This window comes from Ischnura elegans, chromosome 3 (assembly GCF_921293095.1).
Source record: "Ischnura elegans chromosome 3, ioIscEleg1.1, whole genome shotgun sequence".
NCBI lineage: Eukaryota > Metazoa > Arthropoda > Insecta > Odonata > Coenagrionidae > Ischnura > Ischnura elegans.
In genome coordinates, this window is record NC_060248.1 from 6,439,404 (window position 1) to 6,551,786 (window position 112,383).

Below are 112,383 nucleotides of genomic sequence, written 5' to 3' on the forward strand. Positions count from 1 at the left end.
CATAATCTCCTATAGTGTCCACCCCATAAGTCTTCCATCTTCAGGCCACTTTTCTTTTCTGATTCCTAACTCGTCGACGTTCAGTCTTTGCATTTCCAACTTGAGGTTTTCTGGCTTACCGCAGGTCCTAATTGATCTCACGTTCGTATCCTAATAACTTCATCACAGCTAGCCGACGTACTCGAACGGTGAAAAAAGCTAGATGAACTCAATTAAGGGTGTATGAACAATGGCCTCATACAGGCCTCCCACTCAACCTTGAAAACCTTAAAACCGTGAATAAGCCGTGAATTTCGTATACCGTGAAAAAACCTGGAAATAGCCGTGAATTTCGTCATAAAACCTTAAAAATCTTGATTTCTTGATGGTGGAACTACGATTGAACGACTAAAAGAAAAATGGCGATCACATTTCAAGATGAGTCACGCGCAGTCGACATGGCCACGGATTTATCTGCACGCGCATTTTCGAAGCGCAATTATTGGTCCATGTGCCATGATGACACATTGGCCTTAAGCCTGTACCAAAGCCGGAAGACTGGTAACGAAAGTTCATTAACACTTGCGAAAATTCAGACAGTTCTTAACTTCCCTGGCACCCTGGTCCCTCCATTTTCTCGCTGACAACCTTTGGCCGGAGCTGAATGTTGCAAACGATATGTGACGCCAGGAGAGAGAGAGAGAGAGAGCACTTTGAGTGCTGCGTTTGCATTCACGGCGTCTGTCGCGTTTGTTAAATTTGTAGTTAACGTGCGGCCGATGATCGTTAAGAGGTCAATATTTCTGCCTAAAATGTTTTATATACAAACCGTGAATTCGAAGACATTTAGACCGTGAAAACCTGGAAAATACCGTGAATTTTATGATTTAGATTGAGGGGGAACCATGTCATAGGAAATACGGGCACTCCAAACATCCTGCGGAGTATGCAACACGAGTAACAAATCGTGACGTAACGGAGGGGGAAGAGTGGGGTTGGGTGGGGGTGCGCAGATTGGCTGCTGCTTGCCAAGTGGGGCAAAGGGGGGGGGGGGGGGGGGAGGCGACCAAGGAGAGAGGCAGTCCTCCAGAAGACCGCTCTTCCTCACGCAGCTGAATTTTTCGTTTTTTTTTTCAAAACGACCTACACAAAATGGTAAACTTCAATTTTAAATCGAACTGTCACGAATAAGTACTTGGCTCGGAATTATTCTGATAGATATTGATTGGGAACGGTTAATTCGTATTCCTACCATAGTAGCACCAAAATTAATTACGCATCATAGTATACACTTTATACATATTATATCTGTATAAAACACATGCAAATGTCCTCAACCACACATAATATTTAGATATTATACGTATTATATCTGCTGCCATAATATGGATTTTATATAGGTTAAATACGTATAACTCGTCGTAAATCTATACATTATACATATCTTATCCATGTATGATCACCCCTATGGTTACGCCGTAAGGATATTATCTTTGTATTTTAAAGATTCTGGTATTCATCAAGGACCATGGATCACCAGACATGTATAAAATATGTATAATAAACAGATTTGCAAATCTGTATGTACCGATGTATTTCGAAATCTTAAAAATATATAGATATAATCCTTTTGGTGGTACTAGGGAAATTGGCTTACGACACGATCAAAAATCGTCCGTCGTTTGTTGAAAATTTTCATTCCACGACTTTTTGAGCATTCATAGTGATTCTTTGGAGAGTGAATTATCATGCAGGATAAATTCTGATCGCATTACTACCCAATAGGAATCAACCACCAACTATCTTAACAATATTCCGGCCAGTATCAATCAAATCTCCCAGGCCTTGTAAACTTTTGATTGAGGCTAAAAAGATAATGTAAAAGGTACTCTACGCATTCAGCCTTTTTCGATTCCGCAACAACCTAACGTGCGCCGCTTCAAGGGCATCCGTAACGCTGATCAGCGTGTGCTCTCTGCGTTGCACGGAACGCACCCCCAAATCGTGGAAGAATCGATGTTTTTAATAGGTTTCCGTTTATTCAGGAATCGCGATTATGATTTCAGTGGCTGCTCGTCTCGTCTCGCGGCCACGGCAACCGAAGTAACGTCCATCCAAACCATACATTTTCAATAGTTTCGCACAATTACGCCCACAGAGACGAAGCCTGCGGCCGATTCCGTAAAAAATCAACGATGACTTCCAGTTTCAACATTTTTCAAACGAAATTTATCGCTTATTTAATGAAATTTATGGTTTAAAAACGCGTGGGAACTGACAAAAAATATTAGTGCAGTGCCACCCCCTGAAGCAAAAGGATGGCTTCGTGCCTGTATAGCCCCGAAACAAAACTGAATGCTGGGACAACACGCTTTACTTTCATTTGTTTTAGTCAGTGACGTTTGCTATGCAGAAGGTTGTTGCCATGTTGAGCGGAAGAGGGGGTTTCTCTATGCACCTTGGGTTGTTGCATTCTGTGCCGCGGTCTGGCTTCCGGATCAAAATTCATATCGCGTCTTCTCCCAATCCACCTTAGTTTGCAGTTTAAACTTAAATGCATGCAGAGCAGTTGCGATTAGTTTAGTTTTGTGGTCTCTCTAAAGGTATGGTTTCTATCGGACCTGAAAATATAGTGAGGTTGTAATATAATGTTCTCCGTTTCTCTCTGAAAGGTATCTGTTATTAATTGCTCAAGAAATTTAAGACTAGGTTTGCCAGCAAAACTTCGCTACACATTATTGCAATAACTGGCGAAGAAATGTTTATTTTTAGCTATTCCGGTTACAATTCGGAATTTAACGGCTTCTCACTACTAATTTCCCTGTTCAAAATTAAATCACATAAAATTTCCTACAGAATTTACGCATATTTTTTTAAAAAGAAGGCTGCCCAGCACCATTTGCAAATTGGCATCTTCCTCCATCTCTGCCGTTACCCAGATATGCAGTAATTAATTATACCAGCCTACGACGCACAGTGGGCTGAAATCGAAAAAAGCTGGCCAAAAATCATTTTTTTCACTTTTTAATTTGGTAAAAACTTTTATATTTTCAAATTATAGAATGATCAGTGACCACATTACTGAAATAATTTTATTTATAACTCATTTTTTTTAAAGCAGGAGACGTCTGTTAATTTAATGAAAAATGGTCTCAAAATTTTTTTCCCATTTTTTGAAAAAATTGACTTAAGTGTTTTGCTACTGTTGCGTTACGTTTTAATATGCCTAAATTTAAATCAGTGCATAATAAAAATTAACATTTTTAGAATCCGCTGTAGTGATAGTTTTTATTCTAGCGATAATTTTTATTACTTTTATTTAAACAATTAAAATGCCCTGTTTTTCACGTATTTTTAATATAATGTAGAGAAAAACTTTATGTTTTTCACTTTGCTTCACGAAGTATTTAGCACCACATTATAAAATAAAGTGTCAACTTTAGTTATCAATTGAAAAATCCTGCCCCAATTTGCCACCCCGCCTCTCCTATCAAGTTATGTGTGTGAATGTCCAACCGCCCGACGCGGTGGTTAGAAACGAACATTTGTTCAGACATAGCTGTTATCGAGGATAATGCGCTAAAAGTGGAACCAAATTACAGTTGTCTACACTTACATACACTGCATACATTTAGCATGCCACATAAGTCTTATTTTTCTAATTTTCTAAGGGCACGTTACGATTTCCTTCATAAGACTTATAATGGACTCAACGATTGCGCCGGCAAGTCAGATTCTTGTCTTCGGAAGCGGGCGGCTGCAAAGCATTATATATAAATTCTTGGAAAACCCAATTCTAAACACTATGCACTCGTATATTTTACTCTCCACGCCCTACTAGGCCTTTTATAACTCCCATCAGCTCAAACACTGGAAAGGGCATACGTGGGGCGGAGCGCCCCCGTGGTGGCGGGTACTACCCTGCCGACCGCGTTAATCCTTATTGTACCCGAAAGCCAAACCACCATGGTATGCTCCTTATCTAGCGAGAAAGAAGTTCTGTACTCGCTTCATAACTGTCCCTTTATAGAAATACCGCTTATTTCTTTATTGCCTCGGTCTATGACGGGGTTTTTGCACTGTTGAGGATCGCTTCCCTTCGACATCCGCGCAAACGTTTTCTACGATGTAGCTCGCTCGGGGTTTTCCACAAATGCTTCTTTCCAATTGGTTGAAAAACATACTCTTTCACGATTTTACCGAGAAAATTACTTAGTTTGTCTTCTTGAGTGCGCAAGGATCTCAGTGCTTGTGCTATGGAAGCGAAGAACCAGGATTTATTTTCCCTATGTCGTGAAATTTCAGCGTCGAGGCCGAACTACCACTATTGAAGGATATCTCGGAACAATAAAAAGGCATGTTTTCCAAGTAAAATATCTTGGTGATCGTGTGTCTTATTCAGGGAATTATATTCTAATTTCGCTTTCCTCATCCTATCATTTAGACTGTTGATATTTTGGATGAGAGAAAATGGAGCGCATGAAAGTAAGAAATACATGACGTTATTGTTAATGGAAGTGGAAATTCGTTGTTGTCAAAACGAAAATCGCCTCTTAAATATCTTCATGATAAGTTAAATTTGGGGACGGACGAGAAGACAAAGGAAATGTTGAAGAACGTCATGGATAAATACGTTTTCAATGGGTATATCCAGAAATGTGAAGAATGCAAGAGAACCAGTGTCAGGTTTGAAGTAAAATTTCGATGTTGGTTAGAGAAGGATATACCACTTCCCACAGATATGCATAAATCTCTTCTTGGGACTCCTTGTTCAAGCATGGTCAAGGCACGGCTAATGATGGGAACACTGCCTAACATTTTTTTCTGATCCCAAGCTAACTTAAGAAATTTCCGGTATATTTAGCATCAAAAACTCATGCTATAAATATTTTTATTTATTAATTCCAAAATTTGTTATGAATATTTAGAATTTTGAAGTAGTATTTGGTGAGGACCTTTTTCCTTTTCAAATAAACATTTATGGGGGAACTCATCTCGAGGTTTGCTTCAATTTTAAAAGCTCTGACATTTGGATTGGAGATAGATTACGCCAATTTCAGCGAGTACTGCTCAGAAACTGCATCCCTGTTTGTGGATTTGTATCCGTGGTACTGCATGCCACCCACAGCGCACAAAGTGCGTTTTCATGGAGCATCAAATGTCAAGGCAGCAGTGCTTCCAATTGGCCAACTTTCGAAGGAAGCTTTGGAATCTCGCCACAAAGATATCAGAAGATTGCGAGCGCACCACACGCGAAAAATTTCGCGCCTAACTGAAATGGGAGATCTTTTCCGAAGGCTCCTCCTTACTTCGGATCCTCTAATATCCAATAGTTATGTATATATAAATGTTAAAAGAAATGTTTCAAATGATATACGAAACTTCCTTGTATTGGAGGATCCAACTCCTGATGAGGAAAGTGACGGCTGGGAATCTGATGAATACTGGTAGTGGGCTGGTAAATTTATCCCTTATTTTTTCTTATGTATTATATATTTATGTTAATTTATTATTGTTCATAAATAATTTTACTTGGCAATGTGGGTAATGGTATAAATTGTTTGCTAGGTGATTTCTTATGTGCGTTCTCTCAGACAAAATGTTGACGCAAAGTTAATTGACTAAATCATTAATAATGTTTAAAAAATAATTTTATTTATTTAATATGAAATTTTTTATTTAAATTATTAAATTTAATGTTAAACTACTAACTTTTTATTCCTAACTATTAATTTCAATCAATAGTTGCCTCTCTACTGAAGCGGTCCAAATAGTCGATTTTTGGTTTTTTTGTCTCCGCGAATTTGTTTAAAAAATCTCCCCGGATCAATTTTTTGGGAAAATGTGATTATATTCATGTTTTATAGTCTAAACAAGATTAGCAGGAAAAATTTTATCGAGCTAGCTATAAAAATATGGAGGATATGATTTTTGGCCAGCTTTTTTTTATTTCAGCCCACTGTGCGACGGTTGTATCTTAAGTTTATGGTAATGGATTGAGATACCGTAATACACCGTCAAGGCCCCTCATCCTAGCACCGGAGTTTAAGGGGTTACACAAGGGGGATGAGGGCTGCATACATTTAGGAGTTAACCTGTTACTCTCCCTCGCTAATACATACCTCGAAAAGATTTGATCGTTGGCGACTGAAACAGTAACTACACCTCGTGGGCATCCATTTCCTATAACCTAGCAAAATTGAACGATATCTGGTGGTGACACTTTATGGACTTCCCTTGAAAGTCTGACTGAGAGTTATAAACGATTTAGTTCTTCTTTCGTTCTACTGTCTCAGAATATGAAAAAGTGGGGTAATTATCAGTAATTTTCCTTCATTGGACACATATTTAAGGTAATATTCCGAGACTTGAGTTTCGGACACCTTTCGGAGGCTAACAATAAGAATAAAAGTCTCCAATGGACACAGTTTTGAGGTCCCGACTCGAAATTTGGTCGCCAGTGGATACGCTGCTTTACGTGCAAGTTTGTTTCTGGAAGGTGTAAACATGTTGTTGATTTTATCGGACGGTCCCTCATAGTGCACGCCCACCGAATTCTGCATTGACGTAACTGATAACGCCGATAAAAATGTATTTCAATCAAAATTAATTTATGAAAACGCATCTGTTGTAGGACAGCTTGTAAAAACTTGCAAAAAATAATTGCAATCTTCATTGGCAGTGACGTAACTATGGGGCGGGGGGGATAGATCGTAACCCAAAGCCTCAGAGAAATGGAAAAAAATATTCTAAACTATTATCTAGTTTTGACGTATGATTACTGCATTTACTCAAAGTGAAATGTTAAGTGCCAAAATGATGTAAAATATATTTCGAGGCAGGTAATCTTTCAAAAACTTTCCAGGACCCCCTGTTGCTCGTAGGGGGGCCTCACCCCCAGACCCTCCCATCCCCACCTCAAAGCATATTCTTGGTTACACCACTGTTCATTGGCATCGTCAAAAAATCGCGAAAATAGTATGCGCTCAGCCGGCGTCATCTTGGCCGCCGGGCGCTTGTTTTGAAATGGCGGATGCGCTTCGTGTCTGATTGGCAGCGAGCGAGCTGGCAGTGGAGGCAGACGCGACGGAATCAGTGCATTGCGTGGGTGCGGACGCCAAGGCGCGTTGGTCAAAGAAGAGGAAAAAGAAGAAGAAGGCCTCGCCTTAATTTATCCGTGCATATGGATGGCGCAGGCGAGGAGAATAGGGCCGAGGAGCCGTTAATGCGCACGCGCAGGAATGTGTCGCCTCATTCGTGAGGGTTCCGCGAGAGGCATGACAATCGCTCGTATCCTTTAGAGAGCATCGCGATGGTTCGGATTCACGCTTCGCTTACAGAGGGCGCACATACCCAGGATCATAACTAGGGGGAGGGGGGCAAACCAAGTTGTGACATTAGTTTATGAGATTATTTCGTTGAAAAAATAGCTTTATTTTAGTTACATGTCTTATACTAATACATATGATTTTTCGTTGGTTTAAATAAAATTTGTTGAATGTTTTCGTTTCAATTCAGTACTTATCTTGCTTAAAGACTTTTCCGATTTTAGCTTTTTGGGGGGGGGGGGTGAGAGGGGGGCAGCTGCCCCTCGCTGGGTACGCCCATGAGAGGTACCTACCTATGCATATATCATTTTCACGTAAATTTCAAAATGGGCTCGTCAACTATTCTAATCAAATTGGCGATTGTGATTATTATTAAAGTACTCTACAGATAAAGGCAGATTAGTTGGCTTTAGCTGAGCCAGCTCACAATGGACTTGCATCTTCAATTCATAATAAGGCCTAGTCGGGGAAATCAAAATCTCGACCGCAGGGAGGTTCGATGGGGAGGCAAGCGCTGCCCGACTGGCAATTGTCGTCCTGGGCGAAGTCAACAAGCACCCGCCATTTCACTTGATTGCAATCGGCTGCATTTTTCCTTAACATGCGAGTGCTCTGCCACTGTTATAAAGTCAGGGGAATGTTAGTTGGGTGGGAACTCTTTCTTAGGGTGCTTAATGCCTCGTTCACATTACGATTGTCCGAGCCATCGTCCTAACGATAGTTGATCGAACTAGCCGTGTGAATGCATGACATCCTGACAATAGTTGACGTAGTTTAGAACGTTGCCATTTTACGATGGTTAGGCGCTGGGAGACCGGAAATGGAAGCGACAAGGGAAAGACGAACAGCTCGTGAAGCTCTATTTTTTTCATGAATTTGTCGTAGGAAGGAAGAGTATGGGTGGAAGAAAAATTATTCGGTAAATACACGTTGAACACAGTAATATGTTGTCGCAGCATACCTCAACAGCTTTGCTAACCGTCAATTTCCAGTTCACTTTAGATGTCAGCACTAGAGGGCAGCACAGGTTTTAACAATCGTCGTGTGAATGCACGGTAGTTCCGACAATCGCTGGAACAATCGTAATGTGAATTAGGCATAATTCACTGACGACCATTAAAAAAATAAGCTACACCTGTCATTTGTGTCGGAATTGCATCCGAAAATCCACATTTTTTAAAAATCGGTGGCAGATTAAGTGGGGGCCATTGTAGTCGTTATTTGCATTCCGTAATTTCAGGAAAAAAGTTGGAAAGGCAGAAATATTTAAGGGTTTTCTCGATTGAAAGTTTTTATTTCGCCAGATCAATAACAGACGAGGATGAAAAAGACACACAGGGATGAGACGAATATATAGAAGGTAATCACTTGCGTCTATGCGCATCAGACGCACATTTTGGCTATCCGCAATAAACCGAATCCTCCGTAAGCAAAGATCTCAATCCGCCTTGTAGGCTGTAATGGCGGCGTGCTTGCTGTCATATCCATCACGTTGGTGTCATGGAAATTGGGAAACGGTCGACTGAAGTGTGTTGCTCGAAACAATATTGGCTTAAAATATAAAGCCTGAGTCACACGATCATATATTCCGTCCCTATTAAGTGATAGCTCCAATTATAGGTTTTCAGGGACCAAAAGAGTGATCGCTCATTGGCCAATCATTTTCTGAATCGCACGGCCATTTCCACCGTCCCTTTTTCCATCGCTTATTCCGTCACTTTCCATGTATGCAACTGTCGTCCAATAAGGTAGTTTCCTTCATCAAAAAAAAAAAACGAAAGGCATTGATTGCGATTCGTTACCCACCAATTTGTGTATTCATAGTATGCAAATTATTTGGTTTTACAAATCCCAGTTTAGACGAATGTTAATGGTCAATTTTAACCCCATTTGAAAAAGGCCAGATTGGCGCCCATGTGATGCCACTCCACGTGACGTCACAGGGACCTAGTTTCTATACGAGTAAATAGGAGTTATTTTACATCGTCTGAGATTACCAATGCATGCATGAGGCACAGAGCTCGGGGAAACATCTATTAATGATCACCCATTAAAATTGCCTATGGTCGGAAAGTTTTCTTCGTTTGATAAGGTATTAATAATCCTAATTTAAGCCAAGCGCTACCTGCTACCAGCATGCATCGTAGCGGCGCTCATAGCCTCGCATCAAGGTGGCCTCACGCGGCGGCAGCCGGTACCAGAATAACGTCACACAGGCTTTTCCCAGCATTCATACTTAGCCGTCGCGCGCTTGAAAATTTTCACTTTTCATAAATCGCGAAAAATAGATATTGTCATTTAAAAATCTAAAAGAGTGAAATATGTACTCCAGGAGTAATAATCTTTCAATTTAGGCAATAAAAAAATAAAAGGAAACTTCCCTATTGATAAAAGGTAGGCCTGGTGTTAAAATCGCAGTAAGCGGACGTGCGTTCTGATTGGTTGAAAGACGGTGCCAGCGATGGTTTCAGGGACGGAATAAGGGACGTGCCGAGTGATAAAAAAAGGGATGGGAATCCCATCCCGTCGCGGAAAATGATTGCGGGAAAGAGTCATTCATCCGGCATAATTGGAGCGATCGTTGCTTAGGGACGGAAAAGAAACGATTCAGGAGTAAGCAACCAGGCACGCAGCTATTTAGGACGTAGGAAGTCCCCCCTCCCCCAACTAATATCGCGACTGTCCGCGATACATCCCGATAGGATTTGGTTTTTTTGTTAAGCTTCGATGGCAGTACTTCACTGGCTATAGTTGGGCTCAAGAATGCGCATTGATCAGCAGGCACAAAAAAATGAAAAACGTTATTATAGGTAAGACATGAATAAATCATCTTGATTTCTTCGCTGCAGACGCTCAATTGTTTTCGAGATGTCGTTCTTGTTCCACATCCCATCCCATCTCCACTCCTAAATTCTTTCATTTCCCAATCGCAGCTCACTTCCATTTCTCTCTCTCCCTATATGTATTTAACACAATTTCGCCTTAGTTCTTATCAAGCCCTATTTTTTTGATCTTACGGATTGGCAGGTTCTTCTAGTTACCCGTCATACAACCACAAGGGTTCATCCACGCCTTAAATGAAGAAATAAAGAAAAAATGAAGTACCTTAATCTAAATTAGTTTAATAAGCCACGTGCGAGAGCATTTGGTAATTAGGCGATCGTCCGCGGTACACCCTGATACTCTGTTATACACACAATTATTAATTTAAAGTACAAAATAGCATGATGTGTCGCCGTGGAAATGAGTTGCATTTATTTTTCTTTTATTTATATTCTTTATTTATCTGAATTAACCCCGAAAACAGCACAATGAGGCGTTTACGTCGGGGATTCCAGCAATTTACTATAGACGATCAGGTCCTTGATTAGGACAACCCGAACCCTAGACCTTATGTTCGGCAGGCTTTACCCAAGTAACATTTTTGGTTGGCCCTCTGTTGGCAGATGGTGGGACACAGCGGTTGGCCCATGGTATGATTTGGCCACCTCGCCAACCGTATCCCAACCAACGATTCCCCAACGATGGGCCAACAGAGCATTACAGTCGGGCCTTCGTATTCCCAACTATAGGCCAACCCCTCTCCAACGATACACCGTTGGCCCTTTTCAATTCTGCCATCCGTTTCCCAACGAAAGCTATATTTTACTGGCATTCCTCATTTTTATAGAATGAGAGTTAAATTAATTTACCTTCTCACTTGATATGATACCGGTACATAGATAGAATCTTTACCTTTAACTCCCGATAAATCAAAATGAAATTAAATACATTAACAATCAATGCTATAGGACAAAGTAAGGTTACAGTAGTTAAAAGTGGAAAACAAAAAATCAATATCAGTTCAGAAGGCCCCCAACTTTTATTTTCACAAATTAGGACACTTTTTATTAGGACAAAATTAGGAAAATTTCAACAGCACCTTTCCATATTACAATATGGCACACACAAAAACTGTCCATCTTCTTTGTAGGGCAACAAAACACACTTAGATAAAATCTGGGTGGACTGTGCAATTTGCATCCAGGTACTAATTTTTTTACTACAAATATACCAATGGTACCACTTCTAAGAGGTAATTCAAAGAAATCCTCCTTAATTTCAAACATGTCACACTGCAAGATGTACACCCCTGAGTTATTTGATTCAATTGCCTTCACAATTCCTATTCTCTGGTCTTCGGTAACGAAATTGTTAAGTTTAGTCCATTTTACTTAATTGGATTAATAAGTGCAAGATTTAGGGATATTAATAGGAATCACAGAAACACTGATTGAGTATAATATAGTTGATGTATTTTCCATAAAATAATAATTGTGCAGTTGTTATTTAGGTTTACTCCTACAAATTCAATCTCATTCTCTTCAGAGAGGACTAAATCACTCACTTTGTCCATTGAAACACTGTTTTCATTAAAACTTCCACTTGTACTAGATATGCCACAATCTGAAAAAATATACATATCGATCTATCTAAATTAATGATGAAAAGTTTAAAATTCCACGAAACTATCTGTTTAAGGTAACATGATTTTAGGAATGCCAGTTTTGTAAGACTTACCAAATGAGGTCAATGCCTTATTTTTGTTAGAAGCACTCGACTTATTTTATTTAACTGCTATCACAAAGACATAGTGAATGATTAACATATAAAAGCAATCCCTAACAACCAAACAAGTTTTGGTTGTTAGGTTGCTAGGGAACCATGTGAACCGTATCCTGCAACTTATGCAATCGTACTATAATGTTATGATGTCCCAACAGTGGCCCAATGATAATCCATTTCGTAGGGCCATCGTTGGGGATTTCCGTTGGGCCAACAGCATAAACCGTTTCGTTGGGCCGACGAACAATATCTGCGTTGGGCCAACAGTGGAATTTGGTAGGCATATCCACCCACAATGAGCCAACCGTGACTACGGTTCCCCAACCGAGGCCCAACGGTCAATGTTACTTGGGTACCGCGCAGCTACTCAGGCTAACAATTATAATACTGTTGTTTTCTCGCAATGTTAATTGTGAATGTTGATAACTAACAATTATATCGGCTCCCCAACAATAATCGAAGGTCAAAAGGATAGATTGGTGGAAAAATGTCAAAAATCTAAATTGAAACCAAAGTATCGATTGTTGAAAAAAATCGGCAGCTCTTAAAAAATACATTTAGTAGAAGAACATGTTAATTTTCAATCTAAAATCACAAAAAATATACAGTTGAGTCGTAGAAAAATATCCACTTCGAATGCAAGCTTGAATTAATTATATTAGGAGTAAAAATGTAGGAATGCTCTTACATTCAAGTGTGGGGAATGACCGCTCGGAACCATTCCAAGTGACAAAAATATTTCAGAAAGATCCACCGACTGAGAGGCTTTCCTGATGATGGAGGACATGCCTTGCCTTGCCTTGAAAAGGGAAGGGCGACAGGGGTACTCAACGGATGAGATTTATATGGACAGATGGAGCAGGAAGTACTTGAAGGATGTAAAGCAGAAGAATTATTAAAGTGTTATGAGATGAGCCGATTGGAGTAATGAGAGAAGAGCTGCGGCAAACTGATGTTAGGATCGAGGACTGTAATCGCTCCGTCGTCTAAGGCAGGGGTCTTCGACCTTTTTTTTAATGCAATGTCCAAACATCGATCGTCCGAAGGCCCACAATGCTTCACGTCACTCCACCACCACATCAATAAAATGACATAGAATTAAAAAGTGGAATTATCTTTTTTGGTTAAAAAGAGCAATCAATCAATGCGATTTTTGACATTGTTTTTGGTGCAGGCGCAATAAAATATTTTCTTTAGCCTTTCGGAGCCGCAAGAAATTAGCCATCGGGTCGAGGTCCCTTGATCGAAAGCTATGGCTAGACATTTTTAACCAGAGTGTGCGCGAGAGAGAGTTAGATAGAGAAAGAGAGAGGCAAACCCGACAAAAGGGCCGATGCTGATTAACTGAATCTTACAAATCGTACGTCTGATTCACGCGCGCGCGCTTTGTCTCTCGTCACCAAGGCTACTGTCTGTGCGTTGGGGCCAAAACAAAGCGTTGCTAATGGCGATTGTGCTGTCAGGGGTGAATGTAAGGGAGATGACCGAGAAAACCTTCGCCCTCCGAAATGAGGATCCCTGTATGTAGGCCTTTGCTTTCATTTGTCTTTGATACGTGTGTAATATCCCTGTGTTCCGCCCGTCACCATGTGGGTGTCTAGATCTCGTGCGAGTAGGTACTGCAAGCACTGAGCTGTAATTTTACGAGATCTTGCAGAACAAATTACGAAAAACATTGCATTTCAGTCCCAGGTGTACCAAAGTCATTGGAAAATTTACCTGATAAAAATACCTTCACGTATTTGGAACTGTTAACGTTTACATTTTTATGCGCGGAAGTGCGTTAATAATGGAATAATCATTCCATGATATAATCAGAAATCGTATTTTTTATGCCATTGAATATTTTGCGCTGCAAAAAAAAACGCGCCCAATGAACATCCTGGTATAGCGGAGCCGTAATTTCTTATCTTTTTAACGAAGGAATCCTATTTCGTTCACGCGCCTAGGATTGTTGTTTTTTTCCTTTGCGTGGAGATAATTTAGTGCCGCTGGGAACGTGGAGTCGACATTTAAAATTCGATCGAAAGAATTCAATCTTTATGGCATGTGAGAGAGAGAGAGAGAGAGTGAGTTTTTCCAACGGCTCTTTTTCGTTCGTCGTGTGTGTTCATAGTGGAGCCAAGCGCTCTCATTCCTCATCGCTTCGCTTCTCCATTGGCTCGGCTGGGGAATGTCATTGACACGCTATAATGGTTCAATTCCTCGTGTGGATTGTGTGCTCTCAGCGAATTGATCGCTTTGTCTCTAATTCTAGGTCTTGCGACGCCGTGCCACCATTGTGCTCAAAGTCATCGGTCAAAGGGCTTCCGGAATGCGTCCCCGATTATTTCAACTGCACGCACTCAAAGATGTTCACCAGCAACTTATATTAAATCAATCGCACGTCAGCAAATCATGGAGCTCTTTGTTGTTTTTGTGAGCCACATGGGCCGGGTCTAGGGCGTGGGTGGCCCGCGGCTCATTTTGGTGGGAGGCACAGACACACAAAGAGCTATTTGTGTTTCCGACGACACCGCTTGGAGTGCCACTGCGGTTGCATTGTCAGAGACGCCAACGGATTAAGTGTTTAATTATTTATCAACAGAGTTAACCATTTATTGACGTCAAAGTTGACAACTACATGTTAACCAAAGAACAACCCAGCTACACTTCGAACCCCCTCAAACATAATGGTTTTTTCCGATTTTGTGAGACTTACTTCTATAGTGGCGGAAGGCTCATGCTTGTTAGGTGGCCCAGGGCCCTTTGGACCCCCTTAGATCCGGTCCTGTGAGGCGCCTGATAGTGGGCCGACGTGTCAGAATTTTATTCTGCCTTCTTATCAGGGATTTGATTTCACGAATCAGAGAACAGGAGGAAAGTGCGTGAGTAAGGATGGATGTGTTATTCTGGAGCATGAAACAATGTGCAACAATAGAATAAGAAAATAAGGAAAATAGAGAATGCAAATATTATGCGTATAAAGTATCATATTTCAGTTATTTCTGATTTTTTAGTAATTTAATTGTAGTGTCACCGTCAATTACTGCCTAAACGCATCGAAAATTTTCATTTATGTATTTTCATTTCTGGTACATTTTTATGAATATTGTATGAGGGTATTTTATGAGGGAAGAGAGAAGATGGAATAGTGAAGATCACTTGGTGATGTGAGATAGATCCTGTAGGATGAGGCAGATGTCATCGATGGGAATGGATGGATGGAGTGGGTATTCTGGAGGCAAACAGGGAAAGCAGTTGAGTCAATGGTCGTGTGCAGTAGTTTTCAATCCATTTCCACGCCAAGTCACTGGAGGTTAGAAATGGAGAGAGTTTGAAGTTTACGAGTGTTTTGATATCGCAAATGCCGTTTATTTCTTCATCTTGCAGTCTGCTTCCGTCTTGCCTCTCTCTGTCCTTGCCAATTGCTAAAAACTGAATCACACGATCATTTTCTTTTCGCGTAAAGTGATCACTAGAGCGATCGCTTTTCGAGACGGGAATTTAAATGATCGCTCGAGTGATCATTTTTCTGAATCATAAGGTCCCTCCCGCAGTCGCCTTTCGCATCACTTCCGATATCACAGCTCGTTGTCATGGGACCCGCATCAAGAAAATATATAGCGTGTTTATGTTTATCTATGTCGTTCCCGCGATTGGCAAACGTTTCGCTGCAATCGCTCCATACGGACATGCGTCCTGATTGGCTGATAAGGGGTTTCAGTGACGGTTTTAGCGACGGAAAAAGCGACCGGACGAATGATGAAAAATAGTGATGGGAATCCTCATCGCGATCGTGCTCGCGAAAAACAATTGCCGGCGACGATCATTTGCGAGTGATCAGCCTAGTGTTCGCGATAGTGATCACTACGAAATGACAGATTGAATGATAGTGTGATTCAGGCTTACCAGTTGGCGCTGCCATCGTCGTTGATGCTCTTTCGCTCCCTCAAGATCCGAAATCCCTCTCCTCAAATTCTCTCCCATCCTCTCGGGACTCAATCGACGCTGTCCTATTCCTATTTAATTTTGGTGACACTCGTGAGAAATTGTGCGCACTCTTTCGTGATATATCAATCCTGTGATGCATCGTCCACCTAAGACCCTTCATCGACTCCCATAATCTCCTTGTTTTCCTCTGCATCATTATCGGATTTTCCACGCTTCTTAAAATCTCCTTCCACGGTTTCAACCTCCTGTCTCTAGCACTCTTATGAGAATGCGTTTGTCTATCTGTCTCTATGTTGTACCAGATGGATATGTTCTCTTTGGGAATACGTCACATTTTTTAAATTGTAAAAATGCCATACACCTCATAAAATCAAATGGTACATTCCGAGAACACGTTAGCAAAAAAGCATCGCATAAACATGTGATGCAATCAATAGTTCTTGTGGAAAGTTAGAAATGTATTCATTTGACTAGAAGAAGATCGAATCTGGATGTGCAACTTCAAAATCAGATGTTTCCTTTTGTGTCAATAGGTTCACTTAGACGTCAAGGGGAAATATTTTAAACCGATTCAATCCGAATTCGGGATCGTTAATTCAGACTCGAAATTGCAATTGCTCTCAATGACACGGAGATCGAATGGAAAGATAAGTTATGATTTCAAAAATCTTCCTCTACTCAGCTGTGCTCCCGTAATTTTAAAAGCGTCAAATTTTTGGCTCAGTGGTCATTATTTACTGACGTCATAAGAATTCCGTTCCATTGCCTCGTTCAAACTCATTGAGGGAATGAATCGATGGCGATAATGTAAACAAGAGGGAACCACGCGAGGACGATGCGGGGAGGAGTAGTCGCGGCAATGGTTCACTGGTTGGCCAAGGAAGGCTTCAGTTGGAAGGCAGTGACGACAGCTCACGAAGGCACAGTGAATATGAAACACAGGATGAAAAAGGGGCAATATGAAACACAAAATGAAGGCAATATGAAACACAGGATGAAAAAGGGGTGCATCAGCAACAGAACAGATGAAACAAACACAGCGTCTACTGTGTGTGGAGTGGATAAATAATCTTACTCTCCTCCATTCGCATACTTCTCACAGCCTCATTTCGCCTGCCTACGTCATTGACTTTTCCTCCACATGTCCGATAATGGCGATTAACCAACTCCATCCTTTTTAAGGAGAATAGTGGGTTGTCAATGTCATTGAAACGTCTGAAAAAATTTTGAGAGCCCATTTTTCTGTGTTTCAATGTTTCAAAATCTAGTTATTTATTAATTCATTATTATTAAGCCATTATTCGGAACTTTCTCTTAAACCTTGAGTTAAGGGCATACCCAGGATCATAACTACGGGGGGGAGAGCGGGGGTTATGCCAAGTTGTGACATTAGTTTATGAGATTATTTACTTGAAAAAATAGTTTTATTTTAGTTAAAAATCTTAAACTAATGCATATCATTTTTCATGGGTTTAAAGAGAATTTGTTGAATACTTACGTTTCAATTCAGTACTGATTTTTCTTAAAGACTTGTGATTTTTGCTTCTAGGGGAGAGGGGAGGGACAGCACCCCCCCTGCCCCTCGCGGTGTACGCCCATGCATCTAGTATGGGTATAATGGTGTTTTTTTCTTCCGGTTCGATGACCGGTGGGTTGTTTCCATGTGTTTTTTACTCGTTCCATCTCTTAGCAGCCGCAGTGTCGACGTCATGTGTTTGTGTTCCTGTGTTTCATCTTCTATTTGTATTTATGCTCTCTTATGGCGACCTGAGTGATTGCGAATTTGATTCCCTATTTTTAATAGAGATAAGTCACTTACACTAGCCATGCTCACCGCGAAAACTATTATCATCATAATGAATCAGAGCCTTTCTTTCTTTTGTTATTCTATGAAGATCTCTTTCTCCCTCGAATCCGCAAAAAATACGAAAATACAAAGTGATCGAAAATACCAATTCCCTTTTTCTTGACGTTAAAAATAGTTAATTTCAGCAATTTTCTCGTATTATCCCGCACTAATGATTACGCGATACCATTGGATAGAAAAAGAGGTGGACACGGTGGGATGAAGAGATCCCATCACAGCGCGTGAGAGAGGAAATGGGTGTGAAGAGGGTGATGACATCTGTTCACGAGGAAAGACGCGTGCTGTTCCAAAAGTATTTGTGCGGACCGTATCTGTCTTTTGTCTGAATCTGCCTTTATTGTTTGTAGATTTCAGTGGGTTCTAAAAGCCTTCCTTGCTCATTCCCTTTAATTTAGTTTAATTTCTAATGCCGATGATTTTCAATTCTCAACTGAATCCTCCCTAATACTATTTATTTATCTTAAGCCACACTTCAGCCCTCACTTCGAGGACATTTCCTTCGTGCTTCTCCTCATTGTATCTTCTGCGTATCGCATCCGCACAACATTCGCTGAATTTACTGGATTTCTTATCTGGCAGTGTACTGTGACTTTATGTAAATTATCAAGAATGAGAAAATGTGGATTTCGATGTGGGAGGTAATACCGAAAGCCTGTGATGGTAGCAAAGCAATGGTGTTATTAAAGCGACATACGTGCACTAAACAGTGCTTACGTTTGCTTTAATCCGAGGATGTCGTACAGATGAGTGCGGTAATTGGTGACGAGGACTGGCGTGGGGGCGAATCTGCGGAGGACGAGTTGAAAGGACTCGAGTTGAAAGTTATGGAATCAGGGTGCTGGAGAACGGGAGAGATTTTCCCAAAATGTTTAGAAAATTCGCTGCTCACTCATGAGAATTTTTTAAACTAAGCCTAAATGCCTGTAAGCCTAAATATATTAAACAAAAACTTAAGTTTGATTTTATACAAATTTTTACTTTTAAAATCATATCAATTTGCTCAACGATGTAATATTTTTCATAAAGGTATAAAATATATATCCGTCCTGGTGGGCCATGGTGTTCCTCAACGGGCTGAGGGTTCTTCACGCCCCCGGTTTCTTTAACTCATAGTAACATTTTCATCTGTGATTCCATAAATTCAATGTAGGTACTGTTATACCCACCGATATAATATATTGAAGTGCCATCACGATCCCGCTTCTCAAGCTAACATTAATAAGTATGTAAGCATGTACGCACAAATTTTCTTCGGCGAAATTCACGAGCCATTATTTAATGGACTCCATCAATAAATATCACCATAAAATAATTATTTCTCTTTTAAGGCCTTTTTTGGAATATTTATTGTTTTATTTAATCAGGTAATACTTTTCGCAAAATGAAATTCACACAGCATGCATATGTATGGACTAAAAGCTGTCAAAGTTCTGTTGGAGAATTTAACCCCAGCAGTCGTGACCCAAACAGCCCCGCATTTAATGCGATAACCTAGTCAGCATCGCCGCTCGGAAGCAGCAAGTATTTGAAGCTGTTTCGGAACGTACTCCTCAGCATGATGTACGATGCTGTTTTACCGATGAGTAGGCTCCGACGGTCATACTAAAATACGTCGAATTTGATAACTAGGTGCTTATTATTATGCCAAATTATATGAACTCCCTGCCCATACTTGATTATCTCATTAATCCCGAGAAATTGAGGAAATTTCATTTAAAACCTTTATTCATTTGGATAATTTCCAATTATTTTTCAACCGCAGGGCATGATATTGATCTCCATGGCGACGGCGCTGAAATTTCGGGGGGCGCGGCGTGATGCGCCTGCCTTCAGTGCGGACGCGAGTGCGGAGCGGGCGTTGAAGTCTCTTCGCTCGCAATTGAAGAGACTTCAACGCCTGTCACGCAGTCGTTTTTACGCACTGAGTGCTATCACCTGAAGGTTGGTTTGGAGCAACGGCGTAACTAGGAATATGCTTTGGGGGGGGGGGGGATGAGGGGCCTCGGGGGCGACTCCCTCCCCCCCCCAAGAAATCGGGGTCCGAGAAAATTTTTGAAAAGTGACATGCCTGGAAATGCATTTTATATCATTTTGGTACTTAACATTTAACTTTAAGTAGATGCAGTTATTATATATCAAAACTAGGCAATAGTTTTATAATGTTTTTTTTTCTCTGAGGCTTTGGGCGGGATCTATCCCTCTCATCCCCCCCATAGTTACGCCACTGGTTTAGAGAAATGAGGGTAGAAGTCACCCCATACTAAAGCACAGGATTTTGAATTTGGCCTGTGGTTCTTTTTTAAACCCATTCGAATGCGGTGTGGGTGATCGCACATTTAGCGCCCGTCTAGAGAGTAGGAGGAGAGAGACAGCTGAGGTAATTTGCGGCGTGAGGGAATGGTGGGGAGGGAAGGGAGGAGAGAAACCCGGCGTCGGCATTCGTCAGGTAATATTCGTGTAAGGGTGCTTCGATTGGAGTGTGTCGTCATCGCGGGGTGCTGTCCATGCGATATTGTCGCAGTAGATTGGCGTGGCGAGAGAAGAGAGGAATGCATAATTCCTTTGGCGGTCGGATGCGGCTGGCGCTGCGTTCGGAGTCCTAGAGCGGGGAAAGTGGAAGGGGCTAGACGCGATCTATGTGCCTCCGTCTTGTTCCATGGATGCGTATTCGCTCATCTTTGATTCATCGTCGCATCGCGACCCGCCTCTCTCGCTTCCGAGTGAAACAAGGTCGCCTTCCGGTCGTCGCCACCCCTTACACGCCCCCTCCCCCACCCCTCCTCGCACCCCCTTCCTCCCCCGCCTGCCCCTTTAAGCTCGTCCCGCCAAAGTCGCGGCGCGCATTCGCTCCCTCGACGAACACTCGATCGGCCGCTCATCGGATTAGTCTCCGTCGCAAGGGGTCGCAGCACAACACATCCGCGGAAGGAGAGAAGCCTTCCTTCCTTTTTTCTTCCGGATTCGTCGGCAGCCAACAGGTGAGTGCCTGCGACTGTCACTGTCCGCGGCGGGCGAGTGCATGGGCGGGATTCGCTCACCCACGGTCGACGAGATGACATTGCTCCACACAACATGCCCGTTTGTGCGACATCGTTCGCTTGCTCAAAAGTGTTTTGTTTTTCCCTTCCCCTCATCCAGTAATCTTGATTTCAAATTCCCCTTTATGCCTTCCACAGTTTATTTCACATAGTATGCACTCTTCCTTAAATTAAGAGAGACATTTTACCGAACCGATGCGATGGGCATAGGGATTTGTTTTTCCTGGGGATCTGGTTGGAGTGGTGGGTTCACACATAGTGGCCCTGGGTTCCTATCCTAGCGGTAGCAGAGAATTTTCATAGGTCATGCGACCACCGGTTGAGTAATATGGTCACTTCAAGTGCAACACTCGGTCCGTCGGATGGGACGTTAAGCCGTGGTCCCTTTGGCACCTTTCGATAAGAGTTTCTCTCCACCCTTGGGTATTTCCCTGCTCACAAGGCGCAAATGACATTGGCAGTTGGTTGTCATCTCCCAATAATATACCATACCATTAACTTTCCTCGAAAATGCAAAGGGCCTGAATAAATACTAGGTGAGTAGGTCAGTCGGAAAACATCTCCAACGAGTGTCTTTTTTTGTCGAACACCCTGCGCCACTCGTCTATCTAGGCGGCTTTCAGGGATAGATGTAGATACATCACGTATCATTTAATGCTATCTTATCTAAATGCGGCATATACTCCTAAGGAGCATTTTTTTTACACATTTGCATTCTCTACCGTTCAGATTCAATTTAATTGTGCACAAGTTGGACGTGTTGGGTCCAATGGATTGCGTTGTGCTTTCTTCGGTTGGAGACTACGCGGCAGCAACATTCGTGGTGTTGGGTCGTCACGAGATACAGTCGGCGCAAATGGTGAATGGCATTGCCCTAGCTCTATCCCTGCTCCCAAAAAACATTGCTCTCTTTAATATTTTGTGTGGATTCTCTACTACTCAATACATAAGAGTAAGTGCTTAGGTGGGAGGGGTCGATGGTCTTCTTGTACGTGGTGTGCCGCGCTCTTGAGCTCGCGAATCGAGCTCTAATGTTGGGAGAAATATTGCCCTGCCCGTGTGAGTGGACGGACAAATTGTTTTTCTGATCTCGACCCAGAATAAAATGGCGGAATGGGTTTGGTGCGGTTGAGAGAGTGTCCCTGGATCCCCACCCTGTGGATCCGGATTCAATTCTTGGCGGTTTTGGAAAGTTATCATAGACTCGTCCATGCTATAGTGTTTTGTGGAAGGCACTTAAAGTGTGGCACACCGCCCGTCGGACGGGACGTTAAGCCATAATCTCCTTGGCAACTTTGGTCAAAAGCACGCCGATACCGACGCCGGGTTTCTCTCCTCTCTTCCTTGAGCCCCCCCCATTCCCTCACGTCGCAAATTGCCTCTGCTGTCGGTCGCCCTCTCCGAATACCAAACCATGCAATGGCGAAATCCCAAATCAAGCGATGGATCACAGTGATTGACTAATTCCAAACACACCGTTCGTTTGAATATTTTTAAAAATGAAAATTGGAAACTTAATTGTGTTAAATTCGATTCTCGCGAAGGAAGAAGAGTAAATAAGATTTTAATCAAGTCGACATACATTTCATTTGCTAAATGATTCCATGTTCTTTAAAAATACAGAAGTTATGGTGCTTCAATATTCGCCTCCGCATTTTGTTTCCGTGCAGCCATGTTGAGTTCTCTTATTTATTACTATCTAAAAAATTATCACGAGTGGGCTGAAACAGAAAATATGACATAATTTTAAAATACGTCGTCTTAAACCTTAAGCTTCTTAGTAATAAAATTCACTAACTCTTGATTAACATTGTGGTTTTCCATTATAAGTTTTTCCTGGATATACACAATTACTTATACCACTTATTTTTTTATCAGAGCACGACCCGGGATTCAATGAATTATCATCATCATCATAATTAGCGCTTGATGATGATGATTACTCATTGAAACCCGGGTCGCGCTCTGATTAGAAAGAATAAGTGGTATAAGTAATTGTGTATATCCAGGAAAAACTTGCTTCTTACTAATGTTAACTTATTTTGAGAAGTGATCGAAGGGAATTGCTGGTGAATCGTTCCAATCAAGTATTACCCTGTTTGCAGAGATCATCTGATCAACGCCGCGAAAATCTTCGAACCTACATTACCCTATTTAAGTGGGAAAACCTCAATCATATATTGGCCATTTGTGACCGACACTTTATCTTAACATTGTTGATCATTTCCCCCACTAAAATTGTTGTTGCTATTTCTTTCACAAGCTCTCCGCTTGATGCCCTGTCATCGCAAACTATCGTGTACATGTGGTATGATCTTTCTCCTCCTAATGTTTAATAGTCTCCCGTGCCTTAAAGTATAGTATAAGGTTCCAACGAGTTTTTATATCTGACGAAGTACTCTCGATGCATGTATCGAAGGTCGTATTATCCGAGGTACTAGATGTGGGTATGCAGAAGGTGAAGTGCACGGAGGAGCGACGAAGTGCTGGATATGGTGGGTAAGGTAGCTTCCAGATGAGATGCGAAGGAGAGAGAAGGTATGGAAGGATCGAATGCTTAGCGGGGAGGGGATGTTGAAAACAGTGTCGGAGGGAAGAAAATGTGGAGTGAAGGATTGGAGAAAAGGAAGTGATCAGGACTTATTGTGTGTTGAAGGGAAAAGTGCAAGTTGTGGCTGGGGGGAGAGGCCGGGTTAGTTTTCAAAATGCTCCCTGCAGAGCTTCCTCAGATGGTGGAATACTTTGATTAATAAATAAATATTCGCCCCAAATGATTGCTTTTGCTGAGTAGTGGTGTGGGGGAACCCGAGTCGCTAAGGCCCTGGTCATTCGTCTCCAGAAAGGGACTCGTTGTCATGCTGCAGAGAGAAAGAGATGTGTCAATGGACCGTTATTCGTTGGTGGCGCCTTTATCAGCGCCGTGCGAACGTGGATGACGGCGCAAGGGTTATTTTGGAACACTATTCAAAACATAAAAAATTGCATGGAAATTGTTCTTGAGGAATATCAGTTCGACGCACTTACGGAGTTTAGGAACGAAGAAATGTTCGAACAAGTTATTTCGCGAGTAAAATCAAAATCAGTGAAAAATATCATTAACCAGGAGTTAGTTTTCATTCTAAAATAACGAGAAAACTTTGTTTTCCGTTTCGATTTATTATAAAACTTCACTGGGAGCTAGGTTTCGATGTGGACCGTCATCATCTGGCACATTCGGCATCGACTTTATAGTCACCCAAACTTGCGGCGGGAGATAGTGCCGATCGGGAGGCGGGGGGGGGGGGGGGGGGGGATGAGTCGGAAGGGTATTGGACTCGCGTCGTCCCGACTCAATTTATTCGTTCCCAAATCCTTTCTACCCCTCCAAGATTGATTGATTGATGCCTGTCATTACCATTGAGCCGTGCTCGTCGTAACCTTGGTCTCAGTGAAGTTTTGCTTTGAGTCGAAGTAGAAAAACAAAGTTTCTCATTGTCATTTTAGCATGATAAACAAATTCCACGCAGTTACGCTCTGGAAAATAGGTTTTTTGTTATTTTGTGACGAATTCTTTACGAATTTAATGGCACCTATTTCTTTGGGATCGATTTGATTTTAGTGTTAGTTAAATGGAATAGTTATAATTTACCGAACGCAGCATAAGCACTTACTTAATACTAACCAACCACTGTGGACCCATCAGATTCTCGTGGTTAACGGCTACTACTAATGAAAAATTTTCCATGACAAATAGACATTTTTACCATTATGGTCTTTACCAAATGCATAATTTATTCGTGGTCAAACTTAGAGACCCCTTATCTATCGTAAATGTTAATTAAACAATCAGTAGTTCGACGTAGTTATGGAAAAATTCCCTGGAAATCACTATTATGTTTTGGCAGTACATTCTTTTGCCTTTTTGAAAGTATGCAAATTCCACGTGAGTGCCAAATTTTTGGAAGTTTTGTGGGAAAGTTTTTTATGGTGGTGCAAAAGCGAATATTACCAATTAAATCATTGTTTTTTTGCGGTTCATTAAGAGACACGGATATCTTTACTTTTAATTAATATAAAAATTCAAATAATATATTACGGTGACTATATCTTCCAGCCATTTAATGGTTACCAGATATGAACCAGGCTTTATATTCAGTTGCACAAGATACCAAAATATATTAATGTTCGATGAAGGATTTCGATACAAACTTTGTTAACTTTTCGTGTGTGTATAAAATCTAGTACTACAGTCAAAAGCGTCTTGTAATTTTTAAGTATTATTTATAAAGCCATTCAATGTAGGAACCAACATCGTGCTAAAACTGGCAATACATCTGAAGTCGTCTGAAATGAGAATTTATCTGAAAATTCTAAAAAATGGCAGAAAAAGTGATCTTGCTGGTAACGAGGGGAAAGGCGTAAGTAAGATGGGTGAAAACAAAAGCTATAAATGGCGTGATAATGAATTTCATTTCGGGTACCAATTGGAAGGAAAGGCGGAATCGCTACGAGGCCGTCACATCATAATATCGTCCCTATGAAATAAGATGCGTGCCAGCTCTTCGCTTGGGACACGATCACCAACATTGTTTTAACATCTTTTCGCATAAAGTAATCTAAAAATTAACCAATGTTTAAGTCTCATTATGGGAACTATTTCCCGTTGAAAGATTATTGAGACGTTGAAAATGTGATAATATTTGGTAAAGTGGGTAATTTTTCTCTAATTCGGCTTCTTCAAGTCCAAATGTGAAGGGATGCCACATGCAGCGTGACGATTTGGATGGTATGTGGGTTGTCCAAACTTGAAATTTTTTGACCATTCTCACCCATTGAAAAAACATATTATTCCTTAGGAAAACTTTTCACTTCGTATATATGATGCTTAAAGTTATAATCATCATAAGTAATTCAGGAAATAGGCTTACAATTAGTTCTAGTACCCACATAGCAACGAACCTCTCAGAGACGTCTCACTATGATCTCGAATGTCTCGAATATCGCAAATGTCTCAGAGATGTAATCGTGAGCCGTTCAGGAAATTAAAAAAAAAACTTATTTAAACGCCATCAATGCCTTCCATATATATTTTTTGGTGCAATTGCGCAGTTTTGATTATTAAAATCACGACATTTAATATGGGTTTCTTATTTTCAAAAGGTCATCCATCACAAAAATCCTTGCTAGAAATGATCGAGATAAGTAGGTCACAACTGTATAATTTGCATTTAATTATTTTTTGCCGACATTTTTAAGCATACCAGAGTACAAACTCTTATGAGACATCTCAGAGACTTATCTGAGACGTCTCATGAGACATCTCATAGACCATTTTTTTTGGACATAGTGACATCTCAGAGAAGTCTCAGAGATGTCTCTGAAGCTCTCAGAATGTCTCTGAGACGTAACATGCGATATTCGAGACGTCTCAGAGACGTATCCGAGACGTGTTTCTGCTGTGTGGGTAATTTGATCTCAATTGGTCGTTGTCTCAAAAATCAACATTCTGAATTTTAAAATTTCGTGCTCGGGCGACAGTGGTCAATATTGTCCGATTTTGAAAAAAGTTCGGATCTGAATGACAGATATAAATTCGCAGCTTTCCCGCACAGGGCATGGGCATATTTTGTCCCGAAAAATACTCCTATTTCGTCCCTAATCAACATATGGAAGAGATTTACTAAATACCCATTATCTAAAGAGATTTACTAAATACCCCTAGTCAACGTATGAAAGAGATTTCCTTGTAGGCCCAAGCGGCTTTAACTTCGCTCCCCGCCTCTTTAGTACTACTTTTCTCCAAACTGAAAGATAAAAGTGTGAATATCGATTGGATGAGAATTGATTTTGCGCGCGACGCGTCGTTTTCCTTCGCGGTCGCCAAGGAGTTGTTTACGATTTCATAACACGTCCTCCGCTTCGGAAGGTCGACGAACTCCATTGTTCCACGAATATGGCGATAGACTTCGAAGTGATGAAAAGAATGAATTGAAGAGGATTGACTGGGAAGTACAAAATAGGAATGAGAACTTAATCAGAGTTAATTTGAGAGGTGCAAAGTAGGTCGCGGAATGGAGTGCAGCCTAAGAATGCCTCGCAAATGGACGGACGGTCGGAGGTGTCCACTTCGCGGAAATTAAAGGTCTTGCAGCTTTCTATTCCTCTTTACCGGCACTCTCGTATATTCATATTGATTCCCAATTTGGTCAATATCAACCATTAATTCCTTGACTGCAATCCCAACTTCTTCGATAAAATAGACATTACGCAATAATCCCTCGGGTGCTCTGATGTCTTTCTTTTTTCCTATCTACTTATAGTTCAGGAAATGAAGCTCAAAAAAGTTCCTTCCAACCTTCAAAAATTTTCAGACAGAATCGATTATTATAAAAATTTGGGATTAGGTCAATCTTAACCTCCACTTCAACATCTACAGTATGTCGATGGGCGGTTTTTATTTTTTAGGGGTAAAAACTACCCCTAAAGTTAAAAAATTACATTTTAAAGCTTTATTTTAGTAAAATTTAGTTTGAATTAGTTGAATAATGATTGTTTTATGCTTTGGAACATTATTTCAGAATATTTCATCCCTTAAAAATCAATCCTTATTAGGAGTTAATGTAAAAAACTTATCTACCATCAAAAATATATTACTCGCCACAGAGTTCTAATTTAAGAACGGTGTTGTTTAAAATATGTACTAATTTCATTTTGTAACTTCTCAACCCTTAAATTTCACCCCATATGACATTACGATGCTTATAAACTAATTAAATAGATAAAAATATGAAAAAAGTAAATTTACGCACAAACGTTTATTTACACAAAAATACACTAAATAAATATACATGCAAAGACAAAAATAAAAATAATAGAGATAAGAATAAATATTTTAATCGTCTTCATTTATATAATTATCGTGGTCGTCGACGTCATCCTCGTCTTCTTCTTAAACTGGACAATCCTCACCAGAGCACCCAGAACAAATCAAATTGCAATACAATTACACTTTTCTTCAGCCACATGAAACGGCGCACCCTTTCTTGTGATTATAAAAAATCATTTTGAGAAGTTCTTCTCGTGCAGCCGGTTTTTTTTCATTTTAAAGGGGTACAATGGTAAATAGTTTAATGTATACGTTGTTATTATTAAATTAATTGTATTAATAAATTATATGTATACCTTGCATATAACACAATCTAATGGATCCCATGCATGGCTCCAGTATTCCCACTACACGCATGCATACAAATTACACGCGTGCGAGCCCACACATAAACATATATGTGTATATACACATATTATGGGTATGCGTGTTTATTTAGGAGCAAATTTAAGTGTGTACATCAGTGCCAAACGCGTAGCATTGAAAGCATATATAGTCCAGGAAATGAAGCATTTTGGCTCGCAATTTTTTCAAACTGAATGGATTTTCTTCAAATTTTCACAATAAGTAGGGAATATACCAAGAATCAAAATCTATATCATGCCGACGGGCGCTTTTACCCTGGGGGTGGTTTCCACCCCATCTCGGGGGTGGAAAATTTTAACTGTATTTTGACCACAGGAATCGATAGAAAATGAAATTCTAAGAATAAAATGTAAATACCATTTTTTTCGTCAAATTTATATTTTTCGAGTTATTTGCGATTGAAAGTAACAGTTTTATCACGAAAAAATCAACGATTTTAATCGGTTATTGGCAAATAACTTGAAAAGTATTAAATTTATCAGGAAATTGTCAACTACAAAACTGTAGCTTGTAAAAAATTAAATAAATATCTTATTTTATATTTCCTATATGACCAATTCGGGCTGAGCTACAACTTGTTCATGGTTACCTTTTGTTTGTCAAATGCTAAATTTGAAAGATTCAATATCAAATAGCGAGAAAACTGTATTTTTCGAGGAAAACTTATTCAATTAGTTTAAAAGTATTTAAAAAAAGCTTTCTTATAATGAGAAAAAAAATTTTTACCATGAAATTTGAGCGAGTTATGATTAAAAATTAGATCAGTCCCTACTTTTTTCTACGAAAACATCAGTGAAAACAACGCCTTATTACCACACTAGTCAAAATTGATTAATTCCCTTCATAATTTCTCTTTATTTAAGTATTTTTAATTGATACTAGAAGTTTGGTAAATTTATAATTCTCAATTTTGAAAAAAATCAAGGTAAAAGTGAAAAGCCGTTTTCTACAATTTCGTTAAAAAATCTCTTTTTTTCAAAATAACTCCAAAAAAACTGTAGATATGAAAAAAATGCAAGAGTAATGATTTGCAGCTTCTTTATTTTTAAATACTTTGGTTTGTTTTAATTTTCTGTACAATAAATATTTGGTGAGATATTGATGTTTAAAACCTCTATTTACAAGGGAGCACCACCTTATTCCAGCCCATTAAACCCCTCCCCGTTCACAATTAGGGATTTGAAAGAAATTTCATTCACATAGCCTTGTAGTCCTTAAAAAAACCTACAAAATACATAGGTACATGAACTTTCTATCATTAAAAATAAAGGAGCTATGTTTAAAATATGAATCAAATTTATTTTTGAAAAATTCGAAAACCACATTTCAGAGCATAACATTCCTCATAACCAGTATATAATTTGTCTGCTTTACGTTCGAAGCTAACGATGCGCTCAAATTTTATACAATATAAACACACATACCCATAAGATCTATATATACATACACATATGTGAGTATGTATGCTCTCCCTCGCATGTGACCTGTTTGCATGCATGCGGCGGGAAGACTGGAAGCCATACAATCTCCGTTTGATAGTGTTTCCAGTAATGTCTACATAAATATACATTTATTTGTTTACGTCACCATGACGAATTTTGTTCTGTTTATCCTATTGTTATATCTTTTCTGTGCTGTGATTAAAATCATCAGAGAAAAAAGTGAATATATAATAAAAGGAGTAAGAAAGAGAATAAGAAGATACAGTACATCTTTCGAACGCGACCATCGTCTGCTCTGTGTTAGTATGTATTTCGTTGATTCCTAACTAGAGTATTTCCTAGGTGGATTAAAATAGCATGTGCGAATTCAATTTATTTAGAATCATTCTATTGTATTTATTATAGCAACAAAAAATTAATAGGTTTTGTGCATAAAAATCAAAGCAATATCTTTTAAGTGCCTGAATTTTATAATTTTCTTGTAGCTACTTTTTCAATTTTAGGATTCATTCGTTCATACTTATTTTGGAATCTTCAACTCGGCAGTGCATGGATCAATGCAAATGCTATTCAATTTTATATTGGTGAGTTTCAGTTATGTTCTCTCTTTATTTTTTAAGTTCAGATAATTTTATGCTCTCGATACGTGTGTTTAAAATTAAAAATTCAAGTTTTGGATGATTAAATTCATTATATTCAAAATAACAAGAACTTAAACAAATTTTTATACATTTTAGAAAATTAAAAACATATGTTTTGAGATATTGCATTTAAAAAAATGAGTGGCGTTCCATTTCAAAATTTTGTAGGTTAAATACATTTATTTCACAATATTTTCAGAGTTCATCTTAAAATTGTGAGATTTTATTGATGGAGCAAGCTAGTGGAAGCATTAGTACTTACGATTCATATGGCAAATTGTGTGCCATTTGTACATCTAGAGGCGACGAAAAACTTTTTAATGTAGGTCTAAAGGGAAAAAAGAAATTAAAGGAGGTATCACATGAGAGAGGCGATCTAAAATTTGCCAAACTCAACTTTTGGAAAGAACTTTTTATTCATAATTCCTGCAGAAGCCAGTATACGCATCCTCATAATGTTCAAGCTTTTAAGCGCAAAAAAGAAGAGGCAAAAATTCCGTCTTTCAGCCCTCCGAAGCGAAAGCTTAGAAAATCTATGTCAATGTGTTGTGATGATGTAGAGGACATAAATACCTGTAGTAACTTTGATTGGGAGGAAAATTGCTGTATTTGCGGAGAAGAAGCTAGCAGAGAAAAAGAGAGGAAAAAACGTCAAGAGCCGCGGAGAAAAATAAAATATGTTGAATCATCGGAATTTGCAAATAACACATTGCAAAAACTTTCCTATTTAGAAGACGATTTTTATCGAGAAATTTATAAGCGTCTTTGCGATACAAGAGATCTCGTAAGTTTGCGCGCAAAATATCATCATGACTGTTTAATGAAGTTGATCAACCAGCATACAGAAAAAATAAAAGTTCCTCAAAAGGCATATTCAAGTAAAATAGATCAAGCAATGGAAGAAATCTTCGAATTTATGCTTTCAAGTCAAGAATGTCAATTTACCATCAATGAACTCAAAGAAGCTATAAAGTTTTCTGATGCAATTCCTACTGAAAACACGATCAAAGAACGTTTACAACGTAGATTTAAGGATCAAATTGTCCTTTCAAGCAGGATGGGTGGCGTAACTTATGTGTGTTTTGCTGATAATTTGTATGATATACTCACAGATGCATGGTACAATAATAGGAAGCAAAGTATCGAAGAAGAAGAGGAAAGGTTGATTGATACTGCTTCAGAATTAATACGTCGGAAAATTAGAAGTACAATATGCCCCTTGAATGAATATCCTGCCAGTGACAAGGTTTTCAATAATATCGACGAAAATATCCCACCTCTTTTGCTTCGATTTTTGCACAATGTCATTTACAAAGATAAAAAGCAAAATGACAGCAATAATATATTGTTTACTAGAAAAATTTCATCCATTGCACACGCCATCATGTCTGCCGCTCGGCCAAAAAGTTTTTTATCTCCTCTTCAACTCGCTGTAGGTTCTACATTTTACAGAAAATTTGGGTCAAAAAAAATTATCGAGATTTGCTATCAGCTTGGATTTTCTTGTTCTTACTCTGAAGTCAAATTGTATGAAATATGTGCCGCTAGTCAACTGGAGAGACAATTGATTAACCCTTTCATACAAATCGTTAGTGACAATAGTGACTTCAACGTTTGTACATTAGATGGTAAAGGAACATTTCATAATTTAGGTTCAATAGAGATAATTACGCCAGGTGATAGTCTACAGGAAAGAACGCCTATAGTACGATTACCACAATCTGCAGTGCCAAAAGAGTCTGAATTGGTGGAAAAAAATAAAATCGATCTCTTATTATACACCGAAAAACCTGGAAAAGGTTTAAGCCTCATAAAAATTGAAAGTATTGAAAAAGTCCTTTCGTTTAGAACAACAATAATTGTTAAGCTGAATAATCTGTGGATGTTTTGTAAGTATATAAACGACAATAACTTTATGGGATGGAATGGATTTATGTCGAAGATCTGTTGTTGTCGAAATAATTATGAAGTATCGAAGATAAATTTTTTACCCTTTATTAACGCACCCAGCCAGTGACTACAACACGTTGTATACTGCTTTGGAAACTGCTTCTCGATTAATTTTGAAGGAAGGGATGAAAACTTGCTTCATCACCTTTGACCAACCACTATATATCAAGGCTCGCGATATAGTGGAAACAAAAATTTTTGATCAAACTTTGATGGTCGTACGCCTTGGAGGTTTCCACCTCTTAATGTCCTTCTTGGGATGCATTGGAGAAATCATGGGTGGATCTGGTCTAAAGGACGTTTTATCTCTCATTTTTGCAGAAGGATCAGTCGACAAAATATTGAACGGACATTCCTATGCTCGCGGAGTGCGAGCCCATATTATTTTACAGCAGGCACTATCACTGCTAATTTTTGAAGAATTGAAATATGACAGCATTGAATTTAAAAAACTTATTGCAAGTGAGGATAACTTTACCTATGATATGAATATCGACGAAATACATTTAAATGAGTCATTTGAAAGACTCAATCAACTATTTGAAATTCATCTCGAAACAATCGAAAAAAGAGGGAAAACAGCCAAATTATGGGTCCAATATTTTCGTATGGTTTCTTTGATGAAACAATTTCTCGCTGCTGAGAGAATGGGTGACTGGGAATCTCATTTAGAATGTATTGAACTTATGATACCTATTTTTCATGCAGCTGGCCATTTCAACTACGCTAAATCTGCTAGGTTATATGTACAAGATATGAGGTATTTGGAAAAAAAAATGGATCCCGAAGAATATAAAAAGTTTACTAATGATGGATTTTTTACTTCTCGCAGAAGTAATACTTATTGGTCTGGCATTTTTTCTGATCAAACTATAGAACAGACATTGATGAGAGCCATGAGCGTGGAAGGTGGACCATTTAAGCGAGGCTGTACAGAAAGCGTAGTCTTTAAATTCATAAAAGGTATTTTATACACAAAAGATATCATTGAAGGTTTAGAACGATATTGCGATTTAGAGTTCACAAAAAGTCACCAGCATACAGACTCTAGAGATGCAAGGATTAAGAGGGACATGAAAGATGTTCAGACATTGCAGGAATTTTTGTTAGAACAAAACCCATTTGAAGATCTTGACAATTTACGTAATATTGTAACAGGATTAATTGGAACGGAAGAGATTAATTGTCACGATGCTTTGAATGTTGGAATTCAAGCAATGCGAGCAGTGAATGGGAGGTATTTTAATGAAATCAAACAATCTAAAAAATATAAAGTAATCTCACTGCTCGGGGTTAACAGTACAATAAAAATTGGCGATAAAACTATAATTATCGATCCACTTCTGCTATTTCAAAGAATTTGTATTTTAAAAAAAAGCGACGAAGAATTAGAATTATACTTGAAATTTGAACTGGCTCCATATCCTTTATCTTTATTTGATGACGTAGGAATGAGAAAAACTGCCAAAGCTCATTTATATCCATTATTTCAACCAGTAAATGCCATCATGGATAAAAACAACTCTCACTACATCATTGACGGAGGTATGCTATTGTACCGCGTTAAGTGGCCATCAAATTGTAGGTTTCAACGGATTTTCCAAGAGTACATCTCATATCTTAAAAGAAATTTTGGCACTAACTTAACTGTAATCTTCGATGGTTATCATGATCTAAGCACGAAAATAGTAGAGAGAAACCGTCGTTCACAAAAACTTAATTGTAAAGTATATCAATTCACACCAAACATGCCTGTTTCTGCAAGTCAAGAAAAATTTCTGTCTAATTACGAAAATAAAAAAAAAATTCATTGCGCAACTTATGGCGGAATTAGAGAAACAATCTATTCACTGCCATCAAAGTAAAGGTGAAGCTGACGGATTAATTGTTGAATTAGCTATTGAAGACAGATCAGATTTACAGAAAATTATAGTGGCGGAAGATTTCGATATTCTTGTAATTTTAACTGCCAGAACTAAAGTTGAGAAAGTAGAGAAAGAAATTTATTTTCTCAAACTTGGGAAACAAAATTCGTCCTCCACAGTATATTCTTCCAAAAGTTTTGAAGTAGGCTACCCAGACAGTGCAAAGTTGATAGCATTTTCTCATGCATTCACAGGGTGTGATACTGTTTCATCTTTTTACAATAAAGGTAAAAAAAGATTTTTTGATCTCATAGAAAAAAGACCTGACATGAGAAAACAAGCCGAGATTTTTTATAGCAGTAATTCTGAACCTGAAGAAATTTTAAAAGCCGGTAGGTACTGTGCAATAGGATTATACGGAACTGCCAAAGACTTACAGGAAAAAAAATTGAAAAAAATTAAAGACTTAAAAGCTTTTCTGGAAAAAATGCGCTATGAGTCTTTCATTAAGGGTACAAAGAAAAACAGTGCCGTAAAACTGTCATCTCTTCTGCCCACCGTTGATGCCTTAGACGAACATACAAAAAGATGTTATCACCAAATTCAGCAGTGGCTTGGAAATAAAAGCATTCAGCCCACAGACAATTGGGGATGGTTCTTAAAAGAAGGCTCATTGCACCCTGTCAAAATGAATAAACCGCCAGCACCTCGAGATCTTCTAAACATGATTTTCTGTAGCTGTAAAAAAGGGTGTGGCCTTTCATGTGGCTGCAGAAAAGTTGGACTTTACTGCAATTCATCTTGTTCTGGGTGCTATGGGGAGAATTGTTACAATCGGACACCTGTATTAGAAGTAGAAGAAGATGACGTCGACCATGATTATGACGACGATGATTATGTAAATTAAAATGAATCATTTTTGTCTGAGTTTGTATAAGTTTTATTTTTGTCTTTGTGCGACAATATTCTGAATATTTTTGTTTCAATAAATGTTAAATTATCTGTGATTTGACTTTATTCCTACTTATGCCAATTAAGCATAACATGGGGTGGTTTTTAAGGGTTGACAATTTTTTAATGAAATTGTACATTTTTCAATCAACAACATTCCTAAATCAACACAATGTGATAAATAATTAATTTTTTGCGGTAGAATAATTTTTTTAATTAACCCCCAATTAGGGTTGATTATTAAGGGTTGAAATACTCTAAAATTATTTTACAGCCATAAAAATATAATTATAAAACTAATTCAAACTAAATTTGACCCTTATTTAGCTTGATAATAAAATTTTGTAAGTTTTAGCATTTAGGGGTAGTTTTCACCCCTAAAAAATAAAAAGCGCCCTTCGGCATAATATAGATTTTGAAGAAGGGGTTATGGTTAGTGAAATCCCAAATTTTTATGCAAATCGATTCAGTTTGAAAAATATTTTAAAGGGGGTATGATTAGTCTAATTCCAAATTTTTATTCAATTCCATTCAGTTTGAAAATTATTTTTTTTAATTAACCCCCAATAAAGGTTGATTATTAAGGGTTGAAACTCTCTAAAATTATTTTACAGCCATAAAAATATAATTATAAAACTAATTCAAACTAAATTGACCCTTATTTAGCTTGATAATAAAATTTTATAAGTTTTAGAATTTAGGGGTAGTTTTCACCCCTAAAAAATAAAAAGCGCCCTTCGGCATAATGTAGAATTTGAAGTAGGGGGTACGGTTAGTCTAATCCCAAATTTTTATGCAAATCGATTCAGTTTGAAAAAATTGCAAGGTTTAGCAATTTTAGGAGCTTCATTTCCTGGACTAATACCGGTATCGTAGATTATGATGCTCCGAATTGCGCTTTTTGAAAAACAATTCCTCGAATTTTCAAACATATCTCCTTCGTTTTTGATGATAGAAGGTTTATTTAAAAATTATTTTTTAAGGGCCAAGAAGACATATAAATTAAGTCCTTTTAAATTCCTTAGTTTCGAAAGGTGAGTGTAAAGGGCTTAAATGAGGCTTGTAAATAGAGAATGTAAGACCAAATCTCAATAAATATTTATTGCACAAAACATTTATACAAAGCAAAATATGTGAAATTACAGGTTGTACAATTCGTAACACTAACATTTTTTCGTATTTCCAGTATTTTCAAAGTCATTTTTTATGGAATTATAGAAAATCGGTTTTCTCATTTAGCTCCAATTTATTCAAAATTAAGGATTTTAAATTAATTAAACTTTAATGATTAATTGATAGTACTTCAATAAAAAGAACAATTAAAGGGAAATGATCAACTTTAGATAGGGTGGTAATTAGGTTGGTCTTTTCACTGATTTTTTCGTAGAAAAAAGTAGGAACTCACCTTATTTTCATCATAGTTTGCTTAAATTCTCATGATAAAGACTGTTTTTATGTTTCTTAAGGAAGGTTTTTAGAAATATTAGAAAAAAGTACCTAAGTTTTCCTAAAAAAATGCATAGTTTTTCCGCTATTTGACATTGAATCTCTAAAATGTAGCCTTACAAAAACAAAATCTCTCCATTAATAAGCCGAATCTCGGTTCGTATTGGCTGTCATGGGAGCATAGAAAAATAATTTCCTTTGATAAGCTACAATTTTGTAATCCATGTTTTTGTGATAAATGCATATTATCAAGTTATTCGCTTAAATCTATTAAAAACGTTGATTTTTTCGTCATAAAATTGTAAATTTTAGTCGCAAATAACTCGAAAAATATTAATTTTACAAGAAAAATGTTTGGAACGTTTTTGGTTAGAAACAATTTATCCATCGATTCATATGGTCAAAATATTATAAAAAATTTCCACCCCCGAGATGGGGTGGAAACCACCCCCAGCGTAAAAGCGCCCGTCGTAATTTCGACAGATTTTGTTTCTTGGCCTACTCCCTACCCACTGTCAAAATTTCAAGTAAATCGGTGCAGTTTCAAAAAATTGCTAGTCAAAGTGCGTCATTTCCTGAACTAATAACCTTAGATATAATACAAGACTATTTAACCATATCCTACTCACTGCTTTGAAATTCAATCATTGATTGCTCTGAACTGCTTTCTTGAGAATACCCATTCAATCCACCTGCTCGACCCAACCCAAACAAAAAACCTTGTGAAATGTTTTAAGAAGAACATCGATTCCTCTCCTCTGATCACATTTTAAGTGATTGCAATCGAAACTCCGAATGACATAACAAAATAAGTCAGCTTGGGAAAAAGTCTCTCTTAATTTATCGTATTTATCGCACTCAGAAAGATAATGGTGACATTTTTCTCCCTGCCGCTCAGAGAGATATCTATTCTCAATTGCTCAACTAATCTAAGTCTACTGCGTACCCTCCGAGTCTCTAGCGGCTCCCACCCCTATTCGTTAATATCTTTGTGACGCTCTCTCCTCGTTCGTAGCAGTTTATGGCCCATCTATTTTGTTCCCAATCAACTTCTCGGATTGAGTCTTTCGAAGCTCGATTATGTATCTCCACAGAGTGAGCGAGTGGCTGGACGAGCAAAAGAGCAAAGAGAGTCTCCCTTCCACTGTTTCATCAGAAAATCTTCCCACAACACGCTTGGCGATTCTTAATGCCTCGTTCACATTACCCGAGCGATCGTCCCTAACGATAGTTGATCGAACTAGCCGTGTGAATGCATGTTTGGACAATAGTACACGTAGTTCCGAACGTTGCCACTTTACTATGATTAAGCGCTGCGAAACCGGAAACGGAAGCAACAAGAGGAAGACGAAAAGCTCGTGAAGCTCTATTTTTTCATGGATTTGTCCTATGAAGGAAGAATATGGGCGGAAGAAAAATTATTCGGTAAATACACGTTGAACACATTAATATGTTGTCGCTGCATACTTCAACAGCTTTCTTAACCGTCAATTTCCCGTTCACTTTAGATGTCAGCACTAGAGGGCAGCACAGGTTTTAACAATCGTCGTGTGAATGCACGATAGTTCCGACAATCGCTGGAACAATCGTAAAATGAATGAGTCATAACTTCTTCAGGGCTATGCCACAAATAATGCTTGCTCGTGTTCCTCATGGGTTCATTCATAGAGAAAGAAAGGGAATACGTGGTAATGTGACACGGGTCAATGGGACAGGGTTATCGTAGGATTGGAGACAGGCAGTCGGGATACGTAAAACAGTAGTTTCGTGTTTTTTGTGAATATTTTCAACTGCAATGATGATAATCGCTATGCTCCACATGCGTCCTTTTATTTTTTCCAATTTGAGATCCGTCTCGTTGCGAGACATTTTCTGTGTTATAGGCATCATTCAACCACCTGAGTTAACTAATACTTCATAAACCCCTGTTTACATTTTTAAGTTCATAACATACTAGGTTTTATATTTCTTTGATTATTTTGTTGCATCATAACATTTGTAACATAAATAAAAATTCCATCGTGCGCTCGACAACGAGAAACTCCAGAGAAAAAAACACCGTGATATGAAAAATAATCGTTGGTTACACAGATTAGTACATTTTTACATGATATATGCTAATAACGAGCCTACTAGTAGTAGTGCTAAATTATCGATGCGCACGTAGCTTTTTTGTGCACCGTAAGAATTATGTTGCATGTTCGTGTGCAGCAAAAGACTGTCGCACCTAAGGTAGCGGAATGAATGGTGTTCACATTCATGGTGGGAGATGACCCCATGTTACGTAACTGCACGTGCAATAGAGGTGGCAACACACTGCCTGTAGCAGTATCTACATCAATGTGCACCACTTCGCAACAAATAATGATGAAAGCAACATTACCTGATTATGGCGAAGTGACTCCATACTATAGGAGAATAGGATTGAAAAAAATCTGTGGATTTATACATAGTTGCTTCCACCTAAATTTCATAATGATCTTTCACAAAGCTAAAAACCTAAAAATATTAAATTAATACACCTTCGCATTCTCAATATACCTATGGACTGTTACGACACCAGCCTTCGACAAATAGAAAAATCACTTCGCCAGATGACACATTGAGATTACCCGATTAATGGAAATTCTTTGTGTTGTGGGCGCATTGCGGCTTTTTTCCCATTTCAAAAGTCTCGCCGTAGCCTCAGAGATGTCAACATAGGCCAAAACAATTTCATTTAGACGGACTATTCAAAGCGCGGGAAAAAAGTACCCATTGAATTCTTATGGCAGGGTTAAAATATTATTATGATAGTATTCATACTGATTAAGGTTGGTTTCCAGAAGTTAGGAGTATTAAAGAAGTGATCTGGGAGCCTCCCTTTCCTTCCAGCACTGCCTTCTTTGATTCACTGTAAGGCCTACTCCCTTTCAATCTATCTAAAAATCCCATTCATTTCCTTCCCCTCCCTCGTTTCCCTAACATTCTACCCTCTAACACCATTTTCAACACCCCCTCCCCGCTAAGGATTCGCTCCATCCATACCTTCTGTCTCCTCCGTATCTCATCTAAAAGCTGCTTCTCCTCACCCACTATATCCAGCACTTCGTCGTTCCTCCACCTCTATGTCCATTTCACCTTTTCCATTCTTCTTCACACCCACATCTCAAATGCCTCCAATCTTCTTTCGTCTTCTTTCCCCAGTGTCCACGTTTCCGCACCGTAGAGAGCTGAACGAAGAGCAGAAGAATTCCTGGATGAGGACCAATTCGGATTTAGGAAAAGCAGGGACACAAGGGAAGCAATTTTGGCTCTTAGGATGATGATAGAGAAAAGAATGGGGAAAAACAAACCAACCTTCATAGCATTTGTCGATTTAGAGAAGGCCTTTGATAATGTGGAATGGAATTCAATGCTTAGAATTTTGAAAGAAATCGGCGTACTCTACAATGATCGTAGAATTATTCATAGTTTGTATAAAAACCAAGTAGCTGTGATCAAATGTGGACCAAATGGTGCAGAAGCGAGAATAAGAAAAGGGGTGAGACAAGGTTGTGCGCTTTCCCCCTTAATTTTTAATGTCTACATAGAGAAAGCCATCAACGAAATCAAGCAGAAAGCTTCGGGTGTCAATATCCACGGAGAAAAAATTAGTATGCTGCGATTTGCTGACGACATAGCAGTCATAGCCGAGACAGAGAAGGATTTGAAGAAGACGTTGATAAACATGCAAAGGACAATGGCCAGATATCAGCTGAAAATCAACAAAAAGAAGACAAAGATATTAGTTTGCAGCAAAAGAGAGGAGGCTAAAACAAACATCAACCCAGGACAGCATAAGCTTGAAGAGGTGAACGAGTTCTCTTACCTGGGAAGCCGAATTACCAGCGATGGACGGAGCAAGAAAGAAATACACAGTAAAATAGCGCAGGCGAAGAGGGCTTTTTACAAAAAGAAGAATCTTCTTACAGCTGAAAATACCAGCATAGAAGTAAGGAAACAATTCATCAGATGCTACATATGGAGTATGTTTCTCTATGGAAGCGAGGCTTGTACGTTGACTGCAGCAGAGAAGTCAAGAGTGGAAGCATTCGAAATTTGGTGCTACCGAAGAATGATGAAGATAAAATGGATTGACCGTGTGAGTAACCAGGAAGTGCTAAGGAGAGTAGGAGAAAAGAGAAGCCTCCTAAAAACATTAAGCAGAAGAAGGGACAACTTAGTTGGCCACATTTTGAGGCACGATGGTCTGATGAAGACAATCGTTGAAGGACAAGTGGAAGGGAAAAAGGGCAAGGGACGGCCCCGAATGAGTTATATCGGACAGGTTATAAAGGATGTAAAAGAGAATAAATATGTAGCTATGAAGAGATTAGCGGATAGGAGAGAGAAATGGAGAGCTGCGTCAAACCAATCTTAGGATTGTTGACTAATGATGATGATGATGAGAGAGCTACACCCCAGAGCTTCACTTAAAATCTTCACTAACCTTTTATTTTAACTCAACGATCTAAGCTAAACACAACGATCATCTCGGAAAGCTCCTTCCTTTTCCTGTTCCAGCTCCTTTGCCAACCCAATTCTTTTCCTGATGTCCTTACTACTGTATTCGTTTTCCACAAACGTACTGCCTAAATAGTGGAATTTCTCTAACTGCTCAAGTTTTTCCTCGCCTACTTTTATCTTGAGCCTCGCATTCCTCGCTCGCGATGATTTAGAAAATCGCATTACCTTGGTCTTCTTGTGATTAATCCTCATGCCATACTCCTCGTAACACTTGTATAACGCGATCACTAGTCTGCAGCCCCCTCGCTGACCGGCTAATCAACGCCTGATCATCCGCGAATCTCAATGATTTAAATATTATTCTTCCCCCCACTTTTACTCCAGCATCTAACTCATCCCACGCTTCCCTTACCATCTCTTCAGCGTACACGTTAAAGAGCAGCGGCGATAGAGGACAGCCTTGCCTCACTCCTCGTTCCATACCTGCCCACCCAGATTCTCCGTCCGCTACCATCACTTGCGCAGTCTGGGCCATATACAGATTACGAATCAGTCGCCTATCCCTCCAATCTACTCCTATTCTAAATAAAACCCCATTTTAAAGGAAATCCATGTGATACATGCAAATGATTTCTTATCGAAAAGCAAACAAAGTAGGCAAAGTAAAATTGTTACCTGAAATTATCATTAAAGCAAACAAAGAGAAAACCTATTTCCGAATCCAGTGTCTGGTCCATATACAGATTACGAATCAGTCGACTATCCCTCCTCCCATATACCCCTTTTTTTTAGAATATCCATTCATTTTACCCAGTCCACTCTATCAAATACTTTTTCAAAATATACGAATCAGGCATACATGTGCTGGTCATACTATAGGTTCCTCTCCACGAGGGACCTCATTATCGCTATTGCATCACGAGTTGACTTCCCTTTTCTAAAACCAACCTTATCATCGTATGCCCTCGCCTCCATTTTTCTGTTCAAAATCCTAAGCACCACTTTCGCCGCGTGTGATATTTGGCTAATCGTCCTATAATCACCACACTCCATTGCTTTCTTCTTTTTCGGTAGCGGAATTAGAACCGTCTTCACGAAATGCTCCGGCCAACATCCCTCCTCATTGATTCCGCGTACTAGTTTGAAAAACCTTCTCTTAATATCCCTTACTAGATTCTTCATCACCTCACACGGGATATTGTCCATGCCTACCACTTTCCTGGCCTTCATATTACGAAATGCTCTCTCTATTTCCGAATCTAATACCCCCGGCCCAAGATTATCCTCCTCCACTGCACTTTCCTCGTATAAATTCAATCTCTCCGGTCTGCTCATTACGTCATACAGATCCTCCACGTATTTCTTCCATCTACCTCTTCTCGCTCGCTTAGCATCCTCCCATCCTTGGCCTTAATTTTTAGCATATCTTGCCCTCTTTTACTGCCGACCGCCTTTGCCGCCTAACAGCGATTTTACATTGGCGTCTTACGCACCTACCTCTCTTTCCTACTGAAAAATTTCCATTTCTCACCCAGTCTTTCCCACCAATCCTCCCTCGTTCTCTCAGTTTCTCGCCGTGACGATTATTTATTTGCCTATACATCCTTTTGCCCTGCTCTGAGTTCATGTAATTCCACTTCTACTAGCTCCTACTATTCTCTCTCCATAGCTCGCTTCGAAGTTCCACATGCCATTTCCTCGCCTTGTGAATTTTCATGTCTTTTGATTTTTACGTTGCATTTCATTCGCACCGCTTCGTGAGCTGAATCTGCATTCACCGCAGGGAAGCTGCGCGAGTTTTTTTTCACTCTCTTCCGAAAATTCTGAAATTCTGAAAAAAACAAGCAAATTTTCAGTAAAAATCAAGATGCTAACAACCCAAATAACGTTTTATGAGAAAAATTTCTCGGTATCTCCATGTGGAAATGTACCCAAAGAGCCATACTGATTTCAATCACATGAAATCTGGATTTTTCGGCGCGTAGAAATGCCTCACCTGTGTTGTGGTCGCTGTATAGGCGCCACTTTGATGCACTCTGCGGCGCCGCCTTGCCTCGGCGTTGGACTCTTTCTTCGGCGCGTGCAATGACACGCGCGGCTGCAGTCAGTGGTCGTCGTTTCCGAAGCGAGGATTATAGTATGTGTGCAGGAGGAGGATTATTTCTGTGAGGGGTGATGCGCGTAAACTGGAAACTGGTCGGATTGGGAAATCCGGTTTTAGCAGTCCGATGCGTCGACGTTCTGATCCACTTCGTAATCCATCGCTGCGCGCGGGCGAGCCATTGGCCCAACTAGTCCTTCATTCCTTATAACTAGTCCTTCATCCCACGATGGTCATCGTCATCTCGGCGCTTGTGGATGTCGTGGTGCTGACGGTTGTGTGTGTGTGTGTGTTTGCCTTTATTCCCGCTCTTTTTGCAACTTTCTTCTCTCCTCACTTTGTTGTTCGATCGTCGTCGTGACCGGGTCAAATCTGGAGACTCAATTTTAACACACTTACCGATTACCTACGAAGCTGAATTTTTCAGGATACCTCAGAATCATACGGCAATGCCATGTTCTAACGCGTTAATTATGATTGGAATTGTATCTCGCTTTCCATTCCGAATTCAAAATTAAGCATGGAGACGAGTTTAAAAAATGGCCAACAAATTCAATGGCAGCACAGCTATCGTTTAAAGGAAGGAGTTTATTTGTCACATTGAAATTTCTGCTTTAATTATCAAAATACTAGACCACTGCATCGTAAATTGTCATGAATATTATAAATCGATCGATTTCAAGATTTTACCTAATCTAAGAACAAGAAAAATAATATAAAAATACAATATAAAAATCATAACAATATGAAAAGAAACGTTTTTCTCGCGAATTAGAAATTATAAAATAAATTTTACAATAGATAACAGAGTAAATTACTTCATGTACAACGAAAAACGTTGGGCGCCTGTTCCACGCAATTTATGCTTGACATCATTACATAATGAAAATACGAAATACAAATAATTAAAGTAATTACATTTTTACTGATGTTAAGTATAAATAGTGGGACATGTGCACAGCGGTTTTCGTTTTATATGAAGCAATTTATTCAGACACTCTAGACAAGCTATACCGTCTTAATCAGCGGCACAGCGAGAGGGGAGGTTTGAGGTTTGGGGGAAACAGAGAAAGAAATTCAGAGCAGAGAAATTTTAAGTTTAATCCATTTTACTTAATTGGATTGATATTAATAATAGAATAGTGTAAGGATTAATAAAATATCCCTCATAAAGCCTTAAAACTCACCATTTTGAACCATTTATTTTAAAATTCCGCAATTTATTAATGTAGCACGTAGCGCTTATCCTGGTGGGTATTCCATACCCCCACACACCCCGGTATTATAGTTGCACCTAAACCCCCCCAATCCTTAATTCCTAGCTGCGCCCCTGGTCTTAATTAGGTAGTTAGCTACGTGAAGAGGATACAATTATAAAGAAAATGGGGAGAAAACGTGAAGTATTCCTTACTGATTCTGCTGTTTTTGTCCTGACAGTTGTGGGTTGTTACGCCGTTTACGTTCTTTTTTAATTTCCCTCCCTTTCATCTAAATGGCCAACGGTTTATCGTAGTCCTCCAGATATGCAGATCAAGGGGGAGGGGAGGGGAGGCATTTTAGATGGTCGAGGATGTGCTGCTGGACCGTTATTTTTGCGCGTTTACATATTTGAGAAGATTTTATGACTGCGTATGCATGGAAGATAGCTCGATGGTGTATGTGTGTGTGTGTGTTAGGTAATAGGAGGAGGCGTCCGTCTTGCTGAGGTAACAGGGTAATTTCCTTCATCAAAGAAAACGAAAAGCATTGATTGCGATTCGTTACCCACCATCAGTGTATTCATAATATACAAATTATTTGGTTTCAGAAATACCGGTTTAGGCGAATGGCAATGGTCAATTTTATTTTCATTTGAAAAAGGCCAGATTGGTGCCCATACGATTCCACTCCACGTGACGTCACAGGGACCTAGATTCTATACGAGAAGAGAGGAGTTTTACATCGTCTGAGATTACCAATGCATGCATAATGCGCAGAGCTCAGGGAAACATGTCTTAATAATCACTTATTAAAACTGGCTAAGGTAGGAATGTTTTCTTTGTTTGATAAGGTATTGATAATCCTTATTTAAGGCAAGCGCTACCAGCTAGCATGGCACTCAGCTACCTGCTAGCATCCTGCGTTGTATCAGCGCTCAAAGCCTCGCCACAAGGTCACCTCACTTGCGGCAGCGGGAACCAGAACGACGTCACACGGAGTTTTCCCATTATTGCTACTTAGTCGTCGCGTTTTCGCGCGCTTGAAAATTTTCACTTTTCATTTAATCGCGAAAAATAGATATCGTCATTAAAAAATCTAAAAGCGTGAAATACGTACTCCAGGAGTAATAATCTTTCGATTTAGGCAATAAAAAAATAATAGGAAACCAACCTGTTGCACCATGAGGTAAACCCGGCGTTGGCCTGCTCTTGACGAAAGGCACGCAGGGGATCACGGATGAACGTCTCGTAGATTCTGCCTTTTCGGAAACTCCCTTAGTGCCACTTTTCTCTCACGATTAAATTGGGAATGGTGGCTTCCTTTCCTTTTGCTGGCGCTGTGATCAGCTGGGATTGGAAGCTTAAATCCAGGTCTGTTACGCCTTTGGCTGTTAGAGCGATGGGAAAACCCGAATGTTCACGGCTGTGTTTCATTCACCGCTGTATTTCACGAGGGCGCCACTTTTAAAGCCTCCGGGGCAATACAATTAGCTTGATGGTGCGCTTGAGTTGTATGCGGGTTGCCCACGATGGCATTTAGTTTCAATTTCCGCGCGTCGGACAACCATGGATTTCATTAATTAAACTATTCATTTATTTTGTGTACCGCTGAAGTCTATAGCCATCGTTGGTCATAACCGACACGACTGTAGTTATTCAGTGGCGGCTCGTGAGTCAAATGCTCGGGGGGCACATTTCACTCGGGGACCTCTTCTTTGGCAGGCGAGGACTTTACCCCACCGCCACCGATATATTAGAAAACAAAGGTCAAAATTTAGGGCTCTGGGACTAGCGATTAATATTATCCGATTTTGCGTAAATTTGAATTCTGATTCAGTGATCCCAGTCCACAAATGTAAATAGTGGAGGGAAAGTGAAGAGGATTAGTACTGCTACTAGATTAGTTGTCTCCTGTATGTATGGCGGGTTGTCGCAACAAGGGGAAAATTTCTGGGGGTCTGGCTACATGCCTGCAGTGCAGTAAGATCGGGTGAATGGCGGGTGGCCAACCAATAGGAGCATTTGCAATCCAATTAAAAGGAGTGTGACAAATCAGCTGAGTGAATAGTTATTGATCCCAGGGAAGGAGGTCAGTATGCCAATTAAAGTTGGAAAGATGCATCATCCGAATGCGGTTTTTCGAATCCGCCGCCCCAGGCTGTGGCATAGCGATCGATGGAGGAGAAAGAACTCCTTCGTAAATGCAGCTTTGTGCACAAAAAATCAGCAATATGGTAAATTATCCGTAGTGTACACTTAGCGTTAGATTTTTAGTACCTATATGTCAATGGAGGCGTTCAATGAGAAATATTTGCTCGGAAATTGGCTGAATTATATTTGGTGAGCGCGCACGCTTTGTATTATGATGATAATTGTGGAACTTGCAATGTATTAGTCAAGAATTTCATGTGCATTGTGGCTCTTTTTTGAAAACTCCAGTCGTGAATCTTGGAAGAAGGCATTTTTGGAATGAGAAATAGAACATGCAATTTCCAGGAATGCACGTTCGCACAATTTGTGCATTGCGGGTGACTCCCGTAAAGTTATCACCGTGGCTAGTCCCGGTATACTTAAATTCCAGGAATTTGTATACGTGTCGTCGCATTCACTGTTTAAGAATTTATAATGACAAAAAACTAGGACTTCTTCCGTAAAAAGTTGGCGATAACCATGGCAACCGACTGACGTGAACTCAGCGTCCACCAGCGCATCATAGTGGGCGTGGATAAGGGTTCAGGCGAGCGTGGGTACACCTGATGGGAAGAAATAGAAACAGGATTTTGTGTGGGAATAGCCCCTCTTATAGCTTGGAATGCAAACAGCAGTGCCGTCCAATGGCCCATTTGACGGTCGCCCTATTTTTCGTTGCAGTGGCGATGGCGTCACGGCTCCTGCTTTTGTCGGTGGCCGCGGCGGCGCTGTCGGCGGCTTGGGCCCGCGAGGGCCGCGACTCGTACCTGGAGGCGTACGCGGCGTCGCACGGCTCGGCCACGGGCCCCCCCGCGATGGCAGCGGGCCCCAACACTGACCCCGGGTCCTCTTACCTGCCTTCGTCGCCGGCGGCGTACGGGCCCCCTAACCGCGGGTACCCTTCCCCGGCAGCCTCCTACGGCCCTCCGCCCGGCAACCACCTGCACCACCTGCACCATCACCACGGGCAGGTGTTCTACGCCACGGCACCCGACTACGGCATGACGACGGACGGCAACGGCGGAGACGGCAATGGAAATGGCAACGGTGGAGGCGGCGTCGACGTTGCCACGTTTATGCACGCGCTCGGAAAGCTGCTGGTGGTCAAGCTGATCGTGAAGCTGGTGGCCGCCATTTTGGCTCTCCTCATCCTACCCAAAGTAAGTACTAATTGTAAGAACGATTCAGCTGAACTATTTTTTGCTTCAGTGAATGAAAAACGCAAGGCAGGAAGGGTTGGATGGATGCACCTCTCCGAAAATGGTTTTTCGATTGTCTCGGCAATCATCTGTGGGGATGAGAACGAAGGATAACCCGCCTAAGCTCTTCTCAATCAACTTAGCGGGCATGGGAATAGGAGAGCATACCCGACGAAAGGCTTCACTCTTAACCTTACCCATAACAGTTTATCGATTGCCTTAGGGAATCATTAGTAGGGAGGAGAAGAGGTGTTAACGCGACGAAGTCCAGGCTAATTGCAAAGCCCTCGGCGGGTGTTGCTCTCCCCGTTCATGATCTCCGAAGACATCCGAAAATCGATTTTCCGGGATAATTTTTATTCCAAATTGAATTCAGATTTCCTGTCTTAAGACACAATAAAATTACTTGTGCTCGTTTTATTATGTATATATATATATAGCATGCACACTGCACAATATAAGGTGATTGCGAAAATCAACATTTGATGTTTTTTCCTCAGTTATGCTCGAAAAGTTACCAAGTTTTTCAAAAATGAGATTTCTTCAGCGTTTCAGCCCAAGATGATAACGATGGCTCGTGCCTCATCATATAGGATAAAGTTTGGAAAAAATTCTAGTTTTAGAAACGCATTCAATTTTACCTCCCATAAAATGAAAACCATTCATGTAAAAACTATTTGGCTTCTCGTTTAATGGAAATTGTGTCGTTTTTTTATTTTTTGAGCTTATAGATTGGGCAGTATTTAGCGCTGTTTTGGTGAGGTGGTGATACATATTCCATTTCCAGGATGAGCTACGTACTTGACAAAAAATATTTGAAATTATTTTAAAATAGATTCTCAAAATCTGTCACTCTTTCTACCTGTTTAAAAAGTAGGGTTATTAATAATGAGTATTATAAGGAGTAGTCTATTATTAGGAGTAGCTTACAGATTTTAACATCATTCCTCCCACTTTTATTCCAGCTTCTAACTCATCCCACGCTTCCCTTACCATTTATTCAGCGTACACGTTAAAGAGCAGCGGCGAAAGAGGACAGCCTTGCCTCACACCTCGGCCAATGCTTGCCCACCCAGAGTCTCCGTCCGCTACCCTCACTTGCGCAGTCTGGGCCATATACTGATTACGAATCAGTCGCCTATCCCTCCAACCTACACCTATTTTCTTAAGAATATCCAATAACTTTACCCAGTTCACTCTATCAAAAGCTTTTTCAAAATCCACAAAGCAGGCATACACGTCCTGCTCATATTCTAGGTTCCTCTCGACGAGGGACCTCATTATTGCTATTGCATCACGAGTTGACTTCCCTTTTCTGAAACCAAACTGATCTTCGCCAAAATACTCGTTTGCCCTCGCCTCCATTCGTCTGTTCAATATCCTCAGTACCACTTTCGCCGCGTGCGATATTAGGTTAATAGTCCTTTAATCTCCGCATTCCACAGCTTTCTTCTTTTTCGGGAGCGGACTTAAAACCGTCTTCACGAAATCCTCCGGCCAACATCCCTCCTCATAGATCCTGCTCCCTAGTTCGAAAAACCTTTTCTTACTATCCCTCCCTTGAATCTACGGAAAATCGTAGCAAGTTCTTTCATCATAGGAAATTTTTTCCTTTCTGTAGAAAAATCAAATCATGGTTTCGCTTATAGTGTGCCCTGGTCGCTCTCATAGCGGCGAGGGTGTTACCTATTCATCCCTTCCAACCCTATTCCTATCCCAGAGGCGTCCCGTCCCTGTCCAGAGCCCCCTCGGGTTCTCATTGGTATCCCTCCCTAGATTCTTCATGAGCTCACACGGGATATTGTCCACACCCACTGCTTTCCTAGCCTTCATATCGCGAAGTGATCTTTCGATTTTTTCGAATCTAAGATCTCCGGTCCAGGATTGTCCTCCTCCACTGCACTTTCCTCCTCTAAACTCAATCTCTCCGGCCTGTTTCTTCCGTCATACGGATCCTCCACGTATTCCTTCCATCTTCCCTGTACCTCTTCTCGCTCGGTTAGCATCCTCCCATCTTTAGCCTTAATTTTATGCATGGCTTGTCCTCTTTTGCCGCCCGATAGCGACTTAACTTTGTCGCCCCTACTTCTCCATCCTTCTGGAACTTTTCCATTTCTTCACAATGCCTTTTTCACCTCTAGCGATTTGATCGATGGATTTTTCTTCCTCAAGTCCTCCAAAATCGCTAGAATAGTAATGACTTTGCCTGGTATCGCTACTTAGTTGGGCCCTTTTCGCTTCTATAGTGTTGAAGTATTTTTCCCCCTCCCCTCCCTTCCTTCCCCATCCTACCCCAGAGGCTCCCATCGCGGCGGCGCCTCTTTCCTTTTTCCCTCCTCTCCTCCCCCTCCCCGGGTGATTGGGCGTATCTCTGACTTGGTTCCCGGTGTGTCGTATCCTTCGAAGTGCTCCCCTTGAGCCCTCATTCTCTTGCCTTTTTCACCAAGCTTTCCTTGCCCTCTTAGTTTCACGCCGTAATTGATTTGTAAGTTCCCTATACTTTGTTTTGCCCTGCTCTGTGTCCACGTTCTTCCACTTCCTTCTCTCCTCCATTTCTTTTACCATTGCCTTCGTTATCCACGGCTTCTTTATCCTTCTGCTGTCAACGTAGCCAATTGACTTCTCAGCCGCTTTGATCATTCTCGTTATGATATTATTCACCCTTCCTAAACAGTCGGTGTACTTATAATCTCCCGTGTATTAATATCTACTAGTCCCTGATATTCTCTCCTCATAGTCCCCTTCAGGGCTTCTACGTTCCATTTCTTCCCCTTCCTAACTTTCATAAGTCTTTTAAATCTTACATTGCATTTCATGAGTACTAGGTTGTGGTCTGAATCCGCATCTGCTGCTGGGAAGCTGCGCGAGTTTTTCACACTATTCCTAAACCTCTGTTTTCCCATACTGTAGTCTATCTGATATCTCCCCACATTTCCTTAAATTTAATGAATAATAATGTCTGATAAACTGAAGGGTTGTGGAACACTATTCTCCAAATTTTTTCTGCTAGAATATTTGAATATTAATTTTCTACTTTCACAATGTCCAGTGTAAGTCAAAGAACTTCGGGAACCGATGAGTTTTGAAGCTTTAATGTTTTAAAATTAATTGGTCAGCGATTTGCAGAAGCAAATGTGGGACACTTCAGAATGATACAGATGTGAAAATATATGGGCGACAAAAAATCTATCTATATAAAAGAGGATGTCTGTTTGTCAGCGCGGGGCAGGAGTGGGCAGTCCCCCCCAATAGAAGCAAAAGTTCAAAACGAAAATTTTTTAACAAATTTTCTTAAAAACCAAGAAAAGTTATATTAGTATAAAACATGTTATTAATACGAAAATATTTTTCCGAGCAAATAACTTTAAAAACTAGCAAAGCGCTGTTATAATTTTCTCGAAATTTTGTTTTCATGACCTTCTCAGTGTCACAAATTGAACGACCACGGCCCGCACTAAATTTAGTTTTGATCCTGGGACCGTCCTTGATAGTTAAGTCCCATACTCTTAAAGCCAATAAGGCGTACTTCTGGTTGTGTCACACGCGTCCTCAGTGGCGTAGCTATGGAGGGGGGATAAGGGGATGGACCCCCCCTGAAGCCTCAGAGAAAAAAAAATTAAAGATGTTGTCTGGTTTTGAAATGTAATATCTGCATCTGCTTAAAGTGAAATATTTAGTGCCAAAATAATGCAAAATATATTTCCATGCATGTCATTTAAAAAAATTTGAAGTTGACCCCCTCCCCCTCTAAATCCCCCCTGAAGCATATTCCTTGTTACGCCACTTCGCGTCGTTTTCTCATTTCCGTTTGTTACGTCACAATGCAACTTCTGCGGTTGGGCGTAGTGCAGGATAGGCACACCTCTTGAAAAATTCAAAGGGGAAAACATAATTCAATGGTTTCCACTCTTAACTGTTACCTACTCTTCTTGGTGCAAGTTTTTTTGCTAGTGTATGCATTCACACGACGCTTTTGGCCTGCGCACGTACGATCAATGTTGTGGAGCAGTGTATGAACTGATCCCTTGCGCGATATACGGAAATAATTTTTTCCATTGTGTGCTGTCACCTATGTATACCATCATCACGACTGCTTCCTTCCTTTACCTAAAAACCCTGCCATTCCATGTGATTGTGAATTCCAAGTTTCCCATTTCACTAGATACTATTCCTCCCGAACAACGCCGAAGCAAAAGTGTATGGATTTTAATACAATCATTCCATATTTAATTCACGCCAATTTTTTTTTCGATTTCCCATAATAACACGACCTTCGAGGTTTCATTGTTGACTTTCGGTTGCTTTCGGCATCCAGCAAGCGAGCCCTTGTGTATACTTGCGTCTCTGTGGCATTAGCGTTGAATGCCCTCAATCACACGTGAAGTTGAGTCCATCCAATGCATATCGATGCGTTCTCTCGCCTCCTCTTCACCCGTAGGCGCTGACCGTGTGGTTCGGAATAACACTGCTGCCAACGGACGAATAATAAATACTGTCACGATCGCCCTTGTTTGGCGGCGGCCCGTTCGATGACTGATTTGGCTCGAATATGGCGTCGCGCGTGACGTGCTGCAACTCAATATCCACTTCCCGGACCATCGGACGGATCTCGTCGGCCATACTAAAGGGCACAAGTGACGTCACGGCCAGTATTGATATCTGGGTCCGGAATCATTAAGAGCCATTGGACTTCGGCAATTAGGCGACAGGCATCATGACTCATACGTGGACAGACCTAGCTCTCTCGACACCTTACCGTAGTTAAACCTACATACCTACCTTTTATAATCATCATTGGGCACAAGGCATTTGGCTAGGGCAAAATGCTGGCTACAATGTAAGAATTTACTCACCACTGGCGTGACAAGAATCAAGATGCGCGCTGCGTCTGCGCAACTTATAGCATAACGCAACGCAACAATAGATAATTGAAAATCATATAACCGATGAGGTCCTCAGTTGCCAATGTGAGTAGTCTGACGTCAGTGGACGGAGTTAATGGTGGGACCAACCACCTTAATGCTCATGGAGATAAAGTGACGATTCTTCTGTTTACTAATATGATCGGATATGGCATTTTCAAACAAGTGAGTACCAAAATTAATTTATGCGGTCGTATTTAAAAGAACATAGGGGAGGGTGGTGTACTTATGGCATAATGCGCATAGGAACACTTCAAACTGTCGGCAAGTGCTGCGATCCAGGGACTTTAAAGTAAACTATTACGTAAAATAAGCGCTTGTGTGTAGCATAGATCAATTTGAGTTATGTTTACAGAGAAGAGACTAATTTGAAGTTTTTGACGCTGAAAATTAACTATTTTTAGTTGCATATCGAAGTCTTTTACCAAAAATCGATCAGTGGTAATAGTAGCACAGGTGAAATCGACATATAATGGTGAGTACTATTCGCTATTTGTTCGGCATTTTGATGTAGTATTAACCTGAAAAATCAGCCGGAATTCAAAATGGCTACCTCTTGTACCAAGGGACACAAGCACATGATGTATCCAGGAACATTTTATTATACGGTATATATGTTTAATACACAGTCAAACGCATTATCAGTGGATTTAAGACTCCTGGAATTCTCCTTCTGGATCGTTAAGTATTCACAGACGACGACTTCATGCCATCACATGATAGTAATCGGCCTTTTCAACGGAATATATCAGTTCTGGCTGCCTCTGACAACTCTAATGGTGGTCCTGCTTGTCCAGTAAAGTGTGCGGTCTTATTTGTGCCAACCTTACAGCTATCAGCCATTGAATTGCCTACATTATCTGTTTGGTGTTTTTGCGAACCGTTGCTAAGATGTTCTTTCGATCCTACACTTCGTTTTGAGTCACAGCCAATTGTCGACACTTCGGAAAGATCGAAGTCAAAATCTCAAAGTTTAATGAAAGAGTAGACCTGTGCCTGTAACCCCAGATAAGGTGCAATGATATCCGAAAGCAGGTCCTAAGAAAACCACTAAAAAGGGTAGAAAACCTGTTGGGACCAGAATCATAACAGAGAGAAAAACGAAAAAAACAGACAAAATTAATTAATTACTTAGCCCAAACCAAGGCCTATATAAGACGGGCAAAAACCTGCATCCGATACTTCGTACCTGAAGACGCTAGCTGCAACGCCGGCGAAACTGTCGTCTTGAAGATGAATCGACGCGGAGGTCAACCCGGAAACCTTGCTACGCATGCTGCACCACCCCGCGAAAGTCTCCATCAACAAAATTAAAAAGGCTTTTGAAGAAGAAAACCCTTGCTTTGAGAAAACAAAAAAAACTGAAAATACTTGCATACAAAACCTGTAAAAAAGCTAATGTTCTTAAAAGAGAACAAAAAAGCACCCTCCTCGACTCATTGGATGAGAAATGAGCATAAATCAGGGAGTTGAAAACATGTGAGAAAACCGAAGTGAATATCGTTTTGCAGCCCACGTTGTTGTTTCCCATTTGATTCCCCCTGAAAACTCGTGTTGACGAAGGAAAATTTACCTGGAATTCAGAGTATAAATTCGTGGTATACATTCACCGGTGTAAATGAAGAATAATCGAAAGATTTGCATAACAGTTATTTTTTATGACTCCAATCATAGTCTGCACTGAAATCCTAATATTGGTATTGCATAGTCCACCCTCCAATGTCTTTCTCCCGTGAGTTTTTTCCAATACGGACGATAGTCAATATCATTAGGTTTTCCCGCGTCTGCTCACATCTTTTTACACTCGCTAAATGGTAATTTGTAAACTTATAATTTTTTTTGTTGATTGAAAACCTCACTTCTATGTCTCTTTTGCCATAATTGACTCTATGTAATTTCAAGAGTAACTTGACAATGTATTTAGCTGCTAATATTTAATGTCTGACGAGGTGTTAGATAGAAGATGAAATTTCTAGTCTCAATCTCACACAATAAAGACGCATTGTTATTATTATAATTATTACAGCCCCGCATTAATATATAGCTCAATAGGTGAGTGGCATGGTATGTTAGGATACCAGGCGCTTTCAAAAAACTATAAAATATAAGGACATGCGGGTACGGAAATTCACTCGGCATTTATTATTATTAATTTATTAAGGTCCTTTATTATTCGAAAGTAATCCCTTCACCGATCCGTTCGGAAAAGTGTAGAAAACATTCTCTTAATTTATCATTTCCGTCGGACAAAGAATCATGATGAGTTTATAATATGCTGTTCTTGAAGTCTGATAGAAATCTATTCTTAATACCTATCTTTATATCCTTAATACCTTGCCCTTCTGTAACTGCTCCCAGCCTAATTCGTTGGACATCTTTGAAACGCATTCTCTGCGCCCGTAGTTTTTGTTGACGAATCGCTTTCAGTTCACGTATTAAGTATTTCTGCGCCGTATCCCATACACTCGTTGCACATTCAAGGTGCGGTCGGATGAGTGCGAAACAGCGCCTTTCTTTCAGGTGCTTCTTCATCCCAACTTCTTCCCACAACTCCAATGATGTATCCCATCTCCCTCACGGCTTTGACACAAATATTTCTAAAATGTGCTCTCCTGGAAAATTTTGAAGTGTTGTAACTTCTACATGTGTGTAAACTCTTCTCTGGATTCCCACTGGATTAATTTATCCATATTAGCGAACGTTTTAAGCTCCGATTCGGGGTTCATCCTCAGGGTTGCTGAATGTGGTTTCATTTAAAATTTTAGGTTTTAGGAATGTTGTTTCATTTGTTTCCCGAGAAGAGTCTACCCGCATTATTCCCCGGGAAAGCATCAAATCATACTTAACTTCATCACGTTTGGCTTCATCTTTCGCCTTTGTGTTAAGTCAATCCAAACCACGGCCATGGGGACAGATGGACCACGTGCGCCGGAAATGCGTTTCCGTGAATTTGTTCTGTGCTGCTGACGTGGTTGAAGCTATTCTCGTGAGCGCGTAAATCTACTGACAATGAGAAATGAATTTGAGAAAATCGGTTGGAGAATGGCATGGGAATTATATTTTCAATCGCTGCTTTGATTTGTCAAGGCTCTCCTGCAGGTATTTTGGGTGACGAATGGCGAAAGTCGCACATGAAATATGGTGTAGTTGAAAATCTGAATTCACATGCAATTTGGTGCAAAGCAAACGAAACATTAATTCAAAAATACCAATTGAGTGGGTGAGAAACCAAGGGTTGCAAGTGATTCCTTTTCCCACTCAAAATTAGGTACAGATATTAGGTATAGAAAACTAACGAGATCAATTAGATGTTTAGTAGTGCATTTGATTTTCCACTCGATGTCAGCACAGAACAGAGACTCACTCGTATCCCATGACTAAGCTTTTGTATATTTCTTCTAAGAATTAACTTTACCTAACTCTGATGAGAAAAAATCACTTGCACCGCATGGCTTCTCACCTCCTCAATTCTGATTTAATTTTCCATAATTTTTACAACATCACCAGCAACAGGCCATACTTATTTTCCGTTGCACTAGCTTAACATGGTGGCAATAACAGCATTGTGCCACAAATGAAAATAAAATATATCTGTTATGTTGTTATTTTTAGAGCATTTGAATTTATATCGACTTCATTTCAGGCGTAATTTGACCTGATTACCTGATTGCTAGGTATGTCTCCGAATTACAAGATACCCAAGTGTGTATTGGCGACCCTTTTGTCGTCTATCCAGGCTGCTACGATATGCACGGCGTCTCCCTCTTTATCATTCGCGTCCTCTCCTCTTTTTTTTTTCTTCCTCCCCCCTCCCACCCACCCACATACTCACTCAATGCACGCGGTCGCGCGTGTTGACTCTCACGCGGCGACGCCATGATGCGTCGACAACAATAACGGCACCCTGGCCATTGTTGGCCTCGGGCGGGGCCGAATTCGGGGGTGGGGGGGAGAAGTAAGATGTCGAGGCCGCGCATCCCATCCCAATGTTCTCCGAGTAAATTATTCCGCTCACATTAACGGATTCACGGAGCAGATTCGGTTTCGCGAGGCATTCCATTGGCACATATCCTTCCCTGCCGCTGATGATCCAATTCCTCTCGCCCTAATACGTGAGGGGAACGTGATGGAGCATAATTCACATCCGCTACGTCTTTTCCGTCGGTGTCTGCCTGACTGCACGCCTGTATTGTCGCTCATTATGCCTGTAGGTAGCGAGACATTGCCGCCGAAATGAAGGGAACATTAAATGCTTGCGATTTTTAGAGAGCGTGGCAACCACGTGGCAACCCGTGTTTACGGGACTCCTGAGATTGAAACGATGATGATTGTGCTCTAATTGACTCAAATATAAACTCCATTTTGTGTTATGATGCATAGTTATAGCAATAATAAAATTAAAAAAGTGATTGCAGCGGCCGTTTCTTTATGGAACTAACTACAATGCAATAGAAAGAAATAAAACTTCGCAAAATTACACTCAACATATTTGTCATCTCTTCCAGTCAACATTGCACCTGTTGAAAATGTTGATGGAATAAATTGCTGATATTTTGGGTGTAATTTTGCGAAGTTTAATTAATTTCTGTCAATGGTAAATTTGGCTTTAAGCCTACCGATTATTTTTATTGGAAGACTCTAAATTGCTGAACAAAGTTAGCTTTCGACTCCCACTCGATATTATCTCAGGTTTAATAACAGGTGCCAATAACCGCTCGACCTTGTCTTTCACGATTCTGCGATATTTGATCCTTGAGTTTCTCCCCTCGGCTTTTGGCCTCGACTGTTGATGACACGCATTATTTACGGAACTATTACTGAATGAAATTAATTTTTAGCCAACGTTGGAGAAATGCTAATTATCGTTCGTCTTAACTTTTACTTTTGGAATTACGTTACTAGAGTGGTTAAAAAGTTGTCACTAGACGTTTTGTAAGAGAGCTCTAGCGTGCAATTTGTATTTTTTATTTCTCTTAATTTGTGTATGCCCCTGCAGAAGTCCCTGTATTTTGTAGCGGTGTATCTAAAATTGAATTAGCGACATTGTGAATGACTCAATTGCTGTCTTTTTGTAAATAGTACCTAACATCAAGAGTCTCATGGATGTATTAATTGAAAATAACCCAAACGCGGATGAAATAATGCTTAAGCTAAAATTAGCTCAAATTAAATTTATTTTAATTAGCATAACCTTTATTTCTTGTGTGCGCAGTGTCATGGTTATATGTTAGAGCGCTTTTCTGCAGTGTTATGTTTACTAAAACCGTGAACCACGAATATTACTTTAGCAGGCCTCTTAAGCGTGTGATCAATAATCTGAGGAGAGGTATAAGGCACCAAGAATAAATAGCCTCTGCAGCCTCACCAATGCATTCTCGTACTGAGTTCCTCTATAAGGATAGTCTTAATTATTCAGCAACGAATTTTCCCACTTTACAGGTTCACTGCCCAAAGTTCAGATTTTCTCCGTATAGGTATTAAAATTTAACAATTCGCTGCTTGCAGCGATGGCATGAATGGATAGAAATTGAATTGCCTCTCGGAAGTTGAATCTGATAAACGTGAGCATCTGCATCGTCATCGAGATTTAAAACAGCAGATTTACATTCCAGAGCAGCGGCGTAACTATGGGGAGGGGGGGGGGGTGAGGGGATAGATCCCCCCCAAAGCCTCAGAGAATTAAAAAAAATATTTGAAAGCATTGTCTAGTTTTGGCATATAATAAATCCATCTGTTTAAAATTAAATTGCCAAAATGATGCAAAATGTATTTTCAGGCATTTTCAAAACTTTTTCCCAGCCTGGGGTGCGACTCCCGTCGCCTTGTGGAGGGGGTGGGGGATCACACCCCAACCTCCTCCATCCACCCAAAGCATATCGCTAGTTACGCCACTATTCCACATTGCAGTTAGACTCCTCTTTATCCAGATGCATATTCCGTCTTTATATGTAGACCACGTGGCCATGATTCGGCCGTTTGTATGCCATGATGACTTTGGTGCTTATGAAAAATACACTCGTGGCATAATAGAGAAATTGGTGAGTTAAGTGCACCTCCAAGTAGCTGAATGAAGATGGAAGGCGATTGCGCTGGCTGATACATTAGCCTCCCATGATCGCGAAAAACAATTGCCGGCGGCGATCATTTGAGAGTGATCACTCGAGTGATCGCGATTATTATCGCTCGGAAATGACGGATAAAATGACTGTGTGATTCAGGCTTAAGACAGTAAAATTGAATATCCAATGAATATGAGGTGAGTTACTACGACGAATGGTTTCATTTTATGGAGGAAAAGGGTCTGCTAAAAATCATATTCTTTCCAAAATTAACCCTCTATGAGGCAATTTCTAAAGTAATAATGTTGAGTTGAAACTTTGTCAACATGATTTTTAGACCATTTGACAAGCTTTAGGAGGGGTGGGGTGTTCCCCTGATAAAATTGTGATCACCCTTGCTGTACTTGCTTAATTTGTCGCCGCAACCACTGATTCGTCGCTCGCAGAATGCGACGCAAACACGAATGTTGAAATCCCGGCCAGAGCCTAATTTAAAAGTCCCAAGGAAACCTCCGAAAATCCAAAGAACTGCGGATTTCTGACCGAAAAAAGTCTTCATGCACATAATTGCCGATAATTAATTGATGATATACTCAAACGACAGCTTCATTGGCAGAAGGAGAAAGTACTCGACTGAAAAATAGATGGTCGCGGGTTCGAGGCCCACCTTGGTCAAAAGGCCTTATCAAGGACATGGGTGTTTGTGATCGTACAACGTTTTTGGATTCCTCCGCACTAAACGCCTCAAATGCGCTGTTTTCGTGGCGGTGAAGACACTCGGATAAATAAGTGCTAGTGCTTGAAACTCAATACGATTCTCAGTGCATGTGGTTTCCGAGGAGGCATGTAGTATTACCGGATCGATCGTCAAAGATTTTTGGTGGAAAAAGTTGTTTAGCAAACATATTTTTTGTAAAAAAACTCACTCGCTGTAATAGTGAGGAAAGAGGCAGTGGTGAACGGAATGATTGTGGAATATACGGAGCACTGCAGAAACAAGTGACTTTGTACGCACTCACGCGCACGGGTGCAAACTTAAATACACCAACGGAAGAAAATATTTGACTTAGCGGGTACTCGAATCCGGAATCCGGGTTCGAATCCCGGCTAAGTCAAATATTTTTTCATGGCGAACTTCATCCGCCGGTGTTATAATTCTTCATACTGTTATTGTAGTCCTCTGTAATTGGCCTCGTGCTGTTTTTGGACGGGATTAAATAAGCAAATAAATAAGTATTTATGGAATATACGCTCTGATCGCAGAGCACTTGGCTCTTCAGCGAGTGTTTATCCCTCGGTTGCCATGCCGACCCGTCTTCCCCTCTGCACTCGAATAGTAGGTACGCACGCACAGACACGCATGCACTTAATGCGTGTGCACTCACGCACGGTGACTTTGCGTGCGCACGATTGGATCTTCCCGCCTCTTCATCTCACTCCCTTCCGAATCCACTTTCGCTCGTATCTCCTTTAATCGCATCTTAGCCAATCCTGTTCTTCCGGTCCATCGCTATGCGTCCACTGACCCACAATGCACCCGTTCGACCACTCCGCACCAAGCCATGATGCGCGCCTGACCTTGCACAAGCCAAGCCACAGCAGGTGCCGACAGGACCAAAGCTGGAACGGCGCACGAAACATATATTACTGTCAGGAGGAAATAATGGCATTCGTAGACGAGAAGAGCGCGCTTTGTAAGGGGGCCTTTGGATACGAGATCGGAACGGCAAAGACCCAGATCACGTGACGATTGTTCTCCATGCTGTTTACAATCAATTGGGAATTCCATTGTCGTTGAAATTTAGTGCTCGCGAAAAAGGGAAAGTCTGAGGGATTTCAATGCAACCTATCCACAGCCACCGTGAGACTCTTCTGTTTACATTTCCTCCGAGGCCTGAATCGAACGATATGTATGAACTTGCTCAAGGTTGCTTGTGTTTGTCGCTATGTTACCATGGGACGGTTGGTTTTTCCCTGGATATATGGGAAATGTAATTGCAAAAAATGTTATCCACATTTTTCATTTTAAAAAATCCGAAAACTTCCCTAAAACAGCGTGGTATTTTTTATTGTCAACAATGGTAGCGTAAGGGAAAATTTCATTGGTTTCACTTCGCTTAGGATTTACTATGAATGCTAGGATCCTTCTATTATGAGAACGAGTAGACATCTAGGATGCTAATGGGTCTATTATGCTGTATGTCCAACTTGCTTTCTCTGAATCAAACGATACTTGCACATGTCCATGAACTGCAATTAGTGAATGAAATTAACGAACACTTCCATGGTCCAATTGCTCCTTCAATTTGGAACAATATTCCGACGAATATGGAATTTAAATATTTTACCCTCGAATATTGAAAATATAGTCGTGCAGAGATATATTTTTGATCACCTGTCAAGAAATACGGTGCAATTATTTAAAGAAAAATATGAATGATACGTGTACTTAATACGTTTTTGATGTGATTATTATCATTTGTATTATTTTTAATTTAAATTTTATTGTGATGAGATAAATATTATTTGTGATGAAATAAATATTATAAGCTGGAAAATATATTTTTTAAATATCTGATAGCTCTTGAACTGCAAAAATTCCTCCCCCTCACATCCCCTTGCTCCCAAATCAAAGTGTCTCCTGGCCACACCCATTCCACCGCTTGTGTCCCTTCGTCCATCCGGTCATCAAGTTGGGATGAAATAATGTTTTCAATCCATTCTGTTTTGAATCTGTTCACTCGAATGTATGAACACGTACTATTGGGAAATAGTATAACTTAACGAAAAAATGGTGGATAAGGAACTTTAAGCCTTGTTCTCTCCTCTTTCCAATTTTGATCACAACAATCTATATCTACCGGTATTTTTTTCCTTCCCATCCTGCTTTTTTTGCTGAGCCAAATTTTACTTGCGTATAAATTGTTTTTTTCTTCCTAGGGTGATGCCCACAGCATATTAAATGTATATTCTATTCTTTTCTATTATTCGTATTCTTAGAGATTACAATATCCTTAACGATATAGAATTATTTTAAACCGCTCAATCCGCTCTCATAAATCTGTTCTTTAATCTACCTGAAGGATACCTACGGTTTAATGCAGGATTTGAATATCATGAAAACGCTACAGAATTCTTACGTGACCTGTGAGACATTCCTATCTGGTAAAAAATAGCTTAAAATAATTGTTTAAGGAGTAATACTGTTTTCGATTTTCAATATCTTTGACTCACCTCAGCGTATTTTTTGTGCGAGGTTTTTCTGATTTTTTTGTGAATCGACTTCTCGACCGTGTTTGAAATAAAAAAAATGTTTCTGATATATATTTATGCCTTTCTCCCCGCGTTATTGGCAGATCAAGGAGAAGAAAAAGCGCCGCCCTAGCGGTAACAATCACAAGCCCCACCACAAGCCGCAGGGGCAAGAGGAGGAAGAGGACGATGAAGAGGACGACGAAGATGAAGACGATGACGACGATGAAGACGACGAGAGGAGGAGAGGCCTGAGTGGGAGGACCAAGAGGGCTGCCGTGCGCACCGCCATGCTGCACAGCATCCAAACCAGTGAGTGCCCAACACTCGATTCCTCCGCACACTTTTCCTTAGCAGTAGAAGCAGCGTCAAAATGTCACGTTTTTTTTCGTAATTATTTGTCAAAGCTGTGGGTTGGCCTTTCTTGAATTTTCGTGAAAATGGATTTAGTCCACTCGTGCGAAGTTTTATTCTCGTTCGACCACTCTATTGGTTTCTCTGCCATAACATATCGTTTCCCGCTGGAAGGGTCATTTTTTAAGAGCGAAGAGGGCTAAAAACATTTTCTTTTGTCACAAGAAGATAAAATTCCTGAATTCTTGCTGTGATTTTGTGGATACTTGATTGTGAGTGACGAAAAAGATGGCATCCATTGTTTTTCAGTGGGAAAAGATGAAAAGGTTGTGCCTTACCTATTGAAATTCTTCATGTATGGTTCTGAATATATGTTCTTATCATGTTGCAGAGAACAAAAATGTATGACTGGACTCTGAGATTTCGCCGTTGGCGAAACTTCGGTGCCTCTTCTGTTTGCCCAACATAAATCAAAATTCTCTATAGCTCTTAATATGAATAGCTAATTTAATTCAACTTCATACAGTGCATCTGATATAGTCTCGTCATAATAGCCAATCTTTCACGGTTTCAAATCAGCGCTGCAATCATCATAACAATTGATAAATTTACCTTATAATGTTGTGGTTTTAAATGATGGAAAAGGCTAGTTAGCTGTTCCTTGAGTTGTGTTGTGTGTATTGTGTCTTCCTCAATATCGTTAACACAAATACAGAGATTTCTGTTCCGAGACCTTTTCTTCCGTCTCCTACAACAGAAGACTTACAAAATGCGAAAACTCCCCTTGGGCTCAACGGAGCCGCACAAATGAGCCATGCGTGAGCCATTATGCGGTACGAGATTTCCTACACTCGCACACTATTAGCAAACTTTGCAAAAGTCTATTGATACTCGCTGGAGCCACCGGGCTTGTTAAAGCCAATGACTTTTTCAAAAGCGCAAATAAACAAGTTAGCTTGATGACTCGAGACCAATTGATGACCTAGGACAACGATTTCATTTGTCAATTCACAACAATTCGACGGAGGAAACTTCCAGCGGTAACCGCCGAATTAATGACTTCGGTGCTTTAGGGATCGTTGGAAATTCAATGCTCGTATTTTTTAACTCAACGATGACCCACTGTTGGTTGTTGTTCGTAAATATATAGTCACACGAGATCATTGCCCTTCGTTTAACTTAAGGTTGGAAGGCGATACTTGGTGGAACTTGGTGACAGGAAACATAATGAAGAGACACTTTTGTATGTTCCACAGGATGTTTCCTATTGCCCTTCGTGGCGAGTTTAAAATCAATTCCACTTGGTTGTTTGCGCTATCTAGGACGGACCAAGTACCTGTCGTGTGATATTTCAGTACTCGGGCTCGAATTTCGCGGAGGTGGACGCTGTGAAAATGTTTCGTTGATTGAATTGACGTTCATCACCGCGCCCGGCGCGTGGCCTTAATATTCCTATTTCCATGGTGACTGGGGCAGCCGATGCACCCTGCGAGAGATCACGTAATTAGGGCGACTTCCCCCTCCAACGCACACACCCAGAATCCCCCCTGATCCCCCCATTACAATCCGCAAATGCACGAAAACCGGATCTTCCGGTCCCTTTGGATATCTTCAAACCGGTGGCGCTCCCCGCGGAGCAGAACCCAATTGGGCGTGTCGTTTGCCTGTTCATGCGAGGCGAGTTCATTTCTTGCGGAGGACGTCCCCATGCATTATCACGGCATTACAGTGTAGACGCTGACTCCTCCCAACGGACCTAAACGACACTCATGCATACACCCTAGAGCGAAGACTAGAAATACATTTCAACAAATTCCCGACAGCACTTTACTTGCCCATGCAATAACTGACAGCGTCATACTGGTGCTAAACGAATAAGGCTGTAAGCCGCTAGCTCTTTATATGAATAGCTATTTTAATTCAACTTCATACAGTGCATATGATATAGCCTCGCCATACTAGCTAACCTTTCACAGTTTCAAATCAGCGTTGCTATCGTCATTGATAAATTTACCTTATAATGGTGAGATTCGGAGGCTGCACGCTAGGCTTACAATTAGATTGCTTGAGCAGTTGAGAGTAGGTATCATTCAGGGCTACAAGGAGAACATCATATTACACTCCTTGGTCCGACAGGTAAGGTATTTTTTTTTTTTGTTATTAATAAAGAAAAAATTACAAGTCGAGGGCCGGGTTGTAACATGCAGCACAAAACTTTATCTAAAAATATATATAAAAAGTCCAAAAATATATCATGTCTGAAGTACAAAATATTACATGCTAAATAAAAATACAATGAAGGCCCTCATAAATCAATTTTTTTCAGCCTCGTCAAAAAAATCCGAGTATTAATTGTGGAGTGCTCTCCAATTCGGCTCAACTATTCCAATCCTCTATCGCCCTAGTTAGATAGTAGCCAGATGTGGCAAGGAACATTTAAGTGCATTGGAGACCTGGCTCTACCTTAAAAGAATGATCCTTCCACGCCAAATAACAAGGTCCTTCAACCTGTTTTATGGGTCCCTCCAGGCAAGGTTAAAAATACATGCTCTAGAGATACCTCTAATTCCTACTTCTCTCCTCATTGACTCGAGTGATTTCCAGCAAATTATGGTAAACATTTTCGTAAAAACTTGCCTTCCCTTTTTAATGTCTCATATTTGTTAAAAGCGACGCTCAGCGGATAGGTGTAGTAATTCATTTTCTCTCACAATGAGGGAATTTAATAAATTCTAATTGTATAAATGCTCTCTCTGTGGCTATCAATGCCCGCACATTTGATTCATTGAATTGATTCATACCATGGCACCAAACTGTCATCCATTTTAACTCATAGCAGGAGGACTATAGCGTGTCCTAAATACACGCCCCTTCGTTAGTGGATCCTTCATTAAAGAAAATATTAGTTGTTAAACAGTGGTGTCATGGCAACATAAGCAGTGCCGGAACGCAATTCCGTTAACTTTTTTTACAAGTGAAATATTACTCTGTGTGTTTTTTTATTATTACAAGTTCCTTCTGCATTTTTTAAATAAATGTATGTTTTGGTAACGATTGTATATATTAGAAATTTTGAGGCACCAAAATTGATAAAAGTGTTATTTGAATATTATATTTATAAAGGGCTTTCCAGCACCATGACACCACTGCTGTTAAACCCATTATAAATTTCCGTCGGAATGGGTTTGTGTCTTTTTGGAATTCGCAGGTCCGTATATTCACTCCAATCGCTATGGGCTCGCTTGCCAATTCTATTTTGTTTTTACGTAAAAGTAGTTTGAAAATGAAGAGGCGTGTTTATCGTTCCAATTTTCGATCAGCCACCTTCTCGCTTTAGCAGCGTGCTATCGTCGGCCTCAACCCTCTCGCGGATAAGTTGTCAACGTCACAAACTTATATAGAGCGGCTACTCCTTGGCATTGTGCAAGGGCTCCGCATTGTCCATCGCTGCTTACATTCTTGAGAGCCATTTTTTCCCTCAGTGAAAAGTTCTCCCTTATCGAGTGAATGCAATGGCACTGTAGTGACGTCATCAACTCAGGATAAGTGTGCGGCAATTTTCGTGTTTTCCTCATTTTGAATCGACGTCGTAATTACTGAATGGAGACGGTTCCTTTCATTCGCCGTGACATATCGTTCTCTTCCGTCCTCCTCTTTTCAACCCTTTCCAATCCAGAGCTGTTTCTGAGAGAACTCTAATTTCAAGATTTCTTATTAGGTAAACTTGAAATTTTTGCAATTAATCATAATTATCGTGGAAGCCAAATATTTCGTCATTAAACTCTACACCAAAAAATAATACTTAGGTCCGAAAATTTATACATTTTAGATGTTGCTTAGGAGCAACATTTGGTTATTATGGGTTAATAAATTGCGGATTCCGAGAGCGAATTTGAAGTAGCATTCTCTCGTCTTTCCCACCGGGGAAAAGTTTGCGCTGCGATTATTAGGGAATAGAGTAGGTTCTCATCTTCAGCCCCGAAGACACACTCTCCTAAGGACACACCGTTAACGCCTTAAAGTGTTGAGGGCCTCTGTGGGAAACCCTAGAAGCCTTCCAAAGCGACCCCATTTGTCTACGCTGGGTTTAGCCCAAATTGATTGAGAGGCCTGCATTTGTCTCCGACCGTATGACTCATTTCTGCTCTCTTGTGCGTGATATTCGTGTTGGAGATGGTCACGGGCATTGATGATTGATCACTTACATTGACCATTGACAGGTTCGTGGGATCCCCGTCTGCTGGCGCTGGCTGACCGCGTGTTCCAAGGCGTGCAGCGGTGGGCCGCGGAGGCAGAAGACGACGAAGAGCAGCACGAACGGAACCCAGAGCACATTGGAGTGGACACGAGGTGAGGACACTGCGTTAAGCCGATGTCCCACGGTCAAATTTGCATCAAAATATTTGCATCAAAATTTGATGCAACTGACGCGCACCCTGTCCCACGGTCAAAATTTCATCCAACTGGCTTTTGGTCCTATCGTTTGTACAAATCACCGATTTGTACAAATGGATAGGACAGGTTCTAAATTTTCATCCAATTGGATGAAACCAACCAATCACAGGGCCTTTGACAAAAAAGCATCGCCAAGCGCTGTCACACAGGCCAAATAGGTTAAACTTATTAATCGTCTGCATGAGTATTTTAATTAATAATTATGTATATTATGGACATAAAAATAAACTTTGTTGTATCCCACACAGTATGCATTAAAATCCCAACCGGTTTCCACCTTTTCAGGTCGTTATCTTAATCGTAAACCCCTATATAAGGACTTGAAAAGATCGAAGCCGGTTGAGTTTTTTCATTAGTACTGTATGGAACACTAAAAGGTTTAGTTTTAAATTTATAATATCACAATACCACGAAGTGAATTCACAAAACATTATTTCAAATATATATATACGTTCGTGATCGTCTATTTCATCGCCTGGTGTGGTCCTAAAAGTAAATATGAGCAAAAATTGGTCTTTATGATAGGCGATGGAAACTCTCAACTAGGAAATCCGTAATAATTAGTTGATCTTTAATAAGAAGGAAGCGATCTTTAGAATCGCAATACAAGGAGGGATGTTTTGGAAAGAATAAAAGATTTACTTAAGGTATCGAGACCGAATTCTACAGGTTATCTTTGTGTCGGGCATGCAATCCGAGCGAGCAGCTGGAGAAATGACTAATATGAAATGACGATTATACTTGTGAAACACTACAGCTGCCCGTTTCTATTACTAAGATGAGGACCTTATTTTACCAACTGCTAGATTAGGAGAGAAAAATTGCACGCTTTTATTTGTGATTTAAAAGCACGCTTACAGCACTATTCATAACATCTCAACCACAATGTCCATCATGTATTAATAACATTTTCCTCGCGGGAATAAACTGCCTTACGTTTGTATCATGGCGTTTCATTCTGCCCTCAACCTTGCTAATAAGGGACATGAAAATATCCTCACTTATCGTCAATTATTATTGATAATATACGGGAACATCGGCGACCAACTCCTTCTCCAACATGTTTAGCATGCTTATTCCAACGCTTTCATACCCCCTTTCCAGCCAAGGCCAAGTTCAGCATTCCTTCTGTTTTCTTTTTTTTCGCCTCTTTTATGTTCAAGAGGCCTGTTCAGACAACTTCACCTGCTAAAAAAGACAGAATCCTTCACCTCCACAAGTTTCCAAATTTGTTTACATAAATATCGTCTTTCGTTTGTTTTTGATCAAAATGAGATGCATCGTGGGACACCCCCTGTCCAGTTGCATCAAAATATTGGCATCAAATTTTTTGGACAAAAATGTTGATGCAAATATTTTGATGTAAATTTGACCGTGGGACACCGGCTTTACAGCCAACATTAAGCACGGCCCGTGGAAAAAGCAATGGCTAGGATATTCACATTCAGCACTCGGCGAAAAGTTAGCTCCACGGATAATTGTTTTCTTCTATGTCACTCATTCCTGCTCCAGTGCATGGTATAAGTGTTGGTCTATTTATTTATCGTTAAATAAGCTCGTGGGTTCCTCTGATGCACAGTGGACTGAAATCGAAAAAAGCTGGCCAAAAATCATATCTTCCACATTTTTATAATTAACACAACGAAAATTTTCCTACTAATTTTGGTTAGGCTATATAACATGAATATTAAGAAATTTTGCCGAAAAACTGATCCGGGAAGTTTTTTTTAAGCAAGTTCGCGGAGACGGAAAAAAACAAAAATCGACAATTTGGACCGCTTCAGTAAAGAAGGAACATTTAATTGAAATTAATAGTTAGGAGTAAAGAAGTTAGTAGTTTAAAATTAAATTTAATAATTTAAATAAATATTTCATATTAAATACATAAAATTATTTTTTAAACATTATTAATGATTCAGTCAATTAACTTGCGTCAGAATTTTGTCCTAAAGAACACACATAAGAAATCACCTAGCAAACAATTTAAACCAAAATACCACATAAAATTATTTATGAACCATAATAAATTAACATAAATATATAAAACATAAGAAAACATAAGGGATAAATTAACCAGCCCGCTACCAGTTTTCATCGGATTCCCAGCCGTCACTGTCCTCATCAGAAGTTGGCTCCTCCAATACAAGTAAGTTTCGTATATCCTTTGAAACATTTCTTTTAGCATTTGTACATACATAACTATTGGATATTAGATAATACAAAGTAAGGAGGAGCCTTCGGAAAAGATCTCCCATTTCAGCTAAGCGCGAAAATTTTCGCGTGTGTTGCGCTCGGAATCTTCTGATGTCTTTGTGGCGAGATTCCAAAGCTTCCTTCGAAAGTTTGGCAATTGGAAGCACTGCTGCCTTGGCAATTGATGACCCATGAAGCAGCAATTTGTGCACCGTGGGCGGCGTGCAGTACCACGGATACAAATCCACAAAAAGGGATGCAGTTTCTGAGCAGTATACGCTGAAATTGGCGTAATCTATCTCAAGTCCAGATGCCAGAGCTTTTAAAATTGAGGCAAACCTCGAGACGAGTTCCTCACTAATGCCTATTTAAAAAGGAAAAAAGTCCTCACCATATCCTACTTCCAAAAAATTTAAATATCCATAACAAGTTTTGGAATTAATAAATAAAAATATATATAATGAGTTTTTGATGGTAAACATACCGGTAATTTCTGATGTTAGCTTACGTTCAGAAAAAAAACGTTGGGCAGTGTTCCCATCATTAGTCGTGTCTTGACCATGCTTTCACAAGTGGTCTCAAGAAGAGATTCATGCGTATGTGTTGGGAGCGATATATCCTTCTCTAACCAACATCCAAATTTTACTACAAACCTGACACTGATTCTCTTGCATTCTTTCCATACCTGGATATACCTATTGAAAAAGTATTTATTCATGACATTCTTCAACATTTCCTTTATCTTCTCGTCTTTCCCCAAGTTTAACTTGTCATGAAGATATTGAAGGGCCAATTGACGTTTTGATGACAGCGAATTTACACTTTCATTGACAATAACGTCATGTATTTCTTTGCGGGTTACTGTCATGCGCTCCATTTTCTCTCATCCAAAATATCAACAATCTAAACCACCGGGAAAGGAAATAGAAATTAGAACATAATTTCCTGAATAATACACACGATCGCAGAGATATTTTACTTGGAAAGCGTACCTTTTCATCGTTCCGAGATATCCTTCACTAGTGGTAGTTCGGCCTCAACGCTGAAATTTCACGATATAGGGAAAATAAATTCTGGTTCTTCGCTTCCGCAGCGCAAGCACTCACATTCTTTCGCACTCACGAAGACAAACTGACTAATTTTCTCAGTAAAATCGTGAAAGAGAATAGTTTTCAACCAATTGGAAAGAAGCATTTGTAGAGAACCCCGTGCGAGCTACTTCGTAGAAAACGTTTGCGCGGATGCCGAAGGGAAGCGATCCTCAACAGTGCAAAAACCCCTTCATACACCGAGGTAATAAAGCAATAAGCGGCATTATTACAATGGGACAGTTATGAAACGAGTACAGAACTTCATTAACGCTAGATAAGAATCATAGCACGGTGGTTGGGTTTTCGGGTACAGTAGGGATTAACGCGGTCGGCTGGGTAGTGCCCACTCCGCCACACGTGTGCCCTTTTCAGTGTTTGAGCTGATGGTAGCTACAAAAGGCCTAGGAGAGTACGGATAGCAGAATATTCGAGTTTATAGTGGTTAGAATTGGGTTTTCGAAGAATTATTGCTTTGCAGCCGCCCGCTTCCCGAGACAAGAATCTGACTTGCCGGCGAAATCGTTGAGTCCATTATATGTCTTATGAAGGAAATCGTAATGTGCACTTGGAACAATAAGACTAATAAGGCATGCCAAATGTATGCAGTGTATGTAAGTGTAGACAACGGTAATTTGGTCTCACTTTTAGCGAATTATCCTCGACTACATCTAAGTCTGAACAAATGTTCGCATCTAACCACCGCGTCGGGCGGTTGGACATTCACGCACATAACTTGATAGGAGAGGCGGGGTGGTAAATTGGGGCAGGATTTTTCAATTGATAACTAAAGTTGACACTTTATTTTATAATGTGGTGCTAAACACTTCGTGAAGCAAAGTGAAAAGCATAAAGTTTTTCTCTACAATATGTTAAAAATACATGAAAAATAGGACATTCTAATTTTTTAAATAAAAGTTATAAAAATTATCGCTAGAATAAAAAATTTCACTACAACGGATTATAAAAATGTTCATTTTTACCATGAAATTATTTAAATTTAGGCATTTTAAAACATAACGCAACAGTAGCAAAAAACTTCAGTCAATTTTTTCAAAATATGGGAAAAAATTTTTGAGTTCAGTTCAGTCTATTTTGGATCACCTGAGAAATGCGAGTGAAACTTTGGAACGCGTTATTTTGTTGTAATTTTTTCCTTCGTTTTTCGTATTTGATTTGTTATATCTAACCGTGAGCCATAGAAGAAGACATCTTGGGATTAAATATATAAGGTTTTCGAGTTGGAATTGAGAATTTAATTCTGGAAAGGACATCGATGCGGCTAAGAAACAACTCTACTCAATTTGAGCACCTTGTGAACGGCAGTTTAATATTATAGTTTTGCAGAATAATGGTGGATGGCTTCCATTCCTCGCCATCATTTTATAAGAGCCCTCAGGCTAATACATTTGCTGATTGTTTGTTCTGTGAACCGTGCTGAAGGAGGGTGTTAATGTTTTTAAGTTGATGATGGGAGCTGTAGTTGGTGAGTATGTTCAGTGGATTTAACGCCCAAAGTCAACTTTTCTACACTGTATAGAACGCCCAGTTAGTGTGTATATAGCTTACGCATACTCATACTAATTTATATATTAAAACCTAAATTATTTAATTTATTATAAATACTACTTGGGTACATTTATTATACTTGTTTTATAGCAATTATGTGACATTATTTAAACTTAAAATCGTTCCTTATTAACTGAAAGTAAGCCTGAATTTCTCAGTTTTAGCAATCTTGTGCTTTCTCCTTTCTTCTAAGGTGTCATACGTGATTCATGTTTTTTTCTAAGCAACTTTTCTTCTCCCTAGAACTTTTTTGTGTCATCTCGTGATCCGCTTTTAACAGGCATATTCTCAGATTTTCTCCATTGATTCCTCTATATACCATTGCATTGTCAGATCTACCATTATTTTGTTCTCCACTGCTTCTTTGAATGCATGTTGATGTTGTGGCTCCTTAATTTCTCTACTTGCCATATGATCTTCGCTGTTTTCTTTAATTTATAGATTTTCAGATGGAATTTCATCATCACTAGGTTATTATCACTGTTGATATCTATCTCCCGGGCAGTGGCGGATACAGATGGGGGCGCAGGGGGCGCGCGCCCCCCCTTGCGGGTCCGCCCGTATTGCCGAACATTGCAAAACCACAATTGTAAATTTTTTATATCATAAGATGGCATTGTCTTTTACATGTTTATAATCACTTTAAATAAAATTTTCATATACTTTGCCTGTGACTTGATCATCTTTTATTACGATAAAAGTAAAGACAACTCAAGATATGTTGCGCCCCCCCCTTGAGTTTTTTCTGTATCCGCCACTGCTCCCGGGTAGCTTTTGGCTTTTGCAGTCATTTTTCTGATTCTTAAATCTCTACTTCAACAAAATATAGTCTAATTGAAATATTCTTTTGTCTCCTGGCATTTGAATATGAATATCTTCTTCACAGATTCTAAACGTGTTGTTGGCAACCACTAATTTCTGTTATGTGCAGAATTCCAGGTGGCTGTTTTCCCTAAAATTTAGATTTCCTAATCCTTTTTGAATTCATTAAAAAATAGAAAACATAAAAGTGGCTATCCCTACTCAAAGTTTTGAAACACTGTTTTACATTTTCAGCTGGATTTGAACATAAGCAAACGCATGACATCAGGTTAAAACATCATCACTCAAATGAACATTTTTGGAAGCTCATGCACGCACTACATAAACATAGGAGACAAAAATAAGGAGATAAGTTTTCCATGTGTAATTTATGAACATGAGTGCATCCAGCTTAAAAATAATCTTTAACCTCAAAGTGTGGTTTGGGAGGACAAAATGATATTTTTCAGCTGTACCACCCATACCTACTGCCTCTAATTTTGGTCGTGAAGTTCGCGATAAGTCGAAAACGGGTCGTCACTTTCGGAAAATGGAAGTATTTGAGTACGACCACTATACATCTCAAAGCGGGAATTGGGAATTCGTGCCAAGGGGAAGCATTTTATCCTTCACCTCTATCACGAACACGCCGACGCATGAGGGCTTTATCTCCCAGAATATTATGTAAGCGGAAATTGTAATTAGTGAATCGAATAGGCAATGAGTGTTTAACGGATACGGTGATGCTGTTATATGTGCGCCTCCCATGATGCCCCCGAAAAATAACCGCCAAATGTGAATCCTGGCACCGTGGAGGTTTTTTTGGCTGGAGACTTAGATGCGTGGGCAAGACTCTCTGTCGGGTGTGTGCTCAGTAAGCGAAATTTCAGCTCAGTTATTCTCACACCAGACATCAGCATCACCACCAACGGCTATGTCAGAAGGGGTGGCTCGCTCTGGAGGTGCAAGGATGTCATGGAAACACTTTCATTGTCTCTGACCCGAAAAAAGCATTGTTCTCTTCGTCTACAGCCATCTGTGACATCACACACATTTGCTCAGACCCATAGAATCGCTGGGTTTGAGCGATCGTACGTCGAGCGAACAACTTTTAAAACTGAGTCTCAAAGCGTTTCTTTTGTGATACCTCCACGGGCAGGTAGTGATCGGCGTTCAAAAATAGCTATTTCGAGGACCCAAAAAAGCACGAGGCGTTTTTTATTTGTATTTTAGGTGTCCAATGAATCTGGGAATTTTTCGATACAAAACTTTCAAAGTAACGCAATGAAAATGCGAATCAACATATCGGTATTTTAATCTTTATATGTCACATATTGATTTCAGTGCGAAAAGGATGAGCTTCGAACTTCTTGATTGGCCGCCTCAAACTGTAATTGAAATCGTGTGCGCATGCGCCTTTAATAGTTGCGAATGGGAAATAGAAACTACTATATACTAATATAAGCTACTATCCGTGCCAAAATTCTATCTCTGGAGTTTTAGAAGTCAAATATAGAAGACTAAGTGAAATGCATCAAATACTTATCTCGTGTCTAATTCTTAGTAAGTCTTTTTCTATGCGTCCTAGCACTTACACCAAAATGGCCGTTCACTCGACAACTGTGGACTTGTGATCGACTCACAAATATTTTTCTTGCTCAGATATGACAGTACCAAGGTACCTGGTTTTCTACATTAAATTTGACAGTTCGACTGTTAGGATAGACTCGTGCGTGCGATGCGAAGTGACTTCATATCGAAGGGGGCACGAATCGATTGAGCTCATTATTCGATCTATTCACGAAGTTAAAGCATTTCAACTTTGGACGAACGGTGGTCGGTGGCTCTGTTCAAATGGAAAACTTTAATTTTACTACTAACGTAAAGAATATAGTTTTAACTGCCACCACTGGTCAATAGAGTCGCGATTAATCCGCGTTCTATTAAAAGAGTCTTTCAAAAAGATGGGATACGTCCTAAAGGAGACGGAAAATGCAAAATTCGATCGGCCGAGAGGAACGCGTTGGGAGGTAACGCGTAGAGAATTCGTTCGAAGCCGGTGCCCTCCAGTCCGCAGGCGATCCCAACTATTTACATTTTATGCTATCACGTCACCTACGGTAGTTGGAATGTTGAATTGGGTCCCCAGCTACTCTCTTATAATTATTGCCCAATTTGAATTGACATCATCGGACAGAGAGCAACTAACTTTCCATCTGCAAACAACGGACTGTCATTTGTTTTTGCAGGGTAACGGACGCTTCGACGGACTCCCGACCGACCATCGCTTCCTGACGACGGGGACATGCGTGACTATGACTTCCTTGACGACGAGTAAACAACGAATGGGAGGAGGATGGGGAGGAGCCGTGGGTGCGGATTGTTCGATATATATCGATTTCTTTTGGAATCGATCGCATCGACGACATCTCCTCCTCCTACTCCTTTTCTTCGGTGGAGGGGGAAGGAGAGGGGCGGGTGATCGCAATCCCCCCACTCCTACTGCCTCCTTTCCCGCCCCTCCAAGGGTTCCACCGCATCCGAGCCAACATGGCGCCGGCGCGAAAGGACGCGGTGTCTGTGGAGAGATGGGGGAGGAGGTCTTACCCACGTGCTCAACATTCTGCTCAGGACATTTAAATTTTATTTATTTATTTATTTATTAATTTTTCCTCTTGTTCAGGAGAGGAAAGAATTATCTTCTCCTTGTGTTGTGTCCCCGCTTTAATTTTACTATCAAAAAATAAATATTTAAACATAATTGACTTTGGAAGTGTTATCACATTAATGTCGCATTTACACCTATTTCCTGTCTGCATGTACCAACTCATACTCACACATGATCCTCTGAACTTCTCACATGAAAATGTCTGAATAAAATGTGCACCTCTTGTTACGAAGACCACGCGGCAGAGGTCTCACCTATCGGCCACTAGATATGCTGCCAACTACGACGCGTTTAAATGGATTTACAGAAATCGTCACTGGCGTCGCTGACGGCAGTGTGATCCGACGTTTGCGTGTAGATAGGTTTCAGTTGAGGATTTTCACCAAAATTCAAATTCTATTCAGTGGCGAATGGGAGTCATCAGTTGGACATAATATTTAGAGTAAATACATGGATTGGTGAGCACTCTCATCGCCGCGCTGTGGATAATTATTGAGAACCGATTACATTGCAAAGTGGAAGAAGCGTGGATCGAGCGATCCACTCATTGGTGGGCTCTCATGTACGTGCGATCCTACGTTTGCGACGAACGGTTTTAGCTGCATCTGTCGAAAACTGCACTGTCAGCGACTGGAACTCAAAGTATATTTATTATTTGCGCTTATACTACTAATTAGCACACATTAACTGAAGGTGATTTCTGAAAGAGATTTTGGTATCGGTAAATAAGTTTCCATATTATAAAATATTTGACGTACATATATGGACATTTCATATTATTTGCGAGACCCTACTTGAAAAATGGTAGGCTAAAAAACGAACTAAGATAATTTTCTCTCGCGCACGGGATCTATTGAAGCAGGCCCGGGAACAACGAACATGGCAGACAACCATGAAGTTATTTTAAATGGGGAAATGTCAAAAAATTATAATGTGAGAATGTGGCTATTTGGACAGCTTAAACTATTGTATAGGGCCTCAGTATTTTACCATCTAAATTACGGTTCGATCTGAATTGTTTGACCAGAGAATAACTCTCGAAGTTGCATAACATTTCCAGTGTATTTATATGGAGTGCACATCTCGAGATCCTAAGAAAGATGGTCCGATGCGCAACTTTACTTGGGAAGGGGTGATCACCATTCCATTGTGTTTAGTTCAACGATGTAAGAAGGTAAGTGTATTCACCTGTTTGACGGTGGTGATTCTCCTCGAGGTGGGCCATCGGCCTCTAGCGATGAAATGCGCCGAATATATCAGCGGCGTCCACGTGGATACCAAAATCACGCTCTTGTGGTTGAGAAGTGTACTGGAAATTCTCCAAATGAATTAAGGTTTAGAGTAGGTGATCATCCGAGTTCGTTCAGCAACCATTTCCATCCCCGGGATGAAGATGATCGTGTCAGTTTGCTTCCGTGTCCTATTGAATACTTGCGTGCTTACGCGTGTGTTTTAGTCAGGGCAGACCCCTAGCCTTACCTCTCCGAACCAACCTTGGCGAGGTAGATTCGGGTGGGTGTGAGTTGGCGGTCGCGTGGGAGGCGTTGAAGTCTCCTCAATTCAAGAGAAGAGACTTCAACGTCCGTCGTCCGAGAGCAACTCATTCCCTGAATGAGCGGTCCTACCTGAACGAGTCAAAACACCCGAATTCTATTGACTTCATTAACGAATGACAAGTGTGCGGACACATTGACAGTGGCAACTTAAAACTTACGGTGGAAGAGCTGAAGAATTTGTTTTTTACAATCATAACTTATCTTTCCATTCCATCATCGATTTCTTTAGAGTAATTACAATCTCGCGTCTGAATGGACCCATTTTTGTACTCAATCAATTTTAAATGTGGCCGTTAACGTCTCTGTGAACCTATTGACACAAAAGGAATAAAAAATGTCTTATCAAATCGTCGGACGTAATTGGGACTTGAACTTGGATATCCATATTCGACCTTCTTCTAGTCAAAAGAATGTATTTCTAACTTTGCCCAAGTATCATTGGCTGCATCACATGCATATGCAATGCCTTTTTTGTTAAAAGTAAGTCCTCGTAATTTTTAGATTGGTTTTATATGATGTAAGGCATTCTTACAATTGTGAAAATACGACCTGTTCCCCAAGAGAACATATCTCTCTGGTACAATAGAGAGAGGGACAGAAGAACGTCAGAAAATTCTTTTTAGAGTGATAGAGACAGGAATTCAAACCAATGAAAGAGAGGATTTTGAAGTTAAAAACTGTGAAAATCTGAAAATGATGCAGAGAAATACCAGGGGATTATGGGAAATGATACAGGTAAATAATCTTAGGATTGCAGTAGCATGACAGAGGGGGCAGAATTTGTCATCGTCACCGAAATTAATACAACGGGTTGGATACCCTAACGTACACGCTTGTTAGCGTCAGCCGAATTCAAGCGTCGTTTTACGTTGCCAGTTGTGGATTTGTATCTTCCCTGAAAGGTAGATTTCTAAGAGTTAAATGAAAACAAAGCCATTCAATATAAGGCAATGAAATGACTTTGATCACTCGTGTTAACTGTGGTCGATGCCTTTTATAAATTATAGGTCTTGTGCTGTAGTGCTTAACAGTGCCGTGAATCTTGTTTTCAGTAAAATTTCGAAAGTTTTCAATTGAATACTATAATTGAATTAAACATTAAATGTTTTTGGGAGTATATGTTCGAATAATTAGGCTTATAGCGTAGTGGACGATCGTCCAGAATTTTTTTAAAGAAATTAATTAAATAATGATAATAAAATTGGAAAGAAGTAATTACTAGTATTAATAACAAGTAATATATCAGAAAAAGTTATTATTTTCTACCCAATCTTGTGACAAATACAACTTCAATCGCTCCCTTATTACAATGTAAAAATGCACCACGTAGCCTTAATTAGAAATACAATTTGTTCCTTGATAAAGTAGCTTCGACGAATCCCAAAATTAATATATATAATTATTATTATATGTTTATAAGACCCTCAACATTTTAATTTCAGTAATTATACTCATTTTGCTTGCGGGCGCAAATCACCGCCTTGGACACCCGGCGTCAGCATTAGCCCGCTCTTAACGGTAGACACCATAGGGACCCCATTCCATGGACGTAACGCTATATTCGAAGTGCCCTCCACAAAATACTGAAGCCGTGGTATATTGTAACTGAGGGATATGATTGCGACCGATCGCGACCAACACTTAGGCAACCACACTGACCCCATCTAGAAGTTCAACACGCGGTAATGCAAAATCATAACATGTAGATTGGTTTCATTTTTATTTCAAAATATCGAAGGCTTTCCACGCCTTCTCTACAGCATACAAAAATATCTTTGGCATCATTTGTACTCGAATCATTTGGCAGAGGGTCCCGCACATTCACAAGCAGTCAACCTTTCCACTGTCTCTGTGTGTCCAGATTCTTGGACCCGGAGAAATTTGGACGAGACAGATTTCCGGTTTGAACGCATAAGACCAAGATTGGAATGGCAGAAACCCTCCATCACATGATTCTCATCGAGTTGACTGATTGGCTGACTCCGACTGCTCAAGATCGCACCTCGTCACGCCCTCTGCGTGTCCACACTATCACGTAAGAAAGCACACGCCCACAACATCTGTCTTCTTGGCCGTCAGCTTGTCTCCATTCACGAATCCGTGCTCTCCCCCCCAAAGATCCCGTCACAAGAAACACTTTGTAAAGACCGAGTGGTCGTGGGAAAGTCACGCCGTTGCTTCGCTGGCAAACGGCAGGTATAGGTCTCAACAAATTGAAATCTTTTCGGGCCTCCATCAGGGCGAGTCTCTCCACCTCCGCTATGGCCCAGCAAGGATAATCTTAATTCGGGCAATTAGACCATCTGGAAATCTTAGACCATCCAGAAGACCGCTTCTCCGAGATTAGTGACGGTAAAATTGTCGAAGTAGGATCTTTAAGTGGTTTTTGGCCATGTATTAAGGCACAGTGATTACGTGAAGTAATTAGCGAAAGGAAAATTGATAAATAGTTCCTGTCGAAAGGGCGAGAGTTGAATAGTGGGGGGTCAGATAATGAAGGACGCAGAATAAGAGAACATCGGGGGACTATGGAAAACTGGAACTTGGGATAAACAGAGGACTGCAGTTCACTAAACTAAGGATTAAAATAGGGACAATGAATGAGGCTATCTGAACCAGCAGATGACGGATTACTAAGTCTTCTTAACGTCATCGGAAATGGAGAGCCTTACACGGTTAACCACCCGAGGAGACCTTCTCAATACAATGCTCGGAGCAAAAGCACGATAACTTTTTATAGCTTTCATTCGATGAATTGCGATCGTTGTTTGCTTCCTGTCCTTCACGCTTCAGAGTCAGTCGGGCAGGTCATTTCAGAAGGGGGTTGCGCTTCGGGGTTTCGCCATGTTTGGCAACATGGCCGCTGCGCGCACCGGTCGCTTCCGTCGTTCACTCGGCGGCGGGCGCTACCTTGGCGCCGGGCATTGTTGCGTTGTTGGCGCCTCTTCTCTTGGGCAGCACGCTGTTCTCGCTGGGGTTCCTGGTGGGCTTGGGGACCTTTGGACCACAGCGACCCCGCTTCACGAACTCGTACTCTGCGAAACGAAGAAGAAATTCACGTTTGAGCATCGGGAAGCAAAGACAGGTAGGAGGAGTACCTCCTAGAGGGGGACTACGTTAAAGAGTCCATCCCGAAGAATATTCGCTTTCAATTGTTTCAACACAGGACGCATTCTAATCGAAATCGGATGAACCTGCTGATAGGCTGGAATGGAATTAACAAGTTTATCTTCCGAACCTAATTAAAATAGGGATTAGTATCTCCGTGATGGGTTTTTCGGTTGGCTAGGGGACCATCGCTAGGGTAGGAGAAGATGTCTGAGGACGTCGTAAGTGTGGGGAGTGAGTGATAAGTGTTTACTCACTCTTACCCGAGGTGCGAAAGTTTCTGCCCACTTTTTATAATCTGTTCACTTCATTTGAAGTGCGGTTCGTCATCTCTTTATTTGAGAAGGACTCTTTTTGCGGGAGCGCCTCGTGCAATTGAAGAGTTTCGACAGCGAACGACGAGAGGCCGATGCGAGACGTGGCAGAGCGGAGCATCTGTGTGGCGCTCGATGGATGTGCGTGACGTCATCAACTTACATGCGAAAGGGTTAAGGCCGTCGAAATTTTAATCACGATAATGAGGGGATCATTGAGAGGGAGTTTAAGGAAAATGCTGGTGAAGAATCTGATCCGGAGTGTAGCGCTGTACGGTGAGGAAACGTGGACACTTACAATCAGAGGATGAGGGAAGATTGGATTAGTATGGGATGTGAGTATGGAGAAGAATGGATAAGATGAAGTGGGCGGAGAGGAGAAGGCACGACGAAGTGTTCGACGTGGTGGGTGAAGAGGAGACTATACTATACAGGAGATTGAGGAGACATTACTACACAGGAGATTGGAAGGACACAGACTGTAGAGGAAGGGTGGGATAATATCGATATGAGATAATAATGAGATAAGGAGGAGACAGAAGGTTTGAATGGAGCGAGTACTTAGCGGGGAGGGGATGTTAAAAACAGAGTTAGAGGGTGGAATGTTTGGTAAACGAGGGAGAGTAAGGAAGAGACCAGAATGTTTGGATAGGATGAAGGGGGGCGAGCCTTATTATGAATTGAAGTCCATGAGGGGAGGGGAGTCTGCCAGAATGTTTCGTAAATGCTCCATTCAAAATCTTACCCTAAACGGGCGGTAGTGCAAAATTAGTTAAAATGGAGCAGGAGGCGATAAAAAAACGATGTCCTTTTTATTCAAACTGTTTCAAAATCATAAATGAATTAAATTTGAAGTGCACTTGGAAGATGAAGAGTACTCACTGGTTTTCCTGCACTTGTTGTTGCACTCCATGACGCATCTGCTGGAGAAGCCGCGAAATTTCACTCTTCCGTCCGCGCCGATCGTCCTTCCGCACACCAACGCATTGGTGGCGGGGCATTCGCACAGCGCGCACAGCTGCGCCTCGGCCACTGCGGCAAGCACCACAACTACCACGGCAGCCAGCACCAACACTACTGAAAGAGGCAGAAAAGGCGCGATTCATATGAAGTTACCATAACGCTCATCATAAGCGATCCAAATACATAGGTTGACCATGATAATAGAAAACTATTTTCATCTTCTCTCAAGTCTTAATATCGGTTAGACGCAGCTCTCCATTCCTATCTCATATCCGCTAACCTTTTCATAGCTACGTATTCCTTCTCTTTGACATCCTTTACAACAAACTGTCCCATGCGACTCATTCGGGGACATCCCATGCCTTCTTTCCTTCCACCTGTCCATCTACGATTGTTTTCATCTGCCCATAATGTCTGTAAATGTGCCCGACTATTTTGTCCCGTCTTCGCTTTGGTTTCTTAGATGACTTGTATTTACTCCCACTCTGCTTTGAACTCTATCAATATGTTGAATAAAAACCTTTGTGCTATGTCGCCGCGTCAATGGGGTTTTGGTGGCCCCAACGTTTCGGATCAAAGATCAGATCGGTCAAAACACACCAATAGGAGCACGAAAGAGCAATTCCACTGGGTCAGTCAGCGAAGTCCGCGTCAGCCGAACACGCAGCGCTGGGACACACAGTCGACCTCAAGGAAGCAAAAATCGTTGCCAAAGTAAAAGGTTTCAAACAGAGACTTGTCATAGAAGCCATAGAAATATCTAAAGAGGGGAAGAATAATTTCAACAGGGACACCGGCCTTAAAATTAACCGTACTTGGCAATCCGTAATCAGCAAAAACTATCAACAACCCACTCCTCCAACCTCCCGCTCTCCTCCCCACGCCACCTGAGACCTATATATATGAATTTAAATTCCCACCTCTTCACAATCCCTTGAGAAAGCGACCAGCATCGGTCGGCAAACGCTGTGGCCACCCAAAAATATTGGCGCGGCGACAGAGCCCAAAGGTTTTTATTCAACATGACGAGTACCCGCGAAAGTTTTAACGAAGAATCTATCAATATGTACAATATTTATTCGACGAATAAATATTTAAGCGTGGAGTGAGTGAATGGGTTGAGCGCTAGGAAGCTACATTAATTCAGTTGATCTTCAAATTGGCCCGAGTGACTATTTCGAAAAAAATTCAAAATGCCAATTAAATGTGGGAGGTCTCGGAAATCGATTTTGCGATTGCCATAGGCAATCATTAACAGGGAGTTGAAAACCTGTTATCCCACTGAGGCCTTGGCATAAAGTTTTGATGCGGTGTATAACCCGAATGTGAGGCTAAGAGCCCTCGACACATTAAAAACTGGTCACATTCGCGGAATTGAATGTCGAATACAGCGGGAAAATCGGATGCGGATTCAATTTCCTTCCAACGTCATTTGCCGCTTGGATTTCGTGTCTTCGGGCATACATGATCGGCTGCTCATGGAAGATTCTTTGCTTCAAATTCATGAATAATCAATCGGATATCACTAAATGAAACCTTCGAAGTGCGATGTTACCACATTTCCCCCATGACCCTGAATGCGCGAAATACACTCACCTGTACCGAAGTCGCAGGTAAAGCACCACCTATCCAAACCTCCCTCAACGTTGAATGACTTCGTGAAAGAAGGGAGTGCACAGATCAAGGACACAGCTGGGAATTAAGGCTGGGGGGGTGCAACCAATCCCGGGTGTGTGGGGGTATGGAATACCCACCAGGATAAGCGGTAGGCGCGAGATTAATTAATTGCGGAATTTTAAGAAAAATGGCTCAAAATGGTGAGTTTTACGGCTTTCTGAGGGATATTTTTATCAAATATTACACTAATCTTTTAGTAATATCAATCCAATTAAGTAAATAGGATTAAACTTAAAAATTTCTCTGAGGTCTGGGGGGGGGGAGGGTTAAACCCCTTCCCTGACTGCGCCACTGGCATGGATGACTCAAACTCTAATTCTGTGAGACAAGAGGACGAGGGAAGTGTGGGGGCGTTCGAGATGTAAGTGCGGAGGAGAGTTAAGTGAGGTGGACGGAGAGGAAGAGGAACGACGAAGTGCTGGCCATGGTGGGTGGGCGAGGAGAGAAAAGGCGTTGAGGTGTGTGGAGGGAGGAGGAGGGGGAATTCGAGGGGGTGGGGAAACGGAGGAGGGGGTAAAAGATAAGAATTGCTTTCATTGATTGGCTGATGGAAGGGGGATGGCCTCGTTGTCAACTGAAGAGAGGCAGGTCGCATATTTAAAAAGGCCATTAGAAAAAGGCCAACATATTATCTTTTGCTATCGAACCATACGAGAGAAATCGCTTCGAATCGATATTTAAAGGCCCGTTTGCATTCGAACATCCTATTGGTTCCGTACAGAAGAAAAGGAATCCGTATGTTCGACCCGTGGCAGCTTTGTTTTTGTACCCGTGAGCGTTTAATGCCCATTGAAATAAAAAGCCTAAGTTGACAAATGGTTGCGTACTCAGTTTGTTAATTCTTTACAACCACGAATATGACGAAATAAAGGAGTTTATCAGGTCGGCCACTACAAGTGTTATCACCCAACGCAACATTAATTTGGTTCACTAAAGTCACCACTCGCGTTCCTGACGGCAGGTCGATCCGAATTTTAATCTGGGAAAAAGTAAGCAGTGATCTGTTAGCCTAAATATATATTCGTGATATGATGTCCATCTGTACTGAATCCAAAACTTTCCAAATCTATTCTTCGCGAGCCCTAATCGCTTCTATTGCACATACTAGAAAAGTGATTATTCATTTCCGATTTTGGGCAAAAAATCGGATGACGTCATAGATTCAGCCAATCACGGGCATTGTTCGCGAGTGGTGTAAGTGACCTCCAAGGGGACGCGAGTTCTACGGCAACGGTTCACTTCCGTTGTGTTGTGTTTTGTTGGCCCCTCGTCTAAATTTAATGAATCATTGAAAGATTCATTTGACGATTTAACTACTCTCCGTGTAAGCATGCTAATTTTCATTCAGAAATACAGAATAATCTATGAAAGATAGCTCGTCGCCGCGTTGCGGACATTTTCGTAACCCAATCGAGGCAAGTGCGATCGCAATTCAATCTTCTCCGTGATGGGATGCCTCTTCTAGTATGCCCTTCGTATGCCAAGCAGTCGACCCGAGGATCGGATGTTTGACTCTTAATTTGTCCATGGTGGTGGGGGTGAATGTGTCTCCGGAAGTAAGCCGTGGTTTCCGGCTCGCCAAGAAGGAAGGAAGACGCCGATGACGTCATTTTGACATTCTGTACTCAGTTATCATGTTTTCGGATGAGTTTGCATCTTTTTTTTAATTCGTCAATTCACTCGTTCCATTTAAATGCACAACTCATTCCTATGTTTACAATTTTCAACTGAATCTAAAGGGTGGTGAGCCGTGGAAAATGACAGCAGCGGAGAAATCGAGGATAGAGAGGCTTTCAGAATGTGTTGCTACAGAATGATGATGAGGATCCAACGGATAAAACGAATACAGTTTAATGAGGGAGTCCTTGCAACAGTAGGAGAGAAGAGAAGCGTCATGAAAACGTTGATTAGAAGCCTAAACAACTGAGCCAAGCCAAATTTGCTATATTTGAGACACGATGACCTGATGAAGGCAATCGTCGAGGGACAAGTAGATGGCAAGAATGGAAAAGGAATGTCCGGTATGAAAAATAATAATGAAGGATGTGAAAGAGAAGAAATACGTAGGTGTAAAAAGATGAGCTGATTGGAGAACTGAGTCGAGAGCTGCGTCAGTCCAATCTTAGGGTTGTTATGGGCGAGTGATGAAGGGGGAGACGGTGAAGAGAAGGAGAGAGGAGAAAGATGCGAGCAAGTGCGAGACATGGTGGGTGAGGAGAGGAAGGAAAACCCGGAAATATTTGTAATTTGCCTTCGCGCAAATGCAATTTATTTCGATTTAAATCATTAAAGATTTATAATACTAACGTAAATCTTAAGTTAACTGCGTCATTATAATCGATCACCATTGAAATAAATTTTTGATCCCGGCCACTTAATATTTACTCTTTGTATGTGATACCTAACTTAATAGCGTAGTAATTGAAGTCAAAATTTGCCTAAGGAACGATAATTACAATGCAGACCGTCCGAATTGCTGGAAATGTATAAATTTTAAAAGATATCCATTGAAAAATTCACGCGATGTTAACACTGACATTTCTGATGAGGGATTTCATATCGTTACGGCCTGAGTCACACCAAAACCCATGAAACCCCATAGCTGTAGAGGAGGAGTTTCACAACATTGCATTAGCATGACTGTCCTCGAAGACAATCACATCACTTGCCCAGCCTATGAGTTAACCATACGTACAATTGTAGGCATACAATGAAATCTTTTTTAAATTAATAAATCATAAGGCTTTCAACGATACAAACTTGAATATCCCCTCCCCCAACCCCCCCCCCCCCCGATCATAATTAAAGCACGGGGAGATGAATGGGACTGGAAGGGGGGGGGCAGCAGTGTGGACGCGCTCATTCAAAAACGCGACCTCAAGCCAGCAAGTGGCAATTTCCACCGCGGGCGTGAAAAGTCAGCCGTGAAAAGGCAGTGAGTCAACCAACAGAACGTAGGAAGTGATATGCGGTGATGTCCACCCTCCACAATCTTGACATAGTGAATCCACACCCTCAAATGCAACTGTCCTTCTACCTGTGGATTGTTACACATGTGGCGTGACTGGAAGTTAGGAGTGATTCGCGGGTGGGTCACGTTTTCGAGAAGGTCCCTACTAGAAGAGGTTGCAATGTTCAAGAAAAATCGAACATGCACTTCTACGAATTGATTGACGATGAAAATAATATTGGGACATACATACTTTTTGAAATCCAGTAGAACACCCTCACACAAAAATCCGCAAGTGAACTGCGTGGTGACACATCAGGAACGGAACTGGATCCCTACCCTGAACGAGTGAAATTCTCACGCCTGTGAATTAGCGTGGAGTGAGCTCTACCCTCACATAACCGATTAATCTTCGCTTTGAAACACCGCACGAGTGAATTGATGAAAATGGCATTTCAAATAGTAATGATGGAAATAAATACAATTTGCTAATTTCACTTTGAGAATGTTGATTGTTATAGTACCACCGTTTTGATATTTGGCATCGTCATCAAGTGAAAGTATTGAAACTTGGGTCGCATTATATTTAAAAAATCTTAAAACAGAATTCCCAAGTTTTATTCATTTCCGTCATGGAAAAAAATTCACATGAATATCCCTGAAACCATTATATTTGTTAAAGTAAGAATATTCGTAAAAGACTCACGATTAGTGTCGTCGATCTGACCACCGGAGAGAAACAGTTTAAAAAATGAATGTCACTGTGACGAAGTGTTTTGCTTTGTTCACCATAAGAATGCCGTTAAAACTTAACGGTTGGCACGGCACCAAACTATTTTCTGAATTATGAGCAGATGAATGTGGTGTTGGGTGTCAAACCAAGTTAATTTCATGGCAATTACGATGTACTCATGAAGCTAAAATAATCGTAAGTGTTAAAACCGAAGCGATACATTTTTCTCACAGTATATTCTCTCATATTTCATTTAAAGATCTTATTCACATTTACATAGCTAATCATAGGGCGTAGATTCAATAGGCGCGTGGCGAGGGTTGCCATGACACCAACTATGTTTAGTCATAATAAGAGAAGCAAATAAGGGCAGCGTTGCATTAATGCATTTGATCGCTTGAGTTCCACATTTAGCATTTGTTAAAGAAATACTCTCTTGTTATTGTGGGAAAAGCGAATTCCCATACCGTTCCGTTCGTTAAAATATCCGTGGTAATTTTTAGTTTCTGTCCGAGTTAGAAACATAATGACTCTCTAAGATGGGGTATCAGATGGGGTTTCTGTCCTACATTATCCACGTCATCTGGAAAAGACAAATATTTCGTCATAAAGCATGTGCTTCGTTGCTTAACGCATACTGCGGTGGATATGAGGTCGTTGTTCTGGGTTAAGGGGGAACATTACCTTCCGCGGCGCGTAATATTTCTGGCGCCTGATGTGCGCAGATGAGCGGCTATTCGATGCATATTAATTATTTTTGAGCGTCTTTTTTCAATCTGGTTCAACAAAGAAACTCTCACTTCCAGAGCCACCTTAAGAATTAATTACCACGCCTCTTTTCAATTTACCCGGATATAAGAGGTGGCGACTACCCTCTTCGCCACTACTGCTCATAACTCTGACATTGATTTGCGCCGCGTCTTCTCGGGTTTTTCACCGCTTCAATTCTCTGTATAAGTATCTGCAAAGTTTCAACGGACGGCTCGCAATCGGGGCGAATGAATAATTTCGACTGAACAAAATTAGTTGAAATGTCATCTGGCATCTTTATCTCAACGTTTTTTGTTCCGTCAAAATCATTCTTTCACCCTGACTACGAGCCGTCCGTTGGAACGCTGGGGATGTATGACGATTTGAAGCGGTGGAAACTCTCAGAAGATTTATATCTACACTAGCTGACCCGGCGAACTTCGTACCGCCTAACATTCAAGGAACTTATAGTTTAGTTGCACCATTTATAAATAAAGAGCGGCTGTATCGTTTTAATCACATTTGATTTATTATAAATTAAATGAGAAAATATTTATGAAATAAAAATTATACGCATTCAGTTGTTGGCTATTTGTGTTATTAACCGTAAAATGTTTTTAGGTCTAAGTCCGTAGCGTAAACTTGGCTCGTTCACGGGGCAGGTTAACGCAACGCTAGACCGACGCTTGACTGATGCTCAAAATAGTGTAAGAAAAGCCCCTATGAAACAGCATTCGTATCAAATGACTTTAGGCGCGCCAGTTATAGTATCTCTGTTTGAAAAAAATGCACTGCGTAAACGTGCTGCATGCGTCAACGCACCACGGTGTGCCCTACACATTAGGGTTTAATGTCTTGCGTTAAGCGCCTTCTGATAAAAAACAGTTTTTGTTTTGTTATCAGGCGCAAGATAAAGCGAATGAAGCTAAATAAAAATAGCGAAGCGAAGTAGGGACGCAGCGAGTGGGGTTTTTGGGGGTTAAAACCCCCCCAAAAGCTCAGAGAATCTTTTTATAAAACATTTTGTCATTAATATTAGGGGGACGGATGAGTCACAAAATATTTAACTGTTCACACAGCCGCAAAACCTACCATTTTGAGCCTTTTATCCTAAAAAATGTCTGGGGAGGGCCCCCACCACTCTCGCTTACCTTGGCGAGTTTTCTATACCCTACATAGCCAGTATTAGCTGCGCCTATCCTTAATTCCTAGCTGCGCCCTTGAAGCGAAGGAAGAAATACAGCGGATGGTTTACCGACTCGTAAACATACCACATATTATTTACCATGAGAAAATCATGGGTTTTAACTGACACATGAGAACATACATCACAAAAACTGAAAGACTGGCCATGCGATTTGTTAATCGTTATCACGAATGCAACACGAATTGGAAATAGAATACGTTTAAGCTCAAAAGGGCATATAAGTTGGGGTCATGGAATCTTCGGATTGAGAACTTCCTCATCTTTGAATTTTCCTTTGAGTATAGTGGCGTGAATCACTTTCATTATCGGTTTTTTTTATTAACCAAGCACGTTCCGTTGGATAGTTTTGGTTGGTTTAGGTTTCGAAAGATCATGAACACAGAGCCTACCTTTAGCTGTAAATCGTGCCGTGGTAAGCCAGGTGTGTCCAAGAATATTCAGATAGGTAGTTGGTGATTTCGTCTTCGTTTATTACAAAGTTAAAAGATTTGAATTCATGCAGAGTACTCGGACATTACTGATAATCAACAATTGCTTGGAGATTTGTTTACACACACGGTAGTTATGTTTTTGTTGACAACTCAATTTGAGCTGAGCTTACCTCTAATTCAATTATTTTAATACTATTTTAATATTACTTTAATATTTTTAACATGTTTGAACATTTAAATTTTTTTAATATTGTTAAAAAGATCAGTCAATACATTAGTAAAAACGAAAAAAAATCTTATTTTTTTGACTGTCTTAACAATCAACTCCTAAAAACGTATCTCTAACAATAAGATAAAGACGAATTTTTTTTGCGAATTTTTCCTATTTTTTAATAGCCTATATGTTATCCGGGCCTGAGACGAATCCAAAGAGCCCAATGTCACTAAAATCGGTGCAGCCGTTCTAGAGTTATAAGTGTTCTAACTAACACGATTTTCGACTTTCTTTTATATGTATAAAAGAAAAAGATAATACACTGCGAGCAACCTATTTGGCAGGGGATGACAAATCACCAACATGCAGCATGCAAGAGGACCGCCACATGCACACCGCACAGTCAGAAATATTACGCATACTAGCAAAATATACATGCTTATTCATAAAGAACTTGCTAATGGTTAGTAATTCCTAGATCAAATACATGCAAGGTTAGAAGTATGAAAAAAACATGCAATGAGTGATCCTAGCGAGCGACGCCATTAATCGTATCAATTGAGACAACGTTGCTATCCTTAATAGCTACGAGGGAAGAATGACATTTTAAATCTCTCTGCTTTGCAGTCTATTTCTTTTATTTTATTCTCATGATCACGCCTAATATATTACGAGGGTAAACGATAGAATGTGATTCACGTCGACTGAGAAAATATCTTCTTCGAATTTTCTAAGTAAGTTAAGCCTTATTTAACGCAAATGATTCTCTGGGACAGAATTACACAAAACATTCGGGCGTTGATTGGTATGCATCGCAAGGCGAGTGTGCCACTGGCGTCATCATCAACCTCTTCTCCCTCTCTTTCTCTCCGTATGAATTCGCTTCGGCCTCCACCGCACTCGTCGCCGATTGCGTCATGAGCAGAAAGTGAAAGCGATCCAGGTAGCTGGTTCCTCCCTTCGCCACGAGGCGCGCATGGACCCACCACTGCCATCCAACGCTTGGCTATTACTCGAGGTTTGATCAAGTCTCCGCGTCGAATGATTAATGTTCTCTCTTTGATCGCATATTGGTTTATCACGACGCGACGTCTAGATCCCGTGTGATGAGTGCGCCATGAAATCGACGGGGCGCAGGGCGATCATCAACTGTTACCGCACCATTCTGCTCCGAGGGGATCCAAGGCTTTCTTCAAAGGGGCCGCACAATTGAAGCTCGATTCCCTTTGGCCACTTCCGGCCAGTGACGTAGCCAGGAATTTCGTTCGGGGGGGGGGAGGGGGTCCAAAATCAGGGGGGAACATTTTTGAAAAACAGGGTACTAATAGAGGGTTTTTAACTAATTTAAACGCTATTCATAATCGAAAAAACTTCATTTGTAAAAAAAATTATTCTGTAAATTCATGACTTTCCAATATTTTGTTATCTTTCACGGAGAAAATGAATTGTGCTTTTATATATCGGGGGGAGTCCGGACCCCCCCGGATGTTTCATTAATTGCAAATGTTAGGAATAAAGTATTTGCACTCGGAATAGGAATAGCACAAAGAAGTCATGCTTCTGATAGATTATATCATCGCGACTGAAAATTTCGGTCAACAGCCCTAGCTACATTTTATTTTCCGGAGAAGTAGGATCGCTCTGCCCGTCAGCGCCGCGAGTGTCGATTTTTGAAAATCCTTATTAATGAGTGGTTGGTCTACAGCTCGTTGAGTGAACCCGCCGATTCCTCTGTTATTGTCATATTCGTGGTTCTCTTCGTTGACTCAACTGGCGTTTGATCCGTGCCATGACGTCACTTGGCTCGCATTTCCACGACGTCACTCCACGCACATACAATCAGTGATCTATGTATCCTTTCTTTGAATTATTTGTCCAAACAACCCAATAATCTTGATAAATTTTTGTCGGGTTCGCTGTGGCTCTGTAACAACGTCGACGGTTCCTTGGACGGCTGGGATATCGAAACGTTTGAAATAATAGAAAACCTGACCAGATTGCAAAGTCGACAACAATTTATCTACATCGTAAGCTCTTTGGATTTTCCCCCAAATATCTCGTTATTTACGTAAGACTTTAAGCTTTCCTGGCGTGCGATTAGGGTGAAAACTTCTCGGGAATTCCACCGGGTGAATTGATCAACCATTGCCGACGTTTCAATAGCAAACTTCTGCATCGCACTCATCACTCATTGCCCTGAGAAGATTTGATGGCGGATTTATCCTTCGGAACGCAGCAATGCCTGATCAACTCAACTGAGAAGACTTGGCGATGTCTCACCTGTGATTGGCTGGCGTCTCGCGTCCATGGCTGCGATCCACAAGGTCTCTTCCTTCGGACGATTGTCACTTGTTCTTCTTCGACGGCTGACTCGCTCCGGCACAAGCAATCTTCTTCTCGATACGACGACGGGATGGCTCTTGTTCGGCCGCTGTCCTTGCTGTTATAGTCTTCCCTCTCCGTGAGTAGTAAGTGGACGCTGTGGCTCTTCCGTTTTCGTGAGTATTTAAAGTGAAAATGGATGCGCACTGAGTTGTGCGCAGCTCAGTCTCATTGACTCACTCTCCACTGGAGGGAGGGGAGGGGGGAGAGGCACCTTCACGAACACCCCTCTAGCAAGAGGGAACGCAAGCATAACGAACGCTAAAACGGTGAATTACATTGTCGTTGACATTCATCGCTCATTAAAGAAAACCTACTCAATGATAATAGTGGTTTAAGTTGCATGGGTATATAAATTTTGAAAAGGTATTAATATTAGGTGTGGGTATTATTAATTACGTAAGTATTATTGCGTTTCTGATATGTATTGCGAGTTAGGACGGGAATATTCTCAGGGCAAAGTGTAGGCTGAATTTAATTAGTATATTTGGAGAAGATATTTTCTCAGACGACGTGAAAAATATCCCACGTTTACTGTCGTACTGTGCTAGACTCGATGAGAAGGAGAAATAAAGGGAATAACCTGCAAATAACAGAGATTTAAAATGTCATTATTTCCTCGTATTATCTTGGATATTAATGGTGATTTAGTAAATATAATTAATGGCCTCACTCGCCAGGACAACTCTGTATTTTTTATTTTTCCATTTTTACCATAGGAATCCGCTGGCAAATATTGCCTTTTCGTGAATGTGCACGTATTTGTTTTGTTGACTATGCGTTGTATAAGTGATGGGTGCCAGACGTTCTGGAGGTGGCCACAGGCATCATATGGGGTTGTATTTGGAGGAGGAGGCAAGCGACAGCTAAGATCGTTTGCGCCGTGAGAGGAGTGTAGGGAAGGTGGGGGGTGGAGAGAGAGCATACTTTTTACGAAAGGGACCATGGGGACCACCGCTTAACGTCCCATCCGACGGACCAAGAGCTGAGAACTAAGGTAACCGCCACAAATCACTCGAGCAGGAATCGGGCAATTTCTGAAACCTTACTGCTTCCCCCTGGATTTGATTCAGGGCCCACGAGGTGAGAAGACAACACTAAAAACCACCACACCCTTGAAGATGCAAATTTCACCGTCGAAAAAATGTATAAAGGTGAAATTTTTAAGAATTGCTCCAGAGGAGAGGATTGTTGAAAAGGGTGGAATGTTTGCGGTGATTTGTGTTTGAGATCCACGAGGACGACGAGCGGCATTTGTTTTTTTCGGTGGAGTGAGAGAGAAAGAGAGAGAGAGAAGACCGTTGGGAAGGCGGAAGTGGGAGGGGCCGTGACGTCACCCGCCCCCCTCACTCCAATGGTTTTTGTTTTGTGTGTGTGTGGCGCCACGTGGAATGCGAGGCGCCACCACCGTACGAGGCGATGAGTCGTCGCTTAAGATGACGCGTCACTCCCGTTTCATCGCGCTCTTCTGCCGTGACGTACCCACTTCACATTTGGAGATGACGTCATCGCATTGTTTTCGACCACAATTTAAAGAAATGGCCAAAATATTAGGCTCTGATATTGGCATTTTCAGTTTATATTGGTTTAGACCTTGTTAAATATTTAAACTTTACCCTAACCAAATTTCCTGGTATGGGTGTGGTATTTGGAGGTGGCGACCGACAGCTAGGTCATTTGCGCCATGAGGGAAGGGCATGGAAGGAAGGGAGGAGAGAAACCCGGCGTAGGCATTAGCCTGCTCTTAACGAAAGGCGCCAAGGGGACCACGGCTTTACGTCCCATCCGACGGACGGAGTGTTGCGCTTGAAATGTCCTCCAAACAATATTCAAGCAGGGATCGGGCAGTCTCTGAAAATTCTCTGCCACTGCCGGGATTTCAACCCGGTCCCACGGGGTCGGAAGCCAACAGTCTGACCACCACACCAACTCGATCCCCCAAATTTTCTTACTTTTTAATGTAAATCTCATAATTTATTTATTTTTCTCAATTTCTTTCATTGAAGTCATTAAATCGTGGAGGCCTTCAGTTTTTTTATTCGCGCCCTCTGAAATTGTCTCACGAGGAATCAAATGAGTTGATGACGTCATCTTTCCTCTAGAAAGTGACACTGGATCGTTGGCAGCGGTCTGGGTGCACCGAATAAAGTCCAGTGCACAAATAAATCAATCTTTGCATTCAGTTGACCTCGCTGCGGAATTGCATCCACCCCTCAATAATGAGTGCTTTGTGTCCACGAATCAGAGGACAAATACAAATATAATAACAACAAAGATGACCACAGCCCATCGTGGGCGTAACAATATGAAGCGAAACATGAATAGGAATTTGAAATAAAGTGAGGGATAAATAAATCCGTCTGGATCAATGATGGAGAGAAGTGAGTGGATTAGGGGGATTAGGGGGGCAGCACCTGCGATTTGCGGACAGTAAATAGGATCCGATTTGGTGGGCGATATGCGACAATCGCACATTTCCAAGACCACCGTTTATTGAATCCATGCACTTTTTTATCCATCCGACTGAATTTTTCAGGTAATTACTTCAGTGAAAGAAATTGAGAAAAATAAATAAATTATGAGATTCACATAAAAAATAAGAAAATTTGGGGGATCGGGTTGGTGTGGTGGTCAGTCTGTTGGCTTCCGACCCCGTGGGATCGGGTTCAAATCCCGGCAGTGGCAGAGATTTTTCAAATTTCACTGAATTTGCGACTTCGACATCAAATATCGTTAAAAATGTTTTCTGTGAAATGCCCCTATTTCGTTATCATGCCAGGCGGATACCACAGAAATCGTGTCATCCTTCCACGTCATTGTATTGCTTCAGAAAATAGCTTCTCTCTCACATCCGTCGTTTAAAATGCTTAAATTAAGCATATCGCATTATAATAGATGTATAATAGTTTTTTTCTTTCAGTTAATGTGCAATACATATCCGTAAAATGCAAGTACGAATACTATGTAACACACACGATTGTAGTGAGGATAATAGAGTCCGGTTTATTCGTAAATCTTGGATGAGCTGTCGGCGACGTTTTACAAGTATATTACAAACGGAAAATCATTCACTAGCCGAAGCGGCTTCATTTGCATATTTAGATTGCATGGGGCCTTGAGTATCTTCATGGCAAATAGTTTCCCCATGTAATTCCAATTGCAGTCTACTCGACCGCCACACCGTTAATGGGTAATATTTGTGTTTCAGCAAATGTATGATCTGGAACAGATCTCGCGGAAAAAACATCTTTTTATGCAAGAAAATTTTCGTTTCATAAGAAATGAAAATTTAGTGCTTAAGGTATTTGAGTAGCTACATACGAACATGCCTTCAACCAACACGTCTTTGCAACCGGAAGTGAAATATTCAAAGTGGCGCCCGAGTAGGCGTCGAAAGAAGTGATAAGCCGTTTAGTCTTAAATATTGGCGAAAATTGCTGGTTTGTTCGTTGATCTTATAATTATGATTGGAGGCAGCAGCCTGAAAATATAGGAATAAGTCATGGGTGTACCCAGTGAGGGGCAGGAGGGGGTAGCTGCCAACCCCCCCCCCCCCCTAGAAGAAAAATCGCAAATTTCTTTGAGGAAAATAATCTTTTTTCAAGCAAATATTTTAAAAACTAATAAAGAGCTGTTACAGTTTCCTTAAAATGTTGGTTTTATTCACCTTTTCCATGATTAAATCTTGCCTACAACTTGAAAGACCATGGCTTGCCTAGTGCCCCCCATAGTTTTGATCCTAGGTACGCCTTTAGAATAAGTGACGTTGAAGTATAAGTTTTCCAGATATTAGGAAGTTTAACGGAATATATCAAGTTCCGTGGGGCTAAAATTCAAGATCACATCAAATCGGAGCAGAAAATTAGGAGAATGTAACCAACAAATGTTTTGGAACATTTTATAATTCCTTTTCAGCGGCAGTGCCTTAAAAACAATCATTTACTTGATTATAACCTATAGTTCTTCACAAAGTTTTTCCGAAATCAGTTCTAAGGTAATACCTGAACTATCCTGAAAAGGAACTTGTCGTTAGAATGCTTTTTTCCCTTCATTTCATTGAAAGCCAACATCTAATTGCTTGTTATTAGTCTGCATCTTCGTACAACCCCTGCCTCATATTAGATACTAGCTAACTCAATAGGCGTGCGATATGGGGTGCTACGAGTTTACCACCACCTTCACATTATGAAAGAAAAGTTTAAGTGAATCGGCGACCGAGTTCCACTTATTCATTTTTTTGGAGACCTTTCTTGTTCGCAGGAAAAGAGAAATCCTTTCTTTCCGTTGTCCTTTCGCCGTCACAAGAGACACACTTATGGTGACACGTACAGACAAAATCATGGAGTTCAATGTAAACGCACGCCCAGGACGTCATGCAGCGATCGTCATTCCATTGTTTTGAGTCCATTTCTTGGATCACGCCAAACGTAAACAGATGCGTCCCTTCACACAGTGGACGCAGCCGATCTCAACTATGGGACCACTCATCTTGACTCTTTGTTCATAATTTCTCATGAGGACACAGATTATGAAATGGTTTTCGGATGTCGTTTTTCGCTCGTTTAACACGACTAATGCGTGCGACGCTCCTCCCGAAAAAACTTCGATGCTGGGAAGAATGTTTCCCATAGCAACTAAACTACTTCTGACATGATGTTTGCTTCAGTGGGGGCAGGCATTTTTGCGAGCACTGCATCTAAATGCACGAATTAGGGGGGGGGTTAGTGTGAGTCACGGAGGGCAATCAATAGACACGTAGCTGCGGAGGGGGAGGTGTCTTTTCCCCCCCTCCAAAGTTTACCAAACGTGTCAACTGCCCGTCATACATCCCAGCAGGAGACAACTTATTAGCCCACTGCTAATACCTCATATCCTCTTCACTTTCCCTCAATAATTTAAAGATCCAACCTTTTTCCGGTTACGGTCTGGACCAAGGTAAGGTGAAAAAATGCCCACCTCTGTTTTTTTAACCTTTTAACTACTCATGAAACAGAATATATCTTCAGCCATTGCCTTTTTATATGGCTAGAAATCGTCATATTTATTTATGTTGCTGAAAATTTATGATTGCTCTAAAAAATACTGAAATTTTAACATCTTTATGAAATAATCAAAAATGAAATTATGATAAAACTTCTTCTTAATTGTTCCGGGTTTAATGCACTAATTCGGAATTTAAGCTTCAAAATCTCCCGTAGATATGCCTATAAGTCAACAGGAAGGCATATTTTTTAAACTTTTAATCTATATTCTGCAACTGTACTCCCGGAAAGCAATTTTATTATTATACAGTTAATTAATCAAATATTTTTTCCCTCCGTTTTCAATTATATAATTTACATGTACATGATCCATAAAAATACTTCCCCTGATTGAAAAAAAAATCATAATATCTTTTTCCAAGTATTTATCAATTAGCATATAATTTCAATAAATGCATAAAATTATTAATATTTGAAAAAGCAATCGTGAATTATTAACTTGAATCTTCTGATGAGTCAACATCATGGCAAGTATTGCATACATTCGTTTTTATGCTATGTTTATCATAAATATACCCATCACATTTAGCACATATAATTGTTGTATTCTGTAATTTGTTTTATTTCTCTCTTTAGATCTGGCTGTGTTGCTGCACTAGTGGCACCTGCTTCTGTTATTTACTTTGACCGCAACATCTGACATGTTCGGTAGTTGCATTTTCCTATTCAGAATCCCTTCCATCGCCTTTAAAATGTGGTTCTGTAAATCTGTTGTGTTTTCCAACCGATGCTCTATTGTGGCAGCACGAGCTCAAGGCCCAGTTTCTATAAATATGTACATAGACGTCGCCTTTTGCTTCTTTTGATACTCTGCTGAGGAATTTATTGCGTGAAATGAGAGTATTTATTCAGCGCAGCAATTTCGATTAGTGCAAAGAAAAGAGACATCGGTCATCTCCTTGTAGATATTTTGGTTGAATACTTACGTTCCATTTGATCAATAATATCAGCTCTTCCTTTGATGTTATTGTAGAACAAATTTACGTCAAATTTATGTTTTAAACAATAACTGACATTTCTAATGGCATGTGGTGTGGAAAGAAAAACGAGATTTTTCTTAGGCTTCTCTCTGGTGATGTTTAATGTCAAAGTTAGCGGTGGACTTCCAGAGCTGTAAATGCAAACAACCTAGAAAAAATGTCCCGACCAGCTGTTGAATTCAGATCTTCAGGAATATGTTTTCTATTTCTCCGCATAATTCCCACCACAGTCATTCCAAAATCTTCATAAAGTTCTTCTGCTGGCTACACAGACGCATGGTATCTGTCCATTGACACATTTCTCGTTCCGCACCACGAGGCGTTTCACAATTTCTTTGGGACCTATGCTTAGAGATGGTTCATTATTTTTTCCGGCATAAATATCCATGTTGAACCTCTTGTCTGAGTCGGTAAGAGGTCTTATAAGAGTGCCATACTTCCTTGGTTTCCATTTCATGAATACTTTGAATGGACACCTTCCCGTAAACAATGAAACCATTTCACAGCGACCATACTGCTAAATCCTGGAACGTAATATTTTGGGAATCTCGCATTGATCAGTTGGAATACCAAACAAATAGGAGCAAATTTATCTTTTTTCTCCGTCTTCCCCTCGTAGACTTGTCATCAAACCTAATTATATTTGATAATTCCCCAAATGGGTTTCGAAACATAGCAGCAATATAGGAGGGCCTTCCATGTTTAAGAGACGACATATAATGAGAATCTAACTTGCTACCCTCATTGGCACCGATCTATATTAACACTAAGCATTTTAGTTCTACTATATCCGTTTCAGACTTCCGAGCTATAATATTTCTACTTCTTCATTGCATTCTGTGTAATCAATTCAAGAATTTCAGCCGTGAAAATTCTTTTCAAGACAAGCGTGTACCTTACTAGCCGGTAGTAATCCTTGATTTTCCCGCAATATATTCTGAATGGTTCGCTTAGTCACACAAGGAGGATTACTTACGTATTTCCTTCCTGTTTTTGCAACGTGCTCGATATTACCTCGCCGATATTACCTCGCCGGCCTCGGTGGCGGCGGGGTAAAGTCCTCGCCTGCCATACATGAGGTCGCGGGTTCGAGTCCCGCGTGGGTAAGTTCCCCTTATCCAGGGCATGGTTGTTCGTGTACGTTTCATTGTTGAATTTGTTGAATACCCCGATTTAAAATGGCCTACGAGAGCTGTATTCGGAGGTTTGGGAATAAAATAAAAAATAAAATAAAAATAAAATATCTTTACCACTACCTTTTTCCCTTCAAAAATCACTTTCATCATTCAAACCGATTGCAGTAAAAAGGTCTTTAGTTTCACTCAATTCTCTATTACTGATTTATTCTGAGTAACTTGTAATTTCAACGTCACTCCCCGTCAAATAGTCATTCATCACTAGCAATTCGAGGCACATAATTATTAAAATAGTAGTGCAAAATAGGTGTCACTATATATTTGTCACTTTGTGTAGTACATTCGTAGTAAATATCACTATGCATTTCAATTTTTGCAAACCTTCCAGTATCCGTAAAGTTTCAATGCAACAAATATAATTATAAAATACACCAATTGGATTATAAATACGATGGGCTAATTCATTAATTACAAGTCAATTAAAAATGCAAATGCATTATGAGGTCATGCCTACTCGCCCTCTTTATTTTCTCCAATGAATTAACGTCAAATGAAGCAGGAAGGTAACATTTCAGTACAGAATCTAATTACCTGCTGGCCTTATTTGGTCTTCAACTTCTCGCATGGCTGGTTCGCACAAATGGGTTGTTTTTTCCTGTATAAATTGAATAATTCAGTTTATAAAGCGCTTGAAAACTCACGGTGATGGTATGATCTTATGCAAATAAATTCCCAAAATAGTTTACCACTTACTCTCATCAAGTAGGTATGCAGTATCTCGAAGATATGAATCATTTCACTCAAAAGTGACCGCTTAGTAGCAGAATTCTCGCTCCATGTCTCAACATGAAGACCAAAATTCCACACTTAGCTCGGCAGACAGCTTGTTACGCAGCGTATAAGTTCAGCAAATGAGAGGTAATTTTGGGAATGTATCTTCATTGCATACATTGTATCACATTTTATACAGATTGTGTCCTGGGCGGCGAGGATTCAAATAGCACTTAAGTTTAAGGGTGAGGGTCAAAGTATTCGGTGAATGAGCTGGTGCATCTCTAGGCTGCATTTTCCGGGTTTCACCGCGTCGTGGCTGCGTTGGTGACAACAGTTTCTCCTGCATTCCAGCAGGCGTCTTCAGGTCGAAGTGATTATGCCGTGTTTTGGCCGCCGTTATATAGGTAGCCCGGTGGTGTAGGTTCGCCCTGATTGGTCGCCTTGGGGCCAATAGCGTGGGGGCATGGGGCGAAGAGTCTCTTCCATGTGCTGTGGAGTGCGTAGCTATCCTCTCGATTGAAATTATGAGGATGTTTGGATATTTCAATCGCCTCTCGGATGATCCTCGGAAAATATCGGGATTCTCTGGCGATAACTTTTGTTTCTTCCCAGTTGATGTCGTGTCCAGGTTCACTGAGAGTGTGCTCGGCCACAGCCGACAGATGAAATTGTTTGTTTTTCACCGCTCTTCTATGTTCTTGAATGCGGCACTTCACAGCTCTCTTAGTCTGTCCGATGTATGACATACCGCAACTGCATTCAATTTCATAAACTCCCTCGTAGGCGTGAGAAGAGATACGGTCCTTAGGAGTCGGTGCATCGTTAATTTGAAAACATTAATATCTGAGTGGGAGAGTGGGGTAGTTTTATCTCACTCACATTTTCCCATCAATAGCAGTTCAGTGTGAGATGAAAGTAACAGACTTATTCAAATGCATTCTTGCGAATCTCACCATATAGGTAGCCTTAATATTTCCTGGATAAGTAAACCCTTCAAGTTGATAAAGATTCTTCATGTCGACTAGATAGAGCTCTTTGTGCCATTTTTCATTCATGAATTACTATAATAAGACGGTGTAAAGGTTTACGTGAAAATAGTTTAATGAGTGGTTTTTCATTATGTAAAATTTCAGAATGGAATTCAATAGCTTTGTTTCGATATAATGTATCATTTTGTTATTCTGTCAAATGTTGCGTAATACAGTAAGCGAATTTAATACAAACAGAAAGAAAGTAATTATTTACATAAGCTATTGGAAAATGTTAAAGAAAGTTCAACAGTATAGAAGGTAAATCCATCTAAAAATATTTTTTACGAATTTTATTTTTTTTATCGAATAATAATTGAAAATGTGCATCGTAATAATTTGTAAAATAAATCGCACTTAGACATTGCATATTTAAAATGTCTTAGTGAAATATAGGACTGGTTGTAGAATAAAAAATAAGTTAATGCAAAATCTAAGTAATCGAGTGATAATGGTAGCCAAGCTATTTGCCCAATTACATCATTCAATTTGGTCGAAAAATGTGTCGTCGATTGGACCAAGGGATAGTTTTTATTGTGTCCACCGTCTATTTACGCTCTCATAACATTGTATAAAAAATTAAAAAACGTATAATATGCATCAACTTGTACTTATCTTTAAAACCCTATATTTGAAAATATGACCAAGTTAGAATTCTGTATACGGTTGATAATTACTGAAAATATGTCAAAATAAAAGTGGTGGGCATTTTTTAGCCTTCCATAAGCTATGAATTGAAATAATACGATCTCAGGTATAAAATTTTCTCAAAATCGGGAAAAATAGCAGCTATGGCTAAAGAGTGCGGCACTAAGCAAGCGAAATGAACGGCTTAATTTATGGGTTTTTAATGTGTGTAAATTGAGAGCCAATTTCAAGCGTTGGCAACCTCAATAAGCACTGCCTCGCAAGCGAACTCCGGAGCAAATTTCTGGCCGCACGCCCCGTCGGAGCCATTTCGCGGAATCCAAAGCGTCATTCGTCCTGGCATTCCTTTCTCGCTCACCTTCGCGATTTGGCGCTGCTGTCGTCATCGTTAAGAGTGGAAATGGGGAGGGGTGGGGTTGATCCAGTGACGTCACAACCCTCCCTCCACCCTCCTCCTCCAAGGCCGCGCATTCCCGCGAAATCCGGAAACCGGATCACAGGCACAGCCGACGTAGTGGCGCGCAAATCAGGTGATTTGTCAAAACAAAATGTCGCTAAAACATTACGGCGCTTTTCCTGGCTGATTTCAGTCCAATATCGCGGCTATATGCTCTCAATATTTTTCTAAAAAAAGGAGAATGTACTAAAATCTGAAAATACAATTATAAAAGTCCGGAAATAATTCAACAGATGCAACATATGGAGCATGTTTCTCTTTGGGCGCTAGTCTTGGACATTGACAGGGAAGAGTGTAAGCATTTGAAATGTGGTGATACCGAAGAATGATGAAGATAAAATGGATTGACCGTGTGAGTAACGAGGAAGTGCTAAGAAGAGTGGGAGAAAAGAGAAGCCTCCAAAAAACCTTAAGCAGAAGACGGGAAAACTTATTTGGCCACATTCTGAGTCACGATGGCCTGATGAAGACAATCATATGTGATGTCGCAACCTTTTTTCTTCTCAGACAGTAATAATCACTTATCCTCTTAAGCGCTTTATTTCATCCCCTCCATCCAAAATGGCTCTCTCTCTAGCAATCCCCTGTTTACTCCTCATCACCATAGCGCCCTCAACTCCAAAACACCAAAATAAATACAAATATGCTGGCAAATAACAAAAAACAATTTAAAAATCGGTGCAATATTAATTACGCCAAACATCATGGACACGACGTTACACATAGGACAGGTGGAAGGGAAGAAGGGCAAAGGGATGTCCCCCAATGATGTACATAGGACAATGAGGTATAAAGGATGAAAAAGAAAGAAGAAGTGAATATGAAGAGGCTAGTAGATTGGAGGGCGGGACGGAGAACTGCAACAAACCAATCTCAGAACTGTTGACTTACGATGATCATGTTGACGTCCTTATTTTTACGATAATTACGAAAATTTTAACATGAAACTATAAAATAATTCTTCATACTTCTGTTTCAAGTCTACAGAACTCGAATAGGAGTAATCAGTGATGACATAGTCCTCTGAAGTGGAGGCTTATCTAGCTGGTCGCTGGGAATAAGCCGGCAGTCTCGAGTTCGCTCACTTCCCCGTGCCTGACTAGAGTATTCCCAGACACATATTACGATCACTAACCGATTCAGCAGGTATTTTTTAATACCCCGTATTTCTATGTAATGGTGGTTATGGCCGCCGGCAAAGTGGAGGAACACGTAATTACCTATCGAGCAATCGCATTACTTAATACTCGATCGATCACAAGTCCATTGTTGACAGGGAAGTCAAAACAATGGACTGATGGTCGCTATGCACGGGAGCAGTTGAACAAAGACCCCCCCAAAAATGGCCGACTCCAATGAACTAGTTGAAATGGGAAGAGTCGTTATAAATAAAAGCGCGTGCATTGAGAGGTGAAAACACTTTTGCGGAAGATGCAAGGGATTAACCTCCCAAGTCTCAATCTCACCCAAATCACATGAGCTGCAAAAAAATAAATAAATTCGAATTTGCGGGATTTCCCATGTGCATATATAAATGGAGCGCAATGCAACGAGGCAATCGTCAAGATGGCGAGATGCGCAATCCCTTGGCTTCATTTGTTGAGGATGTCATAATCAACATTGAATTGTTAACAATTGAGCGATTGTTGAACCAGGTTAACGCATGGCAGTGGAGTGATGCAGCAATGTCTCGAGGACGACATCTCGCCAATGCTGTCGCAGGATCAAAAGTGTCCCAAGAGTGGCAATGCGCCTATTGATGGCGGACAAATAAAAAGGCAACGAAGTTCCGCCTAAAGTTTATCAAAGCCTTTTTTGGGGGAAAAATGAATTTCCATATCCATCTGTTCCGCGAAATTACTTAAGAGTCTGATTTACGAGTTTCGAGAATCGACTTACGATTCGAGCTCAACAGTCGATTGCTATAGCACTCGCCTTCGACTTGTTAAACCAGCTTTATCTATTGTTATCTATATGACATCATTTCCCTTTGGGATAGTACATCAGGAAGGAAAGATCATATAAAGAATAGCGCTCAGTGTCGGCTTCTGCGCAAGATGCCGAGATGTAATTGGAAAAAAAGATCACGTGTTGGACCTGAATGGTCTGATTGTCTGAGTAGCGCGAAAGTGCTGTTTATCTTTTAACTGGGAATTAATTTTCAATTAATTTAATAACCTTGAGAGTAGAACTTAAAAATGCGGATAATAATTGGTTCGCTAATTAAAAATAATAATACAAGTAGCATTGAGTCGCCGAGAAAAAGTTACACAACACATTTTGCTCAATATTGTGTTCTCTAACGATTCCTGGAGTCATTATAAGAAAAAAAAAAAACATTTCCACCTCCTCGTAGAGATTGAAAAAACCGCCATCAAGATAGAAGCCTCAGTCCGCGCTTTTTGTTACTTTTGTCCGCTGACACATTCACGAGGTAATCACAAAATTTCAAGTCAATTGGGTTAATTTCAAATAATTCGGGCGTTGCAACTGATTTCCAGCTTCAATAGCTGGACTATGTAGTGTCGACACTGCCGTAAAACATACGGAAAGGTTGGCCATAAAAATAATTCGATCCACTGGTGAGGAGTCACTCCATTGGCGGTTGTGATGTTTTCTGTAATTTGACACCCTTAGAGAAAAATTTAGAGCCAACAATAGCTGTGACCACAATCCGTCGTGAAGGAGAACATTGGTATTACATATATGCATATATACCTACATAATTCACTGCGAGCCATCTCAAGGGTGTTTTGGCATGGGGTGAGTATATATAGTATATAGTATAGTGCAGTATATAGTATATATATATTGAGTATATATAGTGATCTCTTCTGCCGTAATACGACGGTAATTGAGGTACTTGTATACCTTTGCGAGCACGTCCTCTGAGAAGTAGGTTCAGCATATATTTCCTTCTTCGCTCAAATATCGACTCACTGCCCAACTCATCTGGCAATGAGTGCTCTTTGAACATTTCCCGCTAAAGACATTGTGAGAGTAGCGATATTTCTCCGTAAGATGTTATTAAGAGATAGTTTTCATCGTATTAACTAAAGGATTTGAATGCGACGCAATAGGGTGATTTCGTTTTATTTTTTATTGCCTAAATCGAAAGATCATTACTCCTGGAGTACGTATTTCACGCATTTAGTTTTTTAAATGACGATATCTATTTTTCGCGATTAAATGAAAAGTGAAAATTTTCAAGCGCGCGAAATCGCGACGGCTAAATAGGAATGCTGGGAAAAGCCCGTGTGACTTCTGCCTGCTGCTGTGTGAGGCCACCTGGGTGCGAGGCTATGAACACCACAACGATGCAGGCTGCTTGCTGCCGAGCATGGCGGTAGCGTAGAGTACCGTGCTAGCAAGTAGCGCTTGGCTTAAATAACGATTATTAATACCCTATCAAACGAAGGAAACTTTCCGACCTTATGCTGCTTTTATAGGTGATTATTAAGAGATGTTTCCCTGAGCTCTGTGCCTCATGCATGCATTGGTAATCTCAGACGATGTTAAACTCCTATCTACTCGTATAGAAACTAGGTCCCTGTGACGTCACGTGGAGTGGCATCGCATGGGCGCCAATTTGGCCTTTTTCAAATGAGGTTAAAATTTACCATTAACATTCGTCTAAACTGAGATATCTAAAACGAAATAATTTTAAATATTATGAATACACTATGTTGGGTAAGGAATCGCAATCAATGCATTTCGTTTCCTTTGATGAAGGAAACTTCCCCATATGGCCTCCATCCAGATTTCCGGCGATGCCGAGCCTTCATCTATAAATAGCGTGTTTGCAATGTCCGCTTTGCTGTTGGAAGTGGGCAGACCGCAATCAGCAGCACTCTTGGACATCTCTCCAACTCTCTCTCCTCGCCTGCTTCCTCCTCCACGACACACGAAATCCAGCCTCGGGTCCCGGGTTCGCGACCGCTGCGAACCCTCCTCGCGTTCATTTGTTTTGCATCTTGAGGCCCAACCCGTCCCGTGACGCCGGTTGTTTATAGAAAGCAAAACAACTGTGAATTATTCGCAATGAGCTCTGTTAGCATAATACTCCACTCGTCATACGTCAATTGCGAAGTTCATGGAAAGAAAGTGTCCCGGATTTTGGATGAATGAAAATTGCACTTTGTTTTTCCACATAAATATTTATTCAATCTCGACCGCGGTTTCGACGCACTGCGTCATCCTCAGGCCCAAAAAAAGTTCAACTTTCATTCATTATGAATAAATTCCACAAAGTGACGCCTCAAGCCATCAACTCCAGATTTTGGAGTTAACGGGAATATTAGCGTGAAATATTTGGAGCGCACAATATCGAAGTAATTTTTAAAAGTGTTCCTTAAGCGCTGTTTAATTTGTAATTTTATTAATTCAGAGTGTGAGCCAATGGAGGAGAAAATGTTTGATAAAAATAGCAAGGATTGGGAATATGGGATTGAGAATTAAACTCCGGAAGAGAAACCTCGGCATCTGAGAAACAACTCCGCTCATTTGCAACTCTGTATTTGCGCCTCTATCCTGCTAAAATTCTGCAGAATAATGAGAATTCACGATAATCCTTCCTGTCAATGCCCCCAAGCTGTCAAACGAATATTTATCTAAGTGCTTAGATTAAAATATTTTGTCTGACAACCGGACCACAGTTCAGTGGACTGATATCAAAGAAAGATGGCCAAAAGCGCAAAAATGCTTATTTTGAGCACAAATAAAGTCCAAACTTTGAACAGATATTATTAATACATTAGTTACATGTTTTGCCACATAACGTTATTCATAGGTTGCCTAAACTTAGCAAAATACATGACTTCAAAGTTGAACAAATTTCGGAGAAATAGCTCGAAATGAGCTTTTTTCGTGATTAAGCATATCAAAGCTAATGGTACGCATTTTTTGATAATGCAATGCGACCAATAATTATAATACCATACAGTGAATAGTTCCATACAGTGAATTATGATTATTAATTTTAAATTATTTTTAATTAAAAAAATTCACTAAACCAAGTATAAACTCAGACAACCCAATGTATCTGGCGATTTCATTCTCTAATTAGCGGCTCTTCCAGGCTGCCACCATCTCCTGTGAAAAAATTCCCCCTTATACCTCTGTTTCCACGGACATTGCTTTTTTTGGGTGGGATGCATTTTTTTATTATATAATAAATGTTATGAAATAAAAGCAACCCACAAAGACTATTTTGGAATGTTTATATTGATTTCACTTGTTTAATTATAGATTTTAAAATAACATATTGAGTAAAGGTTGTTAATACCCCATCGAAAATGTATGTGGGACTGTCAACGGACATGACAAATCATAGTTTATGGACATTAAATTTGGGAAATATATTTTTTCTTTACTAATTTGTCACTAGCAGTAATAAAAGGGTGCGTAAAGTAATAAGCCACGTTAGTTTTGTTTTAATATTATTTTTTTTTTATTGCAGCCCATGGAAATAATTTTGTTCGATTGCGGGAGAATGACCCAGGAGGGTGGGCACGGAAGGAGGTATTGGGGGTTGCATAAAATTAGGCGCTTTCCGTCGTTAATATCAGGAAAAGTTTTGATCGTTGGCAGCTGGAACCAAAACTACACCTCGTGCGTATTCATTTTATATGACTTGACTATGGAAACTTTGATGCACAAAATATTGCTCAGAAATTATATTACAGCATCCGGTATATATATAGGCTAACTTTATTATGTTTTTCCGATAAAAAACTGGTGGTCGCAGTGGAAACTACGTTTGTTTAAGGGGAAAACAAGTGGAGGCAATTGTTTCCGTCAGCATTTCCCCGACCAGCCTCAGTGTCGTAACTAGGAATATTCTTTGGGGGTGATGAGGGGGCCTTCGGGGGAGGGTGGGGGGGTTTAGTGGGGAACAACCCCCTTGGAAACGGGGATTTGAGGAAAAATTTTGAAAAATAAGACGTAGACGCAGATAGTATGTATCAAATCCAGACAAGATGTTGAAATTATTTTTTGATTTCTCTTGGGCTCTGGGGGGGGGGGGGGGGGGGGTGATACATCCCCCCCATAGTTACGCCACTGACCAACCTTGACATTCATTCGGATTTCCTGACCTCCGCCATGTTCCCATTGCGTTGCTTTTCGTTCACACGCCATTTATGCGCCTTTCGAAGAGAAAGGTCTGTGTGATTAGTAATTGGGAATCTTCTTGGAAACTGCTCGTCGACTGATAAAAGTCAGTGACGTGTTTTTTTCCGTCGGAAGATCCTACCTCTCTTATCATTGATGATGGAGAGAGGACGTTTCCTCACCGAAACGCTTCCAATGAGCAGTGTAAGCGTTATCTCGACTGCGCCCAAAAAACAAGGCAATGAAAGATGACGACGGGAAACTGTGAGGCGTTCGTCTCCAAGGCGACCACTCACTCACCAAAGTGTCCGCAGAGCGGCGACGGGAGCAGAGAAATTCATTTAATTTCTTCATTCTGTGTACTATAATTACTACAGCTGTGTAACTGTACAGAGTGTAAATAACTACAGCTGCGCAGTACGCTGTAAAAAATATTACGCGCGATAATACAATAGAGTTTTATTCTTGCTGTTGACCTCAATGTTTATCCTTGATTGGTGTCTTGGAGTAAATGTATTTTTGAATTAAATGCAAAGTTTTGGCCAACGTTTTGGTTTCGTATTTATGTGCCTTCATCAGGGATTTCTTTAGCAGTGAATTGAATTCGCTTATTTGTTCGACTTACATGCAAAAAGTTGCATCAAATTATTAAATTTTTTTAGTGCAAGACTCCAATCTGTGGAAAATACAACGAGAATCATTGAAAGAGAAATTGCCAATGAGTTTTTCTCGCATTGATCGAGTAGAAAATTGGCATTATTTAGCATTGTATATTAATATTATAATCGGATCATTGCCACAAAACCATTGGAGATCAAAGTTTTCAAATGCAAGTTTAGATATTACTCCTATGTCGCCTTAGGAATAAAATAAAATGGTATCTTTGTAGATGCCATTAATTACTTCTGTAGTTATATTGAACCGTCAGTTAATATTGAACCGGAATTTTACTTACAAATTATGAAACTTCCGCGGGGTGGCCATGTTCAATTAGATTGTTGTTGCACTTTCGACCATTAAATGAGATGTTTTAAAATCAATAAATCATAAATCTTTTTCATTATTCCATTCAACACGGAATGAAGGGAGTTATGAGTATGAATGTATGAAGGAGTATGTTAACACTACGATTGCTAATCATCAGTTGTAAGATTGGCTCAACTAAGTTATCCAATCATTGCACTTTATTGTGTAACGTATTTGTGGTATACCGAATAACATTTTCTCACCTAGGTATTTCTTCCCTTTCACATCCAGTTTTAGCTTTCCCATATATTTTTTATTCGACGTCTTTCTTTTTGATTCTTGCCATCATGCCAGTGGGCGATCGAAGTTAATGAAATATATTCCTGCGGTGAACCAATGACATATGTAATGGTACACCAATTATTTTCTATGCTTGTAAGTGACTTCACGTATCTAAAAATATGGAGGTCGTGTGCTTCAGCGCAGTTGAAATTCGTAGATGTTAAAAGTTAATTTATTTGCGATATCTTTTATGGTTTGAATTGTAGCATTTATGGGTGGTACAGATTTCTTATACGCAGAAGCCCAAACGTGAGAAAATACCTGATTCGAATACCATTTGAGTTGAGTGGCTGCAGTTGGGTTTATTTGGCTGAATTCGTCACCAAGGCGACGATCAAATTAGAGGCGAGACTCTCGAAGGAAACATGTGACGACGAGAGTGCGCATGCTGTGTGCGCAGTGCAGGGAGTCGAGACCAACATGCACCACGTGACATGGGCCATTTACGAGAGATATGAATCCTTCGTTTCCGTTTTGATTTCCGAGTGTTTTTCTTCGTGCATTAGGTAATGATGCGATCGGACAAATTTAGGTGTAATGTCTAAATAAATATGTTAGAAGTTAATTGATAAAAATGATTTATAAAAATATACGTAAAGAAATTAGGTTAAAAATGTCGACACGATGTAATTTACAGTGACAACCGCTAATAAAAAAACGCTTTCCTTTTTGTTAGCTCATAAGTATCACTGAAATTCAAGTCAAAATAGGAATTTATTATAAGTATAACTTGAAATTGAAGGAGAGTGTATGAAGAGCATAGTAGAAGCCTTGTATTCTTGTATACAACAATGAAAATCTCTAAACACTTTCGCAGAAATGTTTTAGAACCAAAACATGTTCTCATAATGTTCGAAACATAGAAATTTCGATAGGATATCGGCTTAGAACTAGAATTTAATCTTGAGGGCATATATCAATTCATTTTAAATAGTATTTTACATGATAAAATTCCACCTACGAAATATACCAATCCTTGTTAACACGCAAACATTATAAAATCTATTATATAAATATTATATTTAATTAATAGCGTGCCCATTCCCTTCAGCCTTTAGAAAGTGTTTTTGGGGTCAATCGTAAAACTTAGCGGCAAAAACTGCATGCATTGAACAAAAATAGACTTCGTAGACACAACTCCTAGAAATCCACTAGCTCAGAGTGTTTGTTTTGCTTAACCATGTAAAGTATCAAATTATACAAATTGAAAAGACGTTTTATAATATGGAACGGGAGAAATATATGAAAAATTAAGAAATATTTGCGAGTGGAATTTTGCTTTGCTCCTATCCAAAACCTTTTCCCTTAAATTCCGAAAACGAGAGTAAATTATCACAACACCAATATTCTAACATCAAGCGATGGACATAGAATGTCAGCTTCACCGATACCATTTAAAATCGTATCCTTGTTAGTTCTCCGAATTTCATATTGTAGCCGTGAACATTAATATTTATTATAACTGAAATGATCCTACGACTGCGCGTGGCAAAAAAATGAAACAAATCGTAAACAATCGTAGTGTCCAAAGAGATTCTTGAGGTGCTAGCGAGGGGGTGGGTTGGTTCAGGATCACGTGATTCGTGTTATTTTTCGCCTCAATGCGCAAGATGAACACGTCGCAATGGCCTTCTACGATATTACCCTTTCACTCGGCATCCGAGGCAAACTCATTAGTAAACACTAGGAAGAGCGCAAGAGTACAGGCCGAAACGTTAACTTGTGAAAAAGCGGCGAAACTCGGGAGACCCCGCTTTCGCGAATTTCCGCGTCTTTCCCTCTTTTCAAAGGCCCTCTTTTCGCTTCCTTGGCTTTTACCTTCGACCTGTGCTGCTGCCCTGTGGCCAACATCGCAATCACTCCTTCCGCCTCTGTTGCGTGCGTCGGCGTATCGCTCAATTGATTCTTCCACGTCGCATGGCGACGGAAACCTAACACTACCATAGATCTTTTATACTTTTATGAAAGATCTATGAACACTACCGGAGGCAGGGGCGCAGCAGGAATGAAGGCTGGGGGGGGGGGGGTTTAGATGCAACTAATTCCGGGGTGTGTGGGGGTATGGAATACCCACCAGGATAAGCGGTAGGTGCTAGATTAATGAATTGCGGAATTTTAAGATAAATGGTTCGAAATGGTAAGTTTTACGGCTTTCTGAGGGATATTTTATTAATCTTTAGCCTATTATATAAGTAATATCAATCCAATGGAGTAAAATGGATTTAACTTTAAAAAATTCTCTTAGCTCTACGGGGGGGGTTTATCCCCCAAACCCCCCCTCGCTGCGTTACTGACCGGAGGAGCGCATGTCAATTGCCATGCCATCATTTAAGGCAATATTTTACACAAAATTTAAAGAAAACCAAGCTGTTGTGCAATGTTATTTTAAGTACAATTAAGATAAAATTGTTGTAAAATGATGGGACATTCTTGTCTTATCAAGAAAGTATGGAAGGAAAAATGACGTTGCAGAAGGGGCAGAGTACCTAAGGGGGGAATGAGAGGTCCAGACCCCCGAAAATTAGGAAAATTGTGGAAAAAAATGAAGAAATGAAGCTGGTGGTTTCCACCGATACTTAGTAAAATTTGATAAATATTTAGAATGTGTAAATAACTTACAGTTTGTTTCTTTTTTCCTATGGATTTTTTTATACTTTTATTAAATCACGACCATAGTTTCCTGAGTTAACTTTTTCCATCAGTGAAATCTAAACGTAACGTTAGTTTAACGTTTCAGAAACGTTAACCGTCGAAATCATGGTCGTGATTTAATAAAAAAAACTCGAAGGGAAAGCAAAGATATAGTCATTCATTCAAAATGCAAAGTGACTTAGTCTAAATAATTTGGAAAAATAGACGAAAGCATGGCCGATGTATGCTATCCGTCAGAAATATTAATATTCTTGTTTTTTTCTATATGCATAAAACAAAGTCGTAAATCGTTTCATTTACACAATTTATAAATCGATAACAGCAGTACCGATTTCAATTATATTTGTCTTCAAGAAAAAAATTAATTTTCATCTTGGTAATTTTTTTATAGGGGTTGGTAACGCTGCAAAAGTTGTCAAGTCGGTCGAAATGGATGATGTGTTTGGTTGTTACCAATTTAATGATTGAGCTTCGTAACAACTTTAAAAAAATGTAATGGTTAAAAAATATTAAATTAATAATAGAATCATTTAGTTGGAGCTTAGCCCAGCTCAAATTTTATCCTTAACAAACATGTTGTGTGTAAACAATTCTCTAAGCAATAGGATAGTTTCCTTCATCAAAGAAAACGAAAGGCATTGATTGCGATTCGTTACCCACCATTAGTGTATTCATAATATACAAATTATTTGGTTTTAGAAATACCGATTTAGACTAATGACAATGGTCCATGTTTATCCTCATTTGAAAACGGCCAGGTTGGCGCCCATGCGATGCCACTCCACGTGACGTCACAGGGACCTAGTTTCTATACGAGTAGATAGGAGTTTTACATCGTCTGAGATTACCAATGCACGCATGAGACACAGAGTTCAGGGAAACATGTCTTAATAATCACTTATTAAAACTGGCTAAGGTCGGAAAGTTTTCTTCGTTTGATAAGGTATTAATAATCCTTATTTAAGCCAAGCGCTACCAGCTAGCAGGGTACTCAGCTACCCGCTAGCAGCCTGCGTCGTATCAGCGCTCAAGCCTCCCTCAAGGTCACCTCACATGGCGGCAGCGGGAACGAGAAATACGTCACACGGAGAGATTTCCCGGCATTCATACTTAGCCGTCACGTTTTCGCGCGCTTGAAAATTTTCACC

General features: G+C 40.3%; 2 protein-coding genes across 3 annotated transcripts; one reads left to right on the forward strand and one right to left on the reverse strand.

Moving 5' to 3' along the window:
- The first annotated feature begins 20,564 nt into the window (after window positions 1-20,564).
- On the forward strand, window positions 20,565-74,907 carry LOC124155387. Its single transcript, XM_046529162.1, has 5 exons — window positions 20,565-20,690; window positions 46,936-47,414; window positions 61,791-61,998; window positions 66,261-66,390; window positions 74,396-74,907. Exons 2-5 carry the CDS (start codon window positions 46,941-46,943, stop codon window positions 74,439-74,441), a joined length of 858 nt encoding a protein of 285 aa, XP_046385118.1. The 5' UTR covers window positions 20,565-20,690; window positions 46,936-46,940; the 3' UTR covers window positions 74,442-74,907.
- Window positions 74,908-78,073: 3,166 nt separating this feature from the next.
- LOC124155388 lies at window positions 78,074-91,218 on the reverse strand. 2 transcript variants are annotated; one of them, XM_046529164.1, is made up of 3 exons: window positions 90,998-91,218; window positions 80,675-80,866; window positions 78,074-79,405 (listed from the first exon to the last, which is right to left on the reverse strand). In XM_046529164.1, the coding sequence occupies exons 1-3, from the start codon at window positions 91,023-91,025 to the stop codon at window positions 79,260-79,262; spliced, it is 366 nt and encodes a 121-aa protein (XP_046385120.1). In that variant the 5' UTR covers window positions 91,026-91,218; the 3' UTR covers window positions 78,074-79,259. The 2 variants fall into 2 exon arrangements, with proteins under 2 accessions (XP_046385120.1, XP_046385119.1); XM_046529163.1 differs by having other exon boundaries at window positions 80,675-80,869; window positions 90,998-91,214.
- Between the last annotated feature and the right edge of the window lie 21,165 nt (window positions 91,219-112,383).

Coding starts and splice junctions, on each gene's coding strand:
- LOC124155387 (XM_046529162.1), top strand. CDS start 46,941: ATGGCGTCACGGCTCCTGCTTTTGTCGGTGGCCGCGGCGGCGCTGTCG. Junction 47,415..61,790: donor CTCTCCTCATCCTACCCAAA/GTAAGTACTAAT, acceptor CGTTATTGGCAG/ATCAAGGAGAAGAAAAAGCG. Junction 61,999..66,260: donor GCTGCACAGCATCCAAACCA/GTGAGTGCCCAA, acceptor GACCATTGACAG/GTTCGTGGGATCCCCGTCTG.
- LOC124155388 (XM_046529163.1), bottom strand. CDS start 91,025: ATGGACGCGAGACGCCAGCCAATCACAG. Junction 80,870..90,997: donor GAGACGCCAGCCAATCACAG/GTGAGACATCGC, acceptor TGCCTCTTTCAG/TAGTGTTGGTGCTGGCTGCC. Junction 79,406..80,674: donor CAACAAGTGCAGGAAAACCA/GTGAGTACTCTT, acceptor TTCGTTTCGCAG/AGTACGAGTTCGTGAAGCGG.